Raw genomic sequence first — 116,815 nt, forward strand, 5'->3', positions numbered from 1 at the left:
GCCTAGGAATAGCAGTGGAAGGTGGCCTAAGTGTTTGGGCCCCTTGCCACCCAAGGGGGAGAACTGGAAGAAGCTCCTGGCTTCTGTCTGGCCCATCTCTGGCTACCGTGGCCATCTGAGGAGAAAATCAGCAGATGGAAGATTTCTCTTTCTGTCTCTCCCTCTCTCTGTGACTTTCAAAATAAATAAATTTATTTATTTATTTAAAAGAGGGAGCTACAAGGAGAGCTCTTTGGCACAGTGGATTAGGCTGTCAATTGGGGCACTTGTGTTCAGTATTGGAGTGCTGGTTACTCCCAATTCAGCTTCCTGCACGCAGGTGAAGGAGCACAGAGTAAGTGGGGAGCATGGCCGGGGGAGACTCGTGTTAAAATGGTGTTTGTTTTTTTTTTTTTTTTTTTGCACAGGCAGAGTTAGACAGTGAGAGAGAGAGAGACAGAGAGAAAGGTCTTCCTTTTTCTGTTGGTTCACCCCCCAAATGGCCACTACGGCCAGTGCTGCGCCTGATCCGAAGCCAGGTACTTCCTCCTGGTCTCCCATGGGGTGCAGGGCCCAAGCACTGGGCCATCCTCCACTGCCTTCCCGGGCCACAGCAGAGAGCTGGACTGGAAGAGGAGCAACCGGGACAGAATCCGGCGCCCCAACTGGGACTAGAACCCGGTGTGCCAGCGCCGCAGGCGGAGGATTAGCCTAGTGAGCCGCTTTATCATGACGGAGGAAGGAGGCCAGTGACAAGCCTGGACCCTGGGCAGCAACGCCTTAACTCCAAGAGTCGCCTCAGGTCACCACCCGGCGGGCATAGTCCAATCCACGACCTCAGAAAGAAGTTACTCCCTTCACTCCGCCCTTCCCTGACCTGCGTGGTTTGCCCTTTGACTACTCTTCTTTCGCTTTGCTTCTCTCTAGGGGAAGGCGCTCTTTTTGGGCAGGGATCCACGTGCTGTTTTAACCATCGCGTGGCTCTGAGGAAACCCCGCCCCCCGCCTCTGGAGGAAAACGGCGGGAACCGCTGGGGGCGGGGCCAGGAGAACAGCTGCTCTCATTGGCCCTACTGCGCAGAGGCTCCTGGGAGGAGAGATCGAGCCTTGAAGCAACGCCCTGGCTCCTGAGGCCCGAGGCCAGGGGTCAGCCGTCAGACCCTCCTGGGTGGGTGGCAGGGAGGAGTGAAAGGGCGCCTCTCAGAAGGGGGGGGTCCGAGGCCTGGACCATCCCCTGGCCCCTCAGAAGGCCGGTTGTTTTCCGGAGAGTCTTCCGGAATGGAGGAGGCGGGAGGAGAGCCGTCCGGCTCCCGCAAGCAGCAGGCGGAGGAGCGCAGAGTAAGTGGGAAGCGCGGTCGGCTCCGTGTTCTCGGGAGACTGCCCTCCCTGGAGGAACAGATCCTGCGGTCGGCTCCGTGTTCTCGGGAGACTGCCCTCCCTGGAGGAACAGATCCTGCGGTCGGCTCCGTGTTCTCGGGAGACTGCCCTCCCTGGAGGAACAGATCCTGCGGTCGGCTCCGTGTTCTCGGGAGACTGCCCTTCCTGGAGGAACAGATCCTGCGGTCGGCTCCGTGTTCTCGGGAGACTGGCCTCCCTGGAGGAACAGATCCTGCGGTCGGCTCCGTGTTCTCGGGAGACTGCCCTTCCTGGAGGAACAGATCCTGCGGTCGGCTCCGTGTTCCCGGGAGACTACCCTTCCTGGAGGAACAGATCCTGCGGTCGGCTCCGTGTTCTCGGGAGACTGCCCTTCCTGGAGGAACAGATCTCCTTGGCATCTTCCATTATTGGGAGAAGCAGTCTCGCCCTTCCCTCAATTTTTTCTTGATAAAAAATGCCTGCCGTATTTTCTTTAGATAGGTGCTTTCATTGTGAAGGCTTTCAGCTTTCTTAGGAATACTTAAATTTTTACCCTTTTTGTTTTTTCCTGTGGCATTATTGTCGTTTCCACATTTTATGCAGTGCACCTGTATTCGTGAGTCAGAAAAATAGGATATAAATGATATTTTAAAAGAGAAGTAATGGTTGAAGTTCAGGAACAGCTGACGGCAGTTAGTTTATTTGACATATTTCAATATTTTGGAGCTCAGTGTGCCTTCTTCAGCCTTATCCAGCCACTGACATGGCTGTTATTGGTGCATGACAAAGAGAATGGGAACAAAAAGGCAAATGAATCATGGAGAAAGGACCCATTTAGGTGTGAATCCTATGAAGAATGACTGCATATAGTCAGAGATTAGGACAAAGTATCAACTGTGTCTGAAAGTGTGTATTGCACCAAAATAACAGTTCTCAAAGAAATAGGCACTTTTAGAAATAGTGCCAGCCCCAGAATTTAACATATTGACTTCAGTACTAAAACTCAACCATGTAACCCTATGTGGGTACGCTAATAACATATCCATTAAGTTGGCCTTGCTGATTATATCAAAGGATGGTTCTGCTTGTAAAAGATGAGGGGTACCTATTTCTTCCATATTTCTGTTTTGTGATTTATTTTGTGCAAAATGAAATGCTTTCTTACAGTCATTGCATTCTATTTTGTATTCTCTTATATACAGTAAAGTACAGTGAAGGGTTTTCAATATTGGTTACAATGATGAGGTTTCTCTAGTATGAGTTTCTCTCAATATGAGCATATGTCAGATATAAGTGCTTCTTGAATATTTTCCCCAGTCATGATATTCATAGTGTTTCTCCCTCATGTGAATGCTTGTGAGTACAGTGAAAGTAGAGCTTATGCTAGAGATTCTCCCCAGTATGAATTCTGCCTGTCTTCTAAGTCTAATGCTGAAGACTTAAAAACGTTTCTGACCTTCCTACTGTTTTATTCTAGTGTGAATTCTTACACGTATTCAAAGTATGAGTGGAACTGAAGACTCATACAGTCCCTACATTCACATGGTTTCTCTCCATTATATATTCACATGTGCATAGGAAGTTAAGAGCTAATGCTAAGCACTTTTCACATTATTATATGCAGCGTGTTTCTCACCAATATGAATTTTCTTGTGTTTAATAAGATTATTTTTTTAAAAGAGTATTTAGGCCAGCGCCGCCGTGGCTCACTTGGCTAATCCTCTGCCTGTGGCACCAGCATCCTGGGTTCTAGTCCCGGTTGGGGTGCCGGGTACTAGTCCCAGTTGCTCCTCTTCCAGTCCAGCTCTCTGCTGTGGCCCAGGAGGGCAGTGGAGGTTCGCCCTAAGAGCTTGGGTCCCTGCACCCGCATGGGAGACAGGGAGGAAGTACCCAGCTCCTGGCTTCGGATCTGCGCAGCGCCGGCCGTAGCGGCCATTAGGGGAGTGAACCAATGGAAGGAACACCTTTCTCTGTCTCTCTCTCACTGTCTATAACTCTCTCTATCTCTCTCTCTCACTATCTAACTCTGCCTGGCAAAAAATAAAATTAAAGTATTTAAAGGCAGAGTTACAGAGAGAGAGAGAGAGGAGACAGAGATTTTCCGTCCACTTATTCACTCCCCACATGGCCACAATGGTTAAAGCTGGGCCAGTTCGAAGCCAGGATCCAAGAGCTTCTTCCAGGTTTCCCACATAGGTGCAGGGGGCCAAACATTTGGGCCATTTTTGGTTGCTTTCTCAGGTGCATTAGCAGGGAGCTGGATCAGAAGTGGAGTAGCCAGTACTTGAAATAGTGTCCATATGGGATGCTGGTGCCTCAGGCGGTGGCTTTACCCCCTATGCCACAGTGCCTGCCCCAAGTTGTATCTTTTATTTATTTATTTATTTGTATGTATCTCGTAAATACCTCATTAGGAACATAGTAATTCTTTTCATCACTCCTGTCCTCCCACCCACTCCTCTCTCTTACCTCCCCCCTCTGCTGTTTGGTTGAAGAAAGAAAAGGAGACACAAGAAGGAAGGAGAGGAGGAAGGGAAAGAAAAGAAAAAAGAATGGAGTAAAAAAACTAACAGAACTGTTCTTCAACAGTCTAAACAAGGGCTGTTCTTTGTTATTGCTTCTTTAAGGTGTTTTCACCCCCCCCTTCTTCTTTTCCCTTCCTCCCTCCCCCTCTCTCCTTTTTGAAACTTAATTGAAGAACCCAAGGATGATACATCTTTTGTGAGCTCTTAGACATGACTACAACTTCTTTAAAAAAAAGATTTATTTATTTATTTATTTATTTATTTGAAAGGCAGAGTTAACAGAGGGAGAGAGAGAGAGAGAGAGAGGTCTTCCATCTGCTGGTTCACTCCCCAGGTGGCCACAACAGCCAGAGCTATGCCCACCCAAAGCCAGGAGCTTCTTCCAGGTCTCCCGTGTGGGTGTGGGGGCCCAAAGACTTGGGCCATCTTCCACTTTTTTCCCAGGCCACAGCAGAGGGTTGGATCAGAAGTGAAGCAGCTTGGACTCAAACCGGTGTCCCATATGGGATGCCAGCACTGTAGGCGGCGGCTTCACCTGCTACGCCACAGTGCCGGCCCTATACCTATAACTTATGAGACATGATATCCTCCTTTTAATATACTAAATGGAAGTGATTTTTGAGAACAAGTTTTACTATGAAGTCTTACGATACAACTCTTTGTGGACAGAAGTTAGTGCACAGTGACTCTTGATGTTTATTTAACAGATAGTACTCTTTATATATGACATCAGTGATCACCCGAGGCTCTTGCCATGAGCTGCCTCGGCTATAGAAGCCTTTTGGATCCGGTAGCTCAACAAGGCCATAAATAACGTGGAAATTCTTTCCTCCCTTCAGAGAAAAGTACCTCCTTCTTTGGTGGCCACTTTCCACTGGAGTCTCACCCACAGGGGTCGTTTATGTAGGGCATTTTTTCCCAGGGTGTCTTGACTTTCCATGCCTGAAGTGCTCCCCCAGGGCTTTCCAGCCAGACTGGAATGCTGTAAGGGCTGATTCTGAGGTCGGAGTGCTATTTAAAGTGATTGTCATTCTATGAGTCTGCTTCTCAGATTATATCTTGAACTAATTATATTCATTGATTGGTCTCTGAGACGACTTTTCTCCATTTTGTGTTTTGTGTGAAAATATCTTGCATATTGCATACAGTTTCTCTGATTTGAAGTAAATTTGCAAATTTGTACAGGTACTTGAAGAATTTTTCCCTTCTCTGTTATTAATTCATCATTTCTCCAACCAGGAGATCAAACTGGGTTTGCTGATATACCCAAGTGATGTGTTTTTAAGAGCTTTCCTACAACTTAATTCCGTAGCAATTTTACTGAGAAGAGTCCAGCAAAGCCAGTTTCTTTTGGCTGAACTCCATAGCCATATTTTTGAAGGTCACTGAGTCCTGTGATTGTTAGCAACCCAGCAGCCAATTGTTCTTCCCTTGACTTACTCCTCTGATGTGACGTGTCTGTAGCAAATCAAAGTGAGTTGACACTGGAAAAACAGCTGCCATCCTTTCACTGTAAATTGTCTTCAGTTATACAGCATACGTTTTGCATCTTGATTATAACTGAGAGTAGAGCTTGTTTTTCATATATGAACCATGGTTTATTCATTTATACACTGCTTAATTTGGATATGTACTCTTAATTTATTCTTCATTACTGCTTGGACTTTTTGAGGGCAGAGTTTTCTCTAGTTAGCTGTTTTACAATTTTTTTTTTTTTTTTTGGTGCACAAGAGTTTAGGATTTTATATAATTACCAGCAATTTCTTCTGTTATTTTATTTTTCCATTACTTTTATGCTTAGAAAATTCTTCTTGAATCAGATAGTCACATGAAATTTTTTTTTTTTTTTTTTTTTTTTACAGGCAGAGTGGACAGTGAGAGAGAGAGAGAGAGAGGTCTTCCTTTTGCCGTTGGTTCACCCTCCAATGGCCGCTGTGGCTGGCGCACCACGCTGATCCGATGGCAGGAGCCAGATGCTTCTCTTGGTCTCCCATGGGGTGCAGAGCCCAAGCACTTGGGCCATCCTCCACTGCACTCCCTGGCCACAGCAGAGAGCTGGCCTGGAAGAGGGGCAACCAGGACAGAATCCGGTGCCCCGACCGGGACTAGAACCCGGTGTGCCAGTGCCGCAAGGTGGAGGATTAGCCTATTGAGCCGCGGCGCCGGCCAGTCACATGAATTTTTAATCTATTTAAAATTTTTTTTTGACAGGCAGAGTTGGGGGGCCAACACTGTGGCTCACTTGGTTAATCCTCCGCCTTGCGGCGCCGGCGTCCCATGTGGGCACCAAATTCTGTCCTGGTTGCTCCTCTCCCAGTCCAGCTCTCTGCTGTGGCCCGGGAGTGCAGCGGAGGATGGCCCAAGTGCTTGGGCCCTGCACCCGCATGGGAGACCAGGAGGAAGCACCTGGCTCCTGGCTTCAGATTGGTGCAGCACCGGCCGTGGCGGCCATTTGGGGGGTGAACCAATGGAAGAAAGACCTTTCTCTCTCTGTCTTTCTCTCTCACTGTCTATAACTCTACCTGTCAAAAAAAAAAAAATAAATAAATAAACAGGCAAAGTTAATATAAAGAATTTTAAAGAGAGTAACAAGGAATGACAGAGTTGGAATGAGTTTTCAGATCTTGTTACAGAATTTTAGGTTTCAGAGATTGGATAAACATGTTTCTGAAATGGGAGTGAAGTATTATGTACTATAAAATTGAGCATATAGGTCTGGATGTTTTACTTCTCAGACTATAACTAGTTTTATATGTGGTGATGATTGCTACTTTGTAATTTTCTGTTTTGGCTTCATCTATACAATATTCCGTAAATTTGACAGAGGTGAATGTCTGTGAATTACTATAACTGAATTTAGTAATGTAGGGTAATTGTGGGATGGCCAAAATATCATATTAAAAGTCTGACTTGGGGCCGGCACTGTGGCACAGTGGGTTAACACCCTGGCCTGAAGTGCCGGCATCCCATATGGGTGCCGGTTCGAGACCCGGCTGCTCCACTTCCTGTCCAGCTCTCTGCTATGGCCCGGGAAAGCAGTATAAGATGGCCCAAATCCTTGGACCCCTGCACCCACATGGGAGACCCGGAAGAAGCTCCTGGCTCCTGGCACAGGTCCGGCCATTGTGGCCATTTGGGGAGTGAACCATCGGGTGGAAGATCTCTCTCTCTCTGTCTCTCTGCCTCTCCTCTCTCTGTGTAACTCTGACTTTCAAATAAAAAAAAAAAAGTCTGACTCCTCTGGTATTCGTGGGGGCCATGCTCTTGGCAGGGAGCTCTCAGGAGAAGGTCGTTTATAAAAGTGAGGTGGTTCCAGCTGCTCTCCGCTCCCTGGCTTGCTGTGTGAAGCTCTTCCTGCATGTGCTCTATCAGTGCCATCCTGCAGCCTCACTGTACAGCTAAGCAGATAGGATCCACCCAATCTTGGACCTCCAAAGTAAGGAAGAGCCAAAGTAAATCTCCTTTCTCCTGGGTCAGGCTTCTAGTTGTAGTGATGAAGCACTGATCCTGCCCCCTTCCCTGGAGCTGGGTGTTGGGTGGGGGGCTTCCCAGTGGATGACAGGTGAGTTAAAGTATTGGGAAACCCATTTAAGCATCTCTGGCCAAACTGAACAAAGCCCAGTCCCTGAAGTGAGGGTGAAAATTATTAAGTTTATTGAAAGACTAAAATTAAAAAAGAAAAAGAAGTATGACTCCTCAGAGAAATGAGTTTTAGCTGAGAATTTTTTCTAAGAATTTATGTATTTGAAAGGCAGAGTTACAGAGAGGCAGAAGGAGAGGGAGAGAGGGAGAGAGAGAGAGAGAGAGAGATGTCTTCCATCCTGGTTAACTCCCCAAATGGCTGCAGTGGCTGGAGATGGGCCATCTCCCATGCAGGTGGCCAAGGACTTGGGCCATCTTCTGCTTTCCCAGGCCGTAGCAGAGAGCTGGGTGGGAAGTGGAGTGGCTGGGACTTGAACCAGCATGCATGTGGGATGCCGGCCCTGCATGTGGTGGCTTTACTAGCTATACCACAGCGTCGGCCCCTCAGTTGAGATTTAATGTGTGCTAAAGGTCCTGTACTGTGGGATTGTGGAAGGACTTAACTGAAAAGTGCTTAGATGAAAGGTTTAGTTGATACAGCACAGTTGTGTTTAAGTAAGACAAATAACTTGAGTAGAATTTTGGTAATACTAAAACCTATATTTCTCCCTACTGTCGTTTCTTTTGTGGGTGATATAGTATAGATTTTATATATATGATGCAGAGGTGTATTATATGGCATTTAGAACTTCTTAGTATTCTCCAATGATATGGACTGGGGAAACTGGATCTTCATATTTTCAGAGTAATTGCTGATTTGCCAGGTCTTCCACTGAGAGTACCTTGGCTCTCGACTCTGGACTCACTCCAGACAATGACACTAAGGATTAAAAGGATGAGTGCACAATTGCCAGACTGTCTCTATGCTTTTAAAGGAACTTTGTTATTTTATTTTTGTATTTGTTTTTGTGAAGCAATATTGTCCTCCCCAAAGCCATGGTTTGGACGGCTTAAATGACTTGTGGATGATTTGTATGAGAGCAGAAAGCACATGAAAATAATAGGAAAGTTTCTTTTGAGAAAAAATGGAACTAGCAGTTTAAGTTCAGTGGGGAAATTTTTTTTTTTTTTTTGGACAGGCAGAGTGGACAGTGAGAGAGAGAGACAGAAAGGTCTTCCTTTGTCTGTTGGTTCACTCCCCAATGGCCGCCGCGGCCGGTGCACTGCGCTGATCCGAAGCCAGGAGCCAGGTGCTTCTCCTGGTCTCCCATGCGGGTGCAGGGCCCAAGGACCTGGGCCATCCTCCACTGCACTCCCGGGCCACAGCAGAGAGCTGGACAGGAAGAGGGGCAACCGGGACAGAATCCGGCGCCCTGACTGGGACTAGAACCCGGTGTGCCGTCATCGCAGGCGGAGGATTAGCCTATTGAGCCGCAGCGCCGGCTCAGTGGGGAAATTTTAATAGGTGGCAAACAGGCTTAATTCTTAGTTTTGAGAGAAGTAAACAAATAAATTGCATCAGTATAATAAGATAATCCAAATCAGAAAGAACTGGATCTTGAAACCCCAGGCTTATGGATTCAGGGGGATAGGGAATGAGATTGATTCAAGATAGATCAGGGTATACTACTGCAATTTGCTGTTCTCCGCCATGGGGTTATCCTTGGTGAAGTTAAATCAGTGTAACTCTGTATGACAGACTGAAATTAATGAAACTTCAGAAGTTCTTGGAATTTAGTGAAGTGATGAAAGGTTGCTTATTCTTCAAATCAACCACACTCCTCCAGAGGCCTATTGGAGGCATGACTACCCTGGAAGGAGGAGCCTTGTTAGAAAAAAATGGAACAGCCTTATTCTGGAATTTAGAGCAGGTGGATTTAGGTTAGACATCATTCCCAAGTACTCTTCTTTCCCTAGTCCTTCCTCTCATGACCCCCGGAATCAGGAATTGAAGAGCTCTTTCTCACAGCAGGGTGGTGCGGTCTTGTTCAGGGGATAACTTGTGGTCTATAATCATGAACCATGAAAATTGAGATAGTTTAGGCTTGTCTTTCTAGAGCAGGATGTCACTTGGTTAGGGATATGGTGCTGGTTTGTACTGAGCCTGCTACAGAAATTGCTTTTGTGAAGTATGTTTTCCTTCTGGGGTGTGAGATGAAGAGAGTTGGTGAGTAGATTCTTTCAACAAGGAAGAAAAGCACTCTGAGATACTGGTATATGGAAAATAGTTGTCAGCTGCTTTTCTTGCCCTCTAAGCCACCTGAGTGGCAGTGGGACCTTTGTTTCCTGCATCTCATTTTCTGTTTTTTTCTCTGTTACTTGTAGCATATTTACACAGAAATGCATCTAGGTGTGAGTAATTTTGTATAAATGAAAATACTTGCCTTTCTTTTTTGCTGTAGATCTACACTTTTGATTTTTTCAAGTGTTTATTTTCTTTTGATTTCAGCCTCTTCCAAATGTTTCTTTCTGATTGGCCTTACTTCAATTTGATCCTTATCATCCTTTCATGATTGTATCATTTTTTATAGCTAGCTGATTTTTACCTGGAATCAGCTGAGTTCAGAAGTCTGCTTTCACTTATTTTCCTCCTGTTCTAAAAAAAATCCAGGTATGTCTTTTTTCCCTGTTATTTTCTCTATTCTGTGGCTACTGGCAACAGAAAATGTAGCTGTATAGAAACACTGTACAGATAGGAGAAATCCTGCTCTTTGTGGTTCTGCCTCTCTATCTGGCAGTCCCTTCCCTGGTGCGTTGTCCCTGAGCTGATTTATTAGTAGCCCTGCCCATGGAGAGCCTTAGGGTCAAAGACTGGGGAAAGGTACAGTGGGTGAATTTGAACTGTGCTTATGGAGATAAACTGTCCCATCTCCAAAAATAGAGATATATAAGGGGGAGAGAGGAAAAGGAAAACTAGTTCAGTAGTTAGTAACTCAGACCTTATGATTAGTAGCTTTAGGTTTCATTCTAAACTCTATCACTTAACAGCTGTATCATTACCTTCATATTTGTTCCTCACAAATTGGCCTTAACACACCTTTGTAAGTTTCATCTCCTGCTACTGCCCTTCTCATTGTCTCCCCCTACTGCCTGACACCTGTGTTTTAATCAAATGGAACTACTGGAAACTTGCTAGAAGCTTCCTGTTCCAGACCCAATGAATTGGAATGCACCTGATTAGTATAGCAGGGTACTTTATATTTACATTAAAGAAGCACTGCTCTAAACCATATCATGTGGTTTTGATTCTTGGAAGAAACTGTTACAGTATAGCCTGTGACCACCAAGTATATGGGATTGTCCTCTGGGAAAATATGTTTGTGCTTTGCAGTTTGAAATATCCTTTGAATAATTCTTTGAGTTATTCCAAACTAAACTGTGTTCAAAATGAGAGGTCCATGAAAAGCCTACTTGGTTCTTCCTTGGTCCCCTTCATTTTCAGGCCTTTGAAATGCACCCTGCTGGTCGTTCCTCTTGGTATTTTGTAGGTTCTTCTCTGAATCTAGACAAAGTCTCCTTACCAGAGAGGAGCCTGAGCATACTCAGCCAAATGCCTACTGTGTATAGTGAGATGGAGTGTTAGGGACAGTGTGGAACAGAAGCTTAAAGACTAGTGTCCAAGGAACACTTTATTTAGTTGGAAAGACAGTGTTCAAAATAAAATATTTTTTAACCCTTATACTTGCTCATGTACCATCACCTCTTCTGAAGCGTTGTGGGGAGCAACTGGGAGCAACTCGGACTAGACTAAGTTACTGGAATTAAGACTTATTCTATGCATCTGCTCTCCCACAATATGGCGCTGAGAAGGGAGGAAACAGCTTCTACACAGCTGCCTCCAGTTCAACCAATAAACAGCAGGACCTGCTCCTGATTGGAGGAGAGCAGCGTACTCGGCGTGTGGGCAGCCGAGTTAGGATTGGTGGAAGAGGACTATAAAGGAGGAGAGAGACAATATGCACCGAGGAACATCTAAGGGGAACATCTATCTGAAGGAACACCTGTGCAGCCCCCGAGAGAGCCGGCCGGCGGTGTGCCGCTCCCCTGCGGAAGTGGGGAAAGTGGCAGGGGGAACCGCCCTTCCACGGAGGTGGAGGGACGGTAGCCAACCCGGGAAGAACCAGCAGCAAACCTGGGGAGGGCCGAGCAGAAGAAAGAACAGCGCAGGGTCCTGTGTCATTCCTCCACGAAGACGGGGAACAACAAAGCGTTACAACTTAATTTTGTTAGTTGGTAGGAAGGAATTATTAGCCTAAAAAAAAAAAAAAGTCAAATGCAAAGATAGTAAGGGATGTGCCAGTGTCATATGGCTGTTAAAGAGCTAGGATGTGTATCCATGTCTTCCAGCTCCAAGTTTTTTTTTCTTTTTAAAACATGTTGTGCCACATTTTACCCACTAGTAAATTAAAGACAAAGCTAAGACTGCAAAAGTAATGGTGGTAGTTGAGAGGTGGGAGATCATTTAACTGAGTTGGGGGAGGCCTCAGTGAAGAAAAAGAATTGAGGAGGACTTTCAGAGATAAACACGAGGTAACTTGGCAGAGAAGAGGGCTGGGCAATCCAAGAAGAAGGACGCAGCAGAAAAGCGCAGAGTACATTCAAGGAGTAGTGACTGGATCAGTGTACCAAGTGAGTTGGAATCTGGTCTGTTCCAATTCAATTGAGTGAGGTGGCATCTAAACCTACCAGGTGTGAGAATCTGTGTTGAGGGTGGAGGGACCACAGTGGTTCCTTTATTTGCTTCCTGATCTTGCACGAAATCCTCGGCCCGGAGAGTCCTCAGATACGTAACTGGTGGGACCAAACTCCTGAGGTTAGAGTTTGTAGGGCTACCAAATTTACCTTTTCCGGGCATTGTATTGCTTGTTTTGGGCGGTTGGGAGCAGTTTCTCTCATCTTTGGGAAATGTGGGTAGATGGTGATCAGGACCACGGGAAAACAGTGGGCTTTAGAAAGCTGTGGAGATCAATGAGTGGTAGCAGAACCCTGGGCATAAGATTCTTCGGCCTGTGCAGGCGTTGAAGATTTGGATTGGCTCTGACCTAGAAAGAAGTGGCGTCTGATTGGTTATTAAAGGCAAAGGCCCAATTGCGTGGGTCAGCCGGGCCTCTGTGCACTACCTTTGTGACGTGGCCCCTTTGGCCCAGCCTAGGCCCTGCCTGACTGGAGAGGCTCAAAGCCAGTGGCCCCGCGGAGGCGGAGCGGGGCCATGGCCGAGGTGGCTGAGCCCAGTGGCGAAGGCCAAGGCGCTGAAGTTAAAACCCAGCAGCCGGCAGAGAGAGCGCTCGCGGGCTCTTCCAGGAGCGGTCCGCTCTCCGTGCTTAAAGTGTCCCAGCTGCTGCTCCGAGCCATTGCCGCACACAAAGGGCTGACCCTGGCTGCGCTCAAGAAGGAGCTGGGGAACGCTGGCTACGAGGTGCGCAGGAAGAGCGCCCGCCGGTCTGGCGAAACGTCCCGGCCCGAGGTGAAGGGCACGCTCCTTCGGGTCAGCGGCAGCGAGGCCGCCGGCTACTTCAGGGTCTGGAAGATCCCGAAGCCGAAGAGAAAGCCAGGACGCCCGAAACTGGAGGAGGCTGGCCGCTCTCCGAGGAGGGCCCCCGCGGGGTCCCGGAGCACGCGGAAGCGCCGCACGCAGCGCAAGGCTTCCAGGAAGGCCAGGGCGGGATGGAGACGGAGCACGAAGGTGAACTCAAAGGCCAGGAGGACGAGGGCAAGAGCCGAGGAGAGTGTGAGAGCCAGGATGACGGTGGACGAGGGCAGAGGCCGGACATCGAAGGAGGACGCTAGGGCTGGGTCGCAAGAGGAGAAAAGGTCAAGCGTGAAGCAGAAAAGGTCAAGCGTGAAGCTGAAGGAAGAGAAGAAGCCGGTGAAGCGCAGCATTCAAAAGCCAACCCCGGTGAAAACCGACCGTGCGGCTGTGGGGCAGGGGAAGGCTGGCACGAGGGCTTCCACGAAATGTGAAGGGCCTCGGAGTGCCACCGGGAATCCGTAGTGTGGGAGCACCTGCCCTTCCTCCGGGCCCAGGGGCCTTTCCCCGTGGGCTCAACGAGCACAGCTCTCACACTGTGAAATGGAAAAGTATTTAAAAGACCTTTCCACCACGTTGTGTCTGCTTGCTCTTTGCTGCACTTGGAAGGGGAGTGAGTGTGGGTGCTGCACTTGGAAGGGGAGTGAGTGTGGGTGCTGCACTTGCAAGGGGAGTGAGTGGGGGTGCTGCACTTGCAAGGGGAGTGAGTGTGGGTGCTGCACTTGCAAGAGGAGTGAGTGGGGGTGCTGCACTTGCAAGGGGAGTGAGTGTGGGTGTTCCGTGAGACCTGTAGCCGGCTGCTGGGGTGAGGGGAGATTCTTTTCCTGCTGCAGTACCCGGAGAAGTGCCTTTCAGAGGCAAGAAAATCTCCAACCTAACAGGGTTAGACATCAGTGTGGAATTAATGTTACACACTCTGGCAAATACAAATTGAGTTCTAAGAAGGAGGGTATGTTGGGAGAAGAGTAGATTCTCTTTAAGTAGAGACATCCCACTTATCTAAAGGATTCTTACCTGAAATGCCTTTCAGGATAGAATCACTTCTCAAAATTGATTGTAATGAGTTTGTAGATTGTACCCCGGATTGTTAGGCTATTTGATTTTTAAAATGTACCTTTTATATTAATCTTCAGTTAAATGAGAGTGTGTGAAAACATCTAGCACAGGGAATTAAGTAGTTATATGAGTATTCATACTGGGGTGATGATGTGCTATACCGTGTCAGTACCTGGTGGGACCACACTATGAGTTAAAGTTCTACTCTGACCTAAAGCCAAATTACTACTTAATCACTTACAATCTTGATTTCCTTCTCTGTAAAATGTTGGAGTTGGGCTTAGATGACATTAGGCAACTTTATGTGTTGGTAAAATGATGAGGGGGCCTTAAACATGGCATCTACTTTGCTTGACAAAATTCAACAAAAAGGGCATTATCAACTGGAGAGAGGAAACTATAATTAGGTCTTTGCTTTTCTTAACAACAACAGATATTGAGTATGGTGTGTTGAGCCAATGTATAGTTGAGTTCAGAATGCAGAGGTTAGGAGCAGTGTGAGTAGTAATCATGTCATAGGACACAGTAGTGGTTATGAGGGAAGTAAACATCTGAGTAGCTGATTTAGGGAAAGGATCAGATATTTCTAGGTCAAAGTCACAGGAGTGGGGGAGAAGACACACACTCAGGAAGTACTTTTGGTTCTTGAAAAGGGGCGAAGATGGTGATGAGCAGGTATTAGATCCTCCTGAAAGCTCTTTACAGCTCTGTACCTGACCAAGCTTTTCCCCAGGACAGTTTACTGTCTTCTACAGTGGGGAAGAAGGTATGTGTGTTTACAACAAACAAGTGATGTGAATATCTGTCCTCTTACACCCTTAATTGAGAATCACTGCTTTAATTTTATGCAAAGCCAACTAACAGCAAGATGCTTGCAACAAATCTCATCTCTGGGTGACCCAAACTTTGAAATTTCATTTTGCTGTAATAAAGTGTGTTTTTTTTTTTTTTTTTTTTTTTTTTTTTTTTTTTTTGACAGGCAGAGTGGACAGTGAGAGAGACAGAGAGAGAGGTCTTCCTTTGCCGTTGGTTCACCCTCCAATGGCCGCCGTGGCCAGCGGCACTGCTGCCGGCGCACCGCGCTGATCCGATGGCAGGAGCCAGGTGCTTCTCCTGGTCTCCCATGGGGTGCAGGGCCCAAGGACTTGGGCCATCCTCCACTGCACTCCCTGGCCACAGCAGAGAGCTGGCCTGGAAGAGGGGCAACCGGGAAAGAATCCGGCACCCCGACCGAGACTAGAACCTGGGGTGCCGGCACGGCGCCGGCCTGTAATAAAGTTTTTATGCACTTGAATATCTGAGTGGCACAGTGAAGTGAACCATCAGTATAGGGAGCCACCTGAAAAGAATCAGTGAGAAAATCAAACACTGAACACAGAACAGAGCTAATCAGATGCCCACATTATGGCTGAGTTTAATTCCCCTTTTTTGTTCTGGGGTGTTTTTATGGAAAGAATAAAATGGTTTAGAATTAGAACGGTTTATGGAAAGTCAAGATACTATGGCAAAAAATGACCAACATGAAAGATCTCTGTGAGATCCCAGTGGAAAGAAGGGCCATCAAAGAAGAAGGTACCTTTCTCTGAGGGGAGGAGAGAGCTTCCACTTTGCTTTTAACCCTGTCTAAATAGTGATGGAGTGTGTGGACTCAAAAGGCTCCCATAGCCTTGGCAACTCCTGACAAGAGCCTTGGGTGATCACTGATGTCATAAATAAGAGTGTCAATGGTTAAATCAGCAATAGGGGTCACTGTGTACTTCCTCTCCATGTAGGACCTCTGTCCTTATTGAGTTGTACTATGAGGATTAACGATAAAAGTAATCTTCAAACAATGCTTTATACTTTGTGTGTCTGCATGAGTGCAAACTGTTGAAATCTTTACTTAGTATATGGTTGGTCTTCTATATATAAAGACAATTAAAAATGAATCTTGAAGAATGGGGTGAGAGAGGGAGTAGGAGGTGGGATGGGAGTGGGAGAGTGGGCATGGGGGGGAGAACCACTATATTCTAAAATCCATACATATGAAATTTATATTAATTAAAAGTGTTCTAAAAAAAGAATTAGAAAGCATTTTCCTCCCAAGCTAAGATAGGAATGATATTGGCAACAATTGGTTGTCTGAATTTTTTAGGAATCATTACACTTCTATTTGCATTATGGTTTCATAAGTTATGCAAAATTCCATTAATTCAGCAAGATTTATCAAATTTATCATTACATTATTAAATATCTACCATCTTCCAGACCAGTGACAAAACAACAGAGTGTCAAACCCTGATCACATATAAGTAACAGTTGTCATTTCAGGTTTTTTTCATCAATAAACTTTGGGAATAGCTATACTCCTGTGACATATAACCCACTGGTAACCTATCCTAATGATCTGGATCATAATGCTGGTTGAATACTCTGTCAAAGGAATTCCCAAGAATAGCTAATAAGTGCCTGAAATAGTCTGAGCTCTGTGCTTGGAATACTAAAGTGGGTAAAGCATAATTATCACTTTTCTGTGCCCAGTTTCGAGTGGCATAGTTGGGTGTTTTAGTCAGTGCAAATGGAATGTCTCTGACTTCTTTTGCTTCTTTTTACTTCTTCTGCTTCATGTAATGCTAATTGGGTAGTTGTTGGATTTTAGAGTTGTAGTGACTCTTAGAAAACAGCTAGCGGCCGGCGCCGTGGCTCAATAGGCTAATCCTCCGCCTTGCGGCGCCGGCACACCCGACTCTAGTCTCAGTCGGGGCACCGAATTCTGTCCCAGTTGCCCCTCTTCCAGGCCAGCTCTCTGCTATGGCCCAGGAGTACAGTGGAGGATGGCCCAAGTCCTTGGGCCCTGCACCTGCATGGGAGACCAGGAGAAGCACCTGGCTCCTGGCTTCGGATCAGCGCGATGTGCTGGCCGCAGCGCCGCCGGCCACGGCGGCCATTGGAGGGTGAACCAATGGCAAAAAGGAAGACCTTTCTCTCTGTCTCGCTCTCTCTCACTATCTACTCTGCCTGTAAAAACAAACAAACAAACAAAAAAACAGCTACCATAAATTAATGTTTAAAAAGCAGTAACAGAAATACAAGTAGCCATTTAAAATAAGAGGGTACAATTTTAATCATGAGAGAAATGTACATTAAAAATAGTATTGTTTATCAGATGGTCAAAAATCCAGATGTTTGAGAATCTTTCATTGGTGAGGCTGTGAGGAAACAAGCACAGTGTTGGTGGAAATATAAAACATTGTAACTTCTAATGGAGAAAAACGGCCATCCAAACTATAAGGGGCAGGCTTTGTGCACAGAAGGGTAAGGTGCCATTTAGGAGGCTCATGCCCTGTAGAGGAGAGCTTGGAATTGAGTCCTGCCTCTGCCTATGCCTCTGATCCAGCTCCCTGCTAACCAGCCTTGGAGACAGCAGATCATTACTCAAGTACTGAGCCCAGGTGGGACACCTGGATTGAGTGCCTGGCTCCTGGCAGCACTACCCCTTGTTTTCTCACTCAACAATTCCCTACTCTGTCTTCTATGGTGAATGTGTCCTTGGGACCCTGTTCCTGCTCCAGCCTCCCCTGTGCCCATCCTCTGGTGCAGGGCAGTATCCTGTCTCTGTGAACTTGCTAGGGAGAGGGTGGGGGGTCCTTTTGTAGTCACCACCACCACTTTGGGCTCTAGACTCCAATGCAGCACTTCAGATCTTTCAAGAGCAGAGTTGGCACTGTACAACTTGAGACCAGTGGCCCTCTCAGACTGGACGTCTGCCTTGTGTGCTGCAGCACCCAGTCTGGTGTCCCTAGGTTGCCAGTCCCTGGCTGGTTGTGGAGTGAAGTTTCGGTGCCAAGCAAGGGAGCTAGGCCCCGTGACACAACCTGCTGCATCTCAAGGCTTGTATTTCAGCACTGGTGATGAGGAGGCTTTGGCAATGTGGAGGCAGGTGACTCAACAACCCCCACCCCTCCATTTTTGCAAACTTTTCATCTGGAGAAAATCATGAGAATGCAGGGGAAGGTGGAGGACAGGTCCCAAAGAGGAAATCAGTGACTATTTCAGCCCAACCTTCAATTCCCCACTGGTTAGTCAATGGAAAATCAGGTTCCAAATCAGAAACACTAGAAATCTGCAGGCATGGGGCAGCTGGGCCTCCACCCTCAGCTTCCTGGAAGAGGCACCTGGAGACTAAGGATGGCGGCAAGGGTCGCACGCCATCTTGTAGCCTGGAACCACAGTGCCCAGCACATGGTGAGGATATAAAACTTCACTCTTAGGATTGAGACTTGATTCTCAGGAGCCACAGGAGAAAGGAAGGGAGTAAATGACAATGGTGACATGTGGAAGGCTGTGAGGAAAGCTCTAGGGCAGGGGTGGGGAGAGGGCATTTGGATATTTATAACATCAGTCATGAGTCACACAGAATTCTCAACTTAAAAAGTACTCTGCTTACAGAATTACTTACTTTTGAATCCTGCCTATGGTTGTCCTGACAGGGCCAGATGTTTCTGTCTCTGTTCTAGGTAATGGCAAAGATTGACCAGTAATAGGCACTCGGTGTTGAGGGGGTAGGTGATGTTTGACAGAAAAGAGGCAGAGTGGTAGGGCCACAGCTGAATTGTTACAGACAATCCAAGAATTTGGGGGAAGGAGGTGAGAAGTATGTGGACTTGGTCCCTGCTTGGTAGGCTGTTACAGAAGAAGTTGGACAGTAGACAGAGGGATAGGTAACAATTGGGCTCATGATGAAATGGAACTGGGCAGAAACTTGGAGAAACTATGATGGAGGAGAGGGATGTGGGCTGGGGAGAACACGTACCTTTAGGAAGGTATAGCATTGCTCAGAGAAAACGAAAACTAAGCCAAGAAAACTGAAGTGAGAGAAGTGGAGGAAGAGTGCTGCCTATTGAGAAGACGGAGGCAGTAACAGGAAAGAGGAGAGCCTGAGGCTGGAACTGAGCAATAGCATTCACTGTAACCTTTGACCTTAGAGAGCCCATGAACAGCTTTCTAACCATCAGCTTAGTGTGTCCTCTTGGGTTTGACTGGGGGAGGAACTGGGGCCTTCAAGGCACATCTTTCCCACAGCCTGAACTGGACAGAATCTTTAAAGCAGGAGAATGCATTTTTGGAACCATGGCTTAACTGTTTAGTGTCGCTCCCCCTCTTCACGGAGGAACGACACTAGACCCTGCGCTGTTCTTTTGTCTGCTCGGCCCTTCCTGGGTTTGCTGCTGGTCCTTCCCGGGTTGGCTGCCGTCCTTCCACCTCCGTGGAAGGGTGGCTCCCCCTGCCACTTTCCCCACTTCCGCGGGGGAGCAGCACACCGCCGGCCGGCTCTCTCGGGGGCTGCTCAGATGTTATCCGGATGTTCCCTTTAGATGTTCCTGGTGCATGTTGTCTCTCTCCTCCTTTATAGTCCTCTTCCACCAATCCCAACTCTGCTACCCACACGCCGAGTACGCTGCTCTCCTGCAATCAGGAGCAGCTCCTGCAGGCTATTGGTCAAACTGGAGGCAGCTGTGTAGAAGCTGTTTCCTCCTCTCCCAGCACCATATTGTGGGAGAGCAGATGCATAGAATAAGTCTTAATTCCAGTAACTTAGTCTAGTCCGAGTTGCTCCCCACAGTTTAGCACTTCTATTTTGTAAGCAATTTTGAGTCAAATCTGATTTGTGTCACATCTCACTACGTTATTGTAGTTCCCTTCTGTACCTCTGAGTTCTCTGATGTTCATGTGTCCCTTGCCTGTAAGGCATGCCAAATCATGGCTAGAAGTCCCTAGCATGGCCCTTTATTTGTCTCTAATCCCATTGTAGGTTGTAAAACCGGGACCCTTACGCACTTGGCACAACAGGTCTCTGCAGTTGTGCTGAATGGCAGCTCCTTCAGGGCACCTCATTAGAAGTCCTGGAGAAAGGACCAGGTACTTATCAAAGGAAGAGGTCTCCTTCATTTTCTTTGCAGTATCTGTTCCCTTCTGTCTATTCAGATTCTTTTTTTTAAAAAAAAGATTTATTTATTTATTTGAAAGTTGGAGTTGCACACACACACACACACACACAGAGAGAGAGAGAGAGAGAGAGAGAGAGAGAGAGAGAGAGAGAGAAGTCTTCATCCAATGGTTCACTCCCCAATTGGCTGCAACAGCTGGAGCTGTGCCGATCTGAAGCCAGGAACCAGGAGCTTCTTCCGGGTCTCTGATGCAGATGCAGGGGCCCAAGGACTTGGGCCATCTTCCACTACTTTCCCAGGACATAGCAGAGAGCTAGATCAGAAGTGGAGTAGCCGGGTCTTGAACCCTGCTTCCATATGGGATGCTGACGCTACAGGTCAGGGTGTTAACCTGCTGCGCCACAGCGCTGGCCCCTCAGATTCTTAAATGACTATATTTGAAGCTCCAGCCCATTCACAGGAGTGTAGTAGTTGCCCCATCAAAGTTTCTGCAATTTGTGACTAACCCAGGTCTTTCACTGAGTTAAGGACGAGGGAAGACCTATGAACTAAGGAGCAGATCCCCTGGCCAGTGGTTCTCAAACAGTAGCTTGCACCATATATCTTGGAAGTATGCTGAAAGACTGCTTGTTGGGCTTCACATTGAGAGTCTCTGGCTTAGTAGTTATGGAATGAGGTCCGAGAATGCACACATCTAACAAGTTCCTAGGAAATACCACTGCTGGTCTGAAGGCAACCTTTTTTTTTTTTGGACACGATCACTGATGTTCTATGTGGTAAATTTCTACTTACAGGAAATAAGAAGCCCTGATATTCAATATGTCCCACTGCCCTTGCTCAAGGAACCCTCTCTGCCTTGGCGCCCCCATGGCTGAGCTCTGGGAGAACTGTCCTGAGCAAAATAAGCACTCCCACTCCCATCCAAATTTGGCTTTGGGCTAAGTGTTCCTCAGTGTCACACACGTCAAGATCACACTTTGAGAACCATGTACTGGTAAAGTTCACAGGGAAGAGAGGGCACTCTGGTCAGTGCAGGTGTATTGAGGGAATACACTTTTCTGTTGCTGCCTAGTTCTACCTACTCTCCATTCACTGTACCCATCTAAACAGAGATGGAAAGAACTTTCCTTTCGACCCCTCAGAGTCTGAGTTATAGGGCTTGCTTTGCCCTTGATGGATACAGTGACTTAATGGTAGGAGTATTTTGGGGGAAAGATTTTGTCCCAAATAATCACTCTCTTTTCTCCCTAAAGGCATAACGTTGCTTTAGCAAGGGAATAGCTTTTCGTTCCACAATTAGAGCTAAGGCTTAAAATGTAAATAGCCTTGGGAAAAGCTAACACTTTGGGTTACATTCTCTTGTGTAATGAATTCTTTGCAGAAATACTATATTGATATGGAAAGGGGAGCATGCCTGGAATAGGGTAGAGACAGATGTGACAGGTTTCTGAAGATAGACTTACAAGTTTTGCATCCTGCCCACAGAAACACTGTTTAAAGGGAATAGGGTAGACATGTGTCAAAAGTAAGTTGGCTAGAAGATGAAAGTTTGGGGCCGATTCACTGTGGAAAAAAAAACCATTCAATTCTATTCACTCATCTGATGGCTGTTACTTGTTTATTTGTTGTCCAAGGGAGGTGGTATTGGACCGAGGTAGACAGAAGTACACCAGAAATGACCCAAAGTGTTGCTCCTTCTGCAGAAACTCTCTCAGGATGCTTCCCAGGTGGGTGCCATAACTGCATTGATATTTTGGGGGCTTTATGTCCTTATAATTACTAGTACAAATAAAAGACTGGCAGTTAACATGCAGTCATTCAGAGTTGCAATCTGATAGTAAGGAAAATCACTTCCTACAAGTCCTTAAAACAAGGTTTGTGAGGAGCTTGATTTGTCACCATGTCAGATAATTTTTTAAAATGTAGAGTAAAATATCCTTCCAGTCATTAAAGACCAGACCCTATTCTCATACCTTTATGCCCCTGGTATTTTAGTTCTTAAGATATTTAGTGATCCTTGCCTTGTAATTCTTGACACAAATATAGTGGGTCAGGATAAGTCCCTTTCTTTGACCCCATTTTAGTGATTCTGTGGGTGGGCTCTGAACCTGCTAACATATGGGTGCAAAACTGAATTGCAAGTGTCTGTTTTTCTCAAATGTGGGTTTTTGGTTTCTAGCAGATGTATCTGTGATCCAAAACAGGTTCTGAACCGTTGCTTACATGGAGCTGATTTGTACTGAAGTGAGAGGGCAAAAGAAATGGCATAGTCCAATTTCACCACTGAGAGCCCATGCTTTCCTATTGCCTAGGGCATCTCCTTTTACAAACCCTGAGATGCTTTGTCTCTGAGTACCTAGGATAAGGCCTCCCTTATAAAGAGTAGGCCACTTTCCTTTATTCATAGGAATATAAGCAAGATATGTGCATTCCACGCAAAGAGGGAAGGCTGCTCTGAGTAGCAGAAGGCAGGTAGGGGAAGGGCTGCTCAAGTCATATATACTTTAGAAGCCCAGGCAGCAAAATGACCCTATTTTCAATTCCATGTGGGTCCAGAACTCTGAGCTGCTGTTATTTTCCACTTTTTCCTAAGAAAATTGAATAACAGCTAAATTAGATTGTTGCAGCTCAATTCCTCTTGCCTCTCTGGTTCATTCCGTAAGTGGGAAATTTCGGTTGAGAAGTAAGTCTTAGAGAAAAATCAGAATAAGCATTAAGGAAAAAAAATCCCACCTCCATCCTCTTTGCTTCTCTTCCTCCATAACGCCAATCTGCTTTTACACATAAGATAATTTTAAATTATCAGGTTGGTATTGGGGTTGGCGTAGGGGCACAGCAGGTCAAGCTGCTGCCTGTTGTGCTGGCATCCTATTTGGGTGCCAGTTCAAGTCTGACTAATCCACCTTTTTTTTTATTTTGACAGGCAGAGTGGACAGTGAGAGAGAGAGACAGGGAGAAAGGTCTTCCTTCCATTGGTTCACCCTCCAATGGCCGCTTCGGCCGGCGCGTTGCGGCTGGCGCACCGCGCTGATCCGATGGCAGGAGCCAGGTGCTTCTCCTGGTCTCCCATGGGGTGCAGGGCCCAAGCACTTGGGCCATCCTCCACTGCACTCCCTGGCCACAGCAGAGAGCTGGACTGGAAGAGGAGCAACCAGGACAGAATCCGGCGCCCGGACCGGGACTAGAACCCGGTGTGCCGGCGCCACAAGGCAGAGGATTAGCCTATTGAGCCGCGGCGCTGGCCTAATCCACTTCTGATCCAGTTCCATGCTAATGTGCCTGGGAAAGCAGCAGAAGATGGCCTAAGTGCTTGGGCCCTTTGCACCCATGTGGGAGACCTGGAAGAAGCTCTTTCCTCCTGGCTTTGGCCTGGCCCAGCCCCAGCTGTTGTAGCCATTTGGGGAGTGAACAATGGGTAGAAGATCTCTCAAGCAATCTCTCTCTCTCTCTTTCTCTCTCTCTCTCTCTCCCCCATCTACTTTCCAAATAAGTAAATACATCTAAAACAGATTTTTACTAACATAATAATCAATAAAGAAAAACAATGAGCAACCCATTGACTACAAGATGTTAAAATACTTATGAGTCCTAGTCTGTACACCTCAGGTTAAAGAGTCTTCAGTGTGGATACCTTCCCAAACTGGGAGGAAAACCTACCAGAAAGCTCATTACCATATGTTAGCTGAAGAGCTAAGCCACAGCCTTTTACCCGACAGTTCTCTTTCTGGGAGAATGAGTTCCTCGAGAATTACTCTTCCCCCTTGATGACGCAATCAGAGTCAAATAAGAGCAATGACAACAACTGGAAACACCGTGATTCTGTCCTAATTTCCCAGCACTTAAGACAAAATCCTCACTCAGCACAAGGCTTCTGTATGTACCTTGCCTGGAATCAATCAAGAAGACTCACAGAAGACGCCATTCTCTCCTGCCAGGTGAAAACAATCTGTGGCCCAGTGAGTCAGACCTAGATATATCCATCCACAATTGTCTTGATCACAGTGATGCTGGGGAAAGCTTCATACTCAGCTCCCACAACTTAACCCATCATTTAGTGCTTTACACCAGGGCTCCTTAATATTTACACAAAACCACCAGGACTTCCCATTAATACACAAAACAAACAAAAAACACCCATACAATCCCCACTACCCTCATCCCCAGAAAAAAACTAGCTTGTACAGTTTTTACGTAGCATGCTGTACAGTTTTTACGTAGCATGCTGTCTCCAGAGACTCTGCACACACATATACATAGACACATTAAGACACAGTCAAGAGGAGAGGGGTCTGTTCATGGGGATAAAATTTTTTCTTCTGTGTGGGCCTGAGATTCCTTAGGGGTGTAAGGTCCATCTCATAGCATTGTAGCTTAATCTCTCAGCCATGAGTGTGTGCATGTGTGATGCACATGTGCACACAAGCTGAAGGGTGTAGGAATAAAGGAGTGCACAGGTTATTTTATTTTTGGCAGGTGGGAGTGAGAGGTATAGATGTACGTATGGATGATGGGTTGAGTGATGGACCCAAACAGCAGGAAGTTCTGGCCCCTGGGCTTTCACATGGTTAAAAAAGGGGCTTTGGGTACTTTATCACCATCTCTTTCCTGTTTCCTTGTTACTTTTTAACCCAGTGCTCACTAGAGTGTTTCATGGATTTACCAGTTCTGTGGAAGGTGAAGTAGAATACTGAAGTCAAATAAATTTAGGGAACACTGCATTAACAGAAGCTTAACAGAAGCTTGCTGTACTGCAGAAGTTCTCAGAGGCTTTGATATGTTAAAACATTTTTTCCCTCTCTATATATACAGAATGTAATTAGTATATGAGGCTGAAAGTCAAAATATTTAACAACTGTTATGGCATAGACACCAACCGATCAGCCATAAACTGGTGATATCCCTGTGTCCTTGAAAATGGGCTTAGACAGAAAACCAACCATGCAGTATGCATTGTTTCCCAAGTGTTTTGCTAGAAGAACACTTTATGTGTTATTTCACAGAACTGGTGAAAAATACTCTGGCCAACACTGAAACCTCATCTTTCTGTGGATAGGGTCAGAGCTCATGTTTCTGGTTGTTGGGGTGCAGGTGGGACAGTCCTGGCAGTGACTCCTGGTAGCACCGGCTAATAGATTTGATTATAACCGCAAGAGAAACAGATTTCAAAAGACAGATGTCCCCCTGTCCCAGCTGCTCCTGGGATTTTGTCCCTGGTGGGTCAGTAGATGTCTGTCCAGGTGATGTTTGCGGCCAAAGCTCTTCTCACAGCGAGGACACTGGAAGGGCTTCTCCCCGGTATGGGTGAGCCAGTGTCTCACTAGGTGGTGCCTTCGGCCAAAGCTCTTCCCACATTCTGTGCACACGTGGCATTTTGGCACCGGTAGGGCACGCTGCCGTTTCATAGCCCCAGGGCTGTCATCACCTCCTTGGTTCTTACAAGATTTGCCTTCTGCATGTACTCTCTGGTGACTGGCCAGATGGGAGTTGCATCGGAAATTCTTGCCACACTCAGAGCACCTGCTGGGCTTGTCATGCAGGTGGGTTTTCTGGTGCCTTATGAGATGATGTCTTCTCCCAAAGCTCTTCTCACACTTGAGACAGCTGTAGGGCCTTTCCCCAGTGTGTGTCTGCTGATGCCTGGCAAGGTGGGAGCTCCACACAAACTGTTTCCCACACTGGGGGCATGTGTGGGGTCTTAACAGGGAATCCATTTCTGTGCTACACAGAAGATTTGAGAAGCTATCTTCCTGAAGGAAATGTGGACCCAGGAGTGTTCCTCTGGAGCTCCTAGGCATGGAATCCCAGCTGTCATCCTGCTCTGGGTTCCAGAGCACCGTATCTTCGGACACACTGGAAAACATTCTGGGAGGGTCTGCTTCTAGTTCAGGGGTATCCCCTTCATGTTCACTTCCATCTCCTGTGGAGAGGGGAAAATACCAACCCAAAAGGGGAGTTGTAAGAGAGGACCCAAGAACCCAAGTCATAATAGAGGTTGTGATGCCTGTAAAGGCACAAACCTCACCCAGAAAGAGAGAACTTATTCTGTTGTCATACAAGATAGTGTGCAGTAGCTGTAGAGGTTTCAAAAAGTCTAGGCTTAGGACTCCTGTTAGACAAGTTTAGATCTCAGCTTTCCCATTTAAGATCTCTAAGCCTTCACTTCTGTAAAATAAGAGTAATAACCACTTTCTCTCAAGTTTTCTGTAAGATAGCTGGCATAGGTCCTACATATAGTAAGCATTTAGTAGATGCAAATGCTAATGTTAATATTTATTACCACTATTTACTGTTTATTACTGTTAATTACCATCTTCCCACCTAAGCATCAGTTGAAAGAGTTAGAGAATGTGCTTCAGTTACCACTGGTGAGTGTCCCCTGTTGGCAATATAAGTGACATTGTGGAAGGCAGTCCCATGATGATGGAGGTTTGAACAACAACAACAACATCACCAGTAATGACAACTAACGTTTATTGAGAGCTTCTTAGGTGCTTGACACTGTTCTACTATTCTCATCTGTTAACATACTGTATTTTCATACTAATTTACAGACAAGGAAACCAAAAGGAAGTCAGTTACTTTTCCAAGGTGCCATGGCTATGTTTCAGAATTCAAGTCCAATAAACCGTCTGTTACACTGCCTTGCTTCTGAATAAAACCATCTCTAATCCTTCAGACTAACTCTTTGAGCATAGGAGGAATTAGAGGGATATGTAATAATGACACCTCAAGAGAGGTGATGGCAGTGGCTCCAAGTCTGTTTGAGGTCCTTACCTGTATATGTGACCCTCAGAATGTCCCTCTCCTCTAAGTCCTGGGGGTCAGGGACCCATTGCTCTTCCCCTCCTTCTACTTGAGACAGCATGTCCAGTTTGGGAATTGGAAATCCTGCTCATGGGAAAGGAAAATAAAGATGTCAGTTAGTTCAACAATTAATTTATTCTTCTGAAAAAGTCTTTTTCTAGATTATTCCTTGGAACTCTAGATAAAATAAGGCCATATGTAAACTTCTTACTCTGCCACACTTTTGTTAAATCCGTACTTGTCTTAGAAATTCACACCCTGTTTTCCAATGAGTCTGTTCTTTTCCACTCAGATTCTCCCAGGTCAACAGTCCTTTCTGGACCTAACTGCAATTTAGTTCTACTACAAGGACTCCACCCACCCGCTGTACCCCCAGCTTATCCTAGGTAGTTCATGAATTTCCAAGGACCCAGTTTCAGATGCTCCTCTCTCTTCTTTGTAAGAACTTCCCAATTCTCAACTAAGAAGAGTCTCAAATTCTTTACTCCATAATTCAGTATTATTTGTATTGATTTTTAGAAATGACACTTCACTTCCACTATCTTGGGCTTAGCCCTAGTGTTCTTTCTTTGCTGGAAGCCTAGACAGATTCCCTGCTAGGAAGAAAACCCCCAATAGATACTGTCCGACAGCTCTGAAGCAGATGGCTCCATTCTGCCAGGGTTCAGTCATCTTGTGGCCAGAGAAGGTTGTGCTTACTCAGAGAGACCACTATCCCACAGTTTTCCTGCATGACATATTCTCCATAAAAGTCTGTCTGAGAGGGGTCCAGGCTCCGCCACTCCTCCTGAGAGAAGCACAATGACACATCCTTGATGGTTACCAGTCCCTGAAACAAAAGGTAGCATCTTCTGTCAGTAACTGTTCCTTAAAAACATGTGATCTCAGTATAAAAGTCTGAGGTAGTGGAGGAAAGAGCAAGCAAAGGTCTTGGAAAAGAATTTCCCAGGAGTCCCCGGGTCAGGTACATAGTTTTGGTAAAGAGAAAATGAAGAGAGGAGTAAAGGCACGTGATCAAGGAGTGAGTGAGGGTAATGTTGCTTGAAGAGCCTCCCAAGTGGGGCCATGAGAAGTCAGAGGCACTACGAATCACCACTGCTTGTTCAATCACTGTTATGTACTCTCTCTCCTCACCTGCCTCACTCTTCACTACAGAAATTCTATACCATTTCTTCTTCCTTCCACTTGACCTTTCCTATCGGCCAAAATCAGGTAAAAAATTATTTTCTTTCCTCTTCTGGCATGTCATCACTGGTTAGGAGTTGGGAATCTGGAGCCAAATTTCTCTTTGTTTTGCCAGTTACTAGCAGTATGACCTTATACAAGTCAAGTGCTTTAATCTCTCCCTGTCCCCAATTTTTAATCTGTAAAATGGATTGATTGAGTTGTTCTCAGAATTAAGAGCTCTAGGGCCGGCGCCGCGGCTCACTAGGCTAATCCTCCGCCTAGCGGCGCCGGCACACTGGGTTCTAGTCCCGGTCGGGGCGCCGGATTCTGTCCCGGTTGCCCCTCTTCCAGGCCAGCCCTCTGCTGTGGCCAGGGAGTGCAGTGGAGGATGGCCCAGGTGCTTGGGCCCTGCACCCCATGGGAGACAAGGAAAAGCACCTGGCTCCTGGCTCCTGCCACCGGATCAGTGCGGTGCACTGGCCGCAGCGCGCCGGCCGCGGCGCCCATTGGAGGGTGAACCAACGGCAAAAGGAAGACCTTTCTCTCTGTCTCTCTCTCTCACTGTCCACTCTGCCTATCAAAAAAAGAAAAAAGAATTAAGAGCTCTAGGAGTGCAGCTGCAACTACCACTATTACTATTACCACTACCACTATCAGTATTTTTCCATGTTCTCTTACTGCCTTCTGAATGAACCTAACCGTTTTTCCTTCACTGGCTCTGCTCCTCTTTGCATATTTATTCTGTTCTCTTCCATAAATGTTCTATTGTCTATCTAAACCTGTCTACTTTATGTTCTTCCAAACTTTCTTCAGGTCCTCTTTTCCTAATCTTTCTTGATTTATTTCTTCAAGGAAGCTAATTTCTCTACCTCTGTGGATAACATAGCTATCCATTAAAATATCCTAACCTCAAGGAATTCCCTCTTCCTGTTATGCCTCCACTTAATTTTCCAAGGGTCTTATGAACCCCTTGAAAAGGTCCAGGATCTCTTCAGTTGTAAGAGGAACACATCACTAGTCTTCATGTGAACTAACAAGTCAATGGGATGACATTAAAGCTTAGAAAGGCAATAGTGATGACATCTGGGGTGAAGTCAAGGGGAAGTACAGCTCACCTGTGATCCGGCTGCAAGAAGTGCAGCTGCCATCTCCCAGTCTCCGGCGCTCCCCTCCTGGGGAATTGCAGGGACCCAGGGAGCGGACTGAGCTGGTGGGGAGAAGGAAAGGAACCATTAGAGATGAACTGGCTATGCTTTTCCATGAGAGCCTGAGCCTCAGTTTAGTGGAGCTTAGGGGTAACTTCTTCTATACCTATGCTCAGTGGTAAAACTCAAATGTATAGACACTGATGAAGAAGACTTCACTCAAAATGTGCTGCCAGGATATTAGGTAGATTTTAGTCAGAATTTATATTTTTCAAGTGCAGTTTTCATGTAGTAAAGTAGTACACCTTACTGGTTGTATTCTCTAACAGTAAATAGTGTTGCTATCACTCCATCATCTCCCACACTCAGTACCACTAACTATGCACCAGCATGTGCAGGGAGTGATTATGCAAGGAACAGAAGAAGCCCAGTCACATGTACTTGGGCCCAGGGTCCAGGAATGATGGGCTGGTCCTGGTGTTGGTACTGTTGTTCAGTCCACGGCTATTTGAGGGTTTTTTCAGCTCTATGTTTTAAACAAAGATTAGGGGACTTCTTTATGCGTTATGCTCCCCTCACACCCTGTGGTTCTCACCCTTCTCTTGAAGGGACTGTGGCTCCTCTTCAAGATCACAGCACAGGTGTTCCAGAGGCCCCGGTGAGGTTCTCCACGGCCCCTCTTCCTGGCTTCTCCTTTCCACATGGGACTGTGCTCCATCCAGCTGTGCATTCATCGACTCCCATCGTGTCCCCAGTGCTGCTGTCTGTTCTGAAAGCATTTTTGCTGCAAACCCAGATTGTGACCTGCAACACATTCATATTAGCCATGCCCATAAAAATGGAAAGGAGTGATATTCCAAGGGAATTATGGTGAACGGTCCCAGGTATAAAAGATGAAACTGGAGAGGAGGAGCTTATGTAAGATGAACTTTAAAAGTTTGATGTATTCCAGCAACTGAGTGTGAGCACAGATTCTTGGAGAAATAAATGAATTGGTAGGTGCTATATAGCAAAGTCATTAACTGTTATTTGGGGGGATCTTCTACTAGAAACAGAATATCCCTGATGACTGGGGGATCTTCATTTTAAAAAATTAGCAATCCTGGAAATTTAAAAGCTTTGATCTCAACCACTGAAAGTACAGGAAAATGAGCAACTGGAAACATGTAGGAAGGGATGCACACAGAACTGCACCCAAAGAGATGGACGTAGTCATGTCCTTACTCATGAGTGCAGAAGGAGATGACAACCGCAGCCAGGGGCTGTATTTATGTCGTGAGTACAGAGTTCTTCGGAGGCTGAACTAAATGGTGTCTCACTTAGGACAAGCTTCAAGAAAGAGACTTATGATCTGTCACTCTCAAGTATAAGATGAAACCTGGTAATAAATATGATGAAACACCAGTACCTTGGAAAACAGGTGTAAGACTCCAAAGCAACCCTAAGAGGTAAGAGACACTGTTGGTCAGTGAGGCGCTGATGTTTTATCCGGGGGTGGGGGTGGGGGCGGGGAAGAACTGTAGGTAGAACACGGGGAAGCTATGCTGCACACATGATGCTGGGGCAAGCCAAAAGCCCTTTGATTTGGACGCATGGATGAAGAACCTGTGTGTGCGGCAGGGACCAGTCATATCTCATTAGAAAAATGTATAAAGTTCTAAATACGTGTGTGAAGAAGCCAGTGTGTGTTCATCAGAAGAAATGAAAACCAAGAAAGGGATGGGGAAGACAGCCAATGAAAATGTCAAAAATGGTGAACACAGCTTCTGTTTAGAGAGGGATGATGTGTGATATTACCAAAGAATAGAGAAATGTTTTATATCTTCATGTAGAACACATGGAAGAAAAGGGTTTTGATCGCAAGAGAAGAGATTTAAGTCAATTAAAAATTTCTCCCCACCCTTCAGTGCACAAGATCAGGCGATAGGCTGTTTTCTTTGGACACCTTAAGAGCAGGGCAAGTCCTGCTTGTGTTACGATAGGGGCCTCGCTTCGGTATGCTAGAAAAAGTCCATTATGAGACTGTACACTATTACTTTTTGCTTGGCAACATATTTTTGTGATTGTTATTCAATACCCAAGCAGTCAGAGTTAGTGAAAGCCTTCCAAAAACAAGGCAGCACCTTGGTCATTATCTTGGCTCACTCACATTCATCCCATAATGTTTGCAAGAACACAGAAGGCCAGGATAGGTAAAGACAGATGACAGATTGCTTTTTTTCTTGCCTGATATAAGAGGTGGGTGGAAACCTGAATTCAGAGCACAGGAAGATCAAATTCACCTTTATTCTCAAACTCCTAAAGATGACTTAGGGTCTCATGGGCGCTTCCTGGAGTGATTCCAGCTTTTCACAGATGTCTCACATGAATGAAAAGTTCTACATAAAGCAGTAAAGGGAAACCGTGATTTTCTCTCTCCTCTGCGAATTTCAGCCCCTGTACTCTCTTCACTTTTAACACACAAGGCACCAGGTGCCCCTCTCCACCCTGGCTTGTTCTCTAACTCCCGCAGCCCCAGGGCTTTACTTCTAGTTAAATATCTGCACATCTGTCTCTTGCTCATTTCTTCACCCTCTTCCTGCAGTTAACCAGCAGAGTCCCTTGACAGGCAGTATCTTTTCACAGAGCCCACTGGGCTGACTGTGAGGCCTCCGGACCACTAATAGAAACCCTGTGGAAGTGCGGCATAATCATGGCAAAGCAGCCGAGTGGGCACCTGTTCTCAGCCTGCACTTCCCAAGATACTCCTGCAGAGCCAGCACTTGGTGATGAAGCTGGCAGCCCTAGCCGGGCTTCCTGGTTCCAGGGCGGCCCCATGCCTACTGGAGTCTGGATCTGGGGCGTCCGTTTTCCCCCTTTCCTCATCCATCTGCGTGGCAAGGCACCGCAGATGGAAGTTTTTGCAGTGATGCTGCTGGACAGGAAAAGGGCCATGTTATCGAGACGAGTAGCCCAAGGGCACAGGGACATCGAGACCAAGGCGGGTGGGTGTGGGCAGCGCCAACCTGCTTGAGAATAAGGTTGCGTCTTCCCTCCTCCTTGGCGGTGCCACGAGAGAGGGTCAGATTGCAGAGAATCCGACAAGGCTTCCCCGGCGCAGGCTTCCCCGGCGCAAGGGCAGGAGCAAGGGACGAGAAACGGTGGCGTGGAGAGCGGTGCGCGAGTGACAGCCGAAGGAGCCTGTGGCCCCGGCAGCCAAGCGTGGACAGAGACCGGGCAGCGGCAAGCGCGGCATGTCAGGGGGGCCCGACCCCCGGGAAGGCCGCTGCCACCCGCTCCCCGCCCCCGGGGGCCGATCCCACCCGCCGCCGCCCGGGTGCCCGCGTCCGTCCCTTCTGCCCGGCCCCACTCACCCCAGGCAGATGGCCCGCTGCCTCCCTGCCGGGCGCCGCTTGCCCCCTCCGTCCTCCGCCCGTGTCGGAGCCCTTAGTCGGTGGCCGGCGGAGCCGGTGGCCAGTGGCCAGCAGAGCCAGTGCCGGGCGGGCGGGGCGGGCACAGGAAATCCCCGCCCGCTTCCGGGGCTGCAGAGGCGGCGGCGCGGGCTGGGCAGACCCCGGCTGCGGGGCTCCGGTCCCTCCCTGACTGGCGGCCTCCTGCCCCTCCAGCGAGGCTCTTTGCACACAGGGTCGTCCATTACCTGGGTTTGACAGCCGTGGCTGGAGCATCGCTGCGGGCACGGTGGCGCAGGACGCGTCTTGGCTTCCTGGGGGTGGGGACGAAGGGCGCGCGGGCTGGTGATGCTTCGCCATCGCTTTGCACAGGCGCTGGGGCGCGGTCACCGCCGCCGCACGCGTGCGGCTGGGAGTGGGGACGCGTTTCAGTGCGACCTGCATGCCGGATTTAGGAGACTTAAATTCAAGAATGTAGAACAGGTCATGGGTGATATTGTTGATCTACTGGATTAAATATAGTATCGAAAATAAATATCAGTATATTATTAAAATTAATTCCACTCACATTCAGGTTTTTTTTTAAGCTGAGGTTACTAATAGTATTAAGATTGCAAATGTGGCCTGCATTGTGTTTCTATTGAAGCATTAAGATGGATTTGACTGAACAAATTGAGAAGGACCTACAAAGCATAAGCATAGAATAAAGCCTTTACTGTTCGAATCTGTTTATAGCCTTAACATCATGTTCACACTGACTATTACAGCAACTCTGCAAAAAGTTTTTAATCATCAAAAAAAAAAAAAAAAAGGCCGGCACTGCTGCTCAATAGGCTAATCCTCCGCCTGCGGCGCCGGCACTCCGGGTTCTAGTCCCGGTCGGGGCGCTGGATTCTGTCCCGGTGATTGCCCCTCTTCCAGTCCAGCTCTCTGCTGTGGCCCGGGAGTGCAGTGGAGGATGGCCCAGGTGCTTGGGCCCTGCACCCCATGGGAGACCAGGAGAAGCACCTGGCTCCCGGCCGCGGCGGCCATTGGAGGGTGAACCAACGGCAAGAGGAAGACCTTTCTCTCTGTCTCTCTCTCACTGTCCACTCTGCCTGTCAAAAAATTAAAAAAAATTTTTTTAATCATAGACTTAAGAAATAAATGACTCAATTACGGTCATATATGACAATTATTCCTTTAATACTTATTTCTGTTAGGTGCCAGACCCAGTAACTAAATGCTGGGAATCAAAGAGAAGACTGAGTTTGTGGAAGAGTGTGCCAACGCTTGCAGTAAAATCGAATCGCTGGTAAAACAGAAGAGCATGGTCTGCACTGAGAGCAAAGAGAAGTTACTGTGTGTGGTGGGAAGGTCAGGGAAGTCTCTGGTGAGAAAGAGGAGGGTGCACTAGACAGGCCTTTGGGAAGCGCATATACCAGGAGCAGATCATGGACTATGTGAGAGGTTGTTAGAGTTTGAATTTGTATTGCAGATCCTGCAACTAGAATAGGGACCCCTTTCGCTTAGGCTGCTGTTGGTGCTGGATAGAAGGTGCACATTAACCAGGCTGGGCTAACAGTACCAGTGTCTCCATGGCTTACCTCCATAAAGGCTGTGTTTCATACAAGATAGTGTGTAGTGGGTTGATGGGGACCGGTAGATGAAATCTTTGCTCCTTGCACTCACAGAAGAATCAGACTTCTTCCATCTAGTAGCTGTACCATCCTCTGTGGCCATGAAATAGTTTAATCTATGGGCCTAAGATCAGGGAAGAAAGCTGAGGCAACTTGTCTCTTCTATTATGGGCCATCCTGGAAGTGGCATACACCACAAAATAGGCCTTGACTAATACAAGACAGTATGTCATTAATATATATATTTTTGACAGGCAGAGTGGATAGTGAGAGAGAGAGAGTCAGAGAGAAAGGTCTTCCTTTTTGCAATTGGTTCACCCTCCAATGGCCGCCGCGGCCGGCACATCACGTTGATCCAAAGCCAGGAGCCAGGTGCTTCTCCTGGTCTCCCATGCGAGTGCAGGGCTCTTCAAGCACTTGGGCCATCCTCCACTGCACTGCCAGGCCACAGCAGAGAGCTGGCCTGGAAGAGGGGCAACCGGGACAGAATCCAGTGCCCCGACCGGGACTAGAACCGGTGTGCTGGTGCCGCAGGCGGAGGATTAGCCTACTGAGCCACGGCGCCAGCCTAATAAACATCTATTCTATACTTTGATTGCCATTTCTTTATCAACCAGGAAACTCTGGTGATGTGTACATATTATTCTTGCATTAGTTCGGAGGCATTAAGTGAGCCAAGAGGCAAAATAAGGAGTTGAGCTATTGTCTGACTTCTAATCTGGTACACCTGTCACCAGCGTGGAACCTTACCTTTAACAGTAACTATATGTACAAGTCCAAACTATGCAATGTTGCAAGTGGGGGGTAGTTAAGTATGCAGTGAGTAGCAGGCAGATGATTCCATCTTTTTAAAATTTTCTGTTGCAAGACTTTCAAGATCAGTTTTGAAAGTGAAATGTAGGGAGGGTATCCCACACAGCATCATAAGGCAGAAATGGGGGCTGGCATTGTGGCACAGTGGGTTAAGCTCCTTCTTGTGATGTGGGCATTCCATATGAAAGCATCTTTGAGTCCTAGCTGCTATACTTCTGATCCAGTTCCCTGCAAATACACTTGGGAAAGCAGCAGAAGATGGTCCAGGTGCATAGGTCTCTTGTCACCTGTGTAGGAGACTTGGATGGAATTCCTGGTTTCTGGTTCCTTGGCTTCAGCTTATTGCAACCCAAGCTGTTGCAAGCATTTTGGGAGTGAACCAGTGGATGGAAGATCTCTGTCTCTCTCTGTCTGTGTGTGTCTCTCTCTGCATCTTTTCAAATAAATACATCTTAAAAAAAAAAAAGGTGGAAGTGGACATGCTGTGGCATGCGTAGAATGAAGAACACTCATATGTGCCAGCCCCCCAAAAATTTTTTATTTGCTGTTGCAGGTGATAAGGAGTCAGTACATTTGTGTTTAAGAAAATTATATGCTTTATGGATTTAATTACATTATTGCAATGGAACTTAGTAGCCCTGGGCTGCCATGTTGGTGGAATTCTGATAACAACAGAATCTTCTGAGTTGGACCCAGAGCCAGATTCTAATGTGTATCCTCTCATGAGGAGGATAAGAGCTTTCTAGTCATTAGTCAATAATTATAGCTAACATTTGTAGGACACTTTACATTTTTACAAAGTGCTATTTTTGTAGATGATCTTTGTAACTCAAGGAAGTTAATTATTTTTATCCCTAATTTGTTGTCAAGGAAATATTGGCTCAGATATTTTAAATTCCAGACCCACCACTTTTTTGTTTCTAGAACCCAGGTCTCAGTTTCCTAGTCTTAAAATGAATATCATTACATCTACTTCACAGGGTTAGCAGGAGGATAAAGGAGATGATGAAATTAGATAACAGGGGCTGTTGCTGTGGCATAGTGGATAAAGCCGCTGCCTGCAGTGCCAGCATCCCATATGGATGCCGGTTCGAGTCCTGGCTGCTCACTTCTGATCCAGTTCTCTGCTATGGCCTGGGAAAGCAGTAGAAGATGGCCCAAGCCCTTGGGCCCCTGCACCCATGTGGGAGACCTGGAAGAAGCTCTTGGCTCCTGGCTTCGGATCGGTGCAGTTCTGGCCATTGCCGCTAATTGGAGAGTGAGCCAGTGGATGGAAGACCTCTCTCTGTGTGTGTCTCTCCTTCTCTGTGTAACTCTGACTTTCAAAAAAATAATCTTTTTTTTTTAAATAGATAGCAATACATAGTAATAATTTATTGCATGAAACTAGATAGTAGTTGACAAGAAGACTTTTGTAGGTGATGAAGTGAGCTGGAAATGTAGGGGCCTCAGCTATTTGAACAGTAACATGATATTTCCTAGTTGAATCAGCAGGGAGCTAGATTGGAAGCAGAGGAATCTTATTCACTACTCAAATGCCAACAGCCAGGTTCAGGCAAGACCAAAGCCAGGAGCCTGGAACTCCATGTGGATCTCTCACATTGGTAACTAGCACTCACACCTGTGTGCCATGACCTGCTGCTTTCTGTGATCTGCATCAGCAGTGGTAGGAACAAACGGCCCTATCTGTGACTGGGTCCTTAGTACTCTGATATGGCATGAGGGCATCACATCTGATGTATTAATGAGTATGCCAAATGGCCACCCCATATTATGTCTTCTTAATATAATAATTTTCATCAATATATAATGTCCTTATTTATGTCCAGTAATAATCATTGTGTCTGGCATACATTATGTGATAGTTGTATGGCCAAACCAGCTGGATTTTGCTCTATGTTATCAATATATTTGTCCTTTTCTGTCCATCATTTTGAAGCAATTTAGGTATTTTAATCCAAAGAGATTTTCTGTAGAGAGCAGTTTTAAGAAACACATTCCGACAATATGTGCATTCTCACTGGGGAGTCAAACTATGATATTGCTCCTGAAATTTTACTCTATGTTGTCTCTTCGTTTTATACTAATTTGTCTCTCATTTTTACTGTTGTTGCATTTTATCTATCTAGTTGAAATTTTGTAGTGAACAGTTTTGGTTCCATCCTCACTGTCTTATCTGTACATATTTTGGATACTTTATGTATGTACTGGGGAATACTCATCTTACCAAAATTGGTACAGGAGACTAAGAAGAGCATTTTATGTGCAAGAAAACTACTATGTCAAGAAAACATAAGATTGGGTGAGAACTTGGCCTTTTATTTGATATACCTTTTATTTGATATGATTAATACCACAAATATGTACACAAAATTATCTCAAATGTACTAATCTTGAGATTACATATAGCATCCTAAATATGTAGTTATTAGGTGAGTTACAATAGCTTACAAAAATTTTATTCCTATATGCCTCACTCCAATCCTTTGTCTTGTCACAGCTAGCATCTTCATATATTGTATACAACAAAATACCTGTTTATAATTATTTTTATGTATTTTCCTTTTAAATGTTATAAGAGATAAAAAGTGGACTCGTGACTTGTGAGTGTGTCTTTGGGGCAGTACTTAAGTCCTCTCTCTCTTTTTTTTTTTTAAAGGGAAAAGTTCTATTGGGGAAAACCCAACAGACTGGAGGGAAGGGGCAAAGAAGGAAAAGAGGGAGGAGGAGAGCATAAGGGAGAGATTGAGAGAGAGAGAGAGATCAGGAGACGGAGAGAAAGAGAGACATGTGTTCAGGAATCGGTCCTCTTAAAAATTTGCCGGGGGACAGGCAGGGAAGTAGGAGCAGTAAATCCCGTTAGCGTGAGGGTAGAGCTGACACTGGTGGTTAGGCCATGGGGTCACCTGGCTTCCAGCCATGGCCGTGGGAGCTGGAGCCTAGGATGGTGTCCGCAGTGTAGATTGCACCATAGATAAGACTGCGCCATTTTACTAACATTCCCCACTTTTGTTTTTTATAAAGAAAGAGTTGTATGGGTTTACAGTAGCCCCTGAAGTCCAGGAGGGATAGAGGGACAGTGAACTGTCTTTAGAGCTATTAAGTTACCTCTTGGCACATCCACTTCCTATTTAGGATATCCTAAGTCTGAGTCTGGGCTGGAATCTCTCTCTCTCTTTAAAGATTTATTTATTTACTTTGCTTGAAAGTCAGAGTTACCCAGAGAAAGAAGGAGCAGCAGCAGAAAAAGAAAGAGAAAGAAGTCTTCCATCCACTGGTTCACTCCCCAACTGACCACAATGGCTGGAGCTGTGCCAATCCAAAGCCAGAAGCCAGGAGCTTCTTCCAGGTCTCCCATGTGGGTGCAAGGGACTTGGGCCATCTTCTACTGCTTTCCTAGGCCACAGCAGAGAGCTGGATCAGAAGAGGAGCAGCCAGGACTTGAACCAGCATCCATAAGGGATGCTGGCACTGCAGGCAGTGGCTTTACCCATTAAGCCAGAGCGCTGGCCCCTTAATGTTTTTTTTTTTAAAGATTTATTTATTTATTTGAAAGTCAGAGTTACACAGACAGGGAAGGAGACAGGGAGGGAGGGAGGAAGGGAGGGAGAGAGAGAGAGAGAGAGAGAGAGAGAGAGAGAGAGAGAGAGAGAGAGGCCTTCCATCTGCTGATTCACTCTTCAATTGGCCACAGTGGCCACAGCTGCACCTATCTGAAGCCAGGAGCCTGGAGCTTCCTCCAGGGTCTCCCATGTGGGTGCAAGGGCCCAAGGACTTGGGCCATCTTCTGCTTCCCCAGGCCCATAGCAGAGCCATATCGGAAATGGAACAGCTGGGGCTCGAACCAGTGACAATATGGGATGCCGGCACTGCAGGTGGTGGCTTTTACCTGTTGTGCCACAGTGCCAGCCCCAACCCTTACGTTTTAATAATGTCCAAATTATGTATCATTTTCTTTTTTTACCTCTTTTTGAGAGGTAGAGTTACAGACAGTGAGAGGGAGAGACAGAGAGAAAGGTCTTCCTTCTGTTGGTTCACTCCCCAACTGGCCGCAATGGTCGGAGCTCAGCTGATGCAAAGCCAGGAGCCTGGAGCTTCTTCCTGGTCTTCCATGTTGGGTGCAGGGGCCCAAGCACTTGGGCCATCTTCTACTGCTCTCCCAGGCCACAGCAGAGAGCAGGATTGGAAGTGGAGCAGCCAGGACTAGAACTGGCGCCCATGTGAGATGCTGGCGCTGCAAGCGGAGGATTAACCTACTGTGTCACATCGCTGGCCCCAAATTTTTATTTTCTTTCATGAATTGACTTTTGTGATTAAATGTAAAAAGTTACCATGAAACACATGGTCTGTGCATTTCCTTTTAGCATTTTTACTCTGTCACCTTCTAAATATAATCATATGGACTGTTTTGAATGAATTTTTCTGCAAACCCGTTCTCCATTGAGTTGCCTTTCACCTTTTGACAAATTAAGTTTACTGGGCCTATTCTGGTCTGTTTTATTCTCTCTGTTCGGTTTGATTTACCCGCCTTTGTGTTCCTTCACCGGTGTCACAGCTTCTTCATCACTGTGGCTCCATGGTAAATGCTAGGATTTAGATGTGTGAGGTTTTTGTACTGATTCTTATTCAACCTGTGGTATCTCTTCTACTCTTAGGAGCAGCTTTATGGGAATTTGGGATTTCCATGAATCTCTGTGTCAAAAATTGAAATAATTTTCATCTTAACCATATTGAGTTTACCAATCCTGAACAAGAAGTATCTCTGCCTTGACTTTGATTTCATTTCTTTCAACTATGTGTCAACGTTTTCTGTCTGCATATTTTGACTTTTTTATGTTCTCTAGGATTTTAACTTTACACAGTGCAATTCTAAGTGATACTGCCTTTGAACATTTTCATATTCCAGTTTTAAATTTTTATTTTACGTTATGCATTATTCCTAATATATAGATCTGTTGACATTTGTCTACTTCTTGTTATTTCCCTCTATTCTGATTGAGGCATAGGATAGTGGAATGTATTTCTATCCGAATTTTTAAAATCGAGGCCTAGAATAATGGAACACAGAATTCAGGTTTACCAGGAGTGCCTCCAGGAGGTGGTCGGCCACTGCGCACGGAAATTGCCCAGCTCCTGTGCTGCGCTCGCAACCGCCAGGGGGCGCCTGACCATGGGGCGCAGAGAGCTCCGAGCTCCTGCGCTACCCCTGGCGGCCGCTAGGGGGAGCCTGACCATGGGGAACAGAGCGCGTTGAGCTCCCGCGCTGACCCAGCTGCCGCCCCGGAAGTCCAGCCCTCTGTCTCCGTCGTGCCCCGGAGTGGCTGTCTCCACAGCAAGAACCCCAACTGTATTCTCAGGACCCGGAGAGATGCCTGGGCCGAGGGGTTACTGTGTGTCCCTGGTCGCCTGCGGGAGCCACCTGAGGACCCAACGAGGAGCAGGCCTGGGTGCACGCCGCTGATCGCCAAGGCAGCCCGAGGACCCCACTCCTCGGGGAACAGTTCCCGGGGTCTGCCAACCCCGGGGTCCCCGTGGAGGCGTGGGCCGCGCCCCCACAGCGCGCTGAGGTGTGAGGACCCCCCCCTCCTCAGGGAACAGTTCCCGGGGGGTCTGCTGACCCCAGGGTCCCCGTGGGCCGTGCCCCCACAGCGCGCTGAGGTGTGAGGACCCTCCCTCCTCAGGGAACAGTTCCCGGGGTCTGCCGACCCCAGGGTCCCCGTGGGCCGCGCCCCCCACAGCACGCTGAGGTGTGAGGACCCCCCTCCTCAGGGAACAGTTCCCGGGGTCTGCCGACACCAGGGTCCCCGTGGGCCGCACCCCCACAGCGCGCTGAGGTGTGAGGACCCCCCTCCTCAGGGAACAGTTCCCAGGGTCTGCCGAGCCCAGGGTCCCCGTGGGCCGCGCCCCCCACAGCACGCTGAAGTGTGAGGACCCCCCTCCTCAGGGAACAGTTCCCGGGGTCTGCTGACCCCAGGGTCCCCGTGGGCCGTGCCCCACACAGCGTGCTGAAGTGTGAGGACCCCCCTCCTCAGGGAACAGTTCCCGGGGTCTGCCGAGCCCAGGGTCCCCGTGGAGGCGTGGGCCGCGCCCCCACAGCGCGCTGAGGTGTGAGGACCCCCCTCCTCAGGGAACAGTTCCCGGGGTCTGCTGACCCCAGGGTCCCCGTGGGCCGCGCCCCCACAGCGCGCTGAGGTGTGAGGACCCCCCTCCTCAGGGAACAGTTCCCAGGGTCTGCCGACCCCAGGGTCCCCGTGGGCCGCACCCCCACAGTGCGCTGAAGTGTGAGGACCCCCCTCCTCAGGGAACAGTTCCCAGGGTCTGCCGAGCCCAGGGTCCCCGTGGGCCGCGCCCCCACAGCGCGCTGAGGTGTGAGGACCCCCCTCCTCAGGGAACAGTTCCCGGGGTCTGCCGACACCAGGGTCCCCGTGGGCCGCATCCCCACAGCGCGCTGAAGTGTGAGGACCCCCCCTCAGGGAACAGTTCCCGGGGGGTCTGCTGACCCCAGGGTCCCCGTGGGCCGCATCCCCACAGCGCGCTGAAGTGTGAGGACCCCCCTCCTCAGGGAACAGTTCCCGGGGTCTGCTGAACCCCAGGGTCTCCGTGGAGGCGTGGGCCGCGCCCCCACAGCGCGCTGAGGTGTTTGTGCGGATTCGCGTCTGTTTCTGGGGGAAATCCTGGCAGAGAGAGAGACGCGTGGACACCCTGCATTGGGCGAGGTGAGAGTTGGCAGCGGCCGGCTGCAGTCGCCCTTCCATGTGTGTTTCAATGACTTTTTTTTTTTTTTCAGCGTGAAAGTATTCGCAAAGTAGATGTTTTAAAACTCAAAACGCTGTATACTTATATATTTATGTCTGTTAAAAGAGCTTTGGGGGCTGGCACTGTGGCATAGCAAGTAAAACTGCCACCTAAGACACTTGGCGCAGGTTCGAGTCCTGGCTTCTCCACTTCCGATCTCGCTGCCTGTTAATGGGCCTGGAAAGCAGCGGAGGACGGCCCAAGTGCCATGGGACTCTGCACCCATATCAGAGACCGAGATGAAGCTCCTGGATCCAGGCTTCCGCATGGCCCTGCCCTCTCTGTTGTGGCCATTTGGGGAGTGAACCTATTGGATGTGTAGCAAGATTCTGTACAGAGATAAGAAGTCGAGGTCTTTTATTATTTATGTGTAAGGCCCAAGTGGGAATTCTTATCCAAAAGCCTGAGCCCAGAACAAAGAGGGGTATTTTAGCCTCTTTGTTTCCCTTATATGGCTACATGCATACATTTGATTGGATATTCTATTGTTACATGACTGCCACAGGTATTGATACAATACTGTGTATGCATACATAGTTACTGATGATTTTTTTTTTTTTTTTTTTTGCACACATGTACTGAGCTGCAGAACCTGAAATGGTTATACATCAGCAGATAGGGTGGTTGCTGGAGCAGGTTCTTTTCCTCAGCTTAGTATAGAAATAAAAACTTAGGAAACAATTTGCAAAGAGGCAGAAACTTTTATTTGACAGAAAAGAATCTTTTATTTGATTGACAAGCCACAGAAAAAAGTGTCTGGTCTGAGAGGAGACCAGGCAGAGTGCCCGAGTGGGGCACTGGCTTTGAGGAAGTGTCCTGAGTTTTTAAGGCATTACTGTATTTTTTCCTTGGGTCATTCTGTGGGGGTGCCCATTGGGCGGGAGTTTCACAGGCTGTATGTTGATTGGCTAGGGGCCCATGGAGATAGTGGTTTTTTTTTTTTTTTTTGACAGGCAGAGTGGACAGTGAGAGAGAGAGACAGAGAGAAAGGTCTTCCTTTGCCATTGGTTCACCCTCCAATGGCCGCCACGGCCGGCACGCTGCGGCCGGCGCACCGTGCTGATCCGATGGCAGGAGCCAGGTACTTATCCTGGTCTCCCATGGGGTGCAGGGCCCAAGCACTTGGGCCATCCTCCACTGCACTCCCTGGCCACAGCAGAGAGCTGGCCTGGAAGAGGGGCAACCGGGACAGAATCCGGCGCCCCGACTGGGACTAGAACCCGGTGTGCCAGCGCCGCAAGGCAGAGGATTAGCCTATTGAGCCGCGGCGCCGGCTGGAGATAGTGTTTGGGGTCTCCTGGAGAAGGGGCCAACTCTGTGTCATAGCAGATAAAGCTGCCGCCTGCAGTGCCGGCATCCCATAGGGACGCTAGTTCGAGACCCAGCTGTTCCATTTCCGATCCAGCTCTCTACTATGGTCTGGGAAAACAGTAGATGGTCCAAGTCCTTGGGCTCCTGCACCCACATGGGAGACCTGGAAGAAGCTCTTGGCTTCTGGCTTCGGATCAGCTCAGCTCCAGCCGTTGCGGCCATTTGGGGAATGAACCAGCGGATGGAAGACCTCTATGCTCCCCGCCTTCTGCCTCTTCTTATCTCTGTATAACTCTGACTTTCAAATAAATAAATTAATCTTTTTTAAAAAAGTATGATTTAAAACCACAAGGATCCCACAAAATAGCAGGGATCTCCTGGAGCCAGTCTGACTCTCCCCAGGGTTCAGCCCCTTCCTCTGTCAGTGCTGAGTGAAAGATTGTAGCCACCCTGAAGATGTGAGTTAGAGCCACAAGGTGGCACATGCAGCCCAAGAAGCTGCTATTAGTGGGGGAGATGTCAGTTGGTCTGGAAACAAGCTTTCCAGCCACAGCTGGCAGCCTGCTTGTGAAGAACATCCAACCTTTGTCTGAGGGGCCCACTGAACCCCCAGCCCCACTAGACGCCTCAGATAGCATGTGCAGTTGACACATTCATAGGCAGGCAGATCACAACCACATTTCATTTCCAGGACAGATTCCTCCCCTTTGCTTCTTCTTAGGAAGGCTTCTACCACAACTTTAATCCTGTCAGTAAGAAATAATTTTAATTAAAAGCCAAAGGCCTCTACTCCAGATGAAAGATCTCACTCTCTTCCCCTCTCTTAGCCTGACTTTCAAATAAGTACATAAAAAAGCTTTATATAAAATAAGTGGTTCATTTGAACAGAGGAGTGATATATATGTCCAGAAGTACCAGAGGGAAACTGGCTTTGGGCCCCCTCAAGGAGTGAGCAGAGAGTTTTTCTCAGCTGAAGCAAATGGAGGAAGTATCTGAGAGGGCACAGCCAGGGGACTGCCCCTTTGTTTTGCTTCCTGGTGAGGTCCCAGGCTATGCAGGTACTCAGCAGGTGGGCTGTTTTTTATCCTCTAAGGTTGGATTTTAAATTCTTGTAGAAGTGACATTCTCCTGGCCGATCTGAAAATGTCAGACTCACATTATAGCAGCAGCGAGATGAATTACTTTAAGGAGGCATTAGATGAGGACAATGTGATTTTAACATTGGTTCCAGTTGTAGAGGAACCTAAAAAAGAACATCTAGTGGAACCAAGTGTTTCTTCAACCGCAGATATCAAACCTGCAGATATCAAATCTAAGAAGCCTTGGCAAAGCAATAAAGTTGATTTTCCACAAGCAAATGAACAATTCAAAGCTTCCCCAAAACCTAAGTGCAAAAAAGCAGTTTTTCCCCTGCCAACCATTTTGCCCCCAATTACTAAGGTGTCTCGGAACACTTTGCGGAACTGGTGCCAACAACTTAATTTGAGTACAGATGGCCAGAAAATAGAAGTGTATCTGAGGCTCCAGAGACATGCATATCCTGAACAAATACAGGATGTTCCTGACACACCACGAGAAGCCAAAATGCAGTCATGTCCAAGAAAAAGTACTAATAGAGCAAGGCTGCAGGACAGTTGTACTAGGAGCAATGGAGAGGAAGAAACTAATATAGTTGAAGTGATAACTTCAGCTCAGGAAGCCATGTTGGCATCTTGGGCAAGAATTGCTGCAAGAGTCAGTCAGCCCAAGGCTGTGAATTCGTCTTCCATTCCTACTTCAGTTGAAGCCTTTTTGCAGGAAGCCTCTGGTGTCAGGTGGTGTGTAGTTCACGGCAGACTTCTCCCTGCAGATGTACCGGGCTGGGTTCGCCTGCAATTCCGTGCAGGCCACACCTGGATACCTGATACTCCCAAGAGGATGATTTCTCTCTTCCTGTTACCAGCCTGTACTTTTCCATCCCCAGGACTAGAAGACAACATGTTATGCCCTGAATGTACTAAGAGGAATAAGAAGATGATGAGAAGATTAATGTCAGTGGGGGAGAAAAAACACCACACTGTAAGAAAACAGAATATGCCACCCCAAAATATGCCACCTTAAACTGTGTTCGTGTTGTTTTTATCTGAGAGTAATTGAGAAGAAGCAGATACAAGGAGAATTCTTTGCCTTCCTGCTATTTAACAAAAAAGCCACTTTTTCACTAAAAAGTGGTACCTAAGTTTATGAAAGTCCCACCTCCCCCTCTCTACCAGGAAGGCCATATGGTGGAGTCCACAACAGATTGGCTTGCATCTGAATAATTCTGACCATCTTCAGTGTCTCCTCATACCTCAAGTACAGACTTACTAAGTATTTTGTTATGTAGAATGTGATTTTGTTTTGTTTTAGAATGCTTGCTATATTTGAACAGTTTCAGGGGAAACTACAGAGTTCCCAGATATTTGCCCCACTCCCCAACCCCACCACCCATGATTTTCTCAACATCTTGCATTCGTGTGATACATTTGTTACAATTTATGAGTCAATTTGGGCACGTTGATTAAAGTCCATACTTTTGCATTAGAAAAAAAAATTCTTGTAGAAGTTAAAAGAAAAGGCTCTATTTAAATATTTGTAGAAGTCCATTTAAAAGAAATGGCTCCAAGTTAAGTGTTATTTGACATGCTAATGGATAACTCAAACCATTTTCCTCTTTGGGACAGGCCCCATAGAGATGCCAAACCTATGCTGTGCATTGGTGAGAAGAAGGCTTCCTGAGAACTCTGCAGAGGAAAGGTTTCAGGTAGAAAAATGGAATTCAAAATAACCATTCGTGTTTCTTCGAAATTCCATTAGAATGTTAAGATAGGTATTCTAATATGCATGGCTCAAGGTCTGTGTGATTGTGACATGAATCACATTGACTATAGATTGCTTTGGGTAGTATTGCAGTCTTGAAAGATTTAAGTCTTCTAATACATTAGCATGACATGTCCTTATGTTTATTTTGTATTTATTTCATTTCCATCACTAATGTTTTGTAATTTGGGGAGTGTGAGTCTTGGCTCAATGATAAATTTATACATAAATATAGTATTACTTGTTGTGAGCATAGTAATGGCACTAAGGCTGTGTTGGTTCCAATAAGGATTTTATTATGGAGTGGGGAAGTCAGACACTCTAATTTACACAACACACTGGCAAACTGACCACCCAAGTTTCCCAAAGTACCTCTGATACTCCTCACAAAGTGTCTTAGCCACGAAAGGCGGATTCTCACAGCATCCGCATGGGTGGTGCCCGTGAGCCAAAGAATAAAAGTCCCCAAGGGCGAGTAGAGTCTCGGCTTCAGGTGAGCAGGGCTTCAACATCAGGTGAGCTCAGAGCTGGCATCAGGCAAGCAGGCCTTGGCATTGGGTCAGCTCAGAGCCTCAGCATCGGGCAGGCACAGGGCTGGCTGAGAGAACTCTCTTGTTCTGAGTGCAGTGGGTTAACCTGGAGCTTTTGTTCTGCTGCTCTCAGGAGAGTCTGCTCAGAGTCTCCCTGGGCCTCTTCAGTGTGCAGTTTGTATACACTTTTGTTGGTCAGCATAGGGCCAGCAAGGTCCTGAAGAAGGTGTGTGTGGGCCATGGGTGGTTCTTATCCAGTCCATGCAGATTTCCTGCAGTCAGTTTAGCTATTGCTTATTGTTAATATTATGGTGAGGCTGTTTAATTTCTGCTCCTTACAAGTATGTGAGACAAGTGTGAGTGTGCCTGCATTTATGAGTGTGGTTGTACATGTGTGTGTTTGTATTTGTGTGCACACAGAATGCTTCTATGGGTATGTGAGTGTGTCTTGTGCTTATATGTGTGAGTGTGTGAGTGTAGTGAGTGTGGCTGTGTGTGTGTGAACGCAGTGTGTCTGTGAAGGTGTGGATGAATGCATGTGAGTATGCCTATGTGTGCCTGTGTGTTTGGTCTCAAGGACTAATGGGCCTAGCATCACCCTCAGGACCTAAGTGCCTCCAACCCACAGTGGGCCCAGCACAGGGACCACGTTGTTGGGGTGACCAGGATTGTTATATCTTAAGGTTAGCCATCGCAAAGCACACCAGACACCAGAGTAAGGGAAAGGGTTTATTGGGGAACACCCTACAGACTGGAGTGAAGGGGCGGCGAAGGAAAAAGAGAGAGACGGCGTGTCTGGGATGGGGGTCTAATATAGTTTTTCCAGGGGGTGGGCAGTGAGGTAGGAATTAGCCAATCCCATTAGGTTGGGGGTGGAGCTAGGCATAGGTAATTTGGGCCATGTGGCTACCTGGCTTTCAGTAATGGCGGCTGGTACCAGGGCATAGGATGTCAATAATGGCAGCGGGTACCGGGGCACAGAATGTAGATCGCGCCACAGATAGGAGACTGCGCCTGCGCCAGTTGACTAACAAGGATCACCCTTGGAGCCATGGAGTTGGACCCTGGCTCTGCCTACGAGCCCAGGCTGCAGGTGCAGATGGCCACGCTGGAGGATGATGTGGAGGAGGAGCATGAAGGCCAGTGAGTGAGTGGAGCCAGCCCCCGTGTGCTTCCACCTTCCCCAGAGATGGGGTGGGTGCTGTCCTCCAGGGGCTGGTTCAGGCCCCCTCTCTGCTCATCCCACCCGTGTACCCTGCACCCTGCCATACCCCCTCCCTGGGACAGTCCTGCCCAGCTAACCCCTTCACCTGGCTGTCAGAGATATGCACAGAAGAAGCCGATGCCCTGGGTTTCCTGAGAGCCTTTGCTTTGTGGCTTTTGTTTAGAGGATGTGTGCTCCAGGGCTGCCTGGAGGCCAGACATGACCTTAGTCACCTGGGTGGGGGCTGGACTGATCCTTGCCCACAGCAGCGCTTACCCCCGGCTGAATGGCAGATGAGGAGAGGGAGGCCCGGGTGGGACTCACCCCAGGTATCCTGGCAGGCAAGCTACAAACTTCCCACTGTGGCCTAATGCAGTAACAGAGACTCTTGCTGTGGGGGTTTGGAGACAATATTCTTGCAAGGAGGCTGCTCACAGCCCTGAGCCCTTCTGCCCACAGGTTCCCTGATCCCACCCTGGGGGCAGCTGGACAGCACCCTTGTTGCTGTGTCCATCTTTAACCTGCTGAGTGGCCTCATCTACCTTCTGTTCAAGCTGTCACCCAGGTTGGTAGGTAGTGTGTGTATGTGTGCTCGTGTGTGTGTGTGCATGTGTGTGTATGTGTGGTAAGTCGGGCATCAAGGGTCACTCCTCCCCACCTCTCACTGGCTGATCCTGGATTAGGTGGGGTTTTCAAGTCTCTACCCTGGGTCAGTGGTGAGGGGTTCCCACATCACTGGGGAAGAGAGGGGAAGTGGTTCTGTGGCAAATCCCAAAGATGGCATTGGATTGGCCCTGCCCAGCTGAAGTGTGACTCAGTATCCTGTCTCTGGGGAACTGGCCTGCTTGCTCATTTTTTCACACATTCTATGAAAATGCAGTTTTGGGTTCTAGTGTGCACAGAACCCTGTTTTCAGCCCTAATATATGCCTCAGAATGAGACAAGAGTCCTCCTTGGGTAAGCCGTCAAGTCTCATGAGTGTGTGTCAAGTTACCAGGGGCACAGGGCCCCTGTCCTGAGTGGGTCCTGGAGAAGACTGGCCAGGGTTGAGTGTAACAGAGCACAAGAGGCAGTGGACAGATAGGGAGAGGGTGTGGGAGAAGGGGTGCTTGCTGGGGCCAGGCCTGGGAGCCAAAGAGAACCCTGGGAGCATTCCCCTTGGGAGCAGCCCCTACTTGGGTCCCCATTGGTTCTGCCTCCTTCTGGCCTCAGGGTAAAGAGAAGCTTTCATCAGGATGTGCCCATCCCAGCTGTGTTCTTCTAGCCCCTCTACAATGTGCAGAGTGGGAACTTCAGGGTATGTTGGGCCCCACTGCAGGTGTGGGGTACAGGTGTGGCTCAGAGGTCTGGCCTGCCTGGGGTGCACCCTTGAGGGGGGTCAGAGGCAAGCATGGGAGCCTTTTCCAGAGCTTTGAGCCTTTATATATGTACACATATTTATATTAATAGTGGCTTTAGATTTTACACACTGTCTCAACTGGACAGAGAAAATTAGCTTCATTTTCCCTTGCTGATTTCTATCTTGTTCTTCTGTCCTTAGTCCCATTGTTATTATTATTATTATTATTTTTTGACAGGCAGAGTGGACAGTGAGAGAGAGAGACAGAGAGAAAGGTCTCCCTTTTCCATTGGTTTACCCCACAATGGCCACTGCAGCCAGTGCACTGTGACCGGTGCACCACGCCGATCTGAAGCCAGGAGCCAGGTGCTTCTCCTGGTCTCCCACACAGGTACAGGGCCCAAGGACTTGGGCCATCCTCCACTGCACTTCCAGGCCACAGCAGAGAGCTGGACTGGAAGAGGAGCAACCTGGAAAGAACCCGGCGCCCCGACCGGGACTAGAACCCGGTGTGCCGGTGCCGCAGGCGGAAGATTAGCCTAGTGAGCCTCGGCGCCGGCCCTGTCCCATTATTTTCACGACTCATCTCTGTTCTGCTTTTCCCTACAGGGACGTGCTTGCTGCAAGGTGCAAACACTGGGGATGGTCTTGTCCCTCCTCCTCTTCCCCCTCCCTCCCTTTTTTTTCTTAAAGGTTTATTTATTTATTTGAAAGGCAGAGTTAGAGGCAGAGGGAGAGAGACAGAGAGGTCTTTTATCCACTGGTTCACTCTCCAAATGGCTACAATGGCTGGAGTTGCGCCAATCCAAAGCCAAGAGCCAGGAGCTTCTTTTGGGTCTCCCTCATGGGTGCAGGGGCCCAAACACTTGGGCCATCTTCTGCTGCTTTCCCAGGCCATTGCAGGGACCTGGATTGGAAGTGGAGCAGATGGGATTTGAACCTGTACCCATATGGGATGTCGGCACTGCAGGTGGCAGCTTTACCTGTTAGGCCATAGCACTGGCCCCTTGTCCCTTCTTACCTCCTCCCTGTCCTCCTCCAAATGCATCTGTGAGAAGGGCCTCTGGGCTTGTGCTGCCCTTGGGGCTCTGGCTGGCCCCTGGGCTCCTGCTGTCCTGGCCACTGCATAGCCCCTGGTCCCTTCTGGTCCCCCCCCAGGTAGTTCTATGGCATCAAGGCCCATAAGTAGACTCTACATTTCCCCCTGTGCAGGGCCTGTTGGACTCCCACAGGCCACATGCAGTCATAAGCAACGCAGTGGGAGACATCAGACCTTGTACACCAAGCACTGTTCCCCTCTTGGGCTGAGACAAAGGCTCCATTGGGCACTCTCTGCTTCCCCTTAGGTTCCTCGCTGAGGACAAAGGAAAGGAAGTGGCCTGGACATTTCCCCAGGATCTGGGCCACACTGACCCTGCTCTTCCCCAGGATTCCCTGCACCCTGTGTGGGAAGGGATGTCTCCTTCCACTGTGTTTCCAGAAAATCCTTTTCTCTCTTAATGGGAAGCCTAGGCTTCAAGACAAAGGCATCGTGGAGCTTAAAACTGAGGGTTGGTCCATGGTGCAGGGCAGCCAAGCCAAGACTGAGCAGGGCAAGACTGTGAGTGGCCTCTGGCCTGTGTCACACAGCTGCAGGAACCTGGTCTTCTCTACAGAGCTGTGGCACTTGCCAGGGCTTAGTCAGACCTTCAGGGCTGGCCTGCTGTGGACTGGCTTTCCCAGGAGCAGTGCAGTGAGGAGGGGTGGGGTACCGGGAGTGTCTGTGGACTGGCTTTCCCAGGAGCAGTGCAGTGAGGAGGGGTGGGAGCAGTGCAGTGAGGAGGGGTGGGGTACCAGGAGCGTCTGTGGACTAGCTTTCCCAGGAGCAGTGCAGTGAGTAGGGGTGGGGTACTGGGAGCATCTGTGGACTGGCTTTTCCAGGAGCAGTGCAGTGAGGAGGGGTGGGGTACTGGCAGCATCTGGTGGAGGCTCGTGGTGCCACTGAGTAACCAGCCTCCTTTCAGGGGGTGGGGCCTTCTGTAGCCTCTCAGAAGTGTCAGGGCTGTTGTCCTTAGCCCAGTCCTTTGACAGGTGTCTGTGCTGACTGTAGGGTTTGGGGTGGGGATGACTAGGTCTGCATGTGCTGGTAGGGTTTTCTCTGTCCTTGGCACTGGCCACTGTTTGTACTCAGCCTCTGGATCCTGTGAGCATCAGGCCCTAGCTGGGGGAGCAGTGAGGGACTTGAAAGGACTCAAGTCCCATAGGGAAGACAGAAGGTTCCAGCACAGCCCTGATTGGCCTCTGGGTGTGGCTGTCAGGAGAGCTTCCTGCAGGGGGAGGGAGGCTGGGCCGGCTGAGCAGGAGGCCCCTGCTCCCAGCTGAATATTCCCGAGCCCTTTCCTTCTCCTGTGCTCTGTTCCAGACCTGGACAGGGGCCCACAGACCAGGCTGGCAGCTAAGTAAGCCATATTGGTGTCTGGGGACAGCAGGACGGAGGCTCAGTGACCAGCCCCAGGAAAGTTGGCCCCTCACAAGGCTGAGCTGAGGCCAGTGCTCCCAGGCAGTCAGAGCTGGATTTCCCCACCTGGCTGCAGCAGTGGCCTAGGAGGTGGCCATTACAGGGAGTGGTCTGGGAAAGAGTGGCGGATGGAGGAGCATGCACCTGGTATTTTCCTAGGGCTACCGTTGCCGAGTACCACAAACTGGGTGGCTCAAACCACAGAGCTGTCATCTCACAGCTGTGCAGCAGGGAAGTGTGGAGGGCAGCTTTTGGCAGTGCTGGGCTCCTTCTGAAGGCGCCGGGCAAGCACTGTCCTGGTCACCAGCTTGTTTCATGGCTGTGATGGCTGACACAGCTTCACAAGGTATCTTCCTGGTTCCCTCTTATTATAAGGACACAATAGCAGTGGGTTAAGGCTGACCCTGATGACCTCATCTTAGCACGGTCATCTGCAAAGACCCTATTTCCATCTGAGAATGAGGTCACCCTCACAGGTACTGGGGGTGAGGACTTAAGACTATGAATTGTGGGGACACCATTCAACACAACAGCACCCCTGCCTGTGCCCATGACTACCTCCTTGATGGCCCCAAGCACTTTGGTCCTTCCTGGCTGCCCCAGGCAGAGCTCATGAGAACCTGGCTCTTGACCTTGGAGGTGGCACTTGGGTCATCTGCTGGTAAGGGCTGGGATGAGACTGTTCTGAAGTTCTGAAGGTGGGAAAAGTGGAGGCTGCTCTCTTTTCAGGTGATGAGCCTCCTGGGTGCTCTCACATTCCCTGAGGCCTGGGAGGGGGGATTCCTTCAGCCCCTGGCCCCCAGAGGCCAGAGCCTCATCTGGCTCAGGGTTGGCTTCCCACCTGCTCTGCATGTCTGCAAAGCCCCTGAGGTTTTGTGGTGAGTCTCAGTGGAGCAGGATCCTGGACAGTGGGGATGTGGGAGGCCCCAGAGAGTGAGAGGACTGTGGGCAGAAGTGAGGTGCAGGCATCCTCAGCTCTAACCAAGTGTAAAAGTACCAGCTTTGGAACTAAGCAGATGGCTTAGACGAATCCACTTCCCGGAGCTGGCCTCTGGGCAGCCCCAGGCTGGTGTATCTGTAAATGTCTGTGCAGCTTCACATGGGACCCAGGCCACCTCCATGATCAGACAAATGACCCCACAGCCAGGACACCTCTCCTGTGAGGCCTGAACATACGTTCATTTCCCCTGAGCACCTGGGTATATGGCTCTGGGCTAGAACCTGAATGTGCACCATCACCTTCCTGTCTGTACATGTGGCTAAGCCACACCTGGCAGAGCAGCTGTGAGTCCACTTGAGCAAGACACCTGTGTATGGCAGTGCTCAGAAGTGCTGATTTCCTCACCTAGATGGGACAACCCTTGGAAACCCTGTGCCAGTGTCTGGGTTACAGCAGGGCTAGGGTGAAAGACCCTGTGAACTGCAAGGAGGCCTCATTGGTCACTGGACATCTTTGAGGGCCTCAGAGAGATGCTGACCTTGATCTTTTCTCTTTTTTTAAAGATTTATTTATTTATTTGAAAGGCTGGGTTACAGAGAGGCAGAGAGAGAGAGAGAGAGAGAGAGAGAGAGAGAGAGAGAGAGAGAGAGAAATCCACTGGTTCATTCCTTAAATGGCTGCAATGACTGGAGCTGGGCTGATTCGAAGCCAGGATCCTGAAGCTTCTTTCAGGTCTCCCACGTGGGTGCAAGGTCCCAAGCACTTGGACCATCTGCTGCTGCTTTCCTAGGCCATAGCCGAGAGCTGGATCAGAAGTGGAACAGCCAGCATTTGAACCAGTGCCCATATGGGTTGTCTGCAATACAGGTGGTCGCTTACCCACTATGCCACAGCACTGGCCCTGACTTTGATCCTAAATATGAAATGGCCACTGGGTGCTGGTGTTGTGGCTCAGTGGGTTAAGCTGCCACCTGTGACACCAGCATCTCATAAGAGTGCTCGTTTGAGTCCCAGCTGCTCCACTTCCAATCCAGCTCCCTGCTGATGTGCCTGGGAAAGCAGTATGGGATGGCCCAAGTCCTGGGGCCCCTGTCTTTCAAATAAGTAAGTGAATAAAAAAAAAAAAAGAACTGGTCACTGGGCTTGGGAGCTGAGTGGGCGGTGTGGATGGAGCACAGGTTTCCAGAGCAAGCTGGACAGCCCTGGGCAGGACTGGATTTGGATGGGAATGAATTCCAGACTAAGAGAGCACCGTGGGGGGAAGGACTCACCCTGATGAGTGAACCTGGGGACTACAGGTTTTTTGTTTGTTTTAAGAAACAAGTCATATAATATAAAATTGTTTTATCTCAGTGATATTTTAATACACGTAGAATGTTTCACAGCCACTTGCTTAGTTCCAAAGCATTTTCTATTTTTCTATTTTCTATTTTTTTATTTATTTGACAGAGTTATAGACAGTGTGAGAGAGAGAGAGAGAAAGGTCGTCCCTCTGTTGTCCCATTCCCCAAATGGCCCCCATGGCCAGCACTATGCCTATCCGAAGCCAGGAGCCAGGCACCCCCTCCTGGTCTCCCATGCGGGTGCAGGGGCCCAAGCACTTGGGCCATCCTCCACTGCCCTCCCAGGCCACAGCAGAGAGCTGGACTGGAAGAGGAGCAACCGGGACCAGAACCTGGCGCCCACATGGGATGCCAGCGCTGCAAGCTGAGGACCAACCAAGTGAGCCATGGCGCCAGCCCCTCAAAGCATTTTCATCATCCCGGAGGAGATGATGAAAGCAGTTGCTCCCCATTCTCCCCTCCCTCTCACCCCCTCACCCCTTTCTGCTTTCTGTCTCTGGGTTTCTGGGTGTTCCGTGTGAATAGAGCCATGCATGCATGAATCTCGTGGCCACCTTGTCTCCTTTGGCTCCTGCACCTTATGTCATGTGTCAGCACCTCAGTCCTGATTTTTCCATCATGTGTATTTTATTTTTGGAACAGATCCACCATAACTCATTTGTCCATGCATCTGTTGAGGGCCATTTGTGTTCTTTCCATCTTTCTGTTATTGAGAGTTGTGCTGATATGAACATTTGTTTACAAGTTTTTGCTAGTTTTCAGTTCTTTTGTGTATCTTTCAGAGTGAAATTGTGGTAATTCTGTTTAGCTTTTTATACAACTCCCAAAATATCTTCCCCAGTGACTGTACCATCTTACATTTCCATTAGTGATGTTCAATCCCAAGATGTGTGTTAGTACGAAGGTGGAATTTGGCGCAGAGGTGAGACTCGAAGCCAGATGCCCTGTTAGGGGTTATGGGTGTCCCATGTGGCATCTTAATGGCCAGGCTGAAGGTGTATCCCCTTGCTGTGGTTACATTTTCCTAAGAGCTAGTGATGTTGAGCAACTCTGTGTATTTTTTTTTGGAGGTGGGGGTGGGAGTCTTCCATCCTCTGGTTCACTCCCCAAATAGTAGCAATGACTGGAGCTGGGCTGATCTGAAGCCAGGAGCTGTGGGGAGCAACTCAGACTAGACTAAGTTACTGGAATTAAGACTTATTCTATGCATCTGCTCTCCCACAATATGGCGCTGGGAGGGGAGTAAACAGCTTCTACGCAGCTGCCTCCAGTTCGACCAATAACCTGCAGGAGCTGATCCTGCTCCTGATTGGAGGAGAGCAGCGTACTCGGCGTGTGGGTAGCAGAGTTGGGATTGGTGGAAGAGGACTATAAAGGAGGAGAGAGACAACATGCACCAGGAACATCTATCTGAAGGAACACCTGAGCAGCCCCCAAGAGAGCCGGCCGGCGGTGTGCCGCTCCCCCGCGGAAGTGGGGAAAGTGGCTAGGGGGAACCGCCCTTCCACGGAGGTGGAAGGGACGGTAGCCAACCCGGGAAGAACCAGCAGCAAACCCGGGAAGGGCCGAGCAGACAAAAGAACAGCGCAGGGTCCTGTGTCGTTCCTCCACGAAGAGGGGGAGCGACAAGGAGCCAGTAGCTTCTCTTGGTCTCCGACCTGGGTGGTTGGGCCTTGTTTCCCAGGCCATAGCAGAGAGCTGCATCAGAAGTAGAGCAGCTGGGACTCAAACTGGTGCCCATATGGGATGCCACCTCTACAGATGGCGGCTTTCCCTGCTGCACCACAGCACCAGCCCCTGTGAATCAGTTTTAAAAGCGAGATACAGGATGATAATATTTTTAATGCCAACAATTAATATTGCTGTTGCCTAAAACCATTTTGAGTACATATACTTTAACCATGTTTTAAAAGGTTATTATATTTGAATTAATATAACCGGAAGTTTGGCATAAGGAGATTGTGAGCTGAACAAAGTGCACACAATCATTTTGAGAAAGGGACATCATGGCTTCTACCTGCTGTAGTTGTCCATTATTATGTGTCTGGCCAGGAGTGTTTTATGTCAGTATCACATGTTTCTAATTTATTAATAATTTTCTAAGATGTTATATCCATTTTTCTTAATTTTCACCAGAGTCAATAAAACTTGCTTCTGTTGTTATGACAGTGTAGTTAATGTGAATGCACTTTATGATATGGCACATCAGCTCATGATGGGCTATATAATCTAGTGTAGTTTTTAATCTAGTGTAGGAAAAATAGTTTGATTTATTTGCATTTCAAGTCTAATGTATTCTATGAGCATTAATTATTAATTTTCTATTTTATTACACAAAATAAAGCACAGATGATTTTGAAGAAATCATTTATTTGAGAGAGAGAGAGAAGTTTCCCATCTGCTGGTTCATTCCTCAGATGCCTGCAGCAACTGGAAATGGGATGGGCCAAAGCCAGGAGGCGGGAACTCAATCCAGGTCTTCCATTTACATTGCAGAAACCCAGTAAGTTGAGCCATCACTGTTACCTCCCAGGGTGCACATTAGGAGGAAGCTGGAGTAAGGAGCCAGAGCTGGGTATTGAACCCAAGTACTCTGATACGGAATGTGGGCATCTTAACCACTCAGTCAAATGCCTTCCCTGTAGATCTTTTTTTTTAACACTAGTATCATGATTAACGATTGTGACCATGTAATTACAGGTTCAGCTTGGGCTTCCAAAAAATCTTTTTTTTTTTTTTTTGGACAGGCAGAGTGGACAGTGAGAGAGAGAGAGACAGAGAGAAAGGTCTTCCTTTGCCGTTGGTTCACCCTCCAATGGCCGCCGCGGCCAGCGCGCTGCGGCCGGCGCACCGCGCTGATTCGGTGGCAGGAGCCAGGAGCCAGGTGCTTTTCCTGGTCTCCCATGGGGTGCAGGGCCCAAGCACCTGGGCCATCCTCCACTGCACTCCTTGGCCACAGCAGAGGGCCGGCCTGGAAGAGGGGCAACCGGGACAGAATCCGGCGCCCCGACCGGGACTAGAACCCGGTGTGCCGGCGCCGCTAGGCGGAGGATTAGCCTAGTGAGCCGCGGCGCCGGCCCCAAAAAATCTTTATGATCTCTAAACATCAATCCCATAAGACATAATAACATCTAAAATCATATAGTATGTGCTGCCCTCTCTGTTTCTCTATTTTAATCACTTTTTAAAAAGATTTTATTTATTTATTTGAGCAGTAGAGTTACAGACAGTGAGAGGGAGATACAGAGAGTCTTTCATCTGCTGGTTTACTCCCCAAATGTCTTCAATGGCCAGAGCTGAACCAATCCAAAGCCAGGAGCCAGGATCTTCTTCCAGGTCTCCCGTGTGGGTGCAGGGGCCCAAGGACTTGGACCATCTTCTACTGCTTTCCCAGGCCATAGCAGAGTGCTGGATCAGAAGAGGAGTAGCTGGGACTAGAACCGGGGCCCATATGGGCTACAGGCACCACAGGCAGAGGATTCACCTACTGTGCCATAGCGCCTGCCCCTAGTTTGACCACCTTCTGCAAGGTATCATTGAAGAAAATGATTTTGAATGTTATTTAAAAATCTTCTGTTTTAGAAAGCAGCATAATGAAACATTGAGTCGTTGTGGCCACAAATTCTATTCACATTCCTGTTTGAATATTTTTTATCAAGGGCCTATTACTTATAGGAGGTATGAATAGAAACAAAATATTGGAATAAGTGATCTAGTTACAATGAATCAATTTGTCATTGTTACCTTTCTTTTTATGAGGTTACATTTTTGAAAATGTTCATGGGCTGGCATAGTGGGTAAAGCCACTGCCTGTGACACTGGCATCCCATGGATGCCAGTTTGTGTCCTGGCTGCTCCACTTTCAATCAGCTTCCTGCTGATGTGCCTGGGAAAGCAGGAGAGGATGATCCATGTCTTTGGGCCCCTGATACAACTGTGGGAGACCTGGAGGAAGTCTTTGGCTCATGGCTTTTGCCTGGCCTAGTGCTGGCCATTGTGGCCATCTGGGGAGTGAGCCAGCAGATGGAAGAAGTCTCTCTCTCTCTCTCTTTGCCTCTTCCTCAGCCTCCAACTCTGCCTTTCAAATAAATAAATAAACATTAAAAAATGAAGAAAATGTGCAACCATGAATTGAAATTGGATCTCTAAATTGTGAATTTTTTTGCTTATTTCTAAGATGACCAACATTTAGGGAGCAAATCAAGAGCAAACCGCAGCATAAGAAAAAATATGATAAATAAATTCACACATGTGTTGTACCTTTAACATATAACATGTAAAAAACATTTATCTGAAATTATACATTAGCCTTCATTATTTAATTTGGGGTCATAAATGCTATTACTAAAAATCAGATCTTTTAGGGACCGGCACTGTGGAGTAGTAGGTTAAAGCCCTGGCTTGCAGCACTGGCATCTGTGACAGCAAATTATTTCTTAGCTGTCTGCTGTGCACAGACTTAGCTACTTTTAGTTCGATCTGCAAGAAATACTCTGCAAGCCTTGTAGTATAAAGAAACAAGTAGTTTATTTAAGTAGCAAATTTTAAGAAGCAGGGCAGAGAGAGAGAAAGAAGGGGGGGGAGTCCCTAAGAGTAGGGACTCAATCCGGGAATTTACCACTAGGCAATCTTCACATAGCACCGGAAAAGGATCCATACTGAGAACCAAACATCATCAGTAATCATCACGGGCACGTTCAACGTTCAGCATGACTGCGTGTTCCCCCGGGATGGAACAGCAGCAGCAGAGGCTTGCTCTGGCTCCCTCTTAAAGCTCCCAAGGACAAAGGGGGCTTATTACCAAGATTTTAGGCAAGCAGTGCGTCCCGTCTCCGATCTTGGCCAGAGAGCCGAGACACGAAGCATGCCCACCTGTTTATCAGAAACATTCCTTTATCCTCCTCCCTGGGAGCTGGCCAGGCTGCCAAGGAGCAGGATAAGGTCATCCGGCAGACAAATTACTTGTTTACCAGAGCTGAACCTAGATACAAGCCTCTTCATCCTAAAAAATTTGTCCTTACAGCATCCCATATAGGCATTGGTTTGAGTCCTGATTGTTCCACTTCCAATCCGGCTCCCTGCTAATGGGTGTTGGAAAGTAGCAGAGGATGGCTCAAGTCCTTGGGCCCCTGCAACCTTGTGGGGGACCCAGAAGAAGTTCCTGGCTCCTGACTTTGTATCAGCTCAGCTTCAGCTGTTGTGGACATATAAAGTGAGCTAGTGGATGAAAGACTTTCTCTCTCTCTGTCTCTGCATCTGTCTATAACTCTGTCTTTTAACTAAATAAAAATAAATCTTTAAAGAAATTATTTTAAAAATCAGGACTTTTTTGGGAGTGGGGGCAAAGTTGTGATGCAGTTGGCTAGGCCGCTGCCTGTGATGCCAGCTTCCCATATTGGAATACCATATTGGACTATCCTGCAGCTCTAATTCTGTCTCAGCTCCCTGCTAATGCACCTGGGTAGGCAGTAGAAGTTGACCCAAGTACTTAGGCCCCTGCATCCATATGAGAGACCAGGACAGAGTCCCATGCTCTGGACGTTAGGCCTTGAACATGGGGGAGAGACTCAGTAGATGAAAGATGTCTTACTCTCTCTGTCCCTCCTTCTCTGTCATTCTGCCTTTAAAATAAATAAGATAAATCTTTAAAAACTGACTTTTTAACAGCATCAATTGCTAGTAGTATTGTGAATAATTAAACAAGTAGGTATTTTATAAATATAGCAAAGTTTTTAAATAGTTTTAGAATAGTTTTAAATTTACTCAGACATTGCTCTAAAATGCAGAGATTTCCTACATAGCCTCTACTTTCTTCTCATATTAACATCTTACAGTATTTATCACATTGAAAAAAATTTTATATGCTGTAATTTACTAAACTCTAGTTTTTTTTAAAAAAAGATTTATTTATTTATTCAAGAAGCAGAAGGAGGGAGAGAGAGAGAGAGACAGAGGTGTCTTCCATCTGCTGGTTCACTACCCAGATGGCTGCAATGGCTGGAGGTGGGCCAATCTGAAGCCAGGAGCCAGGAGCTTCTTCTGCGTCTCCCAAATGGGTACAGAGGTCCAAGGACCTGCATCTTCTACTGCTTTCCTAGGCCACAGCAGAGAGCTGTATCAGAAGTGGAGCAGCCAGAACTCACATTGGCACCCATATGGGATTCCAGCACTGGAGGTGGTGGCTTTACCTGCTGTGCTACCGTGCCAGCCCCACAATCTGTAATTTCTTTGGTTTCCCTTGTTTATACCTTATTTTAGTGCAAGGGTGCACCCAAAATCTCACATCACATTCAGTTGTCAGGGTTCTCTAGGACACTCTAGAAAGCATCCTTCTGACACTTTCTGAGGTCTTGGCAGTATTGAGGAGGACCTATCTGGTATTTTGTAGAATGTTCTACATTGGGCGGGGGCAGCATAGTAATGCAGTGGGTTAAGCCACTGCCTGTGATGCTGGTATCCCATATGCACTTGGGAAAGCAATGGAAGATGGCCCAAGTACTTGGGCCCCTGCCACAAGAGAAGGAGTCAGGATGGAGTTTCTGGCTCCTGACTTCAGCCTGGCCCAGCCCCTGGCTAAATATGACCATTTGTGAAGTCAATCAGTGGTGGAAAATGTCTTTGTGGATCTCTCCTTCTCTCTGCCTTTCAAATAAATAAATAAGAAAGAAAGAAAGAAAGAGAAGAAAGAAAGAAGGGGAGGGGATGGGGGAGGGGAGGGGAGGGAAGTGAAGGGAAGGGAAGCTCTTACTTCATGTGTTCTAGATGATTGGTCCCCGTCCATGTGAACTTTGGTCAGCTGGCTCAGGGAGTGTTTTCAGGCTTCTCACCTTGAAATTACTTTTCCCCTTTTCCATATCGTATGTATTCTTTCGGAGGAATCAGTATGCCAGGCCCACACTTCAGGAGTGGGGACTTGTTTTCTCCTCCTTTATGGCTGAGTGCCTGTTATTTGACATCTTTCTGCATGAACTATTATTATAGAAAATCTTCATTCATGTATTTATGCCAGTATGGGTGCCTGGATAATCAGGTTATTGTCTGGTGCTACATTCTTTTGTTGCTCAGTTCATTCTTGCTTTGGCTATTGGAAGTTCTTTCCATTGGCTATTGCTTTTCTCTGATGTAACTGCATGTTTTTATTTTCTCTGTGCCTCATTTCCTTACAGTAAAGATTATCTTAGCCCACATAATTCCCGTCCCAGTCCTAGTATCTGCCATTTCTTTGAAAATCTCTGGTTCTTATTATGGGAAGATGATATTAAAAACTTACATCTAGGGGCTGGCACTGTGGCATAGTAGGTTAATCCACCGCCTTTGGTGCCAGCATCTCAAATGGGCACCACTTCCAGTCCCAGATGCTCCACTTCTGATCCAACTCCCTGTTAATGTGCTGGGAAATCAGTAGACAATAGCCTAAGTGCTCAGGTCCCTGCACCCATCTGGGAGACTCAAAGAAATTCCTAACTTCAGATTGCTGCAGCTCTGGCTATTGTGGACATTTAGGGAATGAGCCAGCTAATGGAAGGCCTCTCTCACTGTCTCTCACTCTCTCTGTTGGAATCTGCCTCTCAAATAAATTAAAAAAAAAAAAACTTATATCTAGCAGCTGTCTGTGTTCATTGTATCTTGACTCTCATAACTAAGAATACAAGGAAATACTTGTGAATTCTATATTTGCACACCTAATTGCAAATATTTCCATGTGGAGCTGTCTACATATTAAGCTGAATGAGAGTTGATACTGATGTCTGCAATCAATGAACTCTATTCAGTGTGACATGGACCATTCCAGCCTTCCCCCCTTGCTCATCTGCAACTTCTCCCTCAGCATTGAGAAGCCTGGCTCCTACCATCTGTCATTTATTTAATTCATTGGTCTATTATGAATATTGAATTCATTGTTATTCTTCCAGATTGCAAACACAAAATGTGTACAATGTATACATACACACATAGACACAGAAACGTGAGGGTACTTCAAAAAGTTCATAAAAAAGTAGAGTTCAAGGGCCAGCGCTGTGGAGTAGTAGTTGATGTCTCTGCCTGTGGCACTGGCATCCCATATGGGTGCCAGTTCAAGTCCTGGCTGCTCCACTTCTGATCCAGCTCCCTGCTAATAGTCTGGAAAAGCTGCACCCATGACAGACCCAGAAAGCTCTCGGCTCCTGGCTACAGATTGGCCCAGCTCTGGCTTTGTAGCCATTTGGGGAGTGAAACAGTGGATGGAAGACCTCTCTCTCTTTCCTTCTCTCTGTCTTATAATTCTGCCTGTCAAATAAATAATCTTTTTTTTAAAAGATTTTTTTTGACATGCAGAGTAGACCGTGAGAGAGAGAGAGAGAGACAGACAGAGACAGAGAGAAAGGTCTTCCTTTGCCGTTGGTTCACCCTCCAATGGCCACCGTGGCTGGCGCGCTGCAGCCGGTGCACCGCGCTGATCCGATGGCAGGAGCCAGGTGCTTCTCCTGGTCTCCCGTGGGGTACAGGGCCCAAGCACTTGGGCCATCCTCCACTGCACTCCCTGGCCACAGCAGAGAGCTGGCCTGGAAGAGGGGCAACCGGGACAGAATCCGCCGCCCTGACCGGGACTAGAACCCTGTGTGCCGGTGCCGCAAGGCGGAGGATTAGCCTAGTGAGCCACGGCGCCGGCTCAAATAAATAATCTTTAAAAAAGTAGAGTTAAAAAATAAGTTTATGTTTTTTAAAGATTTATGTATTTGAAGGCTGAGGTAGGGAGGGGGAAAGAAAGAGGGAGACAGAGTATCAGAGACCTCTTATCTGTTGATTTAACCCCATAAAACCAAAACTGCCTGGTCTGGTCTAGGCTGAAGCTAGAAGCCAGGATCTCCATCTGGGTCTCTCACATGGGTGGTGGGAACCCAAGTACTTGAGCCATCTTCTGCTGTCTTCCCAGGAATCTTATCATGGAGCTGGATCAGAAGTGGAGGAGCTAGGACTTAAACCCATGCTCCTGTATCAGATGCTGCCATCTCAGGTGGCTGTTTAATCTGCTGCACCACAATGCTGGCTCTGCTAAGTTTATTTTGGTGCAATAAAAATTTGAAATACAGGGGCCAGAGTTGTGTTGTAGTGGTTGAGCTGCCACCTTTGACACTGGCATCCCATGTGGGCATGGGTTTGAGATCTGACTGCTACACTTCAGATCCATCTCCCTGCTAGTGAGCTTGGAAGGCAACAGAGGATGACCCAGGTGCTTGGGCCCCTGCACCCATGTGGGAGACCTGGAGAAAGCTCTTGGCTTCTGTATTTGGCCTCATCCAGCCATAGGCCATTAGGGCAATGAGCCAGCAGATGGAAGATTCTCTCTCTCTCTCTCTCTGTAACTCTTTCAAATAAATAAATAAACCTGTTTCATAAAAATTTGCAATCCATACATATGGTTTTCAAAATATTTATTTTCCATAAACTTCTAATGAAAAACCATGCTTGCTTTCCAATGTTTTTGCAGCAAAATAAATTATCCTTTAATTCCATCTTCCAGTAACTTTTTGAAGTATCCTCATGTTTGGTCTCTTTCCCCAGTTTTTGGTGTAGTGCTTCTAAAACCTTCACAATGTCCAAAGTGATAGGAGTCCTGGGAGCCTCTTGTCTTCTGATATGTGTTTGGTCTTCTCAGTTATTTCTAAGTCCTTTGATCTCTCCTAGCTGATAGGCAGTCTTTTTTTTTTTTTTTTTTTTTTATGAGAACACTTGGATAGCTCTTGGATGCTCTTGGATAGCTTCAGGATGGGGCTGGTTATAAGAAAGACCAAGCCGTGATTAGAGGCCTAGAACTTCCAGTCCCTTCTCTCATCCTCTGGGATGAAAGAGCTGAAGAGGGAGTGAATCATCAGTCTTGCCTGTCTGATGAAGCCCCCATAAGAAGCCCTAAAAGATGTGCTTCAGGGAGCTTCTGTGGTGGTGAACACATGCATGTGCCAAGAGGGTGGGTGGTGCTCCAGCTCCATGGGATGGAAGCCCTGCCCTTGGGACTATTGTGGGCCTCATCCTAGGTGCCTTTAGCTGTGCGTGTGTGTCCTTCACCACACCTTTATAATAACCCATTGTCTTAGTCTTAGTCCTACTGTCACAAAACAGCTGAGTAACTTATAAATGACAGATAATTTTTTGTCCACAATTCTAGCCTCCAGAAAGTCCAAAACCAAGGCTCTGGGAGATGTTAGCCTGGGAGGGCCCATTCTTCATAGTTGGTGCACTTAGCTGTGTCCTCATAATCTGCAGTGAGTTTTCCGTACAATTATAATAGGTTCTTTGTCACATTCCATCACTGGGTATTCTCACATCCCAAATAATTTAAACTGTACCTTGTCTTTCTCTACACATGATCCATCACAAAGAAGTTTTACTTTTATAAAGTCCACAATTTTAATTTTTTACTCTGGGAATTTACTTTTGATGTTGTGTGTTACAAATTATTCAAACTTCAGGGCTGATATTGTGCAGTGGGTTAGGCCACAGCCTGTGACTCAGGCATCATCTATGTGTGCCTACTGGAGTGCCGGCTGCTGCACTTCTGATGCAGCTCACTGATAATGCACCTAGGAAGGCAGCTGAAGATGTCCCAAATGCTCGTGTTCCTGTCACCCACGTGGGAGACCTGGATGGAGTTGGAGACCCCTGGCTTTGGCCTGGTCTATCTTGGACTGTTATGGCCATTTGGGGAGTGATTCAGTAGATTTTAAATCTCTCTCTCTCTCTAACTCTGCCTTAATAAATAAATAACGTAATTTTGAAAATCCTCCAAGACCATGTAGATTTTCTTCATTTCTTTTTTGTCCTATGATTTTTATACTTTGCATTTGAAACTTTAGCCTGTGAAGTCTTTCAAGTGAATTTCATTTTCTTTTTTAAAAGATTTATTTATTTATTTGAAAGGTAGAGACAAGGAGTAGGCAAGAGAGGGGGGGAGAGATGGAGAGAGAGAGAAAGAGAGAGAGGGAGGGAGGGAGAGAGAGAGAGAGAGAGAGAGAGAGAGATATCTTCTACCCACTGGTTCTCTTCTCAAATGGCTGCAATGGCTGGGGCTGGGCTAAGTCAAAGCCAGGAACCAGGAGCTTGTTCTGGGTAACCCACAATAGTTTAGGGGTCCAAGTAATTGGGCCATCTTTGGTTGATTTCCCATGTGCCTTAGCAGGGAGCTGGATCATATGTGGAGTAGCCAGGCTTCAAGTTGGCACCCATATGGGATGCTGGTAATTAAGGCAAGAGGCTTAACCTTCTATGTCACAGCACTGGCCCCAAAACTTGTGTTTTCAATTAAGTATTCCTTTACCATTTATGGAAAAGATATGGTATAGTGGACTTCATTTCTGTTTGCATTTCCAAAATTGTGGCATTGACTAGTGTTGAATACAGGGCTAAATTTCTTTCATTGCCTAGGAAAACCAGGAGGAAACACACATCCTGAGTGCCCTGCACCGAGTCCTAGCAGCCTGAGAGAATGCACGAACCCGCCTTTCCTGACTGACTGCAGCCGTTGAGGGTGTGACAAGTCCACCAGGTCCCCAGCAAGGATGAAATCTCAGATCTGCACTCTGCAGTGGTGTGTAAAAAGCTTTCAGTCTCTGGCTTCAATGCTGATGAGCCTTCAGAGTGCTGGACACAGAAAGGGCTGGGGGCGGGGGTGGATTCCACCTAGAGCACAGAACATATATTTCCCAATAAGATATTCACACAGAGGTCACTGAAACTGGTATAAGGTCTGGATGATGACCTCTAATACTGACTTCATGTCCACATGAGGACCTCTAATACTGGTGTGATATCCACAAGGTGTCCTCTGAACTAACTTAATGTTCCTTGCATGACTTCCAGTATTAATCTGTCATGTCGCACTGTGTCATCTAATGACAACCTAATAGTTTGATTGGTTTTGTAGTTGGCTACACTGGACTTGGTGGGCTTAGTGTGTTAAAGTTGGATGCTCTCTGTTTTTCCTGCATGGTGTTGACATGATTGTTTTCTTTTTTTTTTTTTATTTGACAACTAGAGCTGTAGACAGTGAGAGAGAGACACAGAGAGAAAGGTCTTCCTTCTGTTGGTTCACTCCCCAAGTGGTCGCTACGGCTGGCACTGCGCCAATCTGCAGCCAGGAGCCAGGTACTTCTTCCTGGTCTCCCATGTGGGTGCAGGAGCCCAAGCACTTGGGCCATCCTCCACTGCCCTCTTGGGCCACAGCAGAGAGCTGAGAGAGGTAGAGAGCAATAGATAGATAGATAGATGAGAGAGAGGGAGAGAGAGAGAGAGAGAGAGAGAGAGAGAGATAGATGTCTTCCATCTGCTGGTTCACTCCCCAGATGGCCACAATAGCTGTGAGCTATGGCACCAGCCCCTTCTTTTGTTTTTAAGATGTATTTATTTGAGGCAGAGTTTCAGATCTAGGGAAGAGAGAGAGAGAGAGAGAGAGAGAGAGAGAGAGAGAGAGATCTTTCATCCACTGATTCACTCCCAGTAGCTGCAACAGCCAGGACTGAACCAGGAGCCAGAAGCTTCTTTCTGTCTGGTCTCCCATGTGGGTGCAGAGCCCAAGCACTCAGGCCATCTTCTGCTGCTTTTCCCAGGCCATTGGCAGGGAGCTGGACTGGAAGTGGAGCAGCTGGGACTCCAGCAGGCGGCTCTATGGGATGCTGGTGATACTAGCTGTGACTCGACCCACTAAGGCACAGTGCGGCCCCCCTTCTTCAGTCTTATGTCCCTATCTAGGATTCTAAACCGTTCGCTGGCATCTTTGCTGGGAATGTGATTGGGATTCCATTGAATCTGCAGGTCAAATGAGAAGGGACTGTTGTGTCTTAAGAGTAATAGCTCTTCTGCTCCTGCCTGGGGAGTATCTCTGTGCTTATTTACATTCTTTCTTTTTATCTATCGACTTATTTATGTATCTATTTATTTAAAAGGCAGAGTTACAGAGAGACAGGGGTCTTCCATCCACTGCTTCACCGCCCCTAGTGGCCTCAGCAGCTGGAGCCGGGCCACACTGAAGCCAGCAGTCTGGAGCTCTGCCTGCCAGGACACAATCCCAGCCCCTGTGAGTAATTTTTTTTCAAGACTTAGTTTATGTATTTCAAAGGCAGAGTTCCACAGAGAGAAAGGGAAAGGCAGAGAGAGAGGTCTTCCATCCACGGGTTCACTCCCCAAGTGGTCACAAAAGCTGGGGCTGGGCCAGGCCAACACCAGGAGTAGGGAGCTTTTCCATGTCTCCCCTGTGGGTGCAGGGCACCAGGCACTTAGGCCACCTTTGCTGCTTTCCCAGGTGCATCAGCAGGGAGCTGGATCAAAAGTGCCTCAGCTGGGACTTGAACTGGTGCCCATATGGGATGCTGCTACTACAGGTGGTGGCTTTAGCCACTACACACAACACTGGCCCCAATGAATAGGCATATTTACTTGGCAATTGCCCGTGTCTTCTAGGTATCCGGCTTCATGCAGTGAGGTTTGCTTTTCTGACATTTTTCACAGTGGGAGTGGGCTTACAGGTTTTGGGGAAGGAGATCACAACAGTAATTTATTGCCCATGGTTCTGGACAGTAGACACTCGAAGTTGAAGGCGCTGGAGACCTTTCTGGTGCAGACCTGCTCTTCACTGATGGGTCTGCAGCTGTGACGTTGAATGGCAGGACGGTGAAACGGGCTCCCTAAGATGCTTCACCTCCTTTCACCTCGCCTCGCCCTGCCCCTCCTCCTCTTCTTTCTTTTTCTTTTCCTCCCTCCCTCCTTCCCTCCTCTCCTTCTCTCTCTCTCTCTCTCTTTCTTGAGCTACAGTGACAGAGAGAGAGACATCTTCCATCTGCTGCTTCACTCCCCAAATGGCGACAATGGTGGGGTGGGGCCAAGCTGAAGCCGGGAGCCTGGAACTCCTGCTGTGTCTTTCATGTGCGAGGCAGGAGTGCAAGACTCTGGCTACCACCCAAGGCTTTCCCAGGCACATCAGCGGGGAACTGGATTGGGAGTGCAGTAGCCTTGATCTAACCAGCGTCCATAGGGAATGCCGGCATTGCAGGCAGCCACTTAAGCCGCTGTGCCGCAATGCCTGACCCCCGAAGCCACTGTTGACCCTGTGAAGAAGGACGGTGCACTGCTCATGTACATTCCATTTTTCTTTTGGCCTGTGGATTCCACACAAGCGCCATCTCCCACCACGTGTCATGAGTGTCCACGCATCTGTGACAGATGCCCTGTCATGCTCTGCACTCCATACTCTAGGGCTCCAACGTTCTGAGTATAATGGGGGGGTGCCCACGGGGAGCTCTGGGAGATGGGGTCTGAGGATAGATGCCCCAGTGCCTTCATGGAAACACGGTCCTCTGACACGCAGTGCCGGGGGAGATCACTGGGAGATGGAGTCCTTTGAAACTTGTCACTGGCTGGGCTCTTGGAGGTAGAGTCTGAGGACAGCACATGCAAAGTGTTCTGGAAGAAGTGGTCCTCAGATGTGAGCAACCTGTTAGCACCTCTAGGAGACAGAATCTGAGGCTGGTGCTCACAGGACCCTGGGAAATAGAGTCTGAGATGAGTGCCCGTGAGGTGTTCTGGGAGATGCGGTTCTCAGACATACAGTGCACATGAGGACCACTGGGAGATGGAATCTGAAACCAGAAACCACAGTGCGATCTGGGAAACATGGTCCTCCAACATAAAATGCCCACGGAGAACTCTGGGATATGGGGTCTGAAGCAGGAAACCACAGTGGGACCTGGGAGACACATTTCTCTGACACATGACGACCACGGGTACCACTGGGAGATGGAGTCCTCTGAGGCTTGTCATTCGCTGGGCTCTGTTAGTTGGAGACAGGGGAGTGCCTGCGGGACTTTGGCAAAGGGGCATCAAAGGAGTACCTTCTCAGGGGACTCTTGCAGCTGGGGTCCTCAAAGAGGGCACCCCAGAATGACTCTTTGTGAGATGGGATCTGAGGAAGCTGGACACCCTCGGGCCTCTGCAGAATGGAGACTGAGGCGGGCGCTCTCAGGACCCTGGGAAATGGAGTCTGAGATGGGCACCCGTGCGGTCCTCCTAGGTATGATGCCCCTGGGGACCCCTGGGAGATGGAGTCTGAAGCAGGAGAGCACAGTGCCGTCTGGGAGACGCATTCCTCTGACGTACATGCCCATGGGTAGTACTGGGAGATGAAATCCTCTGAGACTTATCGCTCCCCAGGCTCTGGTAGTTGGAGTCAGGGGGGCGCTTCGGGACTTTGGCAGATTTCATCAGAGGAATACCTACCCAGGGTACTTTTGGAACTGGACTCCTCAAGAGGGCACTCAAGAAGGACCCTCTGTGAGGCGGGGGTCCCAGGAAGCTGGACACCCATGGGCCTCTAGGGGGTGGAGACTGAGGCGGGCGCTCTCAGGACCCTGGGAAATGGAGTCTGAGATGAGTGCCCGCACGGTCCTCTGACGTATGATGCCCCCGGGGACCCCTGGGAGATGGAGTCTGAAGCAGGAGAGCACAGTGCCGTCTGGGAGACGCATTCCTCTGACGTATGATGCCGCGGAGGACCCCTGGGAGATGGAGTTCTCTGAGACTTGTCGCTCTCTGGACTCTGGTAGTTGGAGTCAGGAGGGCGCCTGCGGGTCCGCGGGGCTTTCCCAGATGGGCTTCTGAGGGGAACTTGTTCAGAGGCCTCTTGGAGCTGGGGTCCTCAAAGAGGGTACCCCGCAGAGCCCTCTGTGAGACGGGGTCCGAGGAAGCTGGACACCCACGGGCCTGCAGTGGGTGGAGACTGAGGCGGGCACTCACAGGACCCTGGGAAATAGAGGCTGAGATGAGCGCCCGTGCGGTCCTCTGACGTATGATGCCCCCGAGAACCCTTTGGAGATGGAGTCCTCTGAGGCTTGTCGCTCGTTGGGCTCTGGTAGTTGGAGTCAGGGGGGCGCTTTGGGACTTTGGCAGATGGGCATCAGAGGAGTACCTGCCCAGGGTACTTTTGGAGCTGGACTCCTCAAGAGGGCACTCCAGAAGGACCCTCGGTGAGACGGGGTCCGAGGAAGCTGGACACCCACAGGCCTCTAGGGGATGGAGACTGAGGTGGGCGCTCTCAGGACCCTGGGAAATAGAGTCTGAGATCAGTGCCCGTGCAGTCCTCTGACATATGATGCCCCCGGGGACCCCTGGGAGATGGAGTCTGAAGCGGGAGAGCACAGTGCAGTCTGGGAGATGCATTCTTCTGACGTACATGCCCATGGGTACACTGGGAGATGGAGTCACTCCCCAGGCTCTGGTAGTTGGAGTCAGGGGGGCGCTTCGGGACTTTGGCAGATGGGCATCAGAGGAGTACCTGCCCAGGGTACTTTTGGAGCTGGACTCCTCAAGAGGGCACTCCAGAAGGACCCTCTGTGAGGCGGGGTCCCAGGAAGCTGGACACCCACGGGCCTCTGCGGGATGGAGTCTGAGGGTGCTCACAGGACCCTGGGAAATAGAGGCTGAGATGAACACCCGCGCGTTCCTCTGATGTATAATGCCCCCGGGGACCCCTGGGAGATGGAGACTGAAGCAGGAGAGCACAGTGCCGTCTGGGAGACGCATTCCTCTGATGTATGATGCCCCCGAGGACCCTGGGGAGATGGAGTTCTCTGAGACTTGTTGCTCCCTGGACTCTTGTAGTTGGAGTCAAGAGGGCGCCGGCGGGACTTCGGCAGATGGGCATCAGAAAAGTACCTGCCCAGGGTACTTTTGGAACTGGACTCCTCAGGAGGGCAGCCCAGCAGGGCCCTCCGTGAGTCCTAGGAAGCCGGACACCCACGGACCTATGGGAGTTGGTGTATGAGGCGGGCACTCACAGGACCCTGGGAATAGAGTCTGAGATGAGCGCCCGCACCGTCCTCTGATGTATGACGCACGTGGGTACCACTGGGAGATGGAGTTCTCTGAGGCTTGTCACTCACTGGACTCTGGTAGTTGGAGTCAGAGAGGTGCCCTTGGGCGTTCGCAGATTGGCATTGGTGGAGTGCCTGCTCAGGGTCTCTGGGAGCTCGGGTCCTGAAAGACCCCCAGAAGGACCCTGTGTGCCTCGGAGTCCTAGGAAGCTGGACACCCATGGGCCTTTAGGGGGTGGAGTCTGAGGCAGGCGCTCACAGGACCCTGCGAAATAGAGGCTGAGATTAGCACCTGCTCGGTCCTCTGACGTTTGATGCCCCCTAGGACCCTTGGGAGATGGAGTCCTCTGAGGCTTGTCACTCGTTCGGCTCTGATAGTTGGAGTCAGGAAGGCGCCTGCTGGCATGTGGGGCTTTCGCAGGAGCATGGATGTGAATCAGAAGTGAGGAGCCAGGACTTAAACCCATGCTCCTGTATGGAATGCTGACATCTCGGATGGCTGTGTGACCTGCTGCATCACAATGCCAGCTCTAGTAAATTTTTTTGGTGCAATAAACATTTGAAATCCGGAGGCTGGCCTTGCAGTGTAGTGGGTTGGGCTGCCACTTATGACACTGGCATCCCATGTTGGCGATGGTTGGAGACCTGATGCCACACTTCAGATCCAGCTCCCTGCTGGTGTGCTTGGGAAGGCCACAGAGGATGGCCTTGGTGCTTGGGCTCCTGTCCCCACATGGGACACCCAGAGCAAGCTCTTGGATTCTGTGTTCAGCTCTGCCCAGCCCTGGGCCATTTGGGCAATGAACCAGCAGATGGAAGATCTCTCTCTCTCTCCCTTCTCTTTCTCTGTAACTCTGCCTTTAATAAATACATATATCTTTTTTGTAAAAATTTGAAATCCATGCATATGCTTTTCAGAATATTTATTTTCCATAAATTTCTAATGAAAAAAAAAACATGCTTGCTTTCAAATGTTTTTGCAGCAAAATACATTGATCTTTTAATTCCATCTTCCAGTAACTTCTTGAAGTCCTCTCATGTTTGGTCTCTGTCCCCTGTTTTTGGCGTATTGCTTCTAAAACCTTTACAATGTCCTGAGTGATAGGAGCCCTGCAAGCCTCTTGTGTTCTAATATGTGTTTGGTCTTTTCATTTCTTTCTAAGTCTTTGATCTCTCCTGGTTGATAGGAAAAGACTTTTGTTCCGATGAGAACACTTGGATAGCTCTTGGATGCTCTTGGATAGCTTCAGGATGGGGCTGGTTATCAGAAAGACCAAGCCGTGATTAGAGACTTGGAACTTCCCAGTCCCTTCCCTGTTCCTCTGGGATGAGAGGGCTGGTGAAGGAGTGAATCATCAGTCATGCCTGCCTGATGAAGCCTCCAGGGGGTCCCTGAAAGATGTGCTTCAGGGAGCTTCTGGGGTTGGTGAACACATGCATGTGCCAAGAGGGTGGGGTGGTTCCCAGCTCCATGGGATGGAAGCCCTGCCTTGGGACTATTGTGGGCCTCATCCTAGGTGCCTTTAGCTGTGCGTGTGTGTCCTTCACCACACCTTTATAATAACCCATTGTCTTAGTCCTGCCTGGCTGCTGTCACACAATAGCCTGGTAATTTATAAATGACAGATTTTTTCTTGCCCACAATTCCAGTCTCCAGAAAGTCCAAGACCAAGGCTCTGAGAGACTTGAGCCTAGTGAGGGCCCACTCTTCATGGATGGTGCATTTAGCTGTGTCTTATATTCTACAGTGAGTGTTCCATACACTTGTTACAGGTTCTTTGTCACAGTCCATCCCTGAGTGCTCTCACATCTCAAGTAATTTACATTGTACCTTCTCTTTTTGTTCTCTACACATGATCTATCACATGGAAGTTTTACTTTTATAAAGTCACAGTTTCAACTTTTTACTCTGGGAATTGGATTTTGATGTTGTGTGTTGTAGATTATTCAAGCTTTAGGGCCAATATTGTGTTGCAGTGGGTTAAGCCTTAGCCTGTGATGCTGGCATCACATATGAGCACCTATTTGGGTGCAAACTGTTGCACTTACAATTCAGCTCACTGATAGTGCACCTGGAAGAGCAGCTAAAGATGGCCCAAGTGCTTAAGCTCCTGTCACCCATGTGGGAGACCTGGATGGAGTTAGAGACTCCTGCCTTTGGTCTAATCTATTTTGAGCTGTTGTGGCCAATTGGGGAGTGGAGAAGCAGATGGCAGAACTCTCTCTCTCTCTCTCTGTAATTGTCTTAATAAATAAATTTTAAAAATCATCCAAGAACCATGTAGATTTTATTTCTTTTTTGTCCTATGATTTTCAGATTTTGCATTCAAAACTGTAGCCTATGACTTAGTTTGAATTAATTTTCAGGAAGGTTTTAAAGCTTGTTTTCTTTTTATAAAGATGTATTTATTTATTTGAAAGGCAGAGCTATAGAGGAGGAAAGACAGAGAGATTGATCTTAAATCCACTGGTTCACTTCCCCAATGGCCACAATTGGCAGGGCTGGGCTAGGCCAAAGCCAGGAGCCAGGAGCTTGTTCTAGGTCTCCTACATGGGTTCAGGGGCCCAAGCACTTGGGACATCTTCTGCTGCCTTCCCAGGTGCATTATCCAGAATTCAAAATGCAGTTTGTGTGGGATGCTGGCACTGTAGGTAGTTGCTTGACCTCCTGAGCCAGAGTACTGACCTCTCCCTATCATGTCTCAAGGTTTCTGAGTGCATCTATGTATATATTTTGTTACATTTATACCTTAGGACTTCAATTTTTATGGTGCTATTGCAAATTCCAATTGCACAGTGTCAGGGACCCACCACTAGAGTAATCTACAGCTTCAGTGAGACCATGGTGAGCGGGCATGGTCGCCACTTTATTGTGTTACTGAGCAATGGGTAGTGGCCTTTGAGGACCCCAGATGCCAGCAGAGGGCACATGACTCCACTCTGCCTGACACTGCCATGTCTGTTGAAACTCCTTGGCCATGCTACACCTAGAGCATCCTTCCCCTGGGGACCCTGAGAGCCTACTTCCCCTGGAAAAACCTTGAGAGTCTCTAACTGCCAGTTCACTCTCCAGATGGCCATAACAGCTGGTCATGGGCTGATCCAAAGCCAGGATCCAGGAGCCTCTTTCCCCGGAAGAACCCCTGAGAATCTCCTTCCCCTGGGGTCTGTGGACTCCACTCACCTCCAGAGTGATTGAGGCAAGCAGTGTCTCCCACCAACTGCAGTTTCCACACATCTGAGACACAGATTCCTTGTCATCTTTTGCATTGCATACTCTGATGCTCGCATATTCTATATAATTTAAGTAGATTGTCATTTACTCCTTTTTAAAAAATAGTTACTTGAAAGGGGAGGGGGAGAGAGAGAGTGAGAGCTTCCACCTTCTAGTTTATCCCCCAAATGGCTGCAATGGTCAGTACTAGGCCCCATGAATGCAGGGTCCCAAGTACTTGAGGCATCTTCCACTGCCTTCCCAGGCACATTAGCAAGGAGCTGGTTAGGAAGTGGATCAGCCTGGACTCAAACTTGCACCTGAACGGGATGCTGGTGTTACAGGTGGTGGCTTTATCCACTCCACCACAGCCAGCCCCTGATATGCACTTTTTTTTTTTTTAAGAGAAATGACAGAGAGAATGAGTTCCCACCTGCCAGTTAACTCCAGAAATTTCTGCAACAGGCCCTAGATGGTAGGGAGCCAGGAACTCAATCCAATGTCTCACGTGGGTACCAGGAACCGAATAGTTTGATGCCTTCAGTTGAGGCCATCCAGGATCTGCATTAGCCGGAAGCTGGAGTCAGGAGCCAGAGCCCAGAATCAAGCCCAGGCACTCAGATGTGGAACTTGGGCATCTCAACCACTCGACCAAATGCCTGCCCCGAGTGCATACTCTTCACCAGTGTCTGCTCTGTCGGTGCCTGCTCCATTTCTGCACCCTCTTTGTTCTCTGAACAGGGCCTTTCACAGAAGAAAACTTAATTTTATGAAGTCTATGTTCACACCTTTTCTTTTGTGAGTTGAATTGTGGTTAGAACTCCCTAACAAATCTAAGACCACATAGATTCTGGTATACATTTTTCTAGAATTTCTGTATTTCAATTTTCAGCGTGTGGACTATTTTTAGTTGATTTTTGTTTAAGAATTACACGCTCATATTTATAACATCCCATATAGTTTGCAAAAAATTCACAAATAATTGCTACATCACAAATGTCAAACAAGACATGGGGTAGTGCACCCCTTGTCAGTGCGAATTTCCTATGCGGAGGCCTTTGCTGATCTGAGTACGACCCTGAATTTGTTCCATTTCCCAGAAAAGCTAGGATGGGGCACGCTGAGTGTTATGCGCGGAGTCATGGTAGCCACGAGAGGGCACACGAACCCGCTTCTCCTGACCGACTTTAGCCTCAGAGCATGGGAGACGGGGTTCGCTGACGCAAGACTCCCGCGGGGTCCTGTGGGATATGGAGTCTGAGGAGAGACACCGGCGAGGCATTGTGGGAGATGAGGTCATCTGACGTGTGACACCCCCGGGGACCTATGGGATATGGAGTCTGAGGCGAGAGGCCCGTGAGGCATTGTGGGAGATGAGGTCCTCTGACGTGCGACACCCCGGGGGACCTATGGGATATGGAATCTGAGGGGGTCATCTGGGCCCGCGGGGTCATCTCATGTCCGACAACCCCGGGCCTTTCTGGAGATGGAGCATGTTGAGGCTTGTTGCTCGCTGGGCTCTGGGAGTTGGATTCTGAGGTGGGTGCCAGTGCACTGAGATGGGACACCCACAGGGCTCGGGGAGATGCGGTTCTCTGCTGTGTGAGCCCTGTGGCCCTCTGGGAGATGCAGGCTGAGGCGGGACACTTGCAGGGCATTCTGGGAGATGAGGTCCTCTGCTGTGTGACACCCCCGTAGCCCGCTGGGAGATGGAGGCTGAGACGGGACCTTGCTGGGCATTCTGGGAGAAGCTGGGCATTCTGGGAGAAGCAGTCCTCTGACGCGCGACGCCGGAGGGACCTCTGGGAGATGGAGTCTGAGGCGAGCGCCTGCAAGGTGTTCTGGGAGAAGCGGTGCTCCGACGTGAGCATCCTGCTAGGACCTCTGGGAGATGGAGTCTGAGGCAGGCGCTCACGGGACCCTGGAAAATAGTCTGAGATGGCCGCCCGCGAGGTGTTCTGGGCAACGCCTTTGAGGCTTGTCGCTTGCTGGTCCCTGGATGATGGCGTTTGAGGCGTTTGTGGGGCACAGGGAAACAGACTCCAAGGGGGCATTGAGGGGGGCTCTGGGAGATGGGGTCCTCATAGACACGCCCCTTCCGGTCCGCTGTGAGACGGAGTCCTCGGAGGCAGGATGCCCACGGGGTTCAGAGAGGTCGAGTCTGAGGTGGTCGCCCGCGGGGCATTGTGGGAGATGCTGTCCTTGACGCATGACGCCCACGGGGTCTTCTAGGAGATGGAGTCCTCTGAGGCTGTCGCTGGCTGGGCTCTGGGAGGAGTCTGAGGCGGTCGCCCGCGGGGCATTGTGGGTGATGGGTCCTCTGAGGTGCGACACCCCCCAGGGGCCTCTGGGAGATGGAGTCCTCTGAGGCTGTCGCTGGCTGGGCTCTGGGAGACGGAATCTGAGGCGGGCGGCAGCACTAGGCCAGGCCGGAGCCACAACCCTGCCTGGGGGTTTTGGTTCACGCCTGGGGCACTCGCAGTCCCGTGATGGCGCAGAACCCGCGGGTGTCCTGGGCGGAGCACATGGCTCGGAAGGTTTCCTGTTCTGCCGTGTGTGAGGCCTGCCCCCTTGGCTGTGTGTGAGATTAACTCGGCCGAAGGTCAGCTAACTGAGCCGCGGCTGCACGTCAGGGGCGACCTCTCTAAGGCTTTCCTCCGCTAACCCCCCTCTGCAGTCTTGTAGTTTTAATGTTGCAAGTAAGTAAACATGCAGGCGTTGGCTTAACTTGCTGCACCACAGTGCCAGTCCCCAAATAACCTCTTCATGACGTCACTTTGGGGGGTTGGACTTCAGCAACGAATTGTGGGGAGACCAAAACATTCAGGAAATTTGTTTTTCTGAGTTCTGTGAACGTCATAGCAATGATCAAACCTGAGTAGGGAGCTGTGTGAGCCCTCAGTCTGTGGCCATCTCAGAGAGGAGCCTCTGTGACCTGGGGAGAGACAGGCTTGTGATGGGCGTCTGACGTGGGAGAGGCAGTCGTGTGCTGCTGTGCCTTTAACTGACCCCTGGGTGGTGTCCGGAGGCCTGGGGACTCCTGATGTGGGAAGCTTCCTCCTGCTTTCGGTGTTGGGGGTCCAGTGTAGAGCACAGAGAAGCAACCTCTGTTCTTGCAGACGGGTGACGAGTGCACTGTGGGTGGAGTACCCGGTTCAGTCCCGCATCGCTCTGCTGTTGGAGGAGTCCTATTACCGTACGTCTGAACAAATTTACCTGGTGGCTGCTGTCTGGAAGTATTTGTCAAAGGAATGTTTCAAACACACAGAATGCAGCGTGTAGATGTTGGATTGTACAGCGATGCTTGTTTCACTTCAGGAGAAACACTGAAACTTCTTCCACAGTGGCTGGGCCATTGGCTCCTGCCAGCAGCAAGGAGACGTCCTGTTGTTCCTCACCCTCCAGCAACTGCTGTTTTGTTCTTGTCTTGTAGTCTAGCAGCTCTAATAAAAATTTTCATTGGTCTGGTGTCCATTTATTTGCCCATTTTTAATTGAGTTGTTTGTAGTTATTTTTTATTTTTAGGACTCTCTGTGTATTTTGAATAGACATTCTGAGAAGACACCTGCACAACCAGCTTTTACTATGCCCTTAGTATTCATTATAATAGTGCTAGAAAATATTATTTTAATGTAACCTAAAGTGTAAACACATTAGCTTAGTAGGCAACTAGTAGTAATAGTAAGCAATGCTAAGTGTCTTTGACTTTATATATGTATTATGTTAGATGTTGAGCTAAGTAATCCAGTAACTACACTAAGTTGTTTACATTCCCCCTTCCCTCCACCTGGCCAGATGTGACCCAACCCTGACCCAGGTCCAGGAATGTAAAAGGGAGGTAGAAAGGTTGAGATAACAACCAGCCCCTACCCTGGAGTCAGCGACAGGTGTCTCGGGACTTATCAGAAGTGTCAACTTGATCTATAGCATTCCCCTAAAGCCTGCTTGTTCATGATAATAAAAACTCTGTGAGAACTGGGCTCGGGGCTTCGGGGGGTTTTTCCTCTCCTGGAGACACTGAGATGCCCGGGTTCGAACTTGTAATAAAAAAACGACCCTGCTAATTGGCTTCAACTTTGGTCTCTGGTGTGATTTTCAGGGGACCACAGATTGCGGGCATAAGAATTCTTTGCCAGATGTGTTTTGTGAATATTTTATCCCAGCTTGTCTATTTGTTCTATGCACATAATGAGTCACAGATAGAAAATCTAATTCTGTGAAGTCCACAATAGTAATTTCTTTCTTTCGGTAACTGTCTTTTTGTTATGTGTGAAAAGTCGTTACCAAATGCAAGGGCATGTAGATTTTCTTCCACTTTCAATTCTCGAATGTTTATAGTTTGCATTTCAAATTTGAATGTATACACTGATTTGAGTGACTTTTTGTATGTGTTCTAAAGTTTGTGTGTACCTTAATTTCAGTTCATATTGTTTCTCAACAGTTACTTGAGCATTTTATTAAAGGTGTAGAATACAGGCTAGTATCGTGGTATAGCCTGTAAAGCCATCAGCTAGGATACCAGATCCCCTATGGGTGTAGGTTTGAGTCCTTGGTGCTCCACTTTTGATTCAGCTCTCTGGTAATGGTCTGGTAAAGTAGGAGAAGATAATCCAAATACTTGAGACCCTGCCACCCACATGGGAGACCAGGGTGAAGCTCATGGCTCTTGGCTTCATCTTGGCCCAGCCATGGCCATTGCAGCCATTTGGGGAGTGAACCAGTGGATAGAAGAATTTTTTTTTCTTTCTCTGTCTGTCTTTCTCTGTCTCCCTCTTTTTTAACTCTGACTTTCAAATACATTGTGGGGCTCCATGGGATGGCCAGCCACGAAGCCCCCATGTCAAGGTCGGTCTGATAGCTGCTGCTGTGTCTTTATCACAAGGTGGATGTTGCTAGTTTCCGTTAGGGCAGTGCTTTCCTACGGTCGGGACTTTCCAGAGGAACTGAGCCTGTCTCGTAAACAACAAGATGGCGCCAAGGACTATGCAGTGAGCCTGCCTGCTGCATGACACCTCATCTGATTGGCCTGAGGATGCATGCACACTGTGTGAACAAACAGCGGATTGGAGTGTTCCGTGCATGGACTTGAGCCCACTTACAATTGGCCGGATTTTGTATATAAGCTGTGTGCTGAGGAAGGAGGGGGCTTTTTCTGTCCACTCTCCTCCCTTCATTCTTTCTCTGTCACTGTTATTTTCTTATTAAAAGTCTACTGAAGACCGATAAGCCGCGAGCAGTGTCGTTCCTTTGCGGGCAAGGGAGCGACAAGTGGTTCCGTGACTCGGATCACTTTGCTAATCACAGGAAGGTAAGCGTGCATGTGCACGGAAATCCAGCTGGGAAAAGAATAGAAACCGTCGTTCCGTCGAAGAAAGACGGGGAAATTAAGTGCCTACAAGGCGGGAGTTAAAAACGCCTACAAGGCGGGAGTCAAAGCACCTACAAGGCGGGAGTTAAAAAACGCCAGGAACTAGGCGAAAGTTCTAAATGCGCATTTAAAGAAACAAAGCAAGCTGTGACAAAGACTGTAAAAAACTATGTTGCAGATGTAGAGAATAGGGTTAAAGAAACAAACGTAGAGCAGTTTATCAGTGCTGTTGAAAAAATTAGTCCTTGGTTTGCTGAAGAGGGTGTTGTGGATAAGTAACACTGGGAGTAAAAAATATAGATCAGTGTACACTGGACAGCCCTCACCTTGCATTTAAATATTTCATTTGAAGTAAATGTTATCTGTTATAAAGTTAATATTACTATGTGAAATGAGGAATTGTGGTGACAAAGTGTCCGGACTACCCATTCTGTTTTTGTAGTATGTACTAACTCTACCCCTATTATTGATAGGAATGCTTAAACAGATTATGCTTGGTTTGCTTTATAAAAAAAAAAAGTAAATCAAAATATGCTGCAAGTAGTTAAGATTCCACAAACCTGCAAAAATGTAACAATTACAGATAATAAGAGGCTAATTCCCTCAGATATGTTTCAATTTATCCTTAAAACACATTGAATATTATTGTGTTTAATTGCTAAATGTATACTTATATGAAAAATTTGTATTGTATTCTTATGATGTGTTAATTATGTCTACCTCTCAATGCAACCCTAGGACCAAATGTAAAGACAAATTTTGGTATGGAGAGGCTTGTATCTAGGTTTGGCTCTGATAAACAAGTAACTTGTCTGCCGGATGACCTTCTCCTGGGGAGCCTGGCCAGTTCCCGGGGAGGAGGATAAAGAAATGTTTCTGATAAACAGGTGGGCATGCTTCGTGTCTCGGTTCTCTGGCCAAGATCCGGGACGGGACACACTGCTTGCCTAAAATCTTGACAATAAGCCACCCTTGTCCTTGGGGGATTTAAGGGGGAGCCAGAGCAAGCCTCTACTACTGCTGTTTCATCCTGGGGGAATACGCAGTCAAGCTGAACGTTAAACGTGTCCGTGATAATTACTAATAATGTGTAATTCTCAGTATGAATTAAAAATTGCCCAGTGATGCCCACAGTACTGTAAAGCCTACCAACCATAAATACAATGTGGACATGGATTGATTGGCTACTGTGGCTGAGGTGTTCTGTGACAGTCCATTTAATGAGGAATTAGCAAAATGGATTCATTTAAAAAACAAAACATTCAGGACCTGCCACTCTGCTGGGTATGTCATTACAAAAATTAACAAGAAGGACTATGCCTAATAAATAAGGGTGCTATAAATGTGGACAACAAAAACATGTACAAAAAAAATTGTCCAAAAGTTAAAAATCAAAATAAGACTCCTGGGATTTTCCCCCAGTACAAAAGAAAAAGACATTGGGCCAATAAATGTCACTCCAAAACTAATTAAAAAAAGGTAATTCATTAAAGAAAAAAGTTCAAAAAACTAAAAGCGGGGCTGGCCCCAGGCCCCATCCCAACAAAACCAACAACTTTTTGGGGCCATAACGTTTGTTCTTCAACAAAACACCCTAAATCCATCAATTTCCTCCATGGAGCCACAGAGGGTAGTGCAGGACTGGACCTCAGTGCCACCTCCTATACAGTATTGACCCCTGAGATGGGCCCACAAGCCTCCCTACTGGGATTTTTGGTCCTTTGCCAACTGGGTTTTTGGTCTCCTACTGGGCAGAAGTAGTAAAACTATAAAAGGGTTACAGGTTTTTCCTGGAGATATAAACACTAACTTTACTGGTAAAATAAAAATTATGGCTCAAGCCAATAATGTAACTTTAACTCCAGGACAATACATTGCTCACTTGATTCTGTTCCCCTTCTCTTCAACTGGTCGGTCTTTTTTAAATAAAAGAGGAAATAAAGGTTTTGGATCTTCTAATGCTTATTGGATACAACCCATAACTAAGGACCGACCCAAATTTTTCTTAAAATGAAATAAAAAATTATTCAGTGGTCTTTTAGATACTGGAGCTGATGTCTCTGTTATTTCATCAACAAGCTGGCCCACAAATTAAAAAAAAAAATTACCATAACTCAAGGGTCAGGGTCAGGGTCAGGGTCAGTGTCAGGGTTATGGGTTAGGGTTAGGGTTAGGGTTAGGGTTAGGGTTAGGGGTTAGGGTCAGGGTCAGTGTCAGGGTTATGGGTTAGGGTTAGGGTTAGGGTTAGGGTTAGGGTTAGGGGTTAGGGTTAGGGTTAGGGTTAGGGTTAGGGTTAGGGTTCGGGTTCGGGTTCGGGTTCCGGTTAGGGTTAGGGTTAGGGTTCGGGTTCGGGTTCGGGTTCGGGTCAGGGTCAGGGTCAGGGTTCGGGTTAGGGTCAGGGTCCGGGTCAGGGTCCGGGTCAGGGTTTAGGGTTAGGGTCAGGGTCAGGGTCAGGGTCAGGGTCAGGGTCAGGGTCAGGGTTAGGGTTAGGGTTAGGGTTAGGGTCAGGGTCAGGGTCAGGGTCAGGGTCAGGGTCAGGGTCAGGGTCAGGGTTAGGGTCAGGGTCAGGGTCAGGGTCAGGGTCAGGGTCAGGGCTAGGGCTAGGGCTAGGGCTAGGGTTAGGGCTAGGGCTAGGGCTAGGGCTAGGGCTAGGGCTAGGGCTAGGGCTAGGGTTAGGGTTAGGGTTAGGGTTAGGGTTAGGGTTAGGGTTCGGGTTCGGGTTAGGGTTAGGGTTTGGGTTAGGGTTAGGGTTAGGGTTCGGGTTCGGGTTCGGGTTCGGGTTCGGGTTCGGGTTCGGGTTAGGGTTAGGGTTCGGGTTAGGGTTAGGGTTAGGGTTAGGGTTAGGGTTCGGGTTAGGGTTAGGGTTAGGGTTCGGGTTCGGGTTAGGGTTAGGGTTTGGGTTAGGGTTAGGGTTCGGGTTCGGGTTCGGGTTCGGGTTCGGGTTCGGGTTCGGGTTCGGGTTCGGGTTCGGGTTAGGGTTAGGGTTAGGGTTAGGGTTAGGGTTCGGGTTAGGGTTAGGGTTCGGGTTCGGGTTCGGGTTCGGGTTAGGGTTCGGGTTCGGGTTAGGGTTCGGGTTCGGGTTAGGGTTCGGGTTCGGGTTAGGGTTAGGGTTAGGGTTAGGGTTAGGGTTAGGGTTTTAGGGTTAGGGTTAGGGTTAGGGTTAGGGTTAGGGTTAGGGTTTAGGGTTAGGGTTAGGGTTAGGGTTAGGGTTAGGGTTAGGGTTAGGGTTAGGGTTAGGGTTAGGGTTAGGGTTAGGGTTAGGGTTAGGGTTAGGGTTTAGGGTTAGGGTTAGGGTTAGGGTTAGGGTTAGGGTTAGGGTTAGGGTTAGGGTTAGGGTTAGGGTTAGGGTTAGGGTTAGGGTTAGGGTTAGGGTTAGGGTTAGGGTTTAGGGTTAGGGTTAGGGTTAGGGTTAGGGTTAGGGTTAGGGTTAGGGTTAGGGTTAGGGTTAGGGTTAGGGTTAGGGTTAGGGTTAGGGTTAGGGTTAGGGTTAGGGTTAGGGTTAGGGTTAGGGTTAGGGTTAGGGTTAGGGTTAGGGTTAGGGTTAGGGTTAGGGTTAGGGTTAGGGTTAGGGTTAGGGTTAGGGTTAGGGTTAGGGTTAGGGTTAGGGTTAGGGTTAGGGTTAGGGTTAGGGTTAGGGTTAGGGTTAGGGTTAGGGTTAGGGTTAGGGTTAGGGTTAGGGTTAGGGTTAGGGTTAGGGTTAGGGTTAGGGTTAGGGTTAGGGTTAGGGTTAGGGTTAGGGTTAGGGTTAGGGTTAGGGTTAGGGTTAGGGTTAGGGTTAGGGTTAGGGTTAGGGTTAGGGTTAGGGTTAGGGTTAGGGTTAGGGTTAGGGTTAGGGTTAGGGTTAGGGTTAGGGTTAGGGTTAGGGTTAGGGTTAGGGTTAGGGTTAGGGTTAGGGTTAGGGTTAGGGTTAGGGTTAGGGTTAGGGTTAGGGTTAGGGTTAGGGTTAGGGTTAGGGTTAGGGTTAGGGTTAGGGTTAGGGTTAGGGTTAGGGTTAGGGTTAGGGTTAGGGTTAGGGTTAGGGTTAGGGTTAGGGTTAGGGTTAGGGTTAGGGTTAGGGTTAGGGTTAGGGTTAGGGTTAGGGTTAGGGTTAGGGTTAGGGTTAGGGTTAGGGTTAGGGTTAGGGTTAGGGTTAGGGTTAGGGTTAGGGTTAGGGTTAGGGTTAGGGTTAGGGTTAGGGTTAGGGTTAGGGTTAGGGTTAGGGTTAGGGTTAGGGTTAGGGTTAGGGTTAGGGTTAGGGTTAGGGTTAGGGTTAGGGTTAGGGTTAGGGTTAGGGTTAGGGTTAGGGTTAGGGTTAGGGTTAGGGTTAGGGTTAGGGTTAGGGTTAGGGTTAGGGTTAGGGTTAGGGTTAGGGTTAGGGTTAGGGTTAGGGTTAGGGTTAGGGTTAGGGTTAGGGTTAGGGTTAGGGTTAGGGTTAGGGTTAGGGTTAGGGTTAGGGTTAGGGTTAGGGTTAGGGTTAGGGTTAGGGTTAGGGTTAGGGTTAGGGTTAGGGTTAGGGTTAGGGTTAGGGTTAGGGTTAGGGTTAGGGTTAGGGTTAGGGTTAGGGTTAGGGTTAGGGTTAGGGTTAGGGTTAGGGTTAGGGTTAGGGTTAGGGTTAGGGTTAGGGTTAGGGTTAGGGTTAGGGTTAGGGTTAGGGTTAGGGTTAGGGTTAGGGTTAGGGTTAGGGTTAGGGTTAGGGTTAGGGTTAGGGTTAGGGTTAGGGTTAGGGTTAGGGTTAGGGTTAGGGTTAGGGTTAGGGTTAGGGTTAGGGTTAGGGTTAGGGTTAGGGTTAGGGTTAGGGTTAGGGTTAGGGTTAGGGTTAGGGTTAGGGTTAGGGTTAGGGTTAGGGTTAGGGTTAGGGTTAGGGTTAGGGTTAGGGTTAGGGTTAGGGTTAGGGTTAGGGTTAGGGTTAGGGTTAGGGTTAGGGTTAGGGTTAGGGTTAGGGTTAGGGTTAGGGTTAGGGTTAGGGTTAGGGTTAGGGTTAGGGTTAGGGTTAGGGTTAGGGTTAGGGTTAGGGTTAGGGTTAGGGTTAGGGTTAGGGTTAGGGTTAGGGTTAGGGTTAGGGTTAGGGTTAGGGTTAGGGTTAGGGTTAGGGTTAGGGTTAGGGTTAGGGTTAGGGTTAGGGTTAGGGTTAGGGTTAGGGTTAGGGTTAGGGTTAGGGTTAGGGTTAGGGTTAGGGTTAGGGTTAGGGTTAGGGTTAGGGTTAGGGTTAGGGTTAGGGTTAGGGTTAGGGTTAGGGTTAGGGTTAGGGTTAGGGTTAGGGTTAGGGTTAGGGTTAGGGTTAGGGTTAGGGTTAGGGTTAGGGTTAGGGTTAGGGTTAGGGTTAGGGTTAGGGTTAGGGTTAGGGTTAGGGTTAGGGTTAGGGTTAGGGTTAGGGTTAGGGTTAGGGTTAGGGTTAGGGTTAGGGTTAGGGTTAGGGTTAGGGTTAGGGTTAGGGTTAGGGTTAGGGTTAGGGTTAGGGTTAGGGTTAGGGTTAGGGTTAGGGTTAGGGTTAGGGTTAGGGTTAGGGTTAGGGTTAGGGTTAGGGTTAGGGTTAGGGTTAGGGTTAGGGTTAGGGTTAGGGTTAGGGTTAGGGTTAGGGTTAGGGTTAGGGTTAGGGTTAGGGTTAGGGTTAGGGTTAGGGTTAGGGTTAGGGTTAGGGTTAGGGTTAGGGTTAGGGTTAGGGTTAGGGTTAGGGTTAGGGTTAGGGTTAGGGTTAGGGTTAGGGTTAGGGTTAGGGTTAGGGTTAGGGTTAGGGTTAGGGTTAGGGTTAGGGTTAGGGTTAGGGTTAGGGTTAGGGTTAGGGTTAGGGTTAGGGTTAGGGTTAGGGTTAGGGTTAGGGTTAGGGTTAGGGTTAGGGTTAGGGTTAGGGTTAGGGTTAGGGTTAGGGTTAGGGTTAGGGTTAGGGTTAGGGTTAGGGTTAGGGTTAGGGTTAGGGTTAGGGTTAGGGTTAGGGTTAGGGTTAGGGTTAGGGTTAGGGTTAGGGTTAGGGTTAGGGTTAGGGTTAGGGTTAGGGTTAGGGTTAGGGTTAGGGTTAGGGTTAGGGTTAGGGTTAGGGTTAGGGTTAGGGTTAGGGTTAGGGTTAGGGTTAGGGTTAGGGTTAGGGTTAGGGTTAGGGTTAGGGTTAGGGTTAGGGTTAGGGTTAGGGTTAGGGTTAGGGTTAGGGTTAGGGTTAGGGTTAGGGTTAGGGTTAGGGTTAGGGTTAGGGTTAGGGTTAGGGTTAGGGTTAGGGTTAGGGTTAGGGTTAGGGTTAGGGTTAGGGTTAGGGTTAGGGTTAGGGTTAGGGTTAGGGTTAGGGTTAGGGTTAGGGTTAGGGTTAGGGTTAGGGTTAGGGTTAGGGTTAGGGTTAGGGTTAGGGTTAGGGTTAGGGTTAGGGTTAGGGTTAGGGTTAGGGTTAGGGTTAGGGTTAGGGTTAGGGTTAGGGTAGGGTTAGGGTTAGGGGTAGGGTTAGGGTTAGGGTTAGGGTTAGGGTTAGGGTTAGGGTTAGGGTTAGGGTTAGGGTTAGGGTTAGGGTTAGGGTTAGGGTTAGGGTTAGGGTTAGGGGTTAGGGTTAGGGTTAGGGTTAGGGTTAGGGTTAGGGTTAGGGTTAGGGTTAGGGTTAGGGTTAGGGTTAGGGTTAGGGTTAGGGTTAGGGTTAGGGTTAGGGTTAGGGTTAGGGTTAGGGTTAGGGTTAGGGTTAGGGTTAGGGTTAGGGTTAGGGTTAGGGTTAGGGTTAGGGTTAGGGTTAGGGTTAGGGTTAGGGTTAGGGTTAGGGTTAGGGTTAGGGTTAGGGTTAGGGTTAGGGTTAGGGTTAGGGTTAGGGTTAGGGTTAGGGTTAGGGTTAGGGTTAGGGTTAGGGTTAGGGTTAGGGTTAGGGTTAGGGTAGGGTTAGGGTTAGGGTTAGGGTTAGGGTTAGGGTTAGGGTTAGGGTTAGGGTTAGGGTTAGGGTTAGGGTTAGGGTTAGGGTTAGGGTTAGGGTTAGGGTTAGGGTTAGGGTTAGGGTTAGGGTTAGGGTTAGGGTTAGGGTTAGGGTTAGGGTTAGGGTTAGGGTTAGGGTTAGGGTTAGGGTTAGGGTTAGGGTTAGGGTTAGGGTTAGGGTTAGGGTTAGGGTTAGGTTAGGGTTAGGGTTAGGGTTAGGGTTAGGGTTAGGGTTAGGGTTAGGGTTAGGGTTAGGGTTAGGGTTAGGGTTAGGGTTAGGGTTAGGGTTAGGGTTAGGGTTAGGGTTAGGGTTAGGGTTAGGGTTAGGGTTAGGGTTAGGGTTAGGGTTAGGGTTAGGGTTAGGGTTAGGGTTAGGGTTAGGGTTAGGGTTAGGGTTAGGGTTAGGGTTAGGGTTAGGGTTAGGGTTAGGGTTAGGGTTAGGGTTAGGGTTAGGGTTAGGGTTAGGGTTAGGGTTAGGGTTAGGGTTAGGGTTAGGGTTAGGGTTAGGGTTAGGGTTAGGGTAGGGTTAGGGTTAGGGTTAGGGTTAGGGTTAGGGTTAGGGTTAGGGTTAGGGTTAGGGTTAGGGTTAGGGTTAGGGTTAGGGTTAGGGTTAGGGTTAGGGTTAGGGTTAGGGTTAGGGTTAGGGTTAGGGTTAGGGTTAGGGTTAGGGTTAGGGTTAGGTTAGGGTTAGGGTTAGGGTTAGGGTTAGGGTTAGGGTTAGGGTTAGGGTTAGGGTTAGGGTTAGGGTTAGGGTTAGGGTTAGGGTTAGGGTTAGGTTAGGGTTAGGGTTAGGGTTAGGGTTAGGGTTAGGGTTAGGGTTAGGTTAGGGTTAGGGTTAGGTTAGGGTTAGGGTTAGGGTTAGGGTTAGGGTTAGGGTTAGGGTTAGGGTTAGGGTTAGGGTTAGGGTTAGGGTTAGGGTTAGGGTTAGGGTTAGGGTTAGGGTTAGGGTTAGGGTTAGGGTTAGGGTTAGGGTTAGGGTTAGGGTTAGGGTTAGGGTAGGGTTGTAGATGGGATTTGAACCTGTACCCATATGGGATGTCAGCTTTCCTGATGGTGGCAGCTTTACCTGTTAGGCCATAGCACTGGCCCCTTGTCCCTTCTTACCTCCTCCCTGTCCTCCTCCAAATGCATCTGTGAGAAGGGCCTCCTGGAGCTGTGCTGCCCTTGGGGCTCTGGCTGGCCCCTGGGCTCCTGCTGTCCTGGCCACTGCATGGCCCCTGGTCCCTTCTGGTCCCCCCCGGGTAGTTCTATGGCATCAAGGCCCATAAGTAGACTCTACATTTCCCCCTGTGCAGGGCCTGTTGGACTCCCACAGGCCACATGCAGTCATAAGCAACGCAGTGGGAGACATCAGACCTTGTACACCAAGCACTGTTCCCCTCTTAGGCTGGAACAAGAGCTCCATTGGGCACTCTCTGCTTCCCCTTAGGTTCCCTCGCTGAGGACAAAGGAAAGGAAGTGGCCTGGACATTTCCCCAGGATCTGGGCCACACTGACCACTGCTCTTCCCCAGGATTCCCTGCCCCCTGTGTGGGAAGGGATGTCTCCTTCCACTGTGTTTTCCAGAAAATCCTTTTCTCTCTTAATGGGAAGCCCTAGGCTTCAAGACAAAGGCATCGTGGAGCTTAAAACTGAGGGTTGGTCCATGGTGCAGGGCAGCCAAGCCAAGACTGAGCAGGGCAAGACTGTGAGTGGCCTCTGGCCTGTGTCACCACAGCTGAGCAGGAACCTGGTCTTCTCTACAGAGCTGTGGCACTTGCCAGGGGCTTAGTCAAGACCTTCAGGGGCTGGCCTGCTGTGGACTGGCTTTTCCCAGGAGCAGTGCAGTGAGGAGGGTGGGGTACCGGGAGTGTCTGTGGACTGGCTTTCCCAGGAGCAGTGCAGTGAGGGAGGGTGGGAGCAGTGCAGTGAGGAGGGGTGGGGTACCGAGGAGCGTCTGTGGACTAGCTTTCCCAGGAGCAGTGCAGTGAGTAGGGGTGGGGTGCTGGGAGCATCTGTGGACTGGCTTTTCCAGGAGCAGTGCAGTGAGGAGGGGTGGGGTACTGGCAGCATCTGGTGGAGGCTCGTGGTGCCACTGAGTAACCAGCCTCCTTTCAGGGGGTGGGGCCTTCTGTAGCCTCTCGAAGTGTCAGGGCTGTTGTCCCTTAGCCCAGTCCTTTGACAGGTGTCTGTGCTGACTGTAGGGTTTGGGGTGGGGATGACTAGGTCCCTGCATGTGCTGGTAGGTTTTCTCTGTCTTGGCACTGGCCACTGTTTGTACTCAGCCTCTGGATCCTGTGAGCATCAGGCCCTAGCTGGGGGAGCAGTGAGGACCCAGAAGGACTCAAGTCCCATAGGGAAGACAGAAGGTTCCAGCACAGCCCTGATTGGCCTCTGGGTGTGGCTGTCAGGAGGAGGCTTCCCTGCAGGGGGAGGGAGGCTGGGCCGGCTGAGCAGGAGGCCCCTGCTCCCAGCTGGAATATTCCCGAGCCCTTTCCTTCTCCTGTGCTCCTGTTCCAGACCTGGACAGGGGCCCACAGACCAGGCTGGCAGCTAAGTAAGCCATATTGGTGTCTGGGGACAGCAGGACGGAGGCTCAGTGACCAAACCCCAGGAAAGTTGGCCCCTCACAAGGCTGAGCTGGAGCCAGTGCTCCCAGGCAGTCAGAGCTGATTTCCCCACCTGGCTGCAGCAGTGGCCTAGGAGGTGGCCATTACAGGGAGTGGTCTGGGAAAGAGTGGCGGATGGAGGAGCATGCCCTGGTATTTTTCCTAGGGCTTCCTGGTGCCGAGTACCACAAACTGGGTGGCTCAAACCACAGAGCTGTCATCTCACAGCTGTGCAGCAGGGAAGTGTGGAGGGCAGCTTTTGGCAGTGCTGGAGCTCCTTCTGAAGGCGCCGGGCAAGCACTGTCCTGGTCACCAGCTTGTTTCATGGCTGTGATGGCTGACACAGCTGCGCAAGGTATCTTCCTGGTTCCCTCTTATTATAAGGACACAATAGCAGTGGGTTTAGGCTGACCCTGATGACCTCATCTTAGCACGGTCATCTGCAAAGACCCTATTTCCATCTGAGAATGAGGTCACCCTCACAGGTACTGGGGGTGAGGACTTAAGACTATGTAGTGTGGGGACACCATTCAGCACAGCAACACCCCTGCCTGTGCCCATGCACCTCCTTGATGGCCCCAAGCACTTTGGTCCTTCCTGGCTGCCCCAGGCAGAGCTCCTTGAGGAGGCCTGGCTCTTGACCTTGGAGGTGGCACTTGGGTCATCTGCTGGTAAGGGCTGGGATGTGACTGTTCTGAAGTTCTGAAGAAGTGGGAAAAGTGGAGGCTGCTCTCTTTTCAGGTGATGAGCCTCCCTGGGTGCTCTCACATTCCCCTGAGGGCCTGGGAGGGGGGATTCCCTTCAGCCACGCCCCCCAGAGGCCAGAGCCTCATCTGGCTCTGGGGTTGGCTTCCCACCTGCTCTGCATGTCTGCAAAGCCCCTGAGGTTTTTGTGGTGAGTCTCCAGTGGAGCAGGATCCTGGACGATGGGGATGTGGGAGGCCCCAGAGAGTGAGAGGACTGTGGGCAGAAGTGAGGTGCAAAGGCATCCCTCAGCTCTAACCAAGTGTAAAAGTACCAGCTTTGGAACTAAGCAGATGGCTTAGACGAATCCACTTCCCCGGAGCCCAGCTCTGGGCAGCCCCAGGCTGGTGTATCTGTAAATGTCTGTGCAGCTTCACATGGGACCCAGGCCACCTCCATGATCAGACAAATGACCCCACAGCCAGGACACCTCTCCTGTGAGGCCTGAACATACGTTCATTTCCCCTGAGCACCTGGGTATATGGCTCTGGGCTAGAACCTGAATGTGCACCATCACCTTCCTGTCTGTACATGTGGCTAAGCCACACCTGGCAGAGCAGCTGTGAGTCCACTTGAGCAAGACACCTGTGTATGGCAGTGCTCAGAAGTGCTGATTTCCTCACCTAGATGGGACAACCCTTGGAAACCCTGTGCCAGTGTCTGGGTTACAGCAAAGGGCTAGGAGTGAAAGACCCTGTGAACTGCAAGGAGGCCTCAGTGGTCACTGGACATACTTTGAGGGCCTCAGAGAGATGCCTTTGACCTTGATCTTTTCTCTTTTTTTAAAGATTTATTTATTTATTTGAAAGGCTGGGTTACAGAGAGGCAGAGAGAGAGAGAGAGAGAGAGAGAGAGAGAGAGAGAGAGAGAGAGAGAAATCCACTGGTTCATTCCTTAAATGGCTGCAATGACTGGAGCGTTGGGCTGATTCGAAGCCAGGATCCTGAAAAAGCTTCTTTCAGGTCTCCCACGTGGGTGCAAGGTCCCAAGCACTTGGGGCCATCTGCTGCTGCTTTCCTAGGCCATAGCCGAGAGCTGGATCAGAAGTGGAACAGCCAGCATTTGAACCAGTGCCCATATGGGTTGTCTGCAATACAGGTGGTCGCTTACCCACTGTACCACAGCACTGGCCTGACTTTGATCCTAAATATGAAATGGCACTGGGTGCTGGTGTTGTGGCTCAGTGGGTTAAGCTGCCACCTGTGACACTGCTGCATCATAAGAGTGCTCGTTTGAGTCCCAGCTGCTCCACTTCCAATCCAGCTCCCTGCTGATGTGCCTGGGAAAGCAGTATGGGACTAACCCAGAGTCACAGAGACCCCTAATCTTTCAAATAAGTAAGTGAATTACTAAAAAAAAAAGAACTGGTCACTGGGCTTGGGAGCTGAGTGGGCGGTGTGGATGGAGCACAGGTTTCCAGAGCAAGCTGGACAGCCCTGGGCAGGACTGGATTTGGATGAGGAATGAATTCCAGACTAAGAGAGCACCGTGGGGGGAAGGACTCACCCTGATGAGTGAACCTAGAGTTCTAGGGGTTTTTTGTTTGTTTTAAGAAACAAGTCATATAATATAAAATTGTTTTATCTCAGTGATATTTTAATACACGTAGAATGTTTCACAACCACTTGCTTAGTTCCAAAGCATTTTCTATTTTTCTATTTTCTATTTTTTATTTATTTGACAGAGTTATAGACAGTGTGAGAGAGAGAGAGAGAGAAAGGTCGTCCCTCTGTTGTCCCATTCCCCAAATGGCCCCCATGGCCAGCACTATGCCTATCCGAAGCCAGGAGCCAGGCACCCCCTCCTGGTCTCCCATGCGGGTGCAGGGGCCCAAGCACTTGGGCCATCCCTCCACTGCCCTCCCAGGCCACAGCAGAGAGCTGGACTGGAAGAGGAGCAACCAGGACCAGAACCTGGCGCCCACATGGGATGCCAGCGCTGCAAGCGCTGAGGACCAACCAAGTGAGCCATGGCGCCAGCCCCTCCAACCATTTTCATCATCCCGGAGGAGATGATGAAAACGGTGCTCCCCATTCTCCCCTCCCTCTCACCCCTCACCCCTTTTCTGCTTTCTGTCTCTGGGTTTCTGGGTGTTCCGTGTGAATAGAGCCATGCATGCATGAATCTCAGTGGCCACCTTGTCTCCTTTGGCTCCTGCACCTTATGTCATGTGTCAGCACCTCAGTCCTGATTTTTCCATCATGTGTATTTTATTTTTGGAACAGATCCACCATAACTCATTTGTCCATGCATCTGTTGAGGGCCATTTGTGTTCTTTCCATCTTTCTGTTATTGAGAGTTGTGCTGATATGAACATTTGTTTACAAGTTTTTGCTAGTTTTCAGTTCTTTTGTGTATCTTTCAGAGTGAAATTGTGGTAATTCTGTTTAGCTTTTTATACAAGCTTCTAAAATATCTTCCCCAGTGACTGTACCATCTTACATTTCCATTAGTGATGTTCAATCCCAAGAATGTGTTAGTACGAAGGTGGAATTTGGCGCAGAGGTGAGACTCGAAGCCAGATGCCCTGTTAGGGGTTATGGGTGTCCCATGTGGCATCTTAATGGCCAGGCTGAAAGGTGTATCCCCTTGCTGTGGTTACATTTTCCTAAGAGCTAGTGATGTTTAAGGCAACTCTGTGTATTTTTTTTTTTTGGAGGTGGGGGGTGGGAGTCTTCCATCCTCTGGTTCCCTCCCCCAAATAGTAGCAATGACTGGAGCTGGGTGATCTGAAGCCAGGAGCTGTAGGGGAGCAACTCAGACTAGACTAAGTTACTGGAATTAAGACTTATTCTATGCATCTGCTCTCCCACAATATGGCGCTGGGAGGGGAGTAAACAGCTTCCTCGCAGCTGCCTCCAGTTTGAGCCAATAACCTGCAGGAGCTGATCCTGCTCCTGATTGGAGAGGGGCGGCGTACTCGGCGTGTGGGTAGCAGAGTTGGGATTGGTGGAAGAGGACTATAAAGGAGGAGAGAGACAACATGCACCCAGGAACATCTATCTGAAGGAACACCACCAGGCAGCCCCCAAGAGGGCCGGCCGGCGGTGTGCCGCTCCCCCGGGAAGTGGGGAAAGTGGCTAAAGGGGAACCGCCCTTCCACGGAGGTGGAAGGGACGGTAGCCAACCAGGAGAGAACCAGCAGCAAACCCGGGAAGGAGGCCGAGCAGACAAAAGAACAGCGCAGGGTCCTGTGTCGTTCCACCACGAAGAGGGGGAGGCGACAAGGAGCCAGTAGCTTCCTCTTGGTCTCCGACCTGGGTGGTTGGGCCTTGTTTCCCAGGCCATAGCAGAGAGCTGCATCCAAGAAGTAGAGCAGCTGGGACTCAAACTGGTGCCCATATGGGATGCCACCTCTACAGATGGCGGCTTTCCCTGCTGCACCACAGCACCAGCCCCTGTGAATCAGTTTTAAAAGCGAGATACAGGATGATAATATTTTTAATGCCAACAATTAATATTGCTGTTGCCTAAAACCATTTCAATTTTTCTGCTTTTAGCATGTTTTTAAAAAGGTTATTATATTTGAACTAATATAACCGGAAGTTTGGCATAAGGAGATTGTGAAAAAAAAAAAGTGCACACAATCATTTTGACCTAGGACATCATGGCTTCTACCTGCTGTAGTTGTCCATTATTATGTGTCTGGCCAGGGTATTTTTTATGTCAGTATCACATGTTTCTAATTTATTAAATAATTTTTCTAAGATGTTATATCCATTTTTCTTAATTTTCACCAGAGTCAATAAAACTTGCTTCTGTTGTTATGACAGTGTAGTTAATGTGAATGCACTTTATGATATGGCACATCAGCTCATGATGGGCTATATAATCTAGTGTAGTTTTTAATCTAGTGTAGGAAAAATAGTTTGATTTATTTGCATTTCAAGTCTAATGTCTTCTATGAGCATTAATTATTAATTTTCTATTTTATTACACAAAATAAAGCACAGATGATTTTGAAGAAATCATTTATTTGAGAGAGAGAGAAGTTTCCCATCTGCTGGTTCATTCCTCAGATGCCTGCAGCAACTGGAAATGGGATGGGCCAAAGCCAGGAGCGGGAACTCAATCCAGGTCTTCCATTTACATTGCAGAAACCCAGTAAGTTGAGCCATCACTGTTACCTCCCAGGGTGCACATTAGGAGGAAGCTGGAGTAAGGAGCCAGAGCTGGGTATTGAACCCAAGTACTCTGATACGGAATGTGGGCATCTTAACCACTCAGTCAAATGCCTTCCCTAGTAGATCTTTTTTTTTAACACTAGTATCATGATTAACGATTGTGACCATGTAATTACAGGTTCAGCTTGGGCTTCCAAAAAATCTTTTTTTTTTTTTTTGGACAGGCAGAGTGGACAGTGAGAGAGAGAGAGACAGAGAGAAAGGTCTTCCTTTGCCGTTGGTTCACCCTCCAATGGCCGCCGCGGCCAGCGCGCTGCGGCCGGCGCACGTGCGCTGATTCGGTGGCAGGAGCCAGGAGCCAGGTGCTTTTCCTGGTCTCCCATGGGGGTGCAGGGCCCAAGCACCTGGGCCATCACTCCACGTTGCCTCCTTGGCCACAGCAGAGGGCCGGCCTGGAAGAGGGGCAGCCGGGGCAGGATCCGAGCGCCCCGGCCGGGACTAGAACCCGGTGTGCCGGCGCCGCTAGGCGGAGGATTAGCCTAGTGAGCCGCGGCGCCGGCCCCGAAAAATCTTTATGATCTCTAAACATCAATCCCATGGGGCATGACTTAACATCTAAAATCATATAGTATGTGCTGCCCTCTCTGTTTAACTATTTTAATCACTTTTTAAAAGATTTTATTTATTTATTTGAAAAGTAGAGTTACAGACAGTGAGAGGGAGATACAGAGAGTCTTTCATCTGCTGGTTTTACTCCCCAAATGTCTTCAATGGCCAGAGCTGAACCAATCCAAAGCCAGGGACAGGATCTTCTTCCAGGTCTCCCGTGTGGGTGCAGGGGCCCAAGGACTTGGACCGCTCTTCTACTGCTTTCCCAGGCCATAGCAAGGTGCTGGATCAGAAGAGGAGTAGCTGGGACTAGAACCAGGGCCCATATGGGCTACAGGCACCACAGGCAGAGGATTCACCTACTGTGCCATAGCGCCTGCCCCTAGTTTGACCACCTTCTGAAAGGTATCATTGAAGAAAATGATTTTGAATGTTATTTAAAAATCTTCTGTTTTAGAAAACAGCATAATGAAACATTGAGTCGTTGTGGCCACAAATTCTATTCACATTCCTGTTTGAATATTTTTTATCAAGGGCCACTTACTTATAGGTTGTATGAATAGAAACAAAATATTGGAATAAGTGATCTAGTTACAATGAATCAATTTGTCATTGTTACCTTTCTTTTTATGAGGTTACATTTTTGAAAATGTTCATGGGCTGGCATAATTAGGTAAAGCCACTGCCTGTGACACTGGCATCCCATGGATGCCAGTTTGTGTCCTGGCTGCTCCACTTTCAATCCAGCTTCCTGCTGATGTGCCTGGGAAAGCAGGAGAGGATGATCCATGTCTTTGGGCCCCTGATACAACTGTGGGAGACCCTGGAGGAAGTCTTTGGCTCATGGCTTTTGCCCTGGCCCTGAGTACTGGCCATTGTGGCCATCTGGGGAGTGAGCCAGACCAGATGGAAGAAGTCTCTCTCTCTCTCTCTCTTTGCCTCTTCCTCAGCCTCCAACTCTGCCTTTCAAATAAATAAATAAACATTAAAAAATGAAGAAAATGTGCAACCATGAATTGAAGTGGATCTCTAAATTGTGAATTTTTTTGCTTATTTCTAAGATGACCAACATTTAGGGGCAAATCAAGAGCAAACCGCAGCATAAGAAAAAATATGATAAATAAATTCACACATGTGTTGTACCTTTAACATATAACATGTAAAAAACATTTATCTGAAATTATACATTAACCTTCATTATTTAATTTGGGGTCATAAATGCTATTACTAAAAATCAGATCTTTTAGGGACCGGCACTGTGGAGTAGTAGGTTAAAGCCCTGGCTTGCAGCACTGGCATCTGTGACAGCAAATTATTTCTTAGCTGTCTGCTGTGCACAGACTTAGCTACTTTTAAAGTTCGATCTGCAAGAAATACTCTGCAAGCCTTGTAGTATAAAGAAACAGAAATGATTTATTTAAGTAGCAAATTTTAAGAAGCAGGGCAAAAAGAGAGAAAGAAAGGCGAGTCCTAAAGAGTAGGGACTCAATCCGAATTTACCACTAGGCAATCTTCACATAGCACCGGAAAAGGATCCATACTGAGAACCAAACATCATCAGTAATCATCACGGGCACGTTCAACGTTCAGCATGACTGCGTGTTCCCCCGGGATGGAACAGCAGCAGCAGAGGCTTGCTCTGGCTCCCTCTTAAAGCTCCCAAGGACAAGGGGGCTTATTACCGGAATTTTTTAGGCAAACAGTGCGTCCCGTCTCCGATCGTGGCCGGAGAGAGCCGAGACACCGAAGCATGCCCACCTGTTTATCAGAAACATTCCTTTATCCTCCTCCCCTGGGAGCTGGCCAGGCTGCCAAGGAGCAGGATAAGGTCATCCGGCAGACAAATTACTTGTTTACCAGAGCTGAACCTAGATACAAGCCTCTTCATCCTAAAAAATTTGTCCTTACAGCATCCCATATAGGCATTGGTTTTGAGTCCACACTGATTGTTCCACTTCCAATCCGGCTCCCTGCTAATGGGTGTTGGAAAGTAACAGAGGATAGCTCAAGTCCTAGTGGGCCCCTGCAACCTTGTGGGGGACCCAGAAAGTAGTTCAAGGCTCCTGACTTTGTATCAGCTCAGCTTCAGCTGTTGTGGACATATAAAGTGAGCTAGTGGATGAAAGACTTTCTCTCTCTCTCTGTCTCTGCATCTGTCTATAACTCTGTCTTTTAACTAAATAAAAATAAATCTTTAAAGAAATTATTTTAAAAATCAGGACTTTTTTGGGAGTGGGGGCAAAGTTGTGATGCAGTTGGCTGAGCCGCTGCCTGTGATGCCAGCTTCCCATATTGGAATACCATATTGGACTATCCTGCAGCTTTCAATTTTGTCTCAGCTCCCTGCTAATGCACCTGGGTAGGCAGTAGAAGTTGACCCCAGTACTTAGGCCCCTGCATCCATATGAGAGACCAGGACAGAGTCCCATGCTCTGGACGTTAGGCCTTGAAACATGGGGGAGAGACTCAGTAGATGAAAGATGTCTTAGCCTCTCTGTCCCTCCTTCTCTGTCATTCTGCCTTTAAAATAAATAAGATAAATCTTTAAAAACTGACTTTTTAACAGCATCAATTGCTAGTAGTATTGTGAATAATTAAACAAGTAGGTATTTTATAAATATAGCAAAGTTTTTAAATAGTTTTAGAATAAAGTTTTAAATTTACTCAGACATTGCTCTAAAATGCAGAGATTTCCTACATAGCCTCTACTTTCTTCTCATATTAACATCTTACAGTATTTATCACATTGAAAAAAATTTTATATGCTGTAATTTACTAAACTCTAGTTTTTTTAAAAAAAGATTTATTTATTTATTCAAGAAGCAGAAGGAGGGAGAGAGAGAGAGAGAGACAGATGGTGTCTTCCATCTGCTGGTTCACTACCCAGATGGCTGCAGTAACTGGAGGTGAGGCCAATCTGAAGCCAGGAGCCAGGAGCTTCTTCTGCGTCTCCCAAATGGGTACAGAGGTCCAAGGACCTGCATCTTCTACTGCTTTCCTAAGTGCCCACAGCAGAGAGCTGTATCAGAAGTGGAGCAGCCAAAGAACTCACATTGGCACCCAGATGGGATTCCAGCACTGGAGGTGGTGGCTTTACCTGCTGTGCTACCGTGCCAGCCCCCACAATCTGTGTTCTTTGGTTTCCCTTGTTTATACCTTATTTTAGTGCAAGGGTGCACCCGAAATCTCACATCACATTCAGTTGTCAGGGTTCTCTAGGACACTCTAGAAAGCATCCTTCTGACACTTTCTGAGGTCTTGGCAGTATTGAGGAGGACCTATCTGGTATTTTGTAGAATGTTCTACATTGGGCAGGGAGCAGCAGTTAATGCAGTGGGTTAAGCCACTGCCTGTGATGCTGGTATCCCATATGCACTTGGGAAAGCAATGGAAGATGGCCCAAGTACTTGGGCCCCTGCCACAAGAGAAGGAGTCAGGATGGAGTTTCTGGCTCCTGACTTCAGCCGTGGCCCAGCCCCTGGCTAAATATGACCATTTGTGAAGTCAATCAGTGGTGGAAAATGTCTTTGTGGATCTCTCCCCTTTCTCTCTGCCTTTCAAATAAATAAATAAAGAAAGAAAGAAAGAAAGAGAAGAAAGAAAGAAGAAGGGGGAGGATGGGGGAGGGGAGGGGAGGGAAGTGAAGGGAAAGGAAGCTCTTACTTCATGTGTTCTAGATGATTGGTCCCCGTCCATGTGAAACTTTGGTCAGCTGGCTCAGGGGAGTGTTTTCAGGCTTCTCACCTTGAAATTACTTTTCCCCTTTTCCATATCGTATGTATTCTTTCGGAGGAATCAGTATGCCAGGCCCACACTTCAGGAGTGGGGACTACATTTCTCCTCCTTTATGGCCTGAGTGCCTGTTATTTGACATCTTTCTGCATGAACTATTATTATAGAAAATCTTCATTCATGTATTTATGCCAGTATGGGTGCCTGGACAATCAGGGTTTTGTCTGGTGCTACATTCTTTTGTTGCTCAGTTCATTCTTGCTTTGGCTATTGGAAGTTCTTTCCATTGGCTATTGCTTTTCTCTGATGTAACTGCATGTTTTTATTTTCTCTGTGCCTCATTTCCTTACAGTAAAGATTATCTTAGCCCACATAATTCCCGTCCCAGTCCTAGTATCTGCCATTTCTTTGAAAATCTCTGGTTCTTATTATGGGAAGATGATATTGAAAACTTACGTCTAGGGGCTGGCACTGTGGCATAGTAGGTTAATCCACCGCCTTTGGTGCCAGCATCTCAAATGGGCACCACTTCCAGTCCCAGATGCTCACTTCTGATCCAACTCCCTGTTAATGTGCTGGGAAATCAGTAGACAATAGCCTAAGTGCTCAGGTCCCTGCACCCATCTGGGAGACTCAAAGAAATTCCTAGCTTCAGATTGCTGCAGCTCTGGCTATTGTGGACATTTAAGAGACTGAGCCAGCTAATGGAAGGCCTCTCTCACTGTCTCCTCACTCTCTCTGTTGGAATCTGCCTCTCAAATAAATTAAAAAAAAAAAAAAAACTTATATCTAGCAGCTGTCTGTGTTCATTGTATCTTGACTCTCATAACTAAGAATACAAGGAAATACTTGTGAATTCTATTATTTGCACACCTAATTGCAAATATTTCCATGTAAAAGTCTACATATTAAGCTAGAATGAGAGTTGATACTGATGTCTGCAATCAATGAACTCTATTCAGTGTGACATGGACCATTCAGCCTTCCCCCTTGCTCATCTGCAACTTCTCCCTCAGCATTGAAGCCTGGCTCCTACCATCTGTCATTTTATTTTAATTCATTGGTCTATTATGAATATTGAATTCATTGTTATTCTTCCAGATTGCAAACACAAAATGTGTACAATGTATACATTAACACACATAGACACAGAAACATTGAGGTACTTCAAAAAGTTCATAAAAAAGTAGAGTTCAAAGGGCCAGCGCTGTGGAGTAGTAGTTGATGTCTCTGCCTGTGGCACTGGCATCCCATATGGGTGCCAGTTCAAGTCAAGCTGCTCCACTTCTGATCCAGCTCCCTGCTAATAGTCTGGAAAAGCTGCACCCACCCAGACGAAAGACCCCAGAAAGCTCTCTAGCTCCTGGCTACAGATTGGCCCAGCTCTGGCTTTGTAGCCATTTGGGGAGGTGAAACAGTGGATGGAAGACCTCTCTCTCTTTCCTTCTCTCTGTCTTATAATTCTGCCTGTCAAATAAATAATCTTTTTTTTTAAAAGATTTTTTTTGACATGCAGAGTAGACCGTGAGAGAGAGAGAGAGAGAGAGACAGACAGAGACAGAGAGAAAGGTCTTCCTTTGCCGTTCTGGGTTCCACCCTCCAATGGCCAGCCCGTGGCTGGAGCGCTGCAGCCGGTGCACCGCGCGGTCCGATGGCAGGAGCCAGGTGCTTCTCCTGGTCTCCCGTGGGGTACAGGGCCCAAGCACTTGGGCCATCCTCCACTGCACTCCCTGGCCCCAGCAGAGAGCTGGCCTGGAAGAGGGGCAACCGGGACAGAATCCGCCGCCCTGACCGGGAGCCTAGAACCTGTGTGCCGGTGCCGCAAGGCGGAGAGGTTTGAGCCTAGTGAGCCACGGCGGCGGCCGGGGCTCAAATAAATAATCTTTAAAAAAGTAGAGTTAAAAAATAAGTTTATGTTTTTTAAAGATTTATGTATTTTGAAGGCTGAGGTAGGGAGGGAAAGAAGAGAGGGAGACAGAGTATCAGAGACCTCTTATCTGTTGATTTAACCCCATAAAACCAAAACTGCCTGGTCTGGTCTAGGCTGAAGCTAGAAACCAGGATCTCCATCTGGGTCTCTCACATAGGTGGTGGGAACCCAAGTACTTGAGCCATCTTCTGCTGTCTTCCCAGGAATCTTATCATGGAGCTGTGGATCAGAAGTGGAGGAGCTAGGACTTAAACCCATGCTCCTGTATCAGATGCTGCCATCTCAGGTGGCTGTTTAATCTGCTGCACCACAATGCTGGCTCTGCTAAGTTTTATTTTGGTGCAATAAAAATTGTAATGCAAGGGGCCAGAGTTGTGTTGTAAGTGGTTGAGCTGCCACCTTTGACACTGGCATCCCATGTGGGCATGGGTTTGAGATCTGACTGCTACACTTCAGATCCATCTCCCTGCTAGTGGCTTAGAAGGCAACAGAGAGGATGACCCAGGTGCTTGGGCCCCTGCACCCATGTGGGAGACCTGGAGAAAGCTCTTGGCTTCTGTGTATTTGGCCTCCATCCAGCCATGTAGGCCATTAGGGCAATGAGCCAGCAGATGGAAGATTCTCTCTCTCTCTCTCTCTGTAACTCTTTCAAATAAATAAATAAACCTGTTTCATAAAAATTTGCAATCCATACATATGGTTTCCAAAATATTTATTTTCCATAAACTTCTAATGAAAACCCATGCTTGCTTTCCAATGTTTTTTTAGCAAAATATGATATCCTTTAATTCCATCTTCCAGTAACTTTTGAAGTATCCTCAAATGTTTGGTCTCTTTCCCCAGTTTTTGGTGTAGTGCTTCTAAAACCTTCACAATGTCCAAAGTGATAGGAGTCTAGGGAGCCTCTTGTCTTCTGATATGTGTTTGGTCTTCTCAGTTATTTCTAAGTCCTTTGATCTCTCCTAGCTGATAGGCAGTCTTTTTTTTTTTTTTTTTTTTTTATGAGAACACTTGGATAGCTCTTGGATGCTCTTGGGATTAGCTTCAGGATGGGGCTGGTTATAAGAAAGACCAAGCGTGATTAGAGCCTAGAACTCTCCAGTCCCTTCTCTCATCCTCTGGGATGAAAGAGCTGAAGAGGGAGTGAATCATCAGTCTTGTTGTCTGATGAAGCCCCCATAAGAGAAGCCTAAAAGATGTGCTTCCAGGGAGCTTCTGTGGTGGTGAACACATGCATGTGCCAAGGAGGGTGGGTGGTGCTCCAGCTCCATGGGATGGAAGCCCTGCCCTTGGGACTATTGTGGGCCTCATCCCTAGGTGCCTTTAGCTGTGCGTGTGTGTCCCTTCACCACACCTTTATAATAACCCATTGTCTTAGTCTTAGTCCCCTGCTGTCACAAAACAGCTGAGTAACTTATAAATGACAGATAATTTTTTGTCCACAATTCTAGCCTCCAGAAAGTCCAAAACCAAGGCTCTGGGAGATGGTTAGCCTGGGAGGGCCCATTCTTCATAGTTGGTGCACTTAGCTGTGTCCTCATAATCTACAGTGAGTTTTCCGTACAATTATAATGGGTTCTTTGTCACATCACTCACTGGGTATTCTCACATCCCAAATAATTTAAACTGTACCTTGTCTTTCTCTACACATGATCCATCACAAGAAAGTTTGCACTTTTATAAAGTCCACAATTTTAATTTTTACTCTGGGAATTTACTTTTGATGTTGTGTGTTACAAATTATTCAAACTTCAGGGCTGATGTTAGTGCAGTGGGTTAGGCCACAGCCTGTGACTCAGGCATCATCTATGTGTGCCTACTGGAGTGCCGGCTGCTGCACCTGATGCAGCTCACTGATAATGCACCTAGGAAGGCAGCTGAAGATGTCCCAAATGCTCGTGTTCCCTGTCACCCACGTGGGAGACCTGGATGGAGTTGGAGACCCCTGGCTTTGGCTGGTCTATCTTAGTTTATTATGGCCATTTGGGGGTAATTCAGTAGATTTTAAATCTCTCTCTCTCTCTAACTCTGCCTTAATAAATAAATAACGTAATTTGAAAATCCTCCAAGACCATGTAAGATTTTCTTCATTTTTCTTTTGTCCTGTGATTTTTATACTTTGCATTTGAAACTTTAGCCTGTGAAGTCTTTCAAGTGAATTTCATTTTCTTTTTAAAAGATTTATTTATTTATTTGAAAGAGTAGAGACAAGGAGTAGGCAAGAGGGGGGGAGAGATGGAGAGAGAGAGAAAGAGAGAGAGGGAGGGAGGGAGAGAGAGAGAGAGAGAGAGAGAGAGAGAGATATCTTCTACCCACTGGTTCTCTTCTCAAATGGCTGCAATGGCTGGGGGCTGGGCTAAGTCAAACCAGGAACCAGGAGCTTGTTCTGGGTAACTTCCCCACAATAGTTTAGGGGGTCCAAGTAATTGGGCCATCTTTTGGTTGATTTCCCATGTGCCTTAGCAGGGAGTCTGGATCATATGTGGAGTAGCCAGGCTTCAAGTTGGCACCCATATGGGATGCTGGTAATTAAGGCAAGAGGCTTAACCTTCTAATGTCACAGCACTGGCCCCAAAGGCTTGTGTTTTCAATTTTTAAGTATTCCTTTACCATTTATGGAAAAGATATGGTATAGTGGACTTCATTTCTGTTTGCATTTCCAAAATTGTGGCATTGACTAGTGTTGAATACAGGGCTAAATTTCTTTCATTGCCTAGGAAAACCAGGAGGAAACACACATCCTGAGTGCCCTGCCCAAGTCCCCCCCTGAGAGAATGCACGAACCCGCCTTTCCTGACTGACGCAGCCCCGTTGAGGGTGTGACAAGTCCACCAGGTCCCCAACAAGGATGAAATCTCAGATCTGCACTCTGCAGTGGTGTGTAAAAAGCTTTCAGTCTCTGGCTTCAATGCTGATGAGCCTTCAGAGTGCTGGACACAGAAAGGGCTGGGGGCGGGGGTGGACTCCACCTAGAGCACAGAACATATATTTCCCAATAAGATATTCACACAGAGGTCACTGAAACTGGTATAAGGTCTGGATGATGACCTCTAATACACTGACTTCATGTCCACATGAGGCACCTCTAATACTGGTGTGATATCCACAGGTGTCCTCTGAACTAGCTTAATGTTCCTTGCATGACTTCCAGTATTAATCTGTCATGTCGCACTCAGCATGTGTCATCTAATGACAACCTATTGATTTTGATTGGTTTTGTAGTTGGCTACACTGGACTTGGTGGGCTTAGTGTGTTAAAGTTGGATACTCTCTGTTTTTCCTGCATGGTGTTGACATGATTGTTTTCTTTTTTTTTTTTTATTTGACAACTAGAGCTGTAGACAGTAGAGAGAGACACAGAGAGAAAGGTCTTCCTTCTGTTGGTTCACTCCCCCAAGTGGTCGCTACAGCTGGCACTGCGCCAATCTGCAGCCAGGAGCCAGGTACTTCTTCCTGGTCTCCCATGTGGGTGCAGGAGCCCAAGAGCACTTGGGCCATCCTCCACTACCCTCTTGGGCCACAGCAGGTAGCTGGAGAGAGGTAGAGAGCAATAGATAGATAGATAGATGAGAGAGAGGGAGAGAGAGAGAGAGAGAGAGAGAGAGAGAGAGAGATAGATGTCTTCCATCTGCTGGTTCCCTCCCCAGATGGCCACAATAGCTATGAGCTATGGCACCAGCCCCTTCTTTTGTTTTTAAGAATTATGTTATTTGAGGCAGGATTTCAGATCTAGGGAAGAGAGAGAGAGAGAGAGAGAGAGAGAGAGAGAGAGAGAGAGAGAGATCTTTCATCCACTGATTCACTCCCAGTAGCTGCAACAGCCAGGACTGAACCAGAAATTGAAGCTTCTTTCTGTCTGGTCTCCCATGTGGGTGCAGAGCCCAAGCACTCAGGCCATCTTCTGCTGCCTTTTCCCAGGCCATTGGCAGGGAGCTGGACTGGAAGTGGAGCAGCTGGGACTCCAGCAGAGGCGGCTCTATAGGGATGCTGGTGATACTAGCTGTGACTCGACACACAAAGGCACCGTGCGGCCCCTGCCTTCAGTCTTATGTCCCTATCTAGGATTCTAAACCGTTCGCTGGCATCTTTGCTGGGAATGTGATTGGGATTCCATTGAATCTGCAGGTCAGAGAAATGAGAGAAGGGGACTGTTGTGTCTTAAGAGTAATAGCTCTTCTGCTCCTGCCTGGGAAGTATCTCTGTGCCCATTTTACATTCTTTCTTTTTATCCTATACGACTTATTTATGTATCTATTTATTTAAAAAGGCAGAGTTACAGAGAGACAGGGGTCTTCCATCCACTGCTTCACCGCCCCTAGTGGCCTCAGCAGCTGGAGCCGGGCGCCACTGAAGCCAGCAGTCTGGAGCTCTGCCTGCCAGGACACAATCCCAGCCCCTGTGAGTAATTTTTTCAAGACTTAGTTTATGTATTTCAAAGGCAGAGTTCCACAGAGAAAAGGGGAAAGGCAGAGAGAGGTCTTTGCATTCAGGGGTTCACTCCCCAAGTGGTCACAAAAGCTGGGGCTGGGCCAGGCCAACACCAGGAGTAGGGAGCTTTTCCATGTCTCCCCTGTGGGTGCAGGGCACCAGGCAGTTAGGCCACCTTTGCTGCTTTCCCAGGTGCATCAGCAGGGAGCTGGATCAAAAGTGCCTCAGCTGGGACTTGAACTGGTGCCCATATGGGATGCTGCTACTACAGGTGGTGGCTTTAGCCACTACACACAACACTGGCCCAATGAATAGGCATATTTAAGGCGCAGCAGTGCCCCGTGTCTTCTAGGTATCCCGGCTTCATGCAGTGAGTTTGCCTTTTCTGACATTTTTCACAGTGGGAGTGGGCTTACAGGTTTTGGGGAAGGAGATCACAACAGTAATTTATTGCCCATGGTTCTGGACGAAGTAGACACTTCGAAGTTGAAGGCGCTGGAGACCTTTCTGGTGCAGACCTGCTCTTCACTGATGGGTCTGCAGCTGTGACGTTGAATGGCAGGACGGTGAAACGGGCTCCCTAAGATGCTTCACCATCCTTTCACCTCGCCTCGCCCTGCCCACACCTCCTCCTCTTCTTTCTTTTTCTTTTCCTCCCTCCCTCCTTCCCTCCTCTCCTACTCTCTCTCTCTCTCTCTCTTTCTTGAGCTACAGTGACAAGAGAGAGACATCTTCCATCTGCTGCCTTCCCCACTCCCCAAATAGAAACTTGACAATGGTGGGGTGGGGCCAAGCTGAAGCCGGGAGCCTGGAACTCCTGCTGTGTCTTTCATGTGCGAGGCAGGGAGTGCAAGACTCTGGCTACCACCCAAGGCTTTCCCAGGCACATCAGCGGGGAACTGGATTGGGAGTGCAGTAGCCTTGGTCTAACCCAGCGTCCATAGGGAATACCGGCATGCAGGCAGCCACTTGGCCGCTGTGCCGCAATACCCTGACCCCCGAAGCCACTGTTGACCCTGTGAAGAAGGACGGTGCACTGCTCATGTACATTCCATTTTTCTTTTGGCCTGTGGATTCCACACAAACGCCATCTCCCACCACGTGTCATGAGTGTCCGCCATCTGTGACAGATGCCCTGTCATGCTCTGCACTCCATACTCTAGGGCTCCAACGTTCTGAGTATAATGGGGGAGTGCCCACAGGGTTAGCTCTGGGAGATGGGCGTGGGACGGGGATAGATGCCCCAGTGCCTTCATGGAAACACAGTCCTCTGACACGCAGTGCCGGGGGGAGATCACTGGGAGATGGAGTCCTTTGAAAAACTTGTCACTGGCTGGGCTCTTGGAGGTAGAGTCTGAGGACAGCACATGCAAAGTGTTCTGGAAGAAGTGGTCCTCAGATGTGAGCAACCTGTTGGCACCTCTAGGAGACAGAATCTGAGGCTGGTGCTCACAGGACCCTGGGAAATAGAGTCTGAGATGAGTGCCCGTGAGGTGTTTCCTGGGAGATGCGGTTCTCAGACATGCAATTCACACTCGGACCACTGGGAGATGGAATCTGAAACCAGAAACCACAGTGCGATCTGGGAAACATGGTCCTCCAACATAAAATGCCCACGGGAGAACTCTGGGATATGGGGTCTGAAGCAGGAAACCACAGTGGGACCTGGGAGACACATTTCTCTGACACATGACGACCACGGGTACCACTGGGTGAGATGGAGTCCTCTGAGGCTTGTCATTCCGCTGGGCTCTGTTGATTTGGAGACAGGGGAGTGCCTGCGGGACTTTGGCCGAAAGGGGCATCAAAGGAGTACCTTCTCAGGGGACTCTTGCAGCTGGGGTCCTCAAAGAGGGCACCCCAGAATGACTCTTTGTGAGATGGGATCTGAGGAAGCTGGACACCCTCGGGCCTCAACAGAATGGAGACTGAGGCGGGCGCTCTCAGGACCCTGGGAAATGGAGTCTGAGATGGGCACCACGTGCGGTCCTCCTAGGTATGATGCCCCTGGAGCCCCTGGGAGATGGAGTCTGAAGCAGGAGAGCACAGTGCCGTCCTGGGAGACCGCATTCCTCTGACGTACATGCCCATGGGTAGTACTGGGAGATGAAATCCTCTGAGACTTATCGCTCCCCAGGCTCTGGTAGTTGGAGTCAGGGGGCGCTTAGCTTTTGGCAGATTTCATCAGAGGCCCTGTGCCTACCCAGTGGTACTTTTGGAAAACTGGACTCCTCAAGAGGGCACTCAAGAAGGACCCTCTGTGAGGCGGGGGTCCCAGGAAGCTGGACACCCATGGGCCTCTAGGGGGTGGAGACTGTGAGCGCGGCGCTCTCAGGACCCTGGGAAATGGAGTCTGAGATGAGTGCCCGCACGGTCCTCTGAGGCGAGATGATGCCCCCGGGGACCCCTGGGAGATGGAGTCTGAAGCAGGAGAGCACCGTGCCGTCCTGGGAGACGCATTCCTCTGACGTATGATGCCGCGGGAGGACCCCTGGGAGATGGAGTTCTCTGAGACTTGTCGCTCTCTGGACTCTGGTAGTTGGAGTCCAGGAGGGGCGCCTGCGGGTCCGCAGGGCTTTCCCAGATGGGCTTCTGGGGGAACTTGTTCAGAGGCCTCTTGGAGCTGGGGTCCTCAAAGTGGTACCCCGCAGAGCCCTCTAATGAGACAGGGTCCCGAGGAAGCTGGACACCACGGGCCTGCAGTGGGTGGGGCTGAGGCGGGCACTCACGGGGGACCCTAGGGAAATAGAGGCTGAGATGAGCGCCCGTGCGGTCCTCTGACGTATGATGCCCCCGAGAACCCTTTGGAGATGGAGTCCTCAAAGCTTGTCGCTCCGTTAGACTCCTGGTAGTTGGAGTCCAGGGGGGCGCTTTGGGACTTTGGCAGATGGGCATCAGAGGAGTACCTGACCAGGGTACTTTTGGGCTGGACTCCTCAGAGGGCACTCCCAGAAGGACCCTCGGTGAGACGGGGTCCGGGGAAGCTGGACACCCACAGGCCTCTAGGGGATGGAGACTGAGACAAGGGCATCTCAGGGACCCTAGGAAATAGAGTCTGAGATCAGTGCCCGTGCAGTCCTCTGACATATGATGCCCCCGGGGACCCCTGGGAGATGGAGTCTGAAGCGGGAGAGCACAGTGCAGTCTGGGAGATGCATTCTTCCTGACGTACATGCCCATGGGTACACTGAGAGATGGAGTCACTCCCCCAGGCTCTGGTAGTTGGAGTCAGGGGGCGCTTCGGGACTTTGGCAGGGTAATGGGCATAGGAAGGAAAGTGCACCCTGCAGGGTACTGCAGGACGCTGGGTTTCTCAAAGAGGGCACTCCAGAAGGACCCTCTGGCGACGGGGTCCCAGGAAGCTGGACACCCACGGGCCTCTGCGGGATGGAGTCTCTGAGGGTGCTCACAGGACCCTGGGAAATAGAGGCTGAGATGAACACCCGCCTGGCAGTTGTCCTCTGATGTATAATGCCCCCAGGGACCCCTGGGAGATGGAGACTGGAAGCAGGAGAGCACAGTGCCGTCTGGGAGACGCATTCCTCTGATGTATGATGCCCCCGAGGACCCTGGGGGAGATGGAGTTCTCTGAGACTTGTTGCTCCCTGGACTCTTGTAGTTGGAGTCAGAGGGAGCAGGCGGGACGCCGACAAGATGGGCATCAGAAAAGTACCTGCCCAGGGTACTTTGGAACTGGGACTCCCTCCAGGGAGGGCAGCCCAGCAGGGCCCTCCGTGAGTCCTAGGAAGCAGGACACCACGGACCTATGGGAGTTGGTGTATGAGAGGCGGGCACTCACAGGACCCTGGGAATAGAGTCTGAGATGAGCGCCCGCACCGTCCTCTGAGTGTGTGACGCACGTGGGCTGCACTGGGAGATGGAGTTCTCTGAGGCTTGTCACTCACTGGACTCTGGTAGTTAGAATCGGAGGGTGCCCTTGAGCCCCGTTCCTGGGTGGCATTGGTGGAGTGCCTGCTCAGGGTCTCTGGGAGCTCAGGTCTGAAAGACCCCCCAGAAGGACCCTGTGTGCCTCGGAGTCCTACCAGGAAGCTGGACACCCATGGGCCTTTGGGGGTGGAGTCTGAGGCAGGCGCTCACAGGACCCTGCGAAATAGAAGTGAGATTAGCACCTGTACTCGGTCCTCTGAACGTTTGATGCCCCCTAGGACCCTTGGGAGATGGAGTTCTGAGGAGCTTGTCACTCGTTCGGCTCTGATAGTTGGATCAGGAAGGCGCCTGCTGGCATGTGGGGCGCCCGCAGGGCATGGATGTGAATCAGAAGTGAGGAGCCAGGACTTAAACCCATGCTCCCTGTATGAATGCTGACATCTCGGATGGCTGTGTGACGCCTGCATCACAATGCCAGCTCTAGTAAATTTTTTGGTGCAATAAACATTTGAAATCCGGAGGCTGGCCTTGCAGTGTAGTGGGTTGGGCTGCCACTTACTTGACACTGGCATCCCATGTTGGTTTGGTTGGAGACCTGATGCACACTTCAGATCCAGCTCCCTGCTGGTGTGCTTAGGAAGGCCACAGAGGATGGCCTTGGTGCTTGAGCTCCTGTCCCCAGCCCAAAGGACACCCAGAGCGAGCTCTTGGATTCTGTGTTCAGCTCTGCCCAGCCTAGACCCATTTGGAGGCAATGAACCAGCAGATGGAAAGATCTCTCTCTCTCTCCCTTCTCTTTCTCTGTAACTCTACCTTTAATAAATACATATATCTTTTTGTAAAAATTTGAAATCCATGCATATGCTTTTCAGAATATTTTATTTTCCATAAATTTCTAATGAAAAAAAAAAACATGCTTGCTTTCCAAATGTTTTGCAGCAAAATACCATTGATCTTTTAATTCCATCTTCCAGTAACTTCTTGAAGTCCTCTAGTATTTGGTCTCTGTCCCCTGTTTTGGCGTATTGCTTCTAAGACCTTTACAATGTCCTGAGTGATAGGAGCCCTGCAAGCCTCTTGTGTTCTAATATGTGTTTGTGTCTTTTCATTTCTTTCTAAGTCTTTGATCTCTCCTGGTTGATAGGAAAAGACTTTTGTTCCAAATGAGAACACTTGGATTAAGCTCTTGGATGCTCTTGGATAGCTTCAGGATGGGGCTGGTTATCAGAAAGACCAAGCCGTGATTGGGGAGCTAGACTTCCCAGTCCCTTCCCTGTTCCTCTGGGATGAGAGGGCTGGTGAAGGGTGAATCATCAGTCATGCCTGCCTGATGAAGCCTCCAAGGGGTCCCTGAAAGATGTGCTTCAGGGAGCTTCTGGGGTTGGTGAACACATGCATGTGCCAAGAGGGTGGGGTGGTTCCCAGCTCCATGGGATGGAAGCCCTGCTGCTTGGGACTATTGTGGGCCTCATCTCTGAGTCCTTTAGCTGTGCGTGTGTGTCCTTCACCACACCTTTATAATAACCCATTGTCTTAGTCCTGCCTGGCTGCTGTCACACAATAGCCTGGTAATTATAAATGACAGATTTTTCTTGCCCACAATTCCCAGTCTCCAGAAAGTCCAAGACCAAGGCTCTGAGAGACTTGAGCCTAGTGGGAGCCCACTCTTCATGGATGGTGCATTTGTACCAATGTCTTATATTCTACGATAGTGTTCCATACACTTGTTACTACAGGTTCTTTGTCACAGTCCATCCCTGAGTGCTCTCACATCTCAAGTAATTTACATTGTACCTTCTCTTTTGTTCTCTACACATGATCTATCACATGGAAGTTTTACTTTTATAAAGTCACAGTTTCAACTTTTTACTCTGGGTAGTGGATTTTGATGTTGTGTGTTGTAGATTATTCAAGCTTTAGGGCCAATATTGTGTTGCAGTGGGTTAAGCCTTAGCCTGTGATGCTGGCATCACATATGAGCACCTATTTTGGGTGCAAACTGTTGCACTTACAATTCAGCTCACTGATAGTGCACCTGGAAGAGCAGCTAAAAGATGGCCCAAGTGCTTAAGCTCCTGTCACCCTGTGGAGACCTGGATGGAGTTAGAGACTCCTGCCTTTGGTCTAATCTATTTTGAGCTGTTGTGGCCAATTGGGGAGTGGAGAAGCAGATGGCAGAACTCTCTCTCTCTCCTCTGTAATTGTCTTAATAAATAAATTTTAAAAAATCATCCAAGAACCATGTAAATTTTATTTCATTTTTGTCCTATGATTTTCAGATTTTGCATTCAAAACTGTAGCCTATGACTTAGTTTGAATTAATTTTCAGGAAGGTTTTAAAGCTTTGTTTCTTTTTTATAAAGATGTATTTATTTATTTGAAAGGCAGAGCTATAGAGGAGGAAAGACAGAGAGATTGATCTTAAATCCACTGGTTCACTTCCCCAATGGCCACAGTATTGGCAGAGGCTGGGCTAGGCCAAAGCCAGGAGCCAGGAGCTTGTTCTAGGTCTCCTACATGGGTTCAGGGGCCCAAGCAATAGGACATCTTCTGCTGCCTTCCCAGGGTGCATTATCCAGAATTTAAAATGCAGTTTGTGTGGGATGCTGGCACTGTGGGCAGACCAGCACGGCCCACTCCCTGGAGCCAGAGTACCCCCAGCCCTCTCCCTATCATGTCTCAAGGTTTCTGAGTGCATCAATGTATATATTTTTGTTACATTTATACCTTGGACTTCAATTTTTATGGTGCTATTGCAAATTCCAATTGCACAGTGTCAGGGACCCACCACTAGAGTAATCTACAGCTTCAGTGAGACCATGGTGAGCAGGCATAGTTTGCCGCTTTATTTATGTTACTGAGCAATGGGTAGTGGCCTTTGAGGACCTAGATGCCAGCAGAGGGCACATGGAAGCTCCACTCTGCCTGACACTGCCATGTCTGTTGAAACTCCTTGGCCATGCTACACCTAGAGCATCCTTCCCCTGGGGACCCTGAGAGCCTACTTCCCCTGGAAAAACCTTGAGAGTCTCTAACTGCCAGGATTAGCTCTCCAGATGGCCATAACAGCTGGTCATGGGCTGATCCAAAGGCAGGAATCCAGGAGGCCTCTTTCCCCGGAAGAACCCCTGAGAGTCTCCTTCCCCTGGGGTCTGTGGACTCCACTCACCTCCAGAGTGATTGGGAGCCAGCAGTGTCTCCCACCAACTGCAGTTTCCACACATCTGAGACACAGATTCCTTGTCATCTTTTGCATTGTTTCTCTGATGCTCGCATATTCTACTGTAATTAAAGTAGATTGTGTTTGCTCCTTTTTAAAAAATAGTTACTTAAAAGAGAGGGGAGAGAGGAAATTGAGAGCTTCCACCTTCTAGTTTATCCCCCAAATGGCTGCAATGGTCAGTACTAGGCCCCATGAATGCAGGGTCCCAATGCTTGAGGCATCTTCCACTGCCTTCCCAGGCACATTAGCAAGGAGCTGGTTAGGAAGTGGATCAGCCTGGACTCAAACTTGCACCTGAACGGGATGCTGGTGTTTTGGTGGTGGCGCCATCCTCAGCCACAGCCAAAAACCCTACCTGATATACACTTTTTTTTTAAGAGAAATGACAGAGAGAATGAGTTCCCAACCTAGCCAGTTAACTCACAAGAGAATTTCTGCAACAGGCCCTAGATGGTGGGGAGCAGGAAATAAATCCAATGTCACGTCGGGTACCAGGAACCGAATAGTTTGATGCCTTCTGATTGAGGCCATCCAGGATCTGCAACCGGAAGCTGGAGTCCAGGGAGCCAGGGCAGAATCAGAAGGCTGAGCACTCAGATGTGGAACTTGGGCATCTCAACCACTCGACCAAATGCCTGCCCCGAGTGCATACTCTTCTGAGTGTCTGCTCTCTGTCGGTGCCTGCTCCATTTCTGCACCCTCTTTTGTTCTCTGAACAGGGCCTTTCATGAAGAAAACTTAATTTTATGAAGTCCTATGTTTACACTTTTCATTTTGTGAGTTGAATTGTGGTTAGAACTCCCTAACAAATCTAAGACCACATAGATTCTGGTATACATTTTTCTAGAATTTCTGTATTTCAATTTTCAGCGTGTGGACTATTTTTAGTTGATTTTTGTTTAAGAATTACACGCTCATATTTATAACATCCCATATAGTTTGCAAAAAATTCACAAATAATTGCTACATACAAATGTCAAACAAGACATGGGGTAGTGCACCCCTTGTCAGTGCGAATTTCCTATGGTTCCTATGCTGATCTGAGTACGACCCTGAATTTGTTCCATTTCCCAGAAAAGCTAGGATGGGGCCGCTGAGTGTTATGCGCGGAGTCATGGTAGCCACGAGAGGGGGCCACACGAACCCGCTACTCCTGACACGACTTTAGCCTCAGAGCATGGGAGACGGGTTTGCAGCTGACCGCAGAACTCCCGCGGGGTCCTGTGGGATATGGAGTCTGAGGAGAGACACCGGCGAGGCATTGTGGGAGATGGGGTCATCCTGACGTGTGACACCCCCGGGGACCTATGGGATATGGAGTCTGAGGCGAGGAGGCCCGTGAGGCATTGTGGGAGATGAGGTCCTCTGACGTGCGTTTGCCCAGGGGAGCTGTGGATATGGAATCTGAGGGGGTCATCTGGGCCCGCAGGGGTCATCTCATGTCCGACAGCCCCGGGCCTTTCTGGGAGATAGACATGTTGGGCTTGTTGCTCGCTGGGCTCTGGGAGTTGGATTCTGAGGTGGGTGGAGGTGCACTGAGATGGGACACCCACGAGGCTCCGAGGGAGATGCGGTTCTCTGCTGTGTGAGCCCTGTGGCCCTCTGGGAGATGGAGGCTGAGGCAGGACACGGGGCGGGCATTCTGGGGAGATGAGGTCCTCTGCTGTGTGACACCCCCGTAGCCCGCTGGGAGATGGAGGCTGAGACGGGACCTTGCTGGGCATTCTGGGAGAAGCTGGGCATTCTGGGAGAAGCCAGTCCTCCTGGCCGCGCGACGCCGGAGGGACCTCTGGGAGATGGAGTCTGAGGCGAGCGCCTGCAAGGGTGTTCTGGGAGAAGCGGTGCTCCGACGTGAGCATCCTGCTAGGACCTCTGGGAGATGGAGTCTGAGGCAGGCGCTCACGGGACCCTGGAAAATAGTCTGAGATGGCCGCCCGCGAGGTGTTCTGGGCAACGCCTTTGAGGCTTGTCGCTTGCTGGTCCCTGGATGATGGCGTTTGAGGCGTTTGTGGGGCACAGGGAAACAGACTCCAAGGGGGCATTGAGGGGGGCTCTGGGAGATGGGGTCCTCATAGACACGCCCCTTCCGGTCCGCTGTGAGACGGAGTCCTCGGAGGCAGGATGCCCACAGGGTTCAGAGAGGTCGAGTCTGAGGTGGTCGCCCGCGGGGCATTGTGGGAGATGCTGTCCTTGGCCTTGCATGACGCCCACAGGGTCTTCTAGGAGATGGAGTCCTCTGAGGCTGTCGCTGGCTGGGCTCTGGGAGGAGTCTCAGGCGGTCGCCAGCAGGGGCATTGTGGGTGATGGGTCCTCTGAGGTGCGACACCCCCCAGGGAGCCTCTGGGAGGTGAGTCCTCTGAGGCCATCGCTGGCTGGGCTCTGGGAGGCCGGAAGGTCTGAGGGCAGAGAGCGGCTCCAGCACTAGGCCAGGCCGGAGCCACAACCCTGCCTGGGGGTTTTGGTTCCACGCTGAGGGCACTCTGACGTCCCGTGATGGCGCAGAACCCGCGGGTGTCCTGGGGGCGGAGCACATGGCTGGGAAGGTTTTCCTGTTCTGCCGTGTGTGAGGCCTCCCCCTTGGCTGTGTGTGAAGATAACTCGGCCGAAGGTCAGCTAACTGAGCCGCGGCTGCACGTCGGAGAGCGACCTCTCTAAAGGCTTGGGGCCGCTAACCCCACCTCTGCAGTCTTGTAGTTTTTAATGTTGCAAGTAAGTAAACATGCAGACGTTAAGCTTAACTTGCTGCACCACAGTGCCCGTCCCCAAATAACCTCACCTACATAGACATAGCTGGGGGGGTTGGACTTCCCAGCAACGAATTGTGGGGAGACCAAAACTTGTTCAGGAAATTTGTTTTTCACAGGTTCTGTGAACATCATAGCAATGATCAAACCTGAGTAGGGAGCTGTGTGAGCCCTGGTCACCCATGGCCATCTCCAGAGAGGAGCCTCTGTGACTGAGGAGAGACAGGCTTGTGATGGGCGTCTGACGTGGGAGGGGCAGTCATCTGTGCTGCTGTGCCTTTAACTGACCCCTGGGTGGTGTCCGGGAGGTACCGAGGGACTCCTGATGTGGGAAGCTTCCTCCTGCTTTCGGTGTTGGGGGTCCAGTGTAGAGCACAGAGAAGCAACCTCTGTTCTTGCAGACGGGTGACAGTGCACTGTGGGTGGAGTACCCGGTTCAGTCCCGCATCCAGCTCTGCTGTTGGGGGGTCCTATTACCGCATTACGTCTGAACAAATTTACCTGGTGGCTGCTGTCTGGAGTGGTTGTCAAAGGAATGTTTCAAACACACAGAATGCAGCGTGCAGATGTGGATTGTACAGCGATACTTGTTTCACTTCAGAGAAACACTGAAACTTCTTCCACAGTGGCTGGGCCCAGGTGTCCTGCCAGCAGCGAGAGGCCATCCTGTTGTTCCTCACCCTCCAGCAACTGCTGTTTTGTTCTTGTCTTGTAGTCTAGCAGCTCTAATAAAAATTTTCATTGGTCTGGTGTCCATTTATTTGCCCATTTTTAATTGAGTTGTTTGTAGGTCCTTTTTAATTTTTAGGACTCTCTGTGTATTTTGAATAGACATTCTGAGAAGACACCTGCACAACCAGCTTTTACTATGCCTTAGTATTCATTATAATAGTGCTAGAAAATATTATTTTAATGTAACCTAAAGTGTAAACACATTAGCTTAGTAGGCAACTAGTAGTAGCCATTATGACAATGCTAAGTGTCTTTGACTTTATATATGTATTATGTTAGATGTTGAGCTAAGTAATCCAGTAACTACACTAAGTTGTTTACATTCCCCCTTCCCTCACCTGGCCAGATGTGACCCAACCCTGACCCAGGTCCAGGAATGTAAAAGGGAGGTAGAAAGGTTGAGATAACAACCAGCCCCTGCCTGGGAGTCAGCGACAGGTGTCTCAGGACTTATCAGAAGTGTCAAAACTTGATCTATAGCATTCCCCTAAAGCCTGCTTGTTCATGATAATAAAAACTCTGTGAGAACTGGGCTCAGGGCTTCGGGGGTTTTTCTCTCCTGGAGACACTGAGATGGCACCAGGGTTCGAACTTGTAATAAAAAAACGACCCTACTAATTGGCTTCAACTTTGGTCTCTGGTGTGATTTTCAAGAGGACCACAGATTGCGGGCATAAGAATTCTTTGCCAGATGTGTTTTGTGAATATTTTATCCCAGCTTGTCTATTTGTTCTATGCACATAATGAGTCACAGATAGAAAATCTAATTCTGTGAAGTCCCACAAATAGTAATTTCTTTCTTTCGGTAACTGTGTATTTTTGTTATGTGTGAAAAGTCGTTACCAAATGCAAAGACATGCTGGAGTTGCACAACTTCGCCTTTCAATTCTCGAATGTTTATAGTTTGCATTTCAAATTTGAATGTATACACTGATTTGAGTGACATTTTTGTATGTGTTCTAAAGTTTGTATTGTACCTTAATTTCAGTTCATATTGTTTCTCAACAGTTGCATGAACAATTTATTAAAGGTGTAGAATACAGGCTAAGCCTATATTGGTATAGCCTGTAAAGCCATCAACTGAGGATACCAAAAGATCCCCTATAGGTGTAGGTTTGAAGTCCTATGGTGCTCCACTTTTGATTCAGCTCTCTGGTAATGGTCTGGTAAAGTAGGAAAAGAATGATTAAAAACCATGAGACCCTGCCACCCATGGGAGACCAGGGTGAAGCTCATGGCTCTTGGCTTCATCTTGGCCCAGCCATGGCCATTGCAGCCATTTTTTGGGGTGAACATAAGTGGATAGAAGAATTTTTTTTTTTTCTCTGTCTGTCTTTCTCTGTCTCCCTCTTTTTTAACTCTGACTTTCAAATACATTGTGTGGGCTCCATGGGATGGCCAGCCACAGAAACCCCCATGTCAAGGTCAGTCTGATAGCTGCTGCTGTGTCTTTATCACAAGGTGGATGTATTGCTAGTTTCCGTTAGGGCATTAACTCCCTGCGGTCGGGACTTTACAGGGGAACTGAGCCTGTCTCGTAAACAACAAGATGGCGCCAAGGACTATGCAGTGAGCCTGCCTGCTAGCATGACACCTACATCTAGATTGGCCTGAGGATGCATGCACACTGTGTGAACAAACAGCGGATTGGAGTGTTCCGTGCATGGACTTGAGCCCACTTACAATTGGCCAGTTTTTGTATATAAGCTGTGTGCTGAGAAAGGAGGGGCTTTTCTGTCCACTCTCCTCCCTTCATTCCTTTCTCTGTCACTGTTATTTTCTTATTAAAAGTCTACCTCTGAAGACCGATAAAGCCGCGAGCAGTTTTTGTCGTTCCTTTGCGGGCGGGGGGCAGGCATGAAATGGTTCCGTGACTCGGATCACTTTGCTAATCACAGGAAGGTAAGCGTGCATGTGCACGAAAGTGCAGCCGGGCAAAGAAATAGAAGCCAGCCAATTCCGTAGAAGGGGCAGGAGAATTGAGTGCCTACAAGGCAGAGTTAAAAGCATGCCTGCGAGGCTGGGGTCAGGCCCTACAGGCAGGGGTAAAAAAACGCCAGGAACGAGGCGAAAGTTCTAAATGCGCATTTAAAAGAAACAAAGCAAGCTGTGACAAAGACTGTAAAAAACTATGTTGCAAGATGTAGAGAATAGTGGTTAAAGAAACAAACGTAGAGCA

General features: G+C 48.5%; 3 protein-coding genes and 2 long non-coding RNA genes across 9 annotated transcripts; 4 read left to right on the top strand and 1 right to left on the bottom strand.

Annotated features, from left to right (window-relative positions):
- Positions 1-407: 407 nt before the first annotated feature.
- Positions 408-29,753, top strand: LOC149124782 (uncharacterized). Its single transcript, XR_011379123.2, has 3 exons — positions 408-1,316; positions 21,526-21,618; positions 29,616-29,753. It is a non-coding gene; the product is annotated as an uncharacterized LOC149124782 (long non-coding RNA).
- Positions 8,528-13,462, top strand: H1-7 (H1.7 linker histone). The gene has a single exon (XM_089304096.1). It carries the CDS (start codon positions 12,591-12,593, stop codon positions 13,371-13,373), a length of 783 nt encoding a protein of 260 aa, XP_089160222.1. The 5' UTR covers positions 8,528-12,590; the 3' UTR covers positions 13,374-13,462.
- ZNF641 (zinc finger protein 641) lies at positions 21,481-32,864 on the bottom strand. Of its 4 annotated transcripts, none has more exons than XM_089304838.1 (6): positions 32,645-32,864; positions 29,603-29,811; positions 28,978-29,069; positions 27,395-27,524; positions 26,666-26,779; positions 21,481-25,808 (listed from the first exon to the last, which is right to left on the bottom strand). In XM_089304838.1, the coding sequence occupies exons 2-6, from the start codon at positions 29,784-29,786 to the stop codon at positions 25,054-25,056; spliced, it is 1,275 nt and encodes a 424-aa protein (XP_089160964.1). In that variant the 5' UTR covers positions 29,787-29,811; positions 32,645-32,864; the 3' UTR covers positions 21,481-25,053. The 4 variants fall into 4 exon arrangements, with proteins under 4 accessions (XP_089160964.1, XP_089160965.1, XP_017194998.4 ...); XM_089304839.1 differs by lacking the exon at positions 32,645-32,864 and adding an exon at positions 32,361-32,609; XM_017339509.4 differs by lacking the exon at positions 32,645-32,864 and having other exon boundaries at positions 29,603-32,348.
- Positions 32,865-44,050: 11,186 nt separating this feature from the next.
- On the top strand, positions 44,051-65,586 carry LOC100346166 (developmental pluripotency-associated protein 2). Of its 2 annotated transcripts, XR_016213713.1 has the most exons (3): positions 44,051-44,992; positions 45,637-45,716; positions 65,026-65,586. XR_016213713.1 is itself a non-coding variant. In XM_089304840.1 (2 exons), the coding sequence occupies exons 1-2, from the start codon at positions 44,078-44,080 to the stop codon at positions 45,643-45,645; spliced, it is 924 nt and encodes a 307-aa protein (XP_089160966.1). In that variant the 5' UTR covers positions 44,051-44,077; the 3' UTR covers positions 45,646-45,876. The 2 variants fall into 2 exon arrangements, 1 of the variants encoding a protein (XP_089160966.1); XM_089304840.1 differs by lacking the exon at positions 65,026-65,586 and having other exon boundaries at positions 45,637-45,876.
- Positions 65,587-76,014: 10,428 nt separating this feature from the next.
- Positions 76,015-77,148, top strand: LOC149124783 (uncharacterized). Its single transcript, XR_016213714.1, has 2 exons — positions 76,015-76,373; positions 76,794-77,148. It is a non-coding gene; the product is annotated as an uncharacterized LOC149124783 (long non-coding RNA).
- The last annotated feature ends 39,667 nt before the right edge of the window (positions 77,149-116,815 follow it).

The sequence above is a fragment of the Oryctolagus cuniculus genome, chromosome 9 (genome assembly GCF_051225735.1).
Source record: "Oryctolagus cuniculus isolate XC-2025 breed Fujian yellow rabbit chromosome 9, ASM5122573v1, whole genome shotgun sequence".
Taxonomy (NCBI): Eukaryota; Metazoa; Chordata; class Mammalia; order Lagomorpha; family Leporidae; genus Oryctolagus; species Oryctolagus cuniculus.

Coding starts and splice junctions, on each gene's coding strand:
- H1-7 (XM_089304096.1), top strand. CDS start 12,591: ATGGCCGAGGTGGCTGAGCCCAGTGGCGAAGGCCAAGGCGCTGAAGTT.
- ZNF641 (XM_017339509.4), bottom strand. CDS start 29,822: ATGTGTTGCAGGTCACAATCTGGGTTTGCAGCAAAAATGCTTTCAGAA. Junction 29,070..29,602: donor ACAGTCCCTTCAAGAGAAGG/GTGAGAACCACA, acceptor TCTCCCCACCAG/CTCAGTCCGCTCCCTGGGTC. Junction 26,780..27,394: donor TGGGATAGTGGTCTCTCTGA/GTAAGCACAACC, acceptor TCCCATGAGCAG/GATTTCCAATTCCCAAACTG.
- LOC100346166 (XM_089304840.1), top strand. CDS start 44,078: ATGTCAGACTCACATTATAGCAGCAGCGAGATGAATTACTTTAAGGAG.